Source organism: Falco punctatus (genome assembly GCF_963210335.1).
Source record: "Falco punctatus genome assembly, chromosome: 8".
NCBI lineage: Eukaryota > Metazoa > Chordata > Aves > Falconiformes > Falconidae > Falco > Falco punctatus.
The window spans coordinates 24,564,455-24,708,633 of NC_137588.1; the positions used below are offsets into that span (position 1 = coordinate 24,564,455).

Consider the following 144,179-nt stretch of genomic DNA (forward strand, 5'->3'; position numbering starts at 1 on the left):
GCACATTTTCCCCATCACCTCCCCAGCGAAGCGAATGTATCATTAGAAACCAAAAAAGAAATCTATATTAAGATACTGCTAATGTTCTAACAAAGTGACACAAACAAGCTACACCGCTAACAACTCACCTTCTTCCTACTCTAGGTATTTATAGCAATCTCTGAAATTTTACTGATATACGACAGTCTATTAATTCTGCTGTTCCCCCCCCCCAAAAAAAAAAAAAAAAAAAGTAGGATAAACAAGGGACAAAGTGAACTTTTTAAAATAGAATTTCCTCCCCGTGTCTTATTTAAGTTAGATATTTAGGACTGAGCTTATCAAGCCAACTGGTAGGCATCCTGCACATGGCATAGCACCTAGCACCAGTTCTCTGCATGCGCTGAATCATGGTGACTTATTTTACAGGAGCCAGTGGTATGTTCACATATTACAGAGCAGCAACAAACCTTTCATTATAACAATCTCTTAAATAGTAAACTGTTAATAACCAAAGTTAAAAACCAATTGACCAAATATTAAATTACCTCAGAATGAAATGTGCCGTTACTGTACTTGAACTAGCCCAGCACAAGTAAATATCTGAAAGAAACAGCAAAGTCTTCTATGACAGAAACCAATTTGATATGGAAATGGGTCAACAGTTGCTTAAGATGTAGCACAGTTTTGATTTGATCTGCTATATTTGGACTCTGTATGAGGCGCTTCCAGTAACATCGGTATTGCTTATACATGAGACTTTTGCATAATCACTGTATGAAGCATTATAATTCTTCAAACCGAGAATGATTTTCAAAACGACTATACATATCTATGTTAATAATGTGGATATAACAGTATTTGCTGAAGAAAAAGAACAACTGTTTTCTAAAACAATTAGGATTCATGATACATTGCTTGGCAGACTATTGTTCAAAAGCCCACACAGTCCTTATCCCAGAGAAGCCCAAACGCATCCATGGGCACCAAGTTATGCCTAAGACTGAGCTCAGAATACACATCGTTCAAACAAGGAAAAATGAGCATGCATTGATTTTACAAATTAAATCCCATATTTGTAGCGAACTGGTTTTTATATTGTTGCTTTCAGACATGATCGCAGTTCGATTTGCTCTTGTCTTAAGGAACAACGAGATTCCATTTTAAGATTTTTCTTTCAAGGATATTGTATAACCTTGTACTTCCAAGTACCTTAGCTGTTAGCTTTCCAGTCTGCATTGTTATTCCGATGCAGTCCCTATTAATCCTTGTATCATCACAGGGATTAAGCTAATTTCACTCCTGAAAACTATAAAAGATCATTTTATCGTGCTTACCACCACGTTAGGGAACCTGCCCCAGCCAGAAGTGAATTCTCCTCCTGTTTACTTGCTTGGCCTCCACTCATATGCTACCGATAGAATGGCATCAGTTCTTCTTTGCCCTTGTGTTCTGCTGTCTGACCTTGGGAAGAAAAACACACACACATAATATTTTCCTTTAAATATGTAATAACAATTAATATAAGCATTCACATCCTAAAAGCCATGTGCAGGCATTGAAGATCAGCTATTGACTCCTCCAGAGTGATCATACAAAGGAACATGACCTTGGTTGTGGAGGAGGTCCTGGTAGCCCTCACAGCATAGAGCCGTGATTAGCTGCTGGGCACAGGCAACCTTAAAAAACAAAAATTGCAGTGACCATTTTCACACAACCTCTGTATGTTGTCTGACCTTGAAAGAGAACTCATTCAGATTACAGTAATGTAGGTCATAACATTAGCATATTATCTCTGCAGAGACATCAATGAGTGAGTGTAGCCATGGTAAGCCAGAGGTCTGCTGGAATCTAGGGAAGTGGGAATGCTAGGTCTTCACACAGAGAACAAAATGAGGAAAAAATGCATCAGGCTATTTGTGATTAATACCAATTAAGACAGTCTATTTGGGATTAATAATAATTACTTTAAAACCAACATGAATTTTAAATGACAGGGGTTACTAACCTTTATAGAGTTCACATGAACATCTGTTGGACTCTACTGTCCATTCTGTGCCTTACATATGCCAATAAAGGTGATATTCTGAGAACAAATGTCTCTGTAATACATGTCTCTACAAGGGTACAGCCCATTCAGTTGAGGCATATTTTAACCTAATAATTCCTATAGCATATTGCAATTATTAGACTATCTGCTATTAGTGAAAACCAAACTACTCAATCCTGTCTGGCTCCGTACAGATGTCATACATAATGTTTAACAAGTAGTTCATGTCTCTTGACACCATTTTACCACTTGTAAAATAAGAATGCTTTGAGATTGTTGAATGGTAGACATTATAGAAGTAGGAAGCACTGACTATTATTTGTTGTATTATTATTATTATTATTTAATGTAGCATATGGATGCAAAATTCTGGCTTGTTTGACCAGGAAGACAGCCCTATATGTTTAAAATTAAATTAGCATAGAAAAAATTAAGCAAACAGACTATCTCAAATAGGAAATGAAATAAACAGTATGGAGCTCTTTAAATACATAACAAGTAATCAGCGAAAGGGCTGTGAACGGAACCTGAGTGGGATGCTTGTGACCAGTGAGGCTGATACTGCTGGAAGCCTGAATGAAAGTTAAAAGGCTCCATGACTAGGCCAGACTATACAGGCAATTAGAAGTGCTGAATGTTGCCAAGGCATCAGGCCAACAAGAATTACAACTCAACAAACTGAATGAAGGAGAGTGGAGGGAGGAAAAAAAAAGAAAAAAGAAAAAAAAAAAAAAGGAAAGGCTTTAATTAAATATTTGAGATCTCACAAGGGATGGGGAAAGTGCCAGGTAGCTGGAAGATGGTTAACTAAACAGAGGGGGTCTGTTCGCTCATTAATGCGTGGGGGAATTTACAAGTGTAACTTCTACTACCATTAATTGGAGCTACAGTAAATGAGTGATGCCAGAGTATACTGATGGGGAAAGGCTCTTGCTACCTAGACTGATCTTACCTGGTAAGGGTTTATTGGAGGGATATGGGATGATTTTTGGATCTGAATGAAAAAGGTCACCAAGGTGGAACTTCTCGAAATCGAAGTTTGTGCTACTTTAAATGCAGGGTGATCCCAGAATAAAGCAATATTTTCATAAGGACATTCCTTAGCAGCACTTTTTCAGAATTGTGCAAACATTTACTTCTCTCTGCCCCGCACCCCAGAAATCCCAAAATAACTCTGTGGGACACGCGTCAGATTCAAAGTGGATAAAGTAACTTCATTTCTGCAGTTCCTTGTCAGAAGGGTCACCAGTTGGGATGATTTGATCATGCCTGTGCCAAAATGAGATAGGGAAATGAAGCCAACAGGTCACTCACCCGCAAAGAAACAGCAGGAAAGAGGAGAACAGAAGTACTTGTGAAAGGACCTAACGTTGGCGAGGGTAGGAGAAGAACTGCAAGTGTACTGTGTCACTGGACCCAATTAGAAACTCTATAGATGCAATTATGTGAGATAGGCATATATACATTTTTATGCAGCTCCAAATTCCACAGTTTCCACAACATCTATCACATGTCAAATTTTAAATGCATGTTAGTTATAAAATACCATTTTGCTACCCAGTGTTTCTCCATTAAATTCAAAGTTTGCTTCAAAACAAAATTTTAAGCTTCATTGTTCCTATAGCACTACAACGAAGTCAGAAATTATTTACAGGCTAAAAAGAGTGGCATGTCTTTTTCGGCTGCAATCAGAAAAATTCTGGAATATGTAAAATATGCTGTCTTTTAAAAGCCTGTGGCTGCAAAGCAGAAATAATAGCTTTAGTAACTCTTTCAGGTACATGAAACGAAGTAAGGTCCAGGAAGCTTTTATCAAGGTCTCACATGGGTTATTTTATCAGTACTTCTAACTGAAAAGGAGACGCCATTAGAGTTTCAGAGCATGGCATTAAAAAAAGGGCAGAATTCAGCATCTGTTCTCCACATGACTATATATCATGAGATGGTTTAGAATAAGGAATCCATTTTTAAAAAAAAAATAAAAAACTAATGAAGAAAAAGGCTGTAAGCCTTCACAGTCTTGAGGCCATATAAAACCTTTTTAAAACTCAAACTGCCCTCAGATATTCAAGAACTTTGTCTCTCAAGTGGAATGTATCTATACAAGTACATTTTAAAAGACTCTATTCTCAGCTTTTACTAATGTTTTGCCAGAAAAGTGGCCAGGTAGCCACGTCAACAAGCCCAGCATTTTTGAAACTGATAGACCAGTTTGGACTTGGACCATTATTTCATTACAGGAATAATACAATATATCTTAAAGAGTAAAGGAGAGCAAAAGCAAAATAAATTAAAATTTTGGCTACACCTAGCAGTAAATGAGAGAGATATCCATTACAGTATTTATTGTTTCTGAAGACACAAATCATTTCATGTCATCATCACAGGATTACCTTATAAAAAGTAGCTGTCAAGAATGATTTGCTTTCTTCTCTTGCCTATCTTCATGAAAATATGGACATCTGTAAAGGACAGAACAAATCCGCATCTACACTTGCTATGAAAAAAAGTTTATTTCAAAAGTACATCCTCTACAGCCATAACAGACAACAAACAATTCAGCCACTATTTTTATATAGAACTTAAATGCTGACACAAAAGCCAAAGTCAGTATTACTAGCCAAATCTGTTAAATTTCTTAAGATTAAGATGGCAAAAAATGGAGAATTTTCACATTAAGGTGGTGGGCTATAGTGTAGCTTAATTTATAATTTCCAGGCATATAAGGCAAGCATAGACAGACCATATGTCTTTTCTTGGCCTTTAAATGCTCCTATTTTCCACTAGACTTGCCTTTTTCTCCATCTATTGGCAGCCATACCATTTGCTGTTCAGGTGATCAGCTGTAATGAGCCAACTCCTGTTTCCATATGAATAACCACTTTTTTCCCCAATTACTTAAGCTGCCAGCAAGTCACTGGTGTCATGTTCTTTGATGCAAATCTGACTGTCAATAGAGAACAGGACTACAGAAAGAGAGAATTTACGATGATACCCTTAGCTTAATATTTTTTGTAAATGTTATTCAGTTTAGCTTCCAGGGAACATGGGGAAGGCGGCAACGGTCCACACTAAGAAGTAAGAATATCTCTAATTGGCTTTGTGCTCCACATGCCCTTGTAATCAGCCTTCCCATATGGTAGTCTGAAATAAATTTATCAATCTCCATTTATGTATTTATGTCACTTTAAAAGGTCCATTTTTGTCAATATCAAAATCTATAAAAATGTCACATTTAATTTTAAAATTGTATTTAAAAACTTAGAACACTGAATACATAGTCTGATATTTACAATTTTTGGAAATAAGCACACATGGAAAAGTATTGGTGGGGGAGCTTCTGAGGCCAGTGAGCACCAGTTATTAACAATATGAGAACTAAATATATCATTTTAACTCACTTTTTTTGAAAGGTCATTTTTTATTAATCTTTCTTAAATGGGCTCAGATATTTTTCACTTAAAGGGAACAGCTTACATTTTGCAAGCCAAGAGGCCTTCTTCCTGGAATGCACCATGGTAAGCGTGCCCATGGGGGAAGGGGCAGGTTCCTTCCCAGTGTTGGCACTCCTGATGGCAAGTACCACATTTGACAGTAAATAGCTACAGAACAAAACTACTTTCCATTGGAAAATTGCTACATTAAAATTATAATACAAAACAATAAAAGCAATGCTACCCAGTATTCAGGACCTACCTTCAAACCGGTATCATTTCAGGAAGCCTCCCTAGGATCTCCATCAAGTTGATTTTCCAACTGTTGCCCATTTTCTCCAGGTGATTCCAATTAAACGCCATTTTAAGCCTCTGAGTAATTTCTTGAACATCTGCTTTTGCAACATAAATTCCAGCAGCCAATCTAAAGAGAAAGACATTTTCAACACATACTGAAAACGGCTTGTTGGCGATCTCAAACTCAGTGTTGGTTCTGCGTGTTCCCAGGTGTTTTCAACTGGGACTTTACCTATGAACTCATTAGTTCCTGTAGGAAGATCTCCCATAACAGCAGGTGCCCCAAACAACCACTGCTCTTTTGCTAAAAGGATTTCTGGGTTGCTTTTTTTATCACTAAAAACAAAATCATAAATTATTGTTTACATGAGGTTGACAGCACTTTTCACAGAGCTGAGACAAAACAAGAAGGCAGCAAAGGGAAGGCAGGTGAAAAGCAAAGTTATTTCTTTAGCAGTCTGCTAAGAATTATACATCATCTTTGACTGTGCTGACTTACAACAGGAAAGGTCCTGTCTAATCTTTGCAAGGGAAAAGGAAGAAAAAATAGCTGCTAAGCCTGAAATTCATTAGTGAAATGCACTTAATATCTAACTGAAACAGAACAGTGATGTTAAATGCAGCATGCCTAATGAACCTGCAAAAACACAAGTATCTTTTTAAGTCTGAAGCTGCTGTTTAATGACAACCTGGGTTTATTATTATTACTGGGCTAAAATCTGTTTTTAGATGCACATGTATAATCAGAGCAGCTCACAGGTTTCTCTGATGACTCAAGATCGGTACTAGATTTGACTCTGTACTAAGCAGGGTTTTCTCCCTGCATGTTGGAATAGCACTTAAATAAAAATAAATTAATGTTATAATTCATTAACTTTGATGCAGGAGTTAATTAGAATCTCTACAAATAATTTTATACAGGTTTTTTCACCAGTGCATTTTAAATGGTGCTTTAAGACCATTGCCCATTATAAAGTATATACACTCAAGCAAAACCGGCTGCCACAACCTCTAAAGGAGCATTGCTGATCAGGTACCAGGTTGAAGGCATTTAGGCTCTGAAAGGCACAGACAGATGCCTGACTGGATTTCCAAAAGTGAAGGTACCTGCCAGCTCTCTAGTTGCCTAAACGCTTTCAAATCTCTTAATAAATACTAACGGACTGATAGAAGGCATAGACTAGCTGGAGCCTACATTTGAAATCTGCTCTCAAACCTCATTTGCAGATTGGCCAGATGGTAATTAGTGTGGAGGTGTTCTCTAGGCAGACTTGCTTTCAGGGCAGAGTTTTTTAAATTTTATTGGGGCTGGGGGAGGAGAAAAGGAAGACTTTTTTTTTTTTTTTTTCCCAGTCAAGATTAGTAACAGCTAGGAAAGGGTGAATAAAAGCTAAGCTACAACAGAATATTCTCTAGTTTGTTATATTTAAGAAAGTGCTTGCAATTTAATCCAGAGAGACCAATAAACAGAAGACTAAAATAAAAAGGCAGAAGGCTGCAGTGTCAAAGTGCTGTTAAAGTACATGAGAAAAGCAATCCACTTGGGGTTCATTGTAACACTTCTAATAATGAGTTTCCCATATTTAGACACAAGAGATAGCAAATTCAAACCCCCTGGAAAGGATACAATACAGTTATACAACAACATAGCAAACTGTATTTGTTTTGTTATTACTACCTATGCACCCTATGGTTTCTTTAGGGAAGATGATATGATATCTTTATACCGTGGTGTGTAAAATAGTCTGAAATCTCTCTTTGACACCACTAACGTACCAAAATCCTTCCCAAATAATGAAAGACCTCCAACTTGACGCTAAGCTTGATTTTAAGCATCACTAAAAAAATAATGTTTTGTTACTGCATTTCTCTCTGAGAGGTTTTCAAAATCCTTCCAGTCAGTACATGAGATAGGATACATATTGTCGGGGATAAGTTGTTAAAGTGAATTTGAAATGTGCTTCTCAAAATATCGTTTACACATTTACCAGATGGTAAAATAAACATGTAAATTGTTATCGAGTATACACCAACTTTATACTACAATTTTACCCACTGTAGAAATGGTGTAAAAATGTTGAATATAGTGTTACTTGTTCATTTAATAGTTTATTAACATTTTAAATACATTTGGAGAATAGGTTTACTTTCAAAGAAAAAAATTACTTACAAAAGCATCACTTTAAGCCGTTGATCAGGCCAAATTAACCTACTTGCTTCTACAGTTATCATTTACCTTATCAATAATATGATTAGCGTAATTATAGTTGGTTTCTAAGTATTTGCCTATGCATGGCCATTACACATGTTTAACAGGATGGGTTTTAAAAGATAAATTTAAGCTGAGCAACGCATTAAAGTAAGTTTAAGAATGTAGCTGCCAACAACTTGGTAAAAGTAGCTGCTGTTGGAACAACAGGTCACTGCCACTGGAATTTATTCTTTCAAGAGCCACCATACACGTTCAGAAATATGAAGATATCAATACTTTATGTATGACAACATAGAAGGTATATGCTAACAGACCCCTGTATCCAAAGAAGAGCCTAATGCATGCACTATTTAGCAATACACAGGAATTAAAAACCTCCAGCTCAAAGAGTAACCTTTGTCCTTCCCTAAAATAACAGGTCCCATACATGTAATCACTTGTTAATGATCCTGGTAGAAGGCAACAGATGAAGGATTTTGAGGGAAGACTGTTGCTTGTACTACCTATGATTGGTCTCTCCTTTTGCAGTTCTGTTTCTACCAATCCAGCACATGTGCTATAGGATTTTCTTTCCCACCTTTCAGACTATGCCAGCTCGTTGTTTTTTTTTTTTAAAGAACTTCATTACTTTGCTGTCTTAGATTTAGGAACTTTCCTCATCTGTGAGGACATGTATTCACTCAGCATATTTTATTTTTAGTCTTACACGCCCAGCAGACTCTGAACTAGTTACTCCTTAGAAATGAGCATATCAACCAGTCTTCAAAATATCCAAGGACTTCTTTGGTCAATCCACAATAGGGTCTTTGATTCTCACCCGAGTTTTGTCTGAATTATTTTTTTCAGAGGCTTTTCACAGCATCTAAATTCAATCTTATGCCAGCCATTAAGCTCCTATTTACTATTACATTGCAGCCTTACTATCATATGCCCTTGGCAGTAAGGTGTTATCACATAGATACAAATAATACATGATTCTCAAAAGTAATAGCACAGAGTTAACTTAGGAGATAATTTTATTGTTTAGGGAATTCTGGAGGAGCTTGCATATCCAACAAATATCCTAGTATATTTGTACTAGTAGGTGCCACAACATAAAAAACTCCTGACCAAAATTATCTTTAAAGAATATTCCCCCTATACAGGGAGGTAGCACAAAAGTAATAGACAATAAGCTTTAAAAACATGTCTGGTTTCTCTGACTCAGACTATGGAAGCTTGTAATTTAAGATTCAGAAGTCCTGCTGAAAAACAAAGTGCCACAAGCTGCTTCACACCAGGTGCTGCTCAGGGCTCCAGCAGGATCTTCTAGGAAAAGATTTAAAACAAACAAATTTGCATGTGAGCACTTTTAAAACACCACTTGGAATCTGCGGTTTTACCACCCCACCTTTTGGATTACACTCTGCAGCTGAAGCATTTTGCAAAAAGGCAGACACATAAATATTTAATGATAGTGAAGAGATTGCAATAATAATAACGTAATATAATTATATACCCCTAAAATCTCTGGAAAGGGCTGGTTTAGAAATCATTAGGCAGAAACACAAGTTTAAACTCAAAGAAATAACCTAAGCAGAAAGGGGGAAGATTGACTGAGGTATGCAGACATGAGGTGTCCAATAGCACATCTACCATCAGTATACTTCAACATACGAAACAAGAAAAATGTGGGGAAGCTTAGAATTTTGACTACCAAAATCCCTAGAGCATTCAAGTCATGTATTGGCTTTGGTGTACAAACATGTACTACAGACTAAAACACCAAACACAAGAGGGAACTGATGAAAAAGGCATTGTCTTCAGAGCCTGAGCCATGGAGCACCAAACACCTGCCAACTAACTTCAAAGCAGAGCCTGAGCCAACACTTCTATAAAGGCAGGGTGAGTACTGGAAACTTGTAGCATATGCTGCTATTTACATAACTAATTGTAGCATGCACAGTCAAAAAACAGCCTCTAGCTTTAGCATATACGTGCAAAATAATTGATTTTATTATGTACAGAAAATTAGAAACTGTCAGAAACAAAGCCACTAGTAACAACCACAAGGAAGAATTTAGAAGATGCATCTCCTAGATTGCAGAGGCTAGTCTTCACACAGTTGTGTGGTTTACAGCTAGAATATAAATCTAGAAAAGACTGAATAACAGCTGATACCCTATCCAAGCTTTCAGTAAAACTGACATACGCACACCATAGTCTCATGGTGGAGATGCTCGAGAAAAATCTTCCCGGTCTCAGACAAGCTGTGGTTTGTCATTTCAGACACTGTTAATACAAGATGAAACTTTGCAAAAGATATGGCAAATATAGTAATAATCTAATCTTACACCAAAATAATGGGAGAAAAATGTGATGGTGTAGAATAAAAGCACTAGCTGAGTTGCTCCTAAATCTCCAGTGAAAAACAGGGGGACACCAAGACATGGGAAAATACAGAAGATGGACTAAAGATGCATTATACTGGCTACTTTTCTGTGAAAAACAAGACAAACACAAAAAAAAAAAAAAAAAAAAAAACCCACACAACAACCAAATGCATAAAACTCTGGGTTTCACATGCAAAACAGTGTGTTTCTGTAACCCAGAAAAAAATGCATATTGGTTCTAGAATGTTCTATTAATCAGAAATAACATTATTTGAGACAACATTTAATCCTACAGATTAAATCTATATCAGTTAAACATGACATTCTTGCAATTACAGATAGACTAGAATTTGTTACAAGTTTAGATATTTTTATCAAAGAATAAATTTTAAGCAGGTTATTTTAAGATATCCTCTGGCCATTAGTCTTCTAGAAAATGGTGTTAAAATTAAAAAAGCTATAAAGAATCAAGCTCAGATCAGCAAATGCCTCATAAATTATAATGCAACACCCCAAAAACTAGGAGTTCACCTGTTACATGTTACTTAAGAAAAAATTCAGAAACAGACGCCCTGGTTATGCAAATACAAATGCTAAAAATATTTACATTGTAGATTCTTATAAAATGTGTCATGTTAAATGTTTTATATGAGTTAAACCCTTTACAGTCACAGGAAACTGTATATAAATGTAAATTTAAAATTTTGGGTAGAAAGAGGAAGAGCCTTCCATGGATCTTGTCCTCATCACTAATCCTGAGCAAGGCCTTCTTTCTTTGAGCATCCTCCACAGGAGTTGAACACTTGTGTACGTGCTCAAGCTCTAAACAGAACAAGCCATGGAGAAGACAGTGCAGTGCCCCACCCTCCCCTGCCCTCCCTAAGGGCAAGGATGGAGGAGAGCAATGCAGAGGCTGGACCTCATGGTATGCTTTGGAGATCTACCAGGGGAAGAGACCAAAGGCTGCCTGGGGACCACCAGTGTCCTTGCATCAGCTCACAGCTCTGCTGCTTCACCACCCGGGAACACAGTGCTGCAGGCATTATCCTGAGCAACTCGCTGAGGGCAGGTTTCAGGTTATAGATAAGCCGATCTCATACCTGCCAGCCTGTGAAAGGGACCACCAGCTTCCTGCTGTCCTGCCATCGCACCCACCAGCCTGGCAGCCTCTCCCATGCAATAGCACCATCACCATGCAAGTGACCTCAGAGAGCTGAACTGCTTGACAGCAAGCCAACTCGTGAAAAGGGTTGGGTACACAGAACTAAGACTTCCTAGATCCTTATCCTGAGGCAGCTGTAGACATCAAAATAAAGGCAGAATTAAATATAATCACTGTTTAGCGCTGTACGTATTTAGTACAGGCATTACCCTTGTCCATCCATAGCTGGGAAATGTGACCACAGTGACAGAAACGTATTTTCATTACCAAGGGGGGGAAAAAAAACCACCCCAAACCCCCGCAACAGATAACACTGCTAATGCAAAATGGGCTTGGGCCCCGATCCTGCGAAGGCTTACATGCATGTGAATGCTCAACTTTACACCGTCACAGGACAATTACTTGTGTTGTTTCTCTAGTTATAACATATTTGGAAAATAAGCCTATACTGCTAACAGACTACCGTGGGGTTTGGCCTTTTAGGTTATATCTGTCTATATGGTGCACAGGGAAATATATTCCTGAAGCAATCTTTTATCCACATGTTGTTATGGATTTTATTTTTTTTTTAATTTTTAAAGGCCTCTTTTTCATTTCTGTCATTACACTTCACATTAGTTTACATCTACTTATACAAATTAACCAGCTTGTGATTAAAAAAACATTTTGTAAATAATTTTCATTTCTATCAGTGATCACAGATAACTTTTAAGTGAACAATACATGAAACACAACAACCGAAACATTGAAACATTTTAAAATACAATACTGAATGTTAACATCAGGGGGGGGTTATAGTATTTAACACAAAAGGGAAAAAAAGAGCTACACTAGATAAGACTGCATAGAATGTAAAAAAGAGTTGGACATTACAAAAGTCTCTGACACGTAAAAGAAGGACTGAGACTATCTGATTAATTTCCTTCCATTCATCTTCTGAATATCTCTTTTATATTGAAACAATACAGCTGGCTAAATATTGCCCCCAAAAAGGGACAAATTCTTGTATAACACTCACCAAGCAAACTGCTTCTAATTCAATTTTGAAGACAATTAAAGCATCAAAATCAAACTTGACAATAAGCAGAAATGAAGAATAAATTATTCTTATCATCTAAACAGAGAAAAATAAAAATCTAAGTACAGTAAGATATCAGTTAATGTCTTCATAATTATTTTAACATAGGAGAAACAAATATGTATACCAAATTAATACTTGGCCCTATTCATTCCATCAAACAGCACCTGCTTTGTATAGTATCTAAACCACAAGAGGAAACAATCCGATGATACAAATCAGTATTGAACCACTGAAGCCGATGAAATGACATAATTGTACATCAGTTGAGGATTTAATCCACACTATTCTGACCCAAACTCTGCAACTAATACCAGTCCTCAATGAATATCTAAAATAACTGCTCAACTGCTCGATAATGCACCCAAGAATAAAACTGTAGAAAGTGTGGAAATCATTTAGAACCACAAGCACTGGAGATTTTTCAGTGAGATTTTCATCATTTCTAAACACGGCTACTAAACCACTTGGAGACCTGTGAAAAATGCCCCTATTCCTCATCACTTATGCATGGTGGGTTTCATAGGAAACTCAGGAACTGTCAATAGAAAACAAAACTTTTAACCTCTTATTCAATACCTTGCATCTAATTCAAGTGAAATGCACCCTTCTCCTAATGCAAGAGTAAACTGAGCTACCAGAAGAGAGCTTACACCAAGCTTCAAGGAATACCTATGTACAAAACCATCGTGCTTTAGAAGTACAGGGCTAAGGCAGTGGCAACATGGGGAGGTGGGAGATGCTTTAAGGGTCTGCTGAACAAGGATATATGTAGCGTGGTGAGCAGTTATTTCTCTGTGTTATTGCACCACAGATCTAATTTAGTAAAACGTAGGCACTGATCACAGAGCAACCAGCAAGACGGGAGGTGTTGCTGCCCGGCCCTTGGGTGGGATTCCCAGACAATACAGGGTGAGCCCCGACTTCCCGCAGGGCCAGAGAGCAACCACCGTACCTCCTCAGTGTCTCCAGCAGGAGGTCTATGGAAGATGGAGATGTGACAGTCTAGTTGTAGTTGACTCCAGATAAATAACGCCTCCCCTTCAGCAAACACTTCCACAAAGGTAAATAAACTGTAAACAGGGTGTTGATCAATCACCAAAAGCATTTGTTAGCTTACATTTACCATTTAAGTTTAATTCTCAGTGGGTGGGTGGTCTCCATCTAAACTAGGACACCTTTCGGCAACTTGCAATTTCTCTCCACTCAAAGTATGAGTGTTGCTCTCTCACCCTCACTCACCCTTCAGTCCCAGACCAATACTGTCTGCTTCCTGGATAAATAAAAGCAGTCAATGCTTAATTAGATACAGTTCAAGGAAGAAGCCGACTTACAAAATTACTTTCATAGCACGACCCGTAGAAATTAAGATATGATTTTTAGAAAGTTTAGATTACATGTCAGTGCTGTCACTACAAAAAAAAAAGAAATAATAATAACCAAAAAAAAAAAAAAAAAGAAAGAAAGGGAAAAAAGGAAATTACCCAAACAGGCAAAAAAATATGTTACAAATAATTGAAGTGGAAGGTTGTATGATGCACTTTGGTAACTCATCAATGCAGTGTTTCTACTATATTAAAAACTGAAATTATTAAGTGTATTCTAAATCAGTCAGTCACTTCAAGGTACACAACTATCACAATTATTGAAAAAGGCCTTGATCCTGAAAACATTTATGTCTGTGAATTTTTAGACAAGTGAATAGTCTTTGTAGGGCTGACCTCTTACTTTACGTTGTTCACACATATGAACTTGCATGCACGATCAGAGACTAAGGCAGGAATACACATTTACAAGCTATCAACATTTTACCTAAAATGTCTCTTAAAACAGATTCAAAGCCATTACCAGCTGTTTTTTATTTAAAGCTTAAGAAATAAATGCTTGTTAATAACAACGCAATAGTATAGATAGTTTTACACAGAAGTAACATACCTGAGGTTTTCATCCGTTCTGCCTTCAGTTTTGAAAAACAAAAAATTAAAATTCACCTAAAAAGTCAACTTAAGACCAACAAGATCATTTGTACTTGTATCAGCCCCTTGGTGTTAGAAACGCTGCAACTATGAGAAACTGCAGTGATAGCATGAATAAAACATCACAGATTTTATTGTGTAATATATTTTATAAGGCCAAAAGTTACATCTGATCAGCCACGGCAGCCTTGGATCTTTATGAATTAATGATTATTTTACATCTGTAAGAAGGAAAATATTACATACGCTCAAAAATATCTGTGTTTTATATACATATATATTTCAACCACTTTTTTTTTTCAGATACACATATTTGAAGAAACGGGCAGCTTTCAATTGATCACGCTCTGAAATAAGCAGTGCTTTTGTTTGTGCATTCCCAGATTAATATGCATTCTGATAAATGCATGAAATGTTATCACTAAGCTGTGTGGCTCTGCAGACCTACCACAAATATAATACATCTATGTAGCTGGAAAGAACAGGGTACTGAACGCACAGTCTGCTGCCTTCCGTCTACTTATCACTCCGCTATTTCAATTTTTTTTCTTTGACTTTGCCCTTGTATCTTAGCAAGTTGCACATTCCCCACTGGAGACCACATTCATGACAAGTTTTAACACTTAAAATGAAAACTTATGTCCATTCTGCACAGAAACAGTACCTGGGAAACATACTTGCATGCAAAATCCTTTTTTCTGCTTTTCCCAGTACACATGCATTCTTTTTTTGTATTGCAGTAATTTTAAAATTGTTCTAGGAAATTTAAGCAAGATTTCCAAAACCAGTAACATTTTACAGGGATAAATCAGATTATTTCCAGTTGACAAAGCAATTTGTGAAGGACATACAAAGCACCTGAAAACAAGACTGCAAAGAAAACCATTTTAACTATAGCAACAGTACTCACTGCATAATGTTATAAGGAAAATTATGCAATTAGGTCTCTTATCAGTCTTATGAAAATTCAGATTTATGCCAGTTGGGGGGGGGGGGGGTGGAATCATTGTTCACCACATCTCCCTTGAGCACTACCTAGGGGAGGGGAGTGATGACCAGACAGCGAAAATTAAGAAGAACGTGTCCCACCTTACGCCTATTCTGCCAATCTGTCGTGGTTGTTCTTCTAGCTCCATAGGTTTACATGATTTTTTTTTCTTTTTTTTTTCCCCCCCTTTTTTTTTTTTTTGCTGACAAGTAATACAAGAAAGATTCTTGCCTTCTTAGGATCTTGCAATCTAGTTTAGACATAGCACGTCAAGTGGTGATGAAAGAAGGTTAGGGTGGGTTTGAAAAGATGAGGATTCCAACAGTAAACGATGCAGAGACATCAGTTTGGTAATGTACACATGTTTTGCATGATTCATTGGACCAAAATGGCCAAAGGAACTTAAAAAGCTGTCAAAGGCATCTTTACCTCTGACCTACCTAGTCATCCATCTGCTTCCTCGTGCTGTCAATCAAAACCCTCCCATCCTTATCACTGTTCTATTACACATTTTCCACAACCATTTCTCCTCCAGCTCTTAAAAAATATCTTAGCAAACATTTCAATCAGTCATTAAAAACCTTGTTAAAATATGCAATGTGTCATCAAATATGCATAGCGTACTCGTGCAAAATCTGCAGAGCGTAAATCACTGTATTACATTTGATACAGTATTAATGTGAAACATCGTAGAAAGTATTACCAATAAGAACTTTGAATTACTTTCTATGGGTCGGAGCTTGAATTTGTGTTATATCAAATAAAGCAAAGAAAGGGCAACAGTGTAGATTATTTTACACAATAATTAAGTTAAAAGCCCGTTCAGCATGCCTAGAATGATAACACAAATTATACTTCATGCAAAATTCATGCAATTAGTTGCTGGTCTAACAAATTCGTACACGGGGTTTTGCTTCGACTAAACTGAGCGCGCTGCAAATATACCATCAGCTACACACACCGGGTCAGAACCTGCGTGTTCCATCCCAGGCGCAGGCAAACACTGCAATGTGTCAGCAAACATATGTTTAGCAGACACACAGGTGCACCTCTAGTAATAATAATAATAATCTAAAAAATTATAACAGCAATGAAGTGACCTACCGACGGGAAATAGCCTTTTTTACTTCTGCAGCCCTGATCTCCTCCATTCTCCCGCAGAAATAGTTATGGAATTATCCTGTCGAAATAGTTACGGAAAACATCAACCACTCACGCACAGGGAAGGATGTTGGTCAGACCTGCCACGCGTTACGTGCTGGCTCCAGACCCGCTGGATAACCCCCGCTACGCTAACGCCCGCACACCCGCGTCCGGCGAGCGGCGCGCCCGGGGTGGCCGCCCCGGCACGAGCCCCCGCACCCCGCCGCGGCACCGGGGAGGCGGGCGGCAGCGGCTGTCCTCGGCGCTGCCCGCGGGGCTCCCGCCGCGCTCGGCCCCGGCCCCGTGCCCTCCCGGGGGGCAACGCCGTGGCAGGAGGGGCGGGCAGGGCGGCTTTCGCTGGCCGGGAGCGGGGAACGGGGGCCGGGAGCGCTCCGGGCTCTACAGACTGGCTGCCGCGGGCAGGGGAAGCCCCGGGGAGGGCGCCGGGACAGCCCCACACCGCGCCGCCGAGGGGCGGCAGGGGTCCGCGGGAGGCGGGGGGCTGCGGCGGGGCGCGGGCGGCGCCTCGGCCTCCGCCGCTGGGTGCGGGGCGGCCGGGGAAGGGCGCGCACCCCTCGCTTCTCCGAGGGGCCTCTCCCGCCCCTCCCGGGGGCGCTGCCCTGGCCGCCCCGCTGCGGGCGAGGGGTCCCGCCACACGAGGGCCGAGGGCGCCCCGCAGCCGCCGCCCTGGGGCCGCAACGTGAGCCCGACGGCTGCCTCGGGGCGGCCGCCGCTGCCGCCTCAGGCCGGGTCCCCCCGGCGCAGCGCGGCGCGGGCCTTGCAGCCAGCGGCGGCGTTGGGGGCGCTGGGGCCGGGCTCAGGTAGAGCCACGCACCTGGGGGAGGGGGTGTGCAGTCGGGCTGCTCGGGTGCCCCCCCCGTCACTGCCGCGACAGGACACAGTCCCCGGGGCGGCTCCGCACCCGCGCTTACCCCGCCGAGGAACCGAGGATAAAACTGGCCCCTGCCCCCCGCACCTGCGCAGCCGGCCCACGACGGTGCCGGGGGATGGCGCCTTCCCCACAGCCCACAGACGGGCGCTCTGGAGAGGGGGCAGCGTCTCCGGGAGGGCGGCAGGGGGACAGGTGTCGGCACGGAGCGGGGGCTCCGCTGTCGGTCCCGCCCCTGCGCGCCCGCGGTGGCCCGCGCAGCAAGGAAGGCCGCTCCCCCGAAAGGGCACCCGCCCCGGGGGGCCCGGCCGGGCACGGCGCTGAACACCGCGGGGGCTCCGGCAGCGCAGTCCCCGCCCCGGGGGGGCGAGGCGAGGCGAGGGGGGGCCTGCGGGCGGGCAGCGCTGCGCCCCGCGCCTCTGCGGCGCGGCAAAGGCGGCCCCCCGGCCCCCGCCAGCCACCTCTCCCGCCTGCAAAATGCTGTCAGGGGGCTTAAGCGTCAGAGACGGGGATAATTATAAACCTCTCAAACCCGACGGGGTTTCACCTCCCTCTTCCTCCGACCGCGAACCTCCGCGCTCAGCCGCGCGGCGTGCGCAGTGTCCGCGGCGCTCGCCCCCCCAAAAGACAAGCGCGGGGCGAGGGGGGCGGCTGCGGCAGTCCGGGGGGGCCGTGGGACCCCCCCTCCGAGCCAGCCGGCCGCCCCCCTCGGCCTCACCTGGTTCTGTGCCCGCGGAACGGCACAGCGCTTTCCCACACGACGTTAACTTTTTACCAGGTTTATTTTACTTGTTATACACAGACGATACAAACGGGCAAAACCCGAAACATTTCTCAATGGAGCATGTACTGGTATAAATTATTCAGTTCCACAGACGTAACAGAACAAATATAAAAATCACAACATTCGATTTACATAAGAGTCAAAAATATACACACGTTTATGACCCTGAATTTCTATTAGGAAATTTCCCCGTCGAGTGTAATCTAGACTGAATATTTAGCCTGATGCATATTTCAGCTTGTAATTGTTTGTTTGTTTTCCATATAAAAATGCGTTAATTGTATAGATTTGCTACTCAAAATTCGAAGACTTACTATTCTGCTTCGCCGGGGGGAGGAGACCTGGAGGGATATTAGTTCTCCTTCATTAATATAATAAGAGGTTTACAGGAAAAATCGCTCTTACTTTCGATGTGCATTTGATTCCCCAGGAAGTCAGATCTCGGTTAGCTACTTTATGAAAAAGTCAATTCCAAAACTAAATGCAGTAAAATATACAACTCACAATTCATCTTCACTGGACTACACTATGGTTACCAACAATTCAGTCGTCTATATCTTTTTTTTTTTTTTTTTAGATTATTCATTACAAAGATTTACAGCAATATAAAGAAAGAGGGGGAAACTGCAAAGAAATTTGAAAAGAGTTTGTCAGCATATTTGGCACCTGTGGGGACCAGTAATGGATTTGGCACTTGGGGGCGGGGGGGTGGGGGGGAATACCACAAAAATACTAATATTGCTGATGTCGAGCTATTCCTTTTAGAGAAAAATACAGAGGCAGTTAATTTTGCTTTTGGAAGGCGTCATGCTACTTTAATCGACTTTCCTACGAGACGTATTTCTGTTCTTTTGAAGGGAAAGCTGAGCTATTCCTTAGCTGTGTTAGCCCAGGGCACAGCGTAATTATTTCATGCGAGGAGCTGCAGAGAAAGTGAGAAACCCATTACTCGCTGCTACAGCTATGGACCACTCTACATTTCCAGAGGCATTTAGAAAGAGTGTTTACCTGGGGAGGGGCAAGGGGAAGAGGGAGCAAAGGTGGGAGGCGGGTAAAGAAATTTAAACAGGATCTAAGTTTTGTGACTTAACAATAAAAACAAAAAAAAAATCCAAACAAATAAAGAAACGGAACCAAAGAAAAGTAATCGGTTACAATAAATTAAATACTATGTACAGGCATTTCACAGGCTCTTTTTTTTCCCCCACTGTTACTGTTATCCCCTAGTATCCATCCGTGGTGAAAGGAAGGAAGCGCTGTACGGTGTGAGAGTCTAAGCATCCTACTTATCAGTGGGTCTCGGAGCGGCGGTGCCCGCCGCACCCCTGGGGCGCCGCCGGGCCGGGCGGGGAGCGGGGCGGGGGGGCGGTGGCAGCCGCGGCTCTGCCTCCCTGCCTGCCTGCCGGGCCCGGGGCCGGGGCCGGGGCCGGGCCGGGGGTGCGGATGGGGCAGCTAGGGGCGGGGGTCAGTGCGCTAGCGCGGAGGAGTTATTGTGCAAAAGGACGGCGGGGCCGGGCGGGCCGCGCCTAGCTGTGCGAGTAGAAGCCGTAGTAGCCGATGTCCTTGGCGCAGGTCTTTTCGCAGTCCCGCTGGGTGAGCACCTCGCTCTTGAGGGGCGAGGAGCTCTCGGACACTGGGGTGTCCGAGGGGGAGATTCGCCTCCTTTTGGCCTGCTCGTAAATCCCAGAATCGGTGGAGTCGATGGACTTAATGGACGACGGCGTCTCGATCCAGCTGGAGTCGGACAAATCTTTGGGCTTGGAGTCCTCGGCGCCCGGCAAGGGGGACCGCTCGGGGGCCAGGCTCTCCGCCTCCTCCCCCAGGTAGGGGTTGCCGGCGGCCATGCGCGCCGCCGCCGCGCTGTTGGGCCAGCAGGAGAGCACGGAGCCCGACTTGCTGCAGTACTGCGGGGGGCTGCGGGCTCCCCAGCCCGAGGGGTCGGCGTAGTAGCCCAGCGGCCGCCCTGCGCAGCCGGCCGCCTGCAGGGGCAGCGCCTTGACGCCGGCGGCCGCGTAGGAAAGCAGCGTGGCCGCGTTGCCGGCGAAGTCGGTGGCCGTGTCGTAGGCGGAGGCGGCGAAGTCGAGGCGGTTGTTGGCGGGGGCGACGAACCAGCGCTGCGGCGAGGGGGCCCCCGGGTCCTCGGCTTGCTGTGGGGAGAGCAGCCCGTTGGTGTGGGGCACGCTGCGGTCGGCGCCGGGCCCCGGGCCGGCTCCTGCCCCGGGGTGGAAGCGGGACTTGGCGTAGTTACTCACGAACTGGTCCTGGAGGAAGGAGCCGGCCATGGCGTAGCGGGCCCCGGGCACGATCTGCGAGCGGGGCGAGTCGTTGGGGGAAGGCGTCAGCCGGTCCATGTCGCAGCCCGTGTAGATCCTGCCCAAGAGAAGGGGAGAGAGCTGGGTGTCCGCCGCAGCCCGGCGCCCTCCTCGGCGCGGCACCCGGCCGGCCGCAGCCCCGGGAGGGGACGGGCCGGGCCAGCGGCCGCCCCAGGGCGCTGCTGCCTGCCCGGGGGCCCGCGCTCCGCTCCGGGCTCGGCCTCTGCCGAGAGCCTTAACGGGGGAGGAGGATGGGGGTCGGCACGGAGAGCGAATCTTTGGGGACCGGCTGGCCGTTCGCTGGCAGGGCCGAGCGAGGGCCTTCGCTCCGGGCCGAGCCCGGCCTCCCAACGGCACGGCATCCCGCGCCGTGACACAGCGACCGGTCCCGCCATATGCGCAACAGGCAACCCGGTCATCTGCCGCGCACGGCGTGAATGGCAGACTGCGGAATTATATCGGCTGTTTAACACTTATTATTGGGAGTCACAGACGAACCATCAACATCTTACCGAGTTTAAATTAAGCTAATCTTTAAACACCTACTGTAGGAAATGTAAAACCAGACACATCCAGTGTTCCCTGCGTGGCCTATATATAATTCTCCCATGCTGGGCTGCAATTTGCGATTATAAAAACTTTAATGGATGAATAACTACTATCTGTATTTAATTCAGGCTAAAACTGTGCTTTAATTAACCCTCCACGCCTCCTGGAATTTCTTATCCAAAATAAACTTGGCCCTTAAACAAATTCAACGTGCTAGACAACATTGAAGCTTCCCCCTCCCCCCGTCTCCTTTCAAGTGACGCCCTATAAAGTTGGGGGTTTCCTATTAAAAAGAGAAAAGCACTTGCGGCTGGGGGCGAAGGCCACGTGGCCTTCTCAAAGGCCATGCATCCTCCTGGCAGAGCTACCGAGAGAGCGGGCAGGGGCGGCTGCCGCCCTCCGGGGCACCACGGGCCGCCGGCCCCCTCCCGCCGCCGGCCCGGCTCCCCCGCCACGGCCGCCGCGACCTCCACCCGTCGAGGGGGACCGGGCGCAGCACAACCCGCTCCCCGAGGAGGGCCGGTGCTCGGGCCCCGGCCCCTTTCGCACGATTTCAGGCCTCGGCGTCGTTTCCACCCCTGGGCCAAGATGCCGCTGCTGGGGGTGGCCGGGCCGCTGTCGGAGCCAAGGGGGGGCTTGAACAGGGGCTGAAGCTACGCGCGAGCACAGCCGCTGCCGGCCGCAGTTCGCAGGGGAAGCAGCGGGTTTCCCCTCTGGAAACCGCAGTCCCGTCCCGCAGTCCGAAGCCCGCAGCGGGGCAGGAGGCGCTCTGAGGCCGCCCGTCCCCCCGGGCGTGGGGGCCGCCCTGTACCGCCACCACACGCTGGTCCGGCCCGGCCCGGGCTGGGCAGGGCAGGGGGCGCCGGGCGGGCCGTACCCCGGGCCGGGGGAAGCCGCAGCCGCCGACGCCTGCGGGCCGGTATGTCGCCGTTGGGCTCCCGAGGGCCGGTAGAGGCGGCGGGGGGTGTCGAGGGCTGTGCCACCCACGGAGCCGCACTCGGGGCGGCACCAGCCGCAGCTTCCGCTGCCGGCCGGGTCCAACGGCCGCACCGGGGCGCAGGGGGCCAAGGCGGGCGGGGCAGCGGCCGCGCGGGGACAGACCGCGATCAAAACTTCGGAGGCTTTAGCTCCACCCAGAAGGAAGAGCTGGAGGGGGGAAATCCAACCCCAGACAAGAAAGACAACGACGAAATTTTCCTGGGGACACGGGCTGCGCGGAGCCCGGGGTGACGCACACCCGGCGGGCTGCTGGGGGACCGAGCCCCGGCTGCTCGGGCGCTGCTCCGGGAGCCCTGGCGCGCAAGCAAGGGGGAAACTTGGAAAGGGGCGCAGGGGTACGGGCCAACAACAGAACGGCCGCAAGTGCCAAAGCGGGATGTGGGCTCAGGTGCGGGCAGCGCGGCCCCGGGTGCGGAGGTGGCCGCAGGCTGCGCAGAGCTGCGCGGAGCCAGCCGGAGGGCTCGGGAAAAGCCTGGCGTGCCACGGTTCGGTGTGAAATGCAGCCAGCCCGCACCCCAAGGCTTCCCTCTTTGACATGTGTGTGCAGCCGGCAGAAGGGTAACAAAAATGCTGTTTACTTACGTGTCATAATTGTCTCGGAAGCCTTTTGCGAAGGGGTTGTGGTCTATTTTCAGCTGTGTGATCTGGGGAAAGAGGACCAGAGCGCACGTTGTGAAAGCCTGGAAAACACACTCTGCTGCAGCCAACACGTTTCTAAAAGGATCAAGCTTTACTCTAGTCGATCAAATTGCCTTTAAAGCGTAAAAAATAAAGCTTTGGCATGCTCATAGACATCACGGTCTAATTTTAAGATTTACTTTATTGTAAGGAGAACGATAAGAATTAATATTTAACCCCAAGTTTTAAGGCGTGTTAGTAGTATTCCTGCTGCATGGGCATGAATACTGAAATCCAGAAATTAGGCAAATCGTACCGCAGAACGGTAGCTAAGAGTTTACATTTGCATCGAGCAAAATAATTAAAGCAGGAATGCAGAGTGAACATATGTCATTTGAAAGAGGGGGCACCAGTCTGTAGCAAAGCCAGACCACTCCGAAACGTAGCCAGGCATTAACGAGCTTTTAATTTGAGGAAGTTGCTCCGTCACCCCCGGCGCAATCAATGAGGTTGTTAATTGATCTTTGCAGACTTAAAGCTTAAGCTAACAGCTTAACGGCTAACCGAGCCGTTTCCGACTGGAAGACAAATGCCGCGGAGAAGCGCCCAGCTGCGGGCGGAGCGGCACCGCTGCCGGCGGGACCCCTGTCCGGCCCAGGGGGGCAGCGCCGCTGCGGGCGGGCGAGCGGCCGCCCGGGGGTCCCGGGGCACAGGCGCCGCGGGGAGGGCCAGGGGCACGACGGCTCAAAGCGGGGAGCCGGGGAGCCCCGTCCCCCGGCGCCGGAGAGCCGCGGGGGGCAGCGGGCCGGGCCGGCCTCGGCGGGATGCCCTGCAAGGAGCGCGGGCGGAATGAAGCGGGGAGCTCTTTACATCGGTGTTCTGGTAGGCGGTGACTGCTATGAACTGCGTCTCGGGGAAGGTGAAGGTCTGCACTCTGCCCGGCTGGTTGGTGTCCTCCGTCCCGTCTTCGTTCACCTCCACCACATGCAAGCGGGGCTGGTACTTGTGGAGGGACTGCAAAACCACCATCTGTCGGGCAGAGGAAAAGGAGGGAGGGGGCCGCGGGAAGAGGAGGAAATGAGAGCGAGAAGGACCGGTAGAGCGATGCCCGCGGGCTGCTGGGCTCGGCCGCCGGCTCCCCGGGACGGCTGCGAACGCCTCGGCCGCGGCGGGCGTCGTCGTCAGCCCGGGTAGCGCGCTCGGAGTCGGCGAGGCCCGCGGCAAAATAAACGGGAGGGCTTCCTCCACCCTCACCTCCCCTTTTATTTTCACCTAACGACACGATCTAAAAAAAAAACCCAAAACAACCAACAAAAAAACCCTAAAAACGCGCCCTTTCGAAAAACGGCAGGATTTTGCCCGAAGCAATAAAAAAAAAAGTCTGGCAGAGCGTCTGCGTCTCCCCCACTGACCTGCCCGTTGTTGTTTGATGCTCCTTTATTGTTTGTAAGTTTTAGTTTCCCAAAGGAGATTTCCTGGCGCATCCAGTGGGCTCCCGTGTTGGGGGAGTCGGGGTGCATGTACACCCGGTTGCCTAAGCAAAACAACAAAAAATACAACCACATCACAGTTCTCGCGTGTACCCCGGCTCTGCCACTGCGGCGGCACACGAGGTCGAAGGACCCCGTTAAGTCAGCGGTATGTCACTGGCGAAACTCCCCTCCTTTTAACCGAGAAACATTAAAACAGCGTTTTCCGAACGCCTTTTACTTTCTCCTTCCACCCTCCCTTCTTTTTTTTTTTTTTTTTTTTTTTTAAAAGCATCATTGGCCTGTTCTCGTTTAAGAAGTCGCCAGAGCCAGTCCACAAAGGCTGTAATTAATCATTCTCACCTACATATGTGTCGGGAAAAGTGTTAATTGGAGGAACTTGCCTTGTACATTGGTGTCCGCCTTGCCGCAAGGAACCCATTTGCCTCCCTGAAATCTCCAGTGGTTGGGATCCGCCAAAATTACATCCACAAAAATATTGTAGTGAGCCGTGGGGTCGAGACCAGAAATATTAAAACTTAGGAAAGGGAACATTCGCCTATAAAAAAGGAAAGAAAAAAAAAAGGAAAGAAGGAAAGCAAGCCACCGGCAGCGACAGGCACACGCGGGGGAACCAGCCCGTTGTGCTTCATCCTCGCGGCTCCCGGTAGCGAGAAATAAAAATCCAAAGGAACTCCCTCCCGGAACGCCGGGCTCTCCGCGGGGAAGGGACGAGGACCGCGGGCACGGGGACCCGCGGGGGGGCAGGGAGGGCTGCCCGGCGGCGACCGGCGCGGCGGGGACCGGCACGGCGGGGACCGGCACCGCCGCTCCCGGTGCCCGGCGCAGGGGCCCCGGCGGCGGGCGGGCGACTCCCCCCGGGGCGGCGGAGGCTCCGGGCGGCTCCTCCGGCGGCTCAGCCCCGACCCGCGGCGCGGGTCCGCGCGGTGGCTTACCTCCCCTGCTTCGTGATGATCATCTCCGTCTGGTGCCGGTGAAATTTCAGCCAGAGTGGCCTGTTGCACAGGTAGACCTGAGCCTTGCCGGGAACTAGCCCCGGCTGGGTGGAGGAGAACTGGTAGAAAGGTGCCCCTTGGTAGGAATGGCCATACTGCTGGGGGTAAGGGTAGCCCGCCGTGGGGTAGCCTTGCGGAGAAGAGTTGGACAGGAGGCTGTTATAAGCTCCGTTGGTGATCACAGGATGGTGAGCCATGTAGCGGCTGGGGCTGGCGATGGAGAAGGCTGGGTGAGCAGGTCCATGCTGGCTGGGGTAAGGGAACATGGTACTAGGAGCAGAGGCAGCAGACTGGGGCTGGCTGGACTGAGAGAGCAGATAGCGATCTGCAGCAGATCCATCGAAACTGTGACGAAGCTCAGAGACCCCGTCCAAGACGGGAGAGAGTTTATTTCTCTGGACGTCCCCTGGTGTGTCCTTGGAGTCAGGAAAATTGTCTGTATCTGACTGATTCGTCATCCCCCTGGTAATTTTTTTCAAAGGTGAACTTCTCTCCAGGTTGTCAGTGGTCGAGATAATGGGATGATCATGCAAGGCAAGCTCAGATCCGCCTGCATGTGGGTAACTGCTGCTCACATTGAGAAATTTCTTGGAGAGCATGATAGAGGGAGAAAGACAATGCTCCAGCTGCATAGCTCTAGCACCACAGTAATAACCCTTCAGTCCCTGGATCTGAAAGGGCTCCTTAGTATCAGAAGCTAGACATCCTGGGACCCTCACTAGACAGAAAGCACTTCATCCACCAAATGCTTCCCAAACGTTTGATTTACTTTTTTTTTTTTTTTTTTTTTTTTTTTTTCCTCCTTCCCTGGGAGAAGAGATTGGCCAATTGACACTATGCAGCAATCAGGAAAGACTCACTTTTGATCTTGCTGCTTGTAGAGAGGATGAAACGGCTTCTGCCATTGGTTAACCGCTGACAGTAATTTAATTAGATAGACATTAATTAGGATAATCACCTGGCTCCTGGTCGCGACGATCATGGCAAATTGAAGGAGATGATTTTATTGTGAGATAGAAGGAAGGCGAAGGGGGAAGGGAAGAGTGTGTTTGCTGTAAGAGCTCATTATTATGTGACCTTTCCAGCATCTTTTTTTTTTTTTTTGTTTTTTTTGTTTTTCCCCGACTACGGCTGGAAAATAAATCACAAACCCCGCGGTTCCCCAAATCCTGCGCGCGTGCCCCCCGCCTTTGTGTGTCAGGCTGGCGAGCGGGTGCGGGGGTCTCCGGGGCCGGGCGGCCGCTGCCCTCAGCTCACCCCCGCCAGCTGCCTCCCCTCGCCCCCCCCCCTCCCCGCCCGCGGCCCCTGCGAGCGGCCCCCCCGGCGCAACGCCCCCACCTTCCCGCCCGCGCCTGCTCCGCGGGGGCAACGCGTCCCCCGTCCCCGCTGGCAGCGCCCGCGCAGCATCTCCCTCAAGTTCTGAAATAACCATCAGCCCCGCAGCCGAGGCGCCCTAACGTACTGGCCGCGGTGCTCACGGGTTCTTCAGCAAATAAATATTTTATCCGGGACCCGAACGCCGGAGATCATCAGCCAAACGGCGCGGCAGGCAGCCCCCCGCCCGGCCCCGGCCTCCCGGCCGCCCGCTGCCTTCCCCCGCGGCCCCGGTCCCGCGGGCGGCGCCGCCAGGGGACCGCGCGTTTGTCGGGCGCTCGGCACCAGCCGCGCCCGGCCCGGCGGCAGCACTCGGCCCCGGGGCGGCGACGGGGGAGCCCCCACCGCGGAGCCGCAGCCGCAGCCCCAGCACCCTCTGCCCGCGGGCGGCTCCGCAAGAGCCGCGGCCCCGGCCGAGCCCCGGCGCAGAGCGGCGGCGGCCCGGGGCGCGCTGCCGGCGGGACCAGGCCCGCGCTCCGGGAGGGGAGGGGCCCGGGAGCGGGAAGGGACCGGCCGATGGACAGCGGGACCCACCGCGGCGCGAAGACGCGCCCGGGGACGCTCCTGCCGCCCCACCGCTGCCAAGCACCGGCCTCAACTCCCCTTCCCGGGCCGGCTGCTGAGTGCCTAAGAGCCCCGGGTTTCTGCCCGGGGAGAAGCCCTCCTGTCCCACCTTCCCAGCATTTCCCTGAGCAGTTCGGACTTCAGGTGTTTTACAGATCGTGTCTCTTTCCAGGCGACAGCAGCAGCCGGCTTCAAATCCCGCTGATGGCTAAGGCAGCCCGGACCAACACCTACCAAGCCCAAGGCTGGCATTGTATAACCCCCTGAAGCCAGGCTGAAACTTTGCAAACTCAAATCCAGAAACGCCTAGAACCAGGGTGACTTGTCAGAAGCGTATTTCAAGGCTCCTAACTCCCATGGCCATGTATTTTGCTGTTGCTTAACCGTGGGCTAGTGCGGTTAGTTGGTGTTTCATAGAAGCCAGCACACACAGGCTCCCTGCAAAGAAATTATTGTAGCAAAATAACCAATAAAGCAAAAAAGCAAGCACTTCATGGTTACACTCGCAGTCGGGTGGCACAGCGCACACAACTTTCCATACTACACCTTCTCCTTTCAGTGCTCAGGAAATAGTTTTGTTAGTATCGGTTCTAACTAATGTTTCCGACGCTCATTTCACGAGCGTGCTCGCCCTTACCTTTCTGTTCATTTCAAGCAGGGAAAGGGAATGGACTTATATAGGCAGGAGATGGGTTGAAATGCAGATAAACCCTGGGAAACGTTGCCCTGAATTACAGAGCTACACCCATATAGATGCAGAACTGCAATGAATTCAGTGGTACGCTGCCAATCACATGGAAGTGCTAATATATGCCAAAAATCTTCAGCGCACAACTCCTAAACTGGTATAATAGGGGGATATGCAATGGCAGGTGGTGTTACAGAATCGTTATAGAAAGGAGAGAGGTTTGCTAATACGATATGCCCGTCCTTCATGCTGACAGGTGACGAGGGGTCAAGCTGCTAATGAAGGTCTGCTCCATTGCGGCTGGAGGCTCAGAAGGTGGCTGCTCGAAAACCTCTTTCTTTCTCCAAGATGGTACAGGGGCTGCTGTTTTTCAGGTTACTGCATGCACACATTCTTCCAAATCCTCTGTGTAGCTCCTAAAGCACTGGACAAAAAAAGAGGAAAGATGGCCCGAATGGCAGCCTTTTGATTATTCATGAAACATCTTAGTAAATGGAAAATTGTGCCTCCAAGTCAAACCGAGGAGTGGAGAGAAAGCAGGGTACCACAGCACAAGCTCATACTAAAGGAGATCTGCATCTCCAGCAGATTCCCTTCAGCTGCCCTCTGCAAGATGCGCATTTGTCAAAATTGATTTAGAATATGCAGGACTCACTGGTTTGTCTCCCTGTTTATCCCGGCCTTTCAGGCATGTATACACTGCAGCATTGCAATAGCTTCTCTCCTGTTCTGCAATGCCATGTTACCCACGACCTGCCAAACTATGCCTCCCTCGTGGTGTTCCACGTGTGTGTGTGGGAGTAGATAGCGGCAGGGATGCAGAGCCCTGCTGGCAGACGAGCCCCAGGGCAGGTTCCCCTCTCCGCTCCTGCCCCATCTCACCTGGGGGTGCACACGGACACCAGCGAGGGAGGCCCGAATGCAGCCTTCCTCAACCACACACAGGTTTTCAGTGCCAATTGCCAGAAAGCACTTCCATTTAACTATGCGCAGGCAAATGTGGTTTGGTATGTCTCCATTTTCCCAGTATGATATTCTACTGCCTACTGTGGGGGCAGAGGGAAGGCCATAAGGAGGGCAGCTGCAAAAATCTGCATGCTTCCCTCTGAAGTAAGTGCTTGCTAAATATACTTTGAAAAAGAGTTATTCTAAAATAGTAAATTAAAAAGCCTAAATAAGAATTCCCAACAAAAGAAAAACCTTTGAATGGTAATGAATAAGTAAACAGAAAATTACTGGGCACAAAGTGGAAAATAAGACAATTTTATGGGCTATTTCTTCACTAAGCAAGTAAGAAATAAAATAAATCTAAAAAATAATCTTCAGCAAAAAAAGATGGTGTCTAGTTTAAAATATTTGCCAGCCACAATTGTTGCCATTTAAAAAAATAAAAAACAGTAAACAAAATATTGTGACACAGAATGAGAACATTTCTGCCCAGACAAAAGAATCAAATCAGCCTAAGTACCATCCAATACTTAAAAACCAATCAAACAAAAAATCGCAACCAGCCCCCTGCTCAAAACCCAGTCACTCCCCAAACCCAGTTATTTGGTTTTGCCTGCTTAAAACCAAGCAGCCAACCCCCCTTGCCCTCCTGTGAGTGTTTCCCTCTCTAGTCAGTGGAAACAGTTTTAAACGTCATATTCCAGTTGGGACTCTTTCCATGTATTTATATATATGGACATCTCGTGTACGTTCTCCTTCGCAGGAGGGAGGGTTCATATAACCTAGAACAGCCTCTGTCACTTTAACGCTTATTCTCAGAATAGTGCTATTTATGACACCACTTGTGTGAGTTGTGTGATTCAGTTATCAGCATAACTGAATTCATTTTCTTAAGGTCAATTGTCTTCTGTGGATATTAGGGTCTGAATAGTATTGAAAGAGAGCTGGCAGAGGAATTTTCAGCGTTTTGTTTTTTGTGCATCCTCAGAACTCAGCGCTACTACAATTTCTTCTTTTTTTATTTTTCATTTTTAATCTCAGTGAGAGTATCTGATAACCAATGGGAGCCATATTTCATTAGTTTTCGCTGCCCTAGCAATTAATATCTCAGTAGTTTTACAGTGGCTAGAAATAAACCTTTACCAGCACTCTTCCTGCACTGTTAATTCCCACCGTCCTTTCTCAAAAAAGACCTTCCAGAACTTAAGACATGTTTGTAAATGTATTTTTATTATGTTGCAACAATCAAAATATATATGTACTACTGATTTTTCCCCCAAATATTAAATGACAGTGTAATACATTTTTGCCCACCTTGTGTTCTTGAATGCTTTGGAATCTGTAAAGACCCTGACATAAAGAAACTGAAGCAACTGCACAATTAGAGACTGAAAGGTGTTATAGTGCTGCACTTACACTGCAAATGAAGTCAGATGTCTCTGTTTAATCAAATATAGCCTCAACAGTCTCTGTATTGTGAGTATTAGAAACAATAAACAAATATACACAGAAAGCATCACAAACAGTAAATTGGTTATTTAAATACAACTGTATCCAACATAGCAGCTAAACACTGGACAATGTTTGAGGTCATCAGCACATCCACATGCTCTTCTAAATGACGTTTAGGGTCCTGAAATACAAAGGATGCCATGAGAGAAACACCTGAAACACCTCTCTGAAGGATTTAATTTACTTCTGATCTATTTAAGATGACTACGAGTTAAGGAACACAGGCCAGTAATGCTCCTAAATTTTCCATTCTAGCAAGACCTAGCAAATGAGAGAATTTTCATGAATAAGATTTTATGCTTTTTATTTTTATTGTATTTATCACTCAGTTAAGTTAAGGATAGGTTTAGGAAGTAAATTTCTGTCCAGCATCTGAACAGTAACCATGACAGCTGTGAGTTTTAAGGACAACACACAATATGTGGAATTTACTATACATCTCACTAAGGCCAATATTTTAATCTTGGTTTTGGTACATTTCAATTTGTTTTCAGAGCTTTGTACAAATGTGTGTTCTAATCCTGTAAAGACTCAAGCATAATCTAAACGTCTTTGAATAGTTGTGTTGACTGCAAGAAAATTAGCATAGTTATACCCATTAAAAAAATGAAAAGAAAAAAAATGCACAATGCTGTGTTCGAATGTTCTGAAAAACTCAGTGTTCAGCCTGAGCAGTGTTCTGAAAATACACATCCCCACACACTATTACTCAATTAATATGAGCATTTGCATAGAACGGTAAGATTATTTCTGGTTGAAAACCATACTCATGCACTTCTTCAGTTTCAGAATTGAGATTAACTAGTTAAACTCCAAATACTGCAAAATTACCAGGCACATTTAAAAAACACCTCTAAACTTTACTGTAGTATTATTATAGCAGCCTTGTGTGTAAAGAAATAAAAATAAGGAAGACAACAATGTCTGGGAACTTTAACTTCTTAAAAAAAGAATTAGTCAAGATCTAATGAACCCATCTAAATTTACCTAAAATTGTAATAGAAAATCTGTGAGCTGTCCTTAAAGAACTCATTTTCAAAGATCATATAGTTCTCCAATATCCTCGTCTGTTCCTAGCAAATTATGCAAACTAATAATGTAACATCCCTGTTGTAAGCTAAGCAGCTGTTTGTTTACAAAGCTTTTAATGTAAGTTGCATGCAAAATCCACATGGAAATTAACTGAACCATTTTGTAATTTTAAAGGAAACTTAATATTTTTATCAGGAAAAATAGGTTTGTTTTTTTCTTTAAGAACTGTATCAAAGTAGATTTTTTTTATGTATACGTAATGATTTAAACAACTAGTAAAGCTCAAGTTCTGTTTGAGATGACATCAATAACCCTTAAAATACAACCCTACTTAGACATTTTATTTCATATATATATTTATGTATGTGTAGGTGTGCATAAAGTCCATTGTTCTGAATGCTACAGAAACACCCGAGTGACTGAACAATAGTGCAGATGTGTTGTGACATAGCTGCTAGAAACTGACACATAAAAGCAATCCAGAATCCTTTGAATTCTTCTACTGCTACTAGCCATACAGTAAATACTGGTTCCTTAAGGACACACTGGACATTTTTAAAGCTATTTCTTGTTCCCATTGCCCTTCTTGAATTTGAGCACAACCTCTTACAAACTTGCTTTGCTCTCTTCTCACTCACCAAAGCACATTTCCTCAACCTTTATGTTCAGATCAAACACAGAAATAGTTTTTTGTGGAATCTTCAATAAAGACATCATATCCTGAACATTGCAAAGGAGTGGATGTTTTCAGTTTCAGCGATGGTCCTAAACTGTTTTCCTTCAACAGCAATACAAAGCAATGCAGCTTACTTGCATACGTGTGTATTGGGGGGTAAGCATTGCCAGTGTGTTCATAAACTGAGGATAGGGGTGAGCTGGCTCTTTAGCCATTGTATAAAGAACACTCCTACCTTTTTTCAAGTATTAATGTTCTTTAAAACTCTCCACAGTTTTGGCCTCTCTGACACAGCCTTGGATATCTTTATGCCTCTTCTTGAAAGCAGTTAAAAACAACAACAACACCCAAACAAACAAACAAAAGAACCTGAAAAAGGGAAAACTACGAAATCTTATCACTGCTCTTCAGCATGTAATACAAACATATGTGTAACACGACTTGCAGATATTCTGCTGATTACCTATAGTCAAAAGCCTTGTTCCTTACACAACAATCTTCAACAAAAATAAATTCACTATTGAAGTGTTGAGAATCTCTTGCAGATAGAACTAAAATCACCTACGCACATGTAAAAAAATTAATATTTAGAATGAACGAAGCATATAATTCCACCTCACTCTAATTCATCACACCTCACCTGCTTGCCAACATTTTTTATTGCCAGCTGTTCAGGTGTCATCTTATCTTCTTCTTCAACAGCCTGTGAAAGAAACACAGAAAAGGTCAGTGTTTCAGATTTCATTTACTTTTTCCCCAAGCCACAAGATTCTCAAAATAAAATTCTCTTTATAAAAAAAAAAAAATCAAACAGCAACACATTTCAGAAAGTCAAAAGGAAAGGTACTTCAGCTTTTCAGCCGACGTGGTTTTAATTACTAAGTGTTCGTGCAGAAGATCAAGGCAAATACTCATGAATGGTTTTATTTTCTTATATTCACAAAACTGGTTTTAAGCAAAAATCTTAATTTAGTGGTATCAATAAAGATAGTTGAAGACAGCTGAACTAGTAAAGCAGAACCAAAAATAACATTACCTACACTGTTTCAACTGCTGGAGATTTCATCTCAAATTTTTATACTGTTTAAAGTCACTTATATTAATACATTTTAATAATCTTCTGTTGCCTTCAAACACAGTGTTTTATAAAGTAAATCCGCTAACTTAACTAGAGAATGCAATACTGAATTTTGTTTTTAAGGACTTTAAGAAGTTAAAAAAATAGCACTCATCAAGTAATGACTGACATACATACTACTCACAATGCCTGTTGAGATCTAGTATTTATAAAATATATTTCTAAGTTTAAGTGCCAGTATTAAAACTGTACAAATAACTTTGATTCTTCTTTCTTACAACACCGATAATAATTTATCTTAAAAGATCACTGAATTGGGCTCTAGAATGCATTCCAAATATTATCTAGCTACTGGAATAATACAGGTAAATAACGTTTTTTCTACTATACTGGTTAAGTAGTCCTTAACTGAAGGAATGAATAATACAATTAACTACGTATTTTGATCTACAGGAATCTTCTATTCTCTTCACTAAGTAAAAATACAAAATTGATGTGATTACTTGCATTTCAAAGCAAAACAACTAATTCAATGCTTTGCCAGACCAAGGTAAAAGTCATGTGGCAAAGCCTGAAGACTAACAGGGAACTTTACATAGAAATGATATATAGTTGAGTCTCCACAAGGCCATCAGAGCCACACTTGTGTCTAATTTAACCAAATTCCAAGAAACTCTTTGCTGAAAACAGATTATACAAATCAAATAACCACCCAGGTCCAAAAGAGTTCCTGCAACAATTGTTCTGTTCTTATAGTCTAGGCCTTTACAAGCCATCCTGAATAAAGCTTGTGATAATTAACTTCTTACTTCTGAAATTAAGTAATGGATTTCTTCACTTTATAAACACAGCTACATATCATTACGGAATATAAATACCTTGTTATAATTCTTAGCTAATTCTAACATCTCCTTCACTACTGTTTCATTGAGTTTGCAATGTTCACTGTAGTCCTGCAGTGTCAAACCTTCCATCCAACTCTTCTTATGCAAATTTAGCAACATCTGCAAAACAAAACCTCTTTAGAGCATTTATTGTACAATATATTCATAATACTATGAAGCTATCTTTGACAGAAAAACAATATAGAATAGCAAGAATGTAATAAAAAAATATTGATCTTAATGATGCTTAAATACAGAAAATACAATAATTGACTATTTTGCTAAAGCAGACCACAGACTTTGCATAACTTTTTAAAGATCAAACTTCTTGAACCCTAAATATGAAAATGAGGCATGTAAATCAGGGTCATGTTTACTTTGACAGGAATATTTAGATTTTTCTTCTGTAATTTTTTCTTTTTGGGTGGGTTAAGAATGCACAATTGCACTGTAAAGAGAGCTAACAGAAAGGTGAATATTTTAGTTGTCAAGTAAGGAATGGTTGAAACTTCTGGTCTCTGAAGAAGCTGAAAAATATTTTAATGCTTGGATTTAATGTATGAAGTAGTTACTTAGGCTTCACTGACTACCCTAAACTGTATGCAAGCAGCTGCCGCAGTTGCGATGAAGTGAACTTCAAAAGCAACCAAAGCATGACTTGTGTGGTTGTCCTTGTACAAAGCAAACAGCCCTAAAAACAACGTGATAGTGTGATGCAGAGTTTTGATGGTGATAAATGTGGGGAGTATTAGAAATATCTGAAGTGTTCTTACTTGACACTCTGATGCAATTTTTGAAAGAGTGAAGGAACAGCTATGAAGACAATTTCCTGATTTTCATGAATAGAGAAAGTATAATTTGTGGATTTTCTGCACACTTGAGGGCCCTTTCAGCAAACAGTTTGAGCTTGCCTTCAATTTGCAAACATTCACTACAGACATCTTTGAGAACCCAGAATTGCTATCACCTGAGGAAAAGTGCCCATTTCATCCCATGCCCAGCTTCCAAAGAAACCTGGCTTTGGAACACACGAACCGAGTTGAAAGTTTGTGTCATAATTTGTATTAACAAGATCTTAGTTACTGACAGAAGGAGTTGTAGGCAAACTGCATATGGACATTTTAGCTAGGCTATCTGGATTGTAAAATTACAGTTTGGTGTGATGGGCTCCTCATCTAATACATGAAGCACATACTGTTGTTAGTACAGATGGAGATAACAGATCACCACCACCACGAAGGGGCTTTGAGATACATATGAACCTGCCTTATGAAAGATGTGTGGAGATAGCTGCTGCCTCACAGATGAAAGTTTCCTTAAATTGGTCAAGATTATTCTCCTACTTGCAAAGGCAGTAACATACATATGTAAAACAGTTGAAGAAAATACGTACTTGGACCTTCTGAAAAGACTACATTGACCACACTGTTATATTTGAATGGGAACAATAACCTCTGGAGGCTTCACAGACATGTCCTGAGAGAGGTGGTTTATGCTGAATTAGTTACTTTTCTCAGTAACAGTGAAGCCTTGAAAGTCTGGTATCATCCTAAAAAGGGTTATGCATTTCACAAATTCTTTTCAATTCCCTGATTTGCATGTACATTCTTCCATTATTCAAAACTGTTCTTTTTAATTGCTTCTTCTAGCCCTCTAGAAGTCAAAATTACCATTTCATCATAAACTTCAACTCTGAGATCAATTTATAATCCTAACAAGGCCATGAACATACAGAGGTAAACTGACAGACTATGGCTTTTCAAGAATTAACTTCTGTAGGTGATAAATAAGTCTTTTTCTTCTGTTTGTTTTTCCTGGTTGAGACTGTCAAGCTAGAATTCACTTGTAACTGAGGAAGTCTGATACCAAAGAAACTGACAATATTTGTTGTCAGTAACGGAAACAGGATTTTTTCTGTAAATGCAGGACACTGATATTCAGTGAAGTCCTGGGGAGCTCCATTCATACCAACTGGAAGAACCTTCTGTCAAAGTGATATAGCTGATAAAAACTTGAAATTCCTTGGTTATACAATTCCGTTTTGGAAAATGTGGTCTTCTAGCCTCAGGAATTCCATCTTGAGAAAATCTAGTCTAGGTGTATGTCTTTCAGCTTTATCACTGAAAACTTGAAACTTTGCACAAACCTGCTAAGTGCAGAGAACAGCATGAGGACTTTGCATAAAACATGTGGACAAAAATGTTGTCAAACTATTCATCTCAATATTAGAATGTCGGTTTGGAAGGTTTCACCATCATGAGTACACATCTAAGTACTTTCTGGAAGAGAATCTGTCTACTCCAGGAGAGTTACAACAACTACCGACATTATCAGCAGTTAAAATGAGAATATTCTCACAAATCTTACATAGTTCGTATAGTGGTTTTTTCCCTCTGAACAAAAGCTAAAACAATTACCTTTTGTTCTAGTTCATTCTTCCTGTAGTTGATGGTAATGGAGTAGTAATGTCTGTTTAGCCCATGAATTAGTGCCTGTAAAATTCAGGAAAAATTTTGCATAAAAATTACCCACCACTGAAACGAAGAAATATTAGAAAAGAAGAGTTCATTTAAATACAGCCATCTTAAAACATTACTTAAACAAAAGAAAAACACAAAGAAACAAACACACAGAGACTGTAAGTAAGTATCAATTAAATACACCTGTTGCTGTTTCTCTTTCAGTGTTCATTAACTGACAGTTATACTTTCTATTTCTAAACCACAGATGTTCTCACACAGTCACAACTTTCATGGGAAAAAGTGGTAACTGCCTGCAAACATTTGACCGATACATATGCACAAACATATTTCTCTCAAATCTTTCCTCTCTCAATAGATTTGCTTACCACTTCTATTAAAATATAAGGCTTTTTAAGTTATAAAAAAAACCAGTGTTGGCTATTTATTTATTTACAACCACTGCTGCCATTCCCAAGTTCATTCTCTAAGGTACAATACAGACAGCAGCTGAAGCAGCGATTAAACATGTCAGATACTGGTTAGACTATGTGCATCAAAGCAACCTTGGATATTAAGCTAATTTTCTTTTTTAAGTTTAAATGGAAAAAAAAAAAAGTATTTCTCATTATAATTGCGCCCTTTGCAAATTTGTCCTTAAACTTCTATGTCACAATCTGATCGACTGAGATTAGGTTGACATCTATATGCATGCATCTTCTCTTTTGCTCATGTGCATCACATTATTTTTTGGTTTACATTTATGACTTAAAGGAGAGCTGGATTAATATTTGAGGGGTGTGTGGGGTTAAGAAAAATTCTATGATAAATTCTCATCACAACTAAAATTGTCTATTTTTCAAGTAAAAGTTTACATATGATGTATACATTTGGAAATGAGATATGATAAATCATAAATAAAATATGCAGAATTGCTTGTAAATATTTCCTGTTTTAATCATTCCACCTATTCATGTTTAAATATATTCTTTAAAGCTACACAGAATGAATGTGTATTTGTATCTTATACAACTTAATTCCAAAATTATCTGTATGAAAGCTGAAAATGTTCTCATATATACATTTCAAACAGATTTTTTCTGCAAATATACACAAAAATAAAAACCTACTTGAATGGTTACATTTACAAGAACCAGTCATTCAAGATAACCATTAATTGTGCCACATTGTAATTAAAATTGTAGAACACAGGTTTTACCATCAATAAAGTAATTTATGGTTGAAACTATTAGCAATAAGTAGCTTCCACTGCCATTTTCTTACCCCACTCAAAATGACTGCAGATCAGGTTGTGGGGTTTGTGTTTAAAGTTGCAGATATTTAGGGAGTTTTCTAAAGCTCCTAAAATTTGACAAATATCTTTGCCTTCCCCCACTATCCTCTCTCTTTCCTTTCCCCTTCCAAAGCCACTCTTTAAAAGAGCAGACAAATCTAAAAGGTAAACAACCATTTCACTTCAAACCTGAACAGTAATTGCAATTTAGCCACTGCAACAGGTTAAATTGAAACCCATAAAACAATTTAAAAGCAAAACTTGTTCTCTGTGCATTTTGTTCCCACAAGCTTTACAAATTGGATGCACAAAGAGCAAATAAAAAAAAGCTGTTGATAAGGGAACGCAAGAAAAATCACCAAAAAAGGAATGAAGTCAAGCCACATACTACTATTATTCCTGAGATTTTAAGGAATATCTTAAAGTCCTGCTTCTAGCCCAGCTGAAACCAATTATTAAGTTTGTTGCTGGCCTCAACTGGGTCAGAATTTTATTCACAAGCTTAGAATAAAAGCAAAACAATGCTGCAAGAGCCCTTTCAGTTTTAAGAACAGAGCATAATTTTAAACTATGATTTTTAGCTTAACAGCGACATTTGCAACAACTCACTGCCAGCTTGCAAAAAACTAACACAAACAAAAAATACCCACTCTAACATCAGAAACCCAAACCTCCCATGGCCAAAACATGCCATGCTGTAGACCGTGATCTTAAAATAATGAAGTTGAACAATACTACAGAGGTTTACAAGGGAGGTCATTACAAACAGTCCAGAAAAGCTCTGTTAGAAAAGCCCTGAAACATGCAAGTATTGGCTTGCCTATATATCCAATCAAGAGTATTAGCTGCTTATTTCATACTCCCTCATTACAGCCTCCAGTTTTTACTGATTCAAAAAATCAAAAGTAAACCACAACAACCTCCTGAAGCAGACCCTCTTTAACTGCCAGATTTCTTTGGCTAGCATTTTTATCACTAGTAAAGGGTTTCAATGCATTAGTAATAAAAAACAACTGATCTTTTGAAAGATAGGGGTAGGGTGATCCAGTGACTTGCAAAGGACAGCTCTCTTACAGCACAAGTTTAGCCCTTATTTCAGTTCTACTATGACTAGCATACAGTCTTTTTCTTGGATGTTTATCTAGAAAATACTACTTTTATTGTTCAAGAAATGGATCAAAAGAGCAGGAATCAGGCTTCACAGTTTCAAGTACACATGCCTTTTAGAATACATAGTAAGGGAAAAAAGTTTTCTGGAGAGAAAAAAGGAAAAAACATTGAGGCAGAAGAATGACACAGATAAAAGCACTAATTACTCCAGAGGATACTTGTTTCAGGACAGAAGCTGTTTCTCAAAATAAAGGTTTGCTTCATCAAAGACCAACATTTTTGCTTTACTAGCACAAGTCAGCTTCAGAGATCAAACCGAACCCTTTGTTTCACAAATGCTTGCACAGAAATATAAGACAACATACTCAAAAGAAACATTACAGTTGAAGCCAATGAAACATTTATCCATCGACTTTCCTACTCCACCATTTTATTCAGCAAATTACAGCATTATATAAAAATCAGAGATCAGTTATTTGAGACAGAATACAAGGTTAAATCTAGATTACATATTAAGCAAGAACTCACATAAGCATATAGTAGAAAGTCAAGATTATTAATAAAGATGGAACTTTTTCCATAATTTGCTTCAAAACAATTTATCTTTAGGAAAGGAGATATGTTAATAAGCAGCATTTTTTTAATTGCAGTACTGATAACAGTACCTATCTTGCATCACATACTATGCCATCAATTGTCACTTTAAGTTTGTATTTCCATAAATCTGTACTTTAACCTTTGCGGTATATATTATACATGCATCCACACTTAGGTAGCTAATTTAGGGCTCAGTTTTAAACCCTTCACATATCTAACTCATTGATGAATCACATCAATTATAAATGCATACAGAAGCATGCTACAGAGAGAACAATAATTTGTAGCTTACTGTGTTTAGGTACCTTTCCCAAAATTGCAATTGGGGATTGCAAAACCTTGCCATTTACAGGACTATCAACACTGGGTTTACCTGGATAGATGGCTTGTTTAAGTGACCCAGATTTGAAGTTGTTTGTCTTGGTTCGTGTCCCAAGACCATCATATTAGCATTGATCAATCTGAAGGCATCAATAACAACCTGTAAAAACAAGATGTCAAGTCAATTCTTTTTAGAAAATGCAACTAATACCACCAAGCAACAGCGGACAAGGCACAATCAAGTCTCATCTGGTTTTGGCCTTTATCCAGAAAATCATTTAATTATAATATTAATAAAAAAAAGCCTCCTGCTGGCTATGCTATCAGCACACTACACTACCTTGTATTGTAAGGTGACACCAATTATTACCTTTTCCACGGAGCTCTAAGTTTTATATACATGATATCATCATATAACATTTTTTATGTACGCTTACTCTCAGCTTCAAAGGTATGCATATGTTTGTCACCTAAATCTTATCCCATCAAAATGAATGACAGAGAGAGACTAAAACTGAAAGTGAGCACAAGCTAAGGGACCAAGACTAAAGCCCAGTCCTGTCACATCAATTATACTACCACAATACTTGAAATGACAACAAAATTATAGCCAGCAAGGAACTTGCCCCATGTATTCCCTTCTAGTCAGATGCTTTTTGCTTCTTGTGACTACGAAAGGGTCTATAAACTGTCTGATGGATTAAAAAGTCCTTGTCAGTGTCATGCTCAAGAGTAAAAAATAGAGTAGAAGAAAACCAAGGTCATTTATGATTTAAAGGTACACGGTAGGTAGTATTCAGTGCTATTTCATTGCAAATAAAGTAAAAGAGTCACTGATTTTTAGTCTTTCCTGTGCTAAATTTCTCTATGAAAATGTTTGGAAATAAGATTTCACAACCTCATACAAACCTGTGTCGTCCTGTCCCCGTCGTCCCCCCCCCCGCCATCCAACACCTATATGAGGTGAAGCAGAACCAAGAACATACCAACACCACACTCAAACTCACTCTTACTGGGTACTCACCATTACAGAGTCATAACTGCAAGACAAGATTTCTCGTTTAGGCCCCAGTCTTTTACTTGGACCAGTGGACATACAGCCCGTGCATCCACAGAAGCAGAGCCAGGCATACTTTGCAGGCAGCTTGTCTGCATATGTTTGAAGTTATTCTATTTTATTAAACTAAATGGTTTAAATGTCCTTTTAACGGCTTTTCTAGTCATTTTTATTCTCTTCCTCTCCACACTACGGATTGCACAACAACAAATGCATTTATATGGCTTATTTGGTATTTTGAGGAATCAGATCCGAACCAAATCTTTTATGTTGAACAACCAAGGAATCAACAACTGTCACAGAAAGGCTGAAGAGAAAGCAACATCCCAGTCTCCCACCTCGTTCTAGCATTTTCCTCTCCATTTACACAAATAATTAAATATATATGCAATTTCTAAGGAGTACAATATGAACATAGTGGTCATTCCTGTGGACATAAAATTAACTGGAAAGTACTTATAACAAAAAAAAAAATGAGCCAAGTGTAAACTGAAAAAGCCTAGTAACTTATCACCTGTTGTATTTACTATTGAGACCCAACTATTTCAGCCGTGTTGAGTGACTCTGTGCCACTACGGGCCATTACCTGGACTCTCGGTTGACTGGCCAGACCCATGTACATAAGTCATGTCTTAAAACTGCATGCAGAAAATGTTAAAAACCCCACTTCTTTATTAAAAATGCTAGGTTGTGACTCAAAGTGAGTTAGTTAACAGTGACAATTTTTTCTGAACAATAATAGGAACAAAACACAATTCAGACTTAATATGCAGAAACATGCCATCTGATACTAATGCTATAAAAAAAGGAACTGCATGTAAAAAACCTTAATTCTGAAAAAGATCAGGAATAGTTTGTATATATCCATACATTCTTTGTGGTAACATACAAAATTACTGTATTTTTTTCCTTTTTTATCACTATCAGATTTCTCCCCATCTCAAAACACTTGTGACAAGTTTTTTTATGTATCTCTCTGCATTCCATTTTAACCAGATGCTCTGATTTATGAACACCTGGAAATGCCTGACCATAACAAACAGGCAGTATAAATTAAAAAGTCAAGCAAAGCAAAAGAATTAGACAGCACAGGCTCTCCAGATACTAGCTAGGTAAGGAGAAAAAAAATCCCAAGCAAGTAAAAATTTATCCGGAGGAGCAAGAAACATGAACTTGGCAGTAACTATAATCACAAGGAGCTGCTTTATAACGAACAGCCATGCTTCTAGATTCAAGTTTAAGTCAGAACTTTGCTATACAATGTTGAGCTTATCCAAAACCAAATGGCAGTCCAGCATGTATTTGTTTTGGGACTTGAGTAATGTAAAATAAGAAGAAAACCCACAATAAAAAAACAATTAAACTTGGTTTTGATAATAAATTCAACATTTCAGTTGGTATTCTCAAGGTTATGTTTGGATAAATTTCACATTAAAATTTGAGAACTAGCTGCTAAAATATTTCTGAGTGATACTGAGTATTACTCTACCATCTTAATTCTGACCAGAAGTAATTTTCTTTACGTTTCAGGTACTACCTGTGCAGGAAAGGAATGTCTTCTCTATCTGTTCTCCTGAAGGAATGAAATGCAAGTAATTCCTAAATAGAACAAATACCAATCTAATAGAAAGTGGTATGAAATACTAAGTTCACAAATATTATGCTTTTAAAAGGAATAAAATTGCAATTTCTACAATCTCAGAGAGGTACAAAAAGTATGCGTGTGCATATTTCTCATCTCAGTTGCACTGTGACGACGAATGGTAACTAAATACTTTAACTACACTAAGATTAAAGGAATTTACTGCCATCACTATAGCAACCATCTTAAAGAAACTAACATACTCAACAACCTGGAGGCTAAATTTAGATCTAATACGCAATAAAAACATAAATACAACAATAAATCCTACATATTCATTTCTATGAAATATAATTGCTTTTTTCACACCGAGCACAAATCAGTCCCTCCTTTAGAGGATTATATCAAAATAAATAGACTCATTAATGTCCAGTGTACTAATGAGCAATGGGTGAAGTAGGTGTTAATTATGCCACAGTAAGATTCAATAAAAAGCCCTGGTGAGCACTTGGAGGTGTGTACAAGCTGAAGTCTCCTCTCTACGTTTGTGTATTTTGAAGTACAGCATGATGCAATCAGATGACAGCAACATGGTCACCCCGTATTCTATGACAGAAACTTTAGACACAGCATTTTGAACAAAGAACCTCTAAAGATTAATTAAAAGCAGCACAAAACCCCACACTCAGTTACTTAGATTTTTGTTGTAAGAATTCAGTATTTCTCATCCCAGAATTTTAAGCTTTCATTGTACTTAAATTACCTAATGCAGTATGCACTGGTTTAGCAAAAACTAAGTTTCCAAGCTTCCTGCTAAATTCTCTTTCTGTAAAGACATAAAAAAGTTAAAACAGAAGTCGATGCATTGGCCTATTTTCCAGAAATACAAAGGCAGAATATTTTTTTTGACTGCACTTCCATAGTGCAACTCTTTAACCACTCTGACCATTTAATTTTTCCCAGTATAAGTGTCTTCAGACTTCTCAGAGGTCATTTCAACAGCAGACAGCTTATAACAAAACCATTAGCAGTTTGGCTAGCTTAAGGAAACCTCTTACTTTCCTTTTTTGTTTATTATCACTGCATGAATCTGCAGCATATGAGAGTTTATAATTTCTCAGGCTTGTTAAATTCATGTTAAAGGTCTGTTTTCTTGTTGAATAAATTTTGTTCATATAATGCTGCCTATTTCATATACTGAGTCTTTAATAGCACCTTTGGTCTATGCGCAACTCACAGATCAAAACAGAGGACTAAAATAGGGGTTGATGATGCTATTTACATGTGTGATTCCTGCTGTCTTCTTGTTAGTAGCTTTAATATAATAGAAGACCTTGTCTGTTTTGTAATTAACACATCTTTACTGGAGAGATATTTGGAAGTGATTGCTGTGAATATACTGGTTAGTAAAATAAACACAATCACACACCACTTTCTGTTATCAGACAAATTTGTGAATTGTACACATTATACTCCAGATCAACAAACTGTGATATAACAGCCAAGTAGAAGACACATTTATATAACCCTTTATTTTTCTGAAAATATGTATTCAATCTGACCTTGCAAATATAATTAGCTTGTGGGATGTGTGGATTTCAGTACCATGGATGCTTTACTAATTGCAGCTCTTGGAAATAGATACTAAATATTTGGAAGCTGCCAATACAAAATAAAAACTGCATCTTTTTGTACATCTGTCTTAGCTTCAAAAAGCATAATAATCTTAAAAACAATAACTATACAGCATTTTTAAAGCATTTTCCTGGGGTCAACAACCCACAGTTGAGCCTGCATAATGTATCTCTAGAAACAAAATTTACAATTATCTTCAGTGTACTTAATACATTTGAGAAAAGCTATAATTAATATGATTCATAGTAATTCACAATCTGAGAGAAGCACTGGACTCCTCAATTGCTAACTACATAAAAATCGGGCCTTTCATAATCTGCATAGTTAGTAAAAATAATGGCTTGATGAAAATGTAGGATCCTTAGTAGCCAGACTTATTTTAGCTTCTTCTGAGAGTGTGAATGCCATTGTATCTATTACCACTTTTTCTAAAACAATCTTTGTAACTCGGTGGGTATTTTTTACAAAAACAACAACAAAAAAATTAAGAGAATGTCCAGGATACTTTACACACTTTATTCTTAAATCCTTCCAATATTAAATCTATAAGCAATACTGAAAGAAACAGTTCTGTTTTGCAAAACCCACTATATCTTAATGGTAAACTTCAGTTAGAAATAACTCAGCCTTTTTTGTTTAAATTAAAAACATTTATAACATCAATATTTTTTCCAGTGAAGAATCTATGGCATACGGTAACTATCTTTAAAAATGTATTGTGTCCTTGGAATTCAAATAGTGATGTATTGTTTATGCCATATGTTTATGAACAAACATACCAGTGCTTAAAGACAACTCTGTGAAGGATATAATGTGGTTATGCCAGGTGTGGAAAAAGAAGTAATGTCCCATCTAAAATCTCTTTTATCACCTGCAACTGACCTGTTATCAACTGCTTAGTTTGTTTCTAGATGCTTTAAAAATGAAATGGAACATGTGACCCGAGAAGTGCAGCTCAGGTTTATGACCATTTCGTTATTTATGCTGCCATGCACGGTTAGACAACTACAAGTGAAGAACATCTTCTGTCCCCTGCAAGCCCACAACATAAAAAATTCAAAGAAATTTTACTTTTTATGCCATTTCCAATGAAAAGCACTAAGAACTGAAACTGACTCATGCCAAATGCATATCACTGAATTGCCGTGATTGTGAGTTTGAAGTTTGCAACATGGAAATTATTTATAAAATGTCAATTTTAGCTCTAGAAAATATATTCCTAGGAGTATGTGCATTTTCCTTCTCTATCCTTAGAGAATTGCTTACTTGCGGTCAAATCCACAGTACAACTTGAATATCCATACTGGGAGGGGAGAGAACTACAGCATAATACATTTATTTTGACAAGTGAGGGCATGCATCCATAACTCCCAAATAGCAAACCCACAAGTTTTAAAGCTATATGCCTTAATGAAGATAAATGGACTATTCTACATCTACCATGGAAAAAAGGAAATTAAACATTTAATACTTTTCAACAAAAAGTCTTTTTGGAACTTTTGTTATTTAAGGGAAGGGCATGAACTGAAGTAACCTATGTAAATGGTTTAGTACATAAACATACATCACTTAAATCAGCACAAGTTCAAAAGACGTTGCATAACAAATTTGAGAAGCCAGCATTAACAGATTTGTCATCCCATTTAAAAAAAAAGTAAAATACACAAATTATGTTATTCTGAATATATGCAACTACTCTAAAAAATGCTGGGTTTTAAACAAAACAGTGATATACTGGCAATAATAGAACAGTTCAATAAACTGTAGTTTATGTCTAGGTTTAGAAAAACACATCCTGAACTAAAAACACAGAGTAACCTACACGGTAGTGCAGATGCAATAATCTCTTACAAATAGGATTCTTCAGGAAAAAGTACATCAATCTTTATTGAATCAAGAGTAATCAAGCCCACCACAAACACATCTACTTTCTTATTCTCCAAATCAGGCTTCTATCAAAACTCAGTTCTTGCCCAGATCAAATTAGGGTGTTTTTCGTCTTTGACATGCAGGTTACTGCACCAAACGCTCTGTTCAGTCAATGTTAAGAAATACCACAGTACTGTAAGAGCATCGGAATGTACCAGACATTATACAAAATGTACACAAATGTACCCTTGAATTTCAAACAGAATTACACATTGTGAAGTTATCTTCTGTATTTTAGAATTTTTCCCATTACAATAGAAAAGTGTTAGCACGGCCAGTTCTAACAATGAAAGTTGTTCCTGGTATAAAAGATCCTGACATAAAATTGTAGGTATCACATGTTTTAAACCATATTTTCTTGTAAAATATTATCTTCATAACAATTCACAATGAAAACACATGTCTCCAAAGCAGCAGTGACAATATAGCCAATTTACTGTTTTGTTTAGTTGTTTTTAATTAATACTTTCAAGCTGTACCCTAACGACAGTTGAATTCACTTGTATCTAGAGAAGATTTATTAAGGTAAAGGTTATTAAGACAAATACATGAAGCAGGGAGGGGGAGCTGGGTATATAAAGAACATCTTGTTAGATAGCTCCAATCTACTTAAAGTTCTCACAAACTTAATTCTTAATGGGGCTAATTTAGATTTCAAATTTCAGGCATTACAGTAGCGTCTCCACACATCTCATTTAAAAGGATTGCTTTTTTTCTGCCTTCTTAAAAAAACAGTCACCATCTCCTAAATCCTGTGGTTGATTCAAACAAACAAGCAAAAAGGACAGCTTCAAAGGAAAAATAATACCACTCTGATAAAAGAGTGGAGGTCTGAAAACATGCAATCTTTCAGAAAACTAGTGTAAGACTTATGTTCAGCTCAAGAAAATTTTTTAGGCTAGATGGTAATTCCAACATTCAGAAGGGTAACTGTTAAATCTCTGTCTGCTTTTGGCTTCACTCTTTTAAACTATCACGTAATTACCAAGTCATAAACCCATCCACATCCACATTTGTCTTGATAAGTTGGAAAGATTTGCAATACAAAAACTGTCTCAGAAAAGGAGTTCAGCTGTCTTTCTCCACGTAAGTCACTAGACTCAGTGTATGTATAGAAAATTTAATCTAAATTAGAATGCAGAAGCAGCAGATGAGATCAAAACTATTTGCAAATCACTATTCTCATGATCAGCACTCAACAAAATGCCATCTATTTCTCTGAAGAGTTAAAACCTGAAATCAGGTATTAACAAAACCATATTACTCATATAAATATCTAATTACACACAGGTTGTCACCAAGATTTAGAAGTACCAGCAGGCAAAAAAAAAAGAGGAAGAGGAGTGTTTTATGGAAGAGGTCACCAGAACAGGTCATCCAGCAAATGAAAAACAAAGCTCTGTTCAACTATATGATCCATTAATTTTGCAGTATCATATTGTCCTATGCCTACATACATTTTGTCCATTACGAAAAATGGACAAAATCTCATTAGCAAAATAAGAATTAAAAACATGCTGGAATACTACAAAATTACAAAGTATAGTATTTGAGCCACCACACTTTAATGACAGGTGTAGAATGCTTTATCATTCTAAATAGAAATGTGAACATTTAAAAATAACTATTTTTCTTTGTTAACAGCTCAAAAGGACTTTGAGACTTTCACCTTGCTCAGGATGACCTTGGCTTTGGACAGACACAACTCTGCTATATAACTTCAGCAGCAACTCAGCTCAGCTCTCTATTTGTACAAGGAGGATAATACCAGCATCTTTCTCTCTCTCTGTCTCCAGATAATAGCTATTTTAGGACAAATAGTATTTACCCCACCCCACCCACCCCCAAACATACAGTATAACTCAGGGGTCCTCAAACTACGGCCCACGGGCCGGATACGGCCCCCCAGGGTCCTCAGTCCATCCCCCGGTATTTACAGAACCCCCCTCCGGGGGTTGTGGGGGGGAACCGAGCAGCCGCAGATGACTGCCTGCCACTTCATCTGTGTGCCGGCCCCCTGTTTAAAAAGTTTGAGGACATCTGGTATAACTGCTTCTCTTTGGGACTTCTAAGAACATGATTAAGATTTTTTTCCCCACACTTTAAAAATGAGTAAAAGAACAAACGATAAAGTTCACCACATTTGTTACTTCTTTTAGAATAAAATTCTAAAGATTTCATAAATCGAACACAAGAAAGCAATTTACGACTTCCACTGAAAAGAAACTGCTTGAACAAAATGATTTTAGACTACAAGTCCTCATTCTGGCTACTCTTTGAAGTATCAAACCCTCCAATTCCAGAAAAGGTTACTTGGACCACAGAACAAAGTTCTTCAATGATGTATGTGGCAGGAGTAATTAAATGAAATGGGGAGCTGCTGACTGTACACAAGAGGAAAAAACTAACCGTCAACCAACCGGCAAGAATAATAAAGTACTGGAACAGGAATGCCCATGAGGTTGTTGCATCTCAAGACTCAAGTGGACAAAACCCTAAGCAAGCTGGTCTGAACCCAATGCTGACGCTGTGCTCTGCACACAGTTGAACTAGGCGATCTCCTAAGGCCATTTACAACTGGAATTTTTTTGACTTACCCGGCTACTCGAATGAACATGTTTTTTTCCTCCTTGTACTCTTTGAATCAGATTAAGATAAGGATACAATACCATAGCAAAAACCTCCTTCATGATGGTGGCGGGATATGGTTTAAGCACAAGATTAGGATGCGTATCGTATTTGTTTTTATCTGTCAGGAAGTGATTAACATGCGAAGTAGAATTTATAAAAAGTTATTGCAAAGACAAGTCTTTTTCTCAGCAAACAATGAAAAAAAAAGATTTTTGTCATAAACCAACAGATCTTCCTACAAATACTTCTGACAGTGCCATGCTAGGAAGAATTATGATATAACAACATGAAATTTTGCTGTGTGAATGAATAAGAGATTTTGCTACATATCCTACTAAACACCACAGGCACCAACAAACTTCTAAGATGTACAAAATGGACTTCTGACAATTTTGGATATTTTACTGATCCTTATTATATATATCCAATTATTAATCAAGGGAAACCAATGAACTGCCTCAGAAACACCATTTTAAATGGTGAATTTATTATAATAAAAATGTAAAGTTTAGAACAAGTCAAAAAGGAAAACAGCACTTTTTCCTTGATTTAATATATACGAGTGCAACACAGCAAGTTAAGGCTTGTGAAGTTAAAGATACTATGTTACAATGGGTTTAGTGCAGTTATATTTTCCTTAAGAGGTGGGGAACAGCTGCTAAGTTAAGGTCCAAAAAAAATTTTATTTTTAACATTTGGCAAAGGTATACAGCTCTCTGTGCAGCCATTTCAAAATATATGTTGGAAATAAATATGAAATGTCAATATTTAGCTTTATTCCAGATCTTTAATGAAATTACTGCTTCAGTGGACTAGTCTAAATATATATTACAACTCCCATTGCACAGACTGGAAAACTGGAGGGGGTAAAAGAAAGGTTTATTACTAAGTAATAAACTTACAAGATGAAGCAACAACTAGCCAGGTTGCTCCACTGGCCATATTTCAGCATGTTTACTTTGACTTCATTCACAGAAAAGCCAAAACAAAACCTTTTCTCTCTGGGTTCTGATAACATTAACCTTCAGTTAAAATTCACTGATCTGTTGGGCGTTTGTTTTACAGGCAGCCAGAACATTATGAGCCTAAAAATCGCTATATACGGTACAGAGTCATGAGAAAGCATACTGCATGTGCAAGAATATGTATGTAAAGTAATAAGATCAGTATTTAGAATTACTTGTCCTTCATGTGCCCTACTATATTTATAATATCCCAGTCCTAAAATGGTCGTTAAAGCAGTTGGCATTTAATCCACAGATCTATATGAGAGTTTTATTTTAAATAAGGATTTTATATGGCTTTTTATTTTTCCTCATTGACTTTAAGAAGACATTATTATTTTTTTAAACTGATGAGAATTATATGTGTTCTTATCTTTAAATCGCAATTATACTTCCCCATTCAATTAGGTGTTTGGAACATGTGTATCCAGATGAGGCCAGCTAACAAAGAAGTTAACAAGTTTTTGCTTACTACCAGTGACAGGGCAAAGTGCTTTTTAATGCTTTAGCTAGCCCAGGTGAACCTAAGCCTCCTCATCAGGATTCATTTCAACTTCCTGACACAAGAAAATAACCTCTGCCCCAGTTGTTCTTCACTAGCACAACCATGACTGCTTCACCGCCTATAAGCCACAGCAATTTGTATGGGCACAGACCCACCCTGAGGCAGGTTTAAAATTAGCTAATGTGTTATTTTGGACTTTGTTGTTAAATACATCTAATCTCAGTCTAAACACACCACATTAAAATCTTCTATGCCACATGTTCACTACAATTTTTTGCCAGACAGTTATGCTAGTAAAAAGGTATAATGCATAATGATCTTGGACGCACATTACTACATACACAAGCAGAAGCCCACCAGTACAGTGGCCATTACATCAGCAAAATTACCTCTACAAGTAGTTCTTTTGCTGGTGCTGAGAAAAAGCAAGCTCCCTGAAACAGGCTTATCTTGAGCTGTCTAACATAGGAAGAGGCACTGGACACCATACTAAGGCAGCCATGCACATGAAGCAGTCAAAGCTCACCTAAGAAATCCCCCTGAGCTCTAATACGTCTGTTCTCAGTTCATCTAAAATCAAAATACCTTTTAATACAAGTGATCTTGCCAACCAGGATCATAACAGTCACACACATTCCATAGCCCAATCTCATCCCCAAAGACAATAACTTAATTAGAAGTGGAATTCAGAATTCGGGGGATTCTTTCTATTTCTAAGCTTTTAAGAATGCACTTGCCAGAAACATGACAGATGTAAACTTTTTTTTAATGTGAAACTTGAGAATGTAATTTAATCTGACTGTAGCAGCTAGACATGTATGAAAAACAAACATTACAAGACTTCCAGTGATCTCAAGTACTGGCAGCAATGCCATAAGAAGAGCTGTAATTGACAAATGTTTAGATGGACAAAAATTTATTCACATTCAAAATAAATATGCCAAAGATTATTTTCTTGAAGAGAACAAAGACCCTCAAAGATGACATCTGTGTCAAACAACAGCCGCAAAAAAAATATTATTTTTATTTTTTTTAAAAAGGCACTTAGTGAGCAAGCATGGTATAACAGTAGTGTAATTTACTGGGAGGCTTTTCTCCTTAACAGATTTAATTGCTAGTGAAGTCTCTGTTAATTACTAGTATAGCCTACAAAATTGTATTTTGACAAAATAAAAAGAATCCTATTTCAACATTTCTATTGGAGTGGGAAAAAATGAAATAGCAAAAAGAGAAAGTTCTAGAAAAAATAAGCCAGGAGTAATGAAATATTCTACTGCATCATTTCCCCCCCCCAAAAAAAACTACCTAGATTTTCTTCTACTCTTTATGCAATTTAAAAGAGAGCAAAATTGATTCAGATGTCTAATAGCTGCCTAACAATCAGAACCTATTAATTTTTCAATTGCCTGGCACATAAACAAACTTGCTATAAAATCAGAATTTAAAAAAAAAAACAACAACTGAAAACACAACTGTGGCTTCAGAATATTCTATTATGAAATTAAGGGAACCCTTTGTGGAATTGCTTGGTTGCTTTATTATGATCTGTCTAACAGGATATAGGATACAACAGCTTTACAGAAGATGAACACTTACTTTTTAAATATTTATAAATTTACATTAATATCATCCATATATACCATGACGCATTTCAATAATTATTCTACAATACAATGGGAGTGCATGCTCAAACAAAACACCTCAGCAGTATTTTAAAGCAGTAAACCACCTAGCCAATTTCTGTACGTTCTGTAGTTTTTCTAATCCACTCTCCCTGTGGTTGAGCAAAATCGAATTGCCTCTCACATTTGCAGACAGCTCTGTGAAGGTGATAATAGAGCTGCTCCCTGCTGTCATGAGGCAGGAAATAGGAAAATGGCATATGGGGCTAGAAAGAAATAAAAAGAGAACTAAACAAGAACAAAAGAGATTTCAACAAAGGACAACTATAACCCAATATGCTTTGCAAGTTAATCTCCTTTCATAATCATTTAACATACTTAATCATTTATCTGCACCCTTCTCAAACTCAAACGCTTAATACCAAGTCTTCTGTAAAGTTTTATTGCCCAAAACATTTGGAATAGAAATGATACTAAAAGCCATCATATGCAACGCCTATAAATCAATGCCTTCTCAGTTAGTACCCACGTTAAGGGGCTGAACCTATTCCAATCTGTTAGTAATTGATCTTAGATTTTGTGGCTAAAATGTAATATCTGAAACAATGTATACTTGGATTATTAGTTGCCAACATGTTGAGTGACACCTGAATAGCAGAATATTAAGGGAGGATTATGATTGGTTAAGTGTACTGATAATATCAAAGACTTCCAGCCTGTTTAAGGACTACTGATGCAAGATGCAGAATAAACTAAAAATGATCTTTTTGTTTCCGATGAGAATTTTAAAATTTATTTTTTAATGCAGAATGGGCCTCCAGAAATGAAGAACTTACAGATATTTACAGTGCTTCTACAATAAATCTTACGAAGTACCTAAAAAAAAAAAAAAAAAAAAAAAAAGGAAGCCTACTATACCTTTCCTTTTACACTCTGAATGGGATCCACCACCACTGCAACAGCTCTTTCTGATAAGGCTTCAAAGCTCTGCTGAGTATTGATATCTACACCAGACAACCAACAGCCAAAGCCAGGGTGACTGTGATACCAACCAACTACCATCTCAGGTCTGAAACAAAGAGGACATTGAGATTTTATGTTAAAAATAAAAACACGTAACGCAAGAAGAAATAGTAATGTATCAGGGCATAAATTAGGATGAGCTGTGAAAAAAACACCATCAGAAATATTTAAATTGCTCACCATAGTATGGTGAAAACATGGACATGAATAAATGCGACAAAAGAGGGCTATCATTAAGGGATGCACATTAGCAGTGGTAGATCATGCTTTCAGTTTTTCACCCTGTTACCACACCTTCCCTGAACCAGTTTTTACCCTTTCAGCACTTGAGTAAATATCTACTCTTTAACTCCTTTGGCGTCGAGGGTTGAATTTTCATGGCAGAAAGTCCATTTCAGATATGGACAACGGGAACCAACAGTGGGAAAGGATTAAATATCAATTAAACCAGCAGCAGAACTAGGAACTCAGTCAAAAAGCAATTTGCACTATTCTGTTCAGCTGCTGAGCCTTTTGCTAACATTAATTTTGAAGTTTTTCCCACAGTAAAAGAATTTGAGCAAGCAGATGACAACTGTTGAGAGGTAGGAGTGAAATAATTTTTTTTTAAAATACTAGGATCTTTTACAAAATTATTTTCCCTTTCTTTTCATTAAAATTGCTCATAAATAAGCTACAAATTTGTAATTTTTTTATAATTAAAAGAAACCAAAGAATGAATCTTTTAAGCAGGTACTGTCTAGTAACTGCCTATACTAAATAGAGCAGCATTCCAATTTTTCTGTGCAATGATCAAAGCTGCAAGTTTAATGTGACAATCTCCTGACAAATGAAATGCGTGAGGTGGACTGAATTAAATGCTATGCTACTCACCTGATTTCTGGGCCAATTTTTTCTTTTTAAGCTTTATTAATAGCCCCTAGATCACTAGTTCTGCGGAAAGCCAGCTGCTTCTTCTAAACAACATACAGGGAGTACTTGTTACTGTCGGCCCTCTTTAGGGTGACTTACCTTCCCGTCTGTTTCAGCATATCCAACATTTTTGCTTGAAATACAGGATCAACTGCCTCCACACTGACACCCTGATGAGAACAGACAAAAACCGTAGTAGTTGTACATAAAGCAATATTATTTTTTAACTTCTTACTTCCCACAAACAAAAATTAAGCTCTGTTTAAAAGGGCAACCCAACTATTTTAGAACTACTTGACAGAACACCTTTAAATGTATAATACAATTTTTATAAATGTATTTCAATATGATTTTTAAAATGCCGAAAGAAGTTTCTGAATTGCTATTTAAGCTAGCTTTACTATGACTAAATACGATTAAATAGGCATAGGAATTCATCTTTTCCTCCTCTTTTTGTTCTGCAAACTCTGGTCTGTTGTTTCTCACAAGTTCAGCTCTACAAGTTTTATCCAAGATAAGTATCACATACTGGCTTTTTGCAGATTCTACTTCTACTATGCACATGCACAAAATAAACTCAGGACAAAAGAATTAAATTATTTCATTGATGTGCAGCTCTGAGCTAGAAAGGGATCTGCGCTGATTTTGAGAACAATATTCCATTCAAGCTGCACAAAAAAAGCATCATAAATTCCAATTATACCCATTGGCTCATCATCTCTTTGAAATATCTCTTCATAACATGAATATTCTTAGTCAAAATTAAAATACACACTTTTTTTTCACATCACAAAAATATCATTTAAGAGACATGCCACCGTTAAGATCTGTCAAAGAGAGCAAGTTTGAAGTATATCTATAGCACCATGACAATTAAGGGCATGATACACTCATCAAATTTTTTTACATTTTGAAACCTTGCCCTGGCTCACAGTAAATGAGTTCTTGAAAGTTATCAATTTATGTAAGTCTTGTAAGTGATGTTTTACCAATATATACTTACGTAAAAACATAACATCTCCATATATTGATATACACACTTACATACTAGTGTTTGCTAACAAAATAAAACAAAAAATCTTTTTAACTTTTTTTTTTCACTGAAACCCTTAAATCCATTAGAGATGTTTGAATTATACCTAGTAGGTTATACCTTAAGATTGCATAAATGAGGTAAAGCAGGAAAATCTTTTAAATAATGTTTACCATGAGGAAAAAAAAACAAACAAGCACACAAAATTATCAAGGTCTAGGTGCAAAGAACTCACCGTTCCCGACTGTGGCATTGCAAAAACATCGATCACTCTCACAGTGTAATCATCAACAAATTCCCCGAGCATCAGACCCATAACTTCCATTGGGACACCAGCACGACCATGCTTCAACATCTGGAATTAAGACCAAATGACACTGTATGTTTGAGGTTCAAGTTTGACTTGGAATAGTTCTTTCAGCCTTTGTCGATCTATAGATAATTTGCAACTTGCAGCACTTTGGAAACTGTAAGGAACTATAAAATGGTAAAAATGAAGCCAAAACCAGAAGAGTAATTAAAATAAGTTTCTTACTCTAAGCGTTCCAAATAGTAGCAATTTATTTTAAAAATTTGTCTGACCAGCACGAGTCATAAACTTTGGATAGGTGCCAGATGCTCTATTCTCCAGCACTATACACAGATGCAGTACACACAGAACACTTACTTTCAGCAGTGCAAGGGAAGAGATATAAACCTGTTCTGCTGTATCGACCGCAGGAGCATCTGTTGGTGGCCCCTATGAAAAGAATAAATAGTTATTTTCTCTACCATTGTTATTCTGCTGTTTCTAAACATTTTCTTTTGTTTTCCATATTACAAAACTTACAGAAAAATGCATATATAATTGTGACTTTGTGTTAGATGCAGTTCTTATAAACAAACCAAAAAAAAAAAGCAAACCAAAACGCTTCTTTACAGCACCTTCCTTCACTAAACTACTCTGTAATACAAGTCACCTAGCCATCACCCCCTGTCTACCCCACCCACCTCAAAACCATACCAATCTAAAGAGCAATCTTACCAGAATCAGTCAAATAAAAAACTGGCAGGTAGTGCACTGGGTACTAACCTGCTACAAGACATGCAGGCTAAGAGTCAGGTAAGTTCCCATTAGTCAGCCTTGCTGCAATGCTAACCTTCGTCAGCTGTAAAATACGGCCAGTTCTCCAATTAACTATGTGTTTCTTGCAGTGGTGTGAATGTAAATGCTGCTGGGCTAGCATGATTAACTGGCACCAACACAAACAGCAATTTCCCTTTGCTTCATCAGCTTTCAGCTAAAGAGGACTTGCAGATAAAGGCTATGGGAGTACTTTGCAGATACACTGGTACAGTGAGAGAAAAAACGGACCTCCGATCCCTAGGTGGAAAAGCTGTGAACAAAATACTTTGCTCTTTGCCTTATGAGTAGTTATTCAAAAATTAGCACAACTGTCCCAGGTGTGAATGATTGGTTGAAACAGGTTCTGTGTACAGTTGAAAATGAAAAACACAGGAGGCAGCAGTTTAAACATCCCTTTCTCGAGGAACAAGAGACATACTGCTCTTACATACAGAATTCTGTATCAGCATACCTTATTACAGCCAATTAACAGTACAATCATTACTTTATTACCAAATTGTATACAACAAATTTCCACTGAAAAGACAAAAGGTTACTGCACTAAGTGATGTATACTCAGAAGGGCAACAAAGCAACCCTGGAATATGATAAAAAAAGATACCCCACATTAAGTTGAGAGGGAAAAAATGGTCCCTTTACACAAACATCTTGTATATTCAGAACTTTGATTCTACAGTTGTAAGCAAAATCGGGCAAAGAAAGAAAAATCTTGAGTAAATTCTTAGTTTTTCTATTTAGAGTGGTAAAATTCAGTACAATGTGCATCCACATGACATCAAACAAAGACATACCAATTGACACAAGCCATCACCTCCTGAAGATAAAACCAGGAACTTAAGTAATCAGCACGTTGAATTTGAATAGTAACTGTCCTTTCTGCATACTTTTACATTTACACACACAAAAACATCATCTAGTCTTCAGAAAACTTTAAAGACAGTAAGAAAATCCAGCTGAGGTTTTTTTCCCCCAATGTCAATGAATTCCTTCTCTATTAGCTCCAGAATCAATCTTTGTATTTTAAATTCAATCTTTTTATTTTGAAACTCACATACATGCACAGATCTGTGTCAACCACAGCTGCTTCCTAACACCCTGAAAACTTTATTTCCAACTCTGATACTGCTGACCATCACCTCTTGGTATTTGTTGTCCCTCACTTTACTACTCATTGCTAATTCTTCTGTCACTTTGGCCTTTCCATCAGCAATCTTCCAGCAGGTTTAACTTTTCACCTTCCATAACATTCTTGCTGAATGTCCATTTTTCATCAATCCCACCTCTTCATCAAGTATTTCCCTGACTAACCACAGCCCAACAGTGAGATGGTCCAGTGTAGAAGTGTTACCCCTACACTTAAGATGAAAACTCTACGAGCAGTTCTTCAGAACATTTCACAAACCAGATGCACAGAGCACCTGAATCACTTACTCCAAATTTACTACAACTAAATTGTATGACAAAGTGTCAAATGTCCAATCATTTTCTGATACTGTTACTATGGTTTTTTAATCCATAAACATGTTAAGTTTACCTTCTTAACTGTATCTCTCCTGCTTTAAGTCTATTCTAAATAATCTTCTTTATACTTAGAAATCTTAATAGTTTGGAAAGCACAAATACTTGTATTTCCACTTAATCACTGCTAAGAATAAAGCACAGATGAGTTGGGTTTTAATTAAAAAAACTTCCTAGTTTGATAACAACCCATTTGTCCATACATAAAGCTCTCTTTCAATTTACGACCAGTTCTAGACCAGAGAGGGTCTAAAGTGAAGGTAGAAGTACACACACAGTAACCTGCTTCAGGAAGAACCATAGCATCCATGCTGTTACCACCATACATATTCTACATTTGCCCCACATTTTGTTTAACATTTCACTGTAAGCAAGCATCCCACTACACTGCTCAGTATTTTTTAAAATAAAGAATAGCATTAAAAAAACAATCTCCCCCAAATTAGCATAAGTAGTTCTGTGATTTCTGGCAGGCTAATGTTGGATGTTTCATTGAGACTAGCTTCTCAAAAATCAGGAGCTTGAACTGGAGTTTATTCCACAGATTATGGTATGGCTCCTGAATAGGCTCTCCTACATGGAATCTCCAACGTCCATTAAGATGGCAGACCGCAGTGACACCCTGCCTGCAGCCAACACTTTTATCACATCTCTGTCCCCCATGTAGACACCTATGTTCACAACTTTTAAGTTTATTCTTCATTAACCTTTCCCATTTTACAATCAGTCAGTAGATTCAACACTTACAGGGAGGGACAAACAGAATTACATTTTGTTTCTCTAACAATGCAACTAAATTACCTTTAGTTTAAGCAAAAGTAGGAACTAAAGCAGGGTGTTACCCTACCGTACTCATTGCTAATCTTTCCTTTTATTATTTCTATATTTCTTGGAGCTTTCAAATGCTTGTTTACCTTTATGACGGTCCAGAAGAGGGGATATTTAATATTATACTTTATCAATCTCTTAGGCATTCTATAAGATAAAGCAGTCTCTGTTTTCAAAACTTATATATAAGTTCTCCTGCCAGCTGCCAGCACCCATAGCCAACAAGTCATTTTCATTGTTTCATAGGAAATGTTGTTAATTCAGAAAGGAATGCTTCATTGGTGTAAACCAACTTGCTTAGCATCTTTTTTTTTTAAAGCCAAAGTATTCACCGTGAATAATTTTGCATACTAAATGCAAGTTTAAATATATATGTATGACTACACTAGAGCGTTAGAAGATACTAGCTGCAAACTTCATTGTTTAAGCACATGCCTGAGACAGTAAAAATATTAAAGATTATCTTTAACTTTTAACACAGTTTAATCAATTTACCTGAACTCTTAAATACTAGCAAATGGCAGTAAACAATGCAAATATAGTGTAGGTTTATTAATTCTCATTCTTCCTATAAAATACAGCACATACTAAGTATCTCCTCAGTCACAGACACTTCTTCCATGAAGACCTCACCATCTCCTATCAGTCTGCTCTGTTCTCCTTATAGGTTATAATTACTAGCTAAATTACGAGAAAAAGAAACAACTCATTGCACTGTACCAATTATGTGTATTAATTCTCATGCTAAATTCCTTCCTTTGTTTTGAACATAGATCAGAATGAACTGCTCAAGAGTTCTGAAATGATTCTGATGTACCAATTCAGGAGTTTTGAGGAGAAAAGGATCCATAAGTCAAAGCCTGTCCAGAATCTACATCCACAACTGATTTAGGTTCATGTTATTTTTCCTACCAGAGATAAAATACTATAAAACACTATTAAAATATACTATAAAATACTATAGGCATACACTCATCTTTCTACAGAAAACTATAAACTCAAAGTTTACCAAATCCTTAACCTAAAACTTTTGAAGATTTAACAGGTAAAACCAACAGAATAAATCTTGTGTCTTCCAAGTAGTTTACTTGGCAACTTTATACAACACCATTTGAAAAAAGACATTGGGAAAGTGGACCCAGTTTACCACCATCTCTGACCACCTCCTTTTTCATAAATGGCAGACAACTTAACAGAGCCTTGCAGCAGCAGCCACAGCTCCTGCGTGCTAGTTACACAGTATGTGGGAGCTATGGGTTACATGTTTGGGGATTTCTTTGGCCTGTTTCTGCTAGTCTTCCACAGAACTTTATGCATTTCTTTCATGAAGCAAAGAGGAAGAAAGACTTTATTAGCTAATCTCTACATGGAGGCAAAGTATTTTACACTGACCCTCCACAGCATGTGCTATTATCACTGTTCATAAACTTCAGTGCCTGCCAACTTTAACAAAGGAGCACCATCCTCATGAAGCAGAGTACCAAATTAAATTAACTGGTGTCAGAAACCCAAACAAGAAAGCATTTGTATCTGCAATGCAAAAGATATGCTGGTATTTTTGGTTACATTATGGTATTCAAAGAAGGTCAGACAGTTCTCCCACTGCACAGAGGTTTCTAAGACTGTCCATCTCACTGCCGATCAGTGAATACTGCCTCCGTTCTGCCTGCCCACGGCTTTATTGAATCATTTCTTAGGGAACTGGAGAAAAATGGGATTGGGAAACTGAACATTTTTTCCCAAACATTCCTGCCTAAGCGGGATCCAGTAATCATGAACATTCAAAAACTGTTCTAAAAAATACTGTTATTGTGCTACTTCCTGAAAACTGACATTTCATCTGAATCAACTATACATGCTGTCAGTCAGTGAAACGAGCTACCTCATGGCCAGCCATCTCGTAATAACCCAACCACTTTTTTTGTTTTGAATGGCTGAATCTCTATTTCATTAATCGAGAAAATTAAGTTACCATTATTAAAATACATTTTATTTTTGCTTGATTTTTTTCAGTAAGACTTGTAGTAGAAAAATCCCATTCAAGTTATGAACAGAAGAAAACATTGTGATATTAAATTATACATGACATTACTTCTGTTGCAGTTAGAGAGATGATCCAATATAAAAAGCAGCCCTTTACCTGGGCAGCCCTTGTTGACGAAGTGTTAAAGGCATTTGCCATTCTAACAGGATAAAAACTAACACCTTGAAGTGTTATCTACTCAGGCCTTTTAGCAAATTTGTTAACACTTTTAGGTATATTACTCCACCTTTCTCTTAGTGTGAACTGGTATCAATTATTTAGCCAATTTTATTATGTTATTAAAATACCTGCTGATTAAATGTGAACTAAAGTGTCATTTTAGAGCACTGCTCTTCATTTGTACTATTTTACATTTATTCAAATACGTATAGAAAGTGGACTCGACTAATTACACAAGCAACTGAGAAATATTCCAAATGGATACACTTTTATTGTTTAAATGGATCTTAAACACTGCTCTGGTGTCAGGCTTATAACACAAAACATGATTTTGAAATCATAGCTGTTTCAACAAAGAAACTCAGTTTTGCAGTGGCAACTGTAATAAAAAAAGGCAATGAACTAAAGTGTGGTAGAGCAAATCTGAGCTTTATTGCACCAAACAACGTATTTCTGTATAAAAGATAACTACTACAATCATTACCACTTCTTATTTTTGCAATTGAAATCATTTAAATGGGAACATAGGACACATAAGCAAACACTGACTGCAATAGTGTTTATTTCTTTCCCAGTAAGGTAAGAAAGAACCTTTTAATAGTTTAATTTTGTGAGTATTAAACAACTAGTGTGAAAAACAAGCTGCATGTAAACTATTTCTACTGCCTCTGCTTCAATGACTAGCTGAGGCAACCTGTTATAGGAGGTGTTAATTGGCAATAGGAGTACAAGTCAGAAGCATGTTCCCCATCGTCCTAACCCAGCAAGGCTAGGTCATTAAAGTGGAAATGAATTCTTTCATGCCGACTTAACCCTTTCAGTACATATTTTCAGCTGTTGTGTTTAAAGACAATTGAGAAAGATTAACTAAAAAGAACAAGACAGAAAACACTTGCATTATTTATTTTTAAAATGTATTCCCCTCCCTTTTTCTTCCCTTCTCTACCTCCTCCAAAGCAGCACTTTAGATAATCATGACATTTACTGTGGGGGCGGGGGCAGGGGAGAAAGGCAAATGGGGTATAAATGCAACGACAGTCATTGCAATATAATAATTTACAATACTATAGGACATTTAGAAAGATCAGGCACTTAAAGGGAGCTTAAAAATACTACTTTGTGGAGACAAATCCAACAGCATATAGCTTGGTGAGAGGGAAAAAAAAAATTACAGAATACAACCTGCAGAGAGGACACAAACTCAAGCAAGTGTGCAGAGGTGTTGGTGATTATAAAAAGACCTTACAAGTTCAGAGTACCACTGCTCTCCTCTACTTACCCTTTGTCAGTAAGTGGTATAACCTGATAATATATTGACATAAAGAATAGAAGATTTCTTAGATCGGCACAGTGCTTTTTACACATTGCCAAGGCTAAAAACAAAACAAAATTGTGATTGTGGAGCAATTTTTCCTGTGCTGAAACGATACACTCATGGAAAACACCAACTCTTATTTCATCAGTGGGAGTGGGAAAGGGAGTAAACCATATTCCCAGATCTCAATGGTTCTAGCAACATGGTAATGACAAGCACCAGAAGCCATGTATTGCATTTTCCACAGTACAGGAAGTTAATGTGATCAGTCATGACAGAAAATCATGCAGTTCATTAAAAAAATTGAAAAAAAATCACAGATTTCATAAAAAGGGAAAAATATTACTTTGCACTGTGAATCACACACTAATTAGTAGCAATTTGAAATTTTATTGCAGTTTTCAAGCCAGTGCACATACAATTTTACAGTTAGCTCCACATCAACAGGATTATATTTTGAAGCTAGCATTATGTCTAAACAGTTTATACGTTTAAGCCCATTTTTATACCAATTATAATCAAGCATACATAACAGACCACAAAATACCATAAGTCTCAACAAACAGCCGAGATTTCTGAAAGGATCACATTGTCTTGTTACACCATATGTCAGATAAAATAAAAATTGTAGTAATATGTTTAGTCTCAGACTCCAAAATGGAGTAAGGCTACTAGGGAAACATTATGGCATCAATTCCTACTTAAAATTAAAAGTATCTGCAAAAAAACCCTCAACAGGCTACATAAAAACCTGCCTCAGTACATTTTACAAAATCCTGTCTCCTAAAAAAAGTTTATCCAGGTTCACATTTACAACAGAACTCCACAAACAGTAATATAGATGGACATGAAATAAATAACATTTCCCATCTCCTCTCCTTTTCAAAAAACCAAAATTACAGAACACAGAATTTTGCATGGCTTTGAGTAGTTGGTTAAATGGGTTGGGAACACCAGTTGGCAAACACCTCTTCAGTGAAGAGTCAAAACTTCACTACTTACCATTTTTGTTTCTTTAGGTTTTTTGTTTCTGTGGGTTTCGGGTTTTTTTAAGTTAAGCAGAACTTCAAACAAAAATAATCTCTAGTTCACTGGGAGACTCTGCAGAGAACCTGGCCAGAATTTAGTTGAACAAAGAAAAAAAGAAAGAAAGGAAACCACCAAAGTTTAGCTTATGTTTCCACCCTATCCATCTGTTGGCAATCTCTTTTGCACTAACAGTTCATGGAAGAGGTATAGTAACCCACTAATGTGGGCATATGCACAATGCCTCATATACCTGTAGAATGTAACATTTTGTTCATCTTTTAAAATTTTGAAAATTTGGGGCAATTAGGTCTTTTACCAAAAAAAAAAGCACTCCTGTTTTCCAATACTACCATTGAAAACTATTCTTCAAGACTGAGACTTAAAACTTACTAAGAAAAAAAAGTATTTACCAAGATTTGGCATCAAATGATGCTAGTTGCATTTATTTTACGGTTAGATAAGCTTAATTTTACTACAATGTACTTCACAGAAAGACATTCTACTTGTCTAATTTGTATTAGAAATAAGTATTTATTACCCAATATCAACATGTATTCATGATATAAAATTATTTGCATCAAGATGATATATGTAATTTGCAATAGCCACGACTTTCTGCAGCGTTCCAAACAACTGCTGCATGAAACAGCCACTTAAGTTTAATCTTTCCTGGTTCTAGTGCTTCCTCTCTCTTTACCCCATACAATCCACAAATTCATTGAGACACAAAAAAGCAACAGAAAGTATGCTGCATCACTGCAGTTAATATTCCTTATTATCAAGCATAAGGACAATCTGGACTAGATGACTTTTAAAGGTCCCTTCCAACCCAAACAATTCTATGATTCTGTGACAGCGTTACAGTGAGCAAAAAGCCGTAAGATCAGGGACATAAAACAAATCCTCAGTAACATCAGACATGTTTTTGAAAAGAACTACTATTTTTCACAACCTCAAGCTACTGGAAAAAAAGAAATACAAAGGTCAGTTTCACCCCAGAATGAAGCCAGGAATAGATAACAGGTTATTCCCATCACCATTACAGAAGGTATTGGGATTTATAAGTGAGAGCCTCAAAGCAGATAATGAGTTGGCATTTGTAGATTTTGTCTGCCTCCAGAAGTCTTGCTCTAATGCAGATTTTTAATTACCTTATTCTAGACACAGTTCTGCCAAGAGAGCAAGGTAGCCTTCAGCAGGTGCTGTCTGAGGTCACCCTAAAGTACACCCTGTGCAGCAGAGCAGTTAAAAGGGAATTACTCAATATGTGAAAGAACGCACTGGGTTCTATCTACCTATAGGTCTCTGTTGTGACGAGCTGGTCCTCTGAACCCAAGCAGGTGAACTGGGAGACTCAGTGGCAGTATGTAGGAAGGTTTGTTGTCCTAACACTCTGAAGAAACGAACGAAAAAAAAACCCACAACAGCAGTGCCCGCCCCCCACAAGAACACAACTTCAAACTTTCAGGAAAATCTGAAGGGGACTATTCTACACAGCAGGAAGAACACAGAGGCCTTTGTTCAAATGTGCTGCATTGTAGCATTGCAACTTCATACTCAATAGCATGGGATTTCAGAAAGAAGAAACAATTTCCAAGAGAAATAAACCAATCGCTGTAAGGGGAGGCTGTCTCCTGCTTACAGAAAGGATCATTACGAGTGAAGAGGTATAATGCAGAAGGCACAAAGATGTCTGCTCTTGTTTAGTTTTTTTCCCCCCCTGTTCTTCCTCATTATGGCTACACTCATTTCCTTGTCCAAGCTCCTTTGTCTCTTCTGGGGAAAGTTGGCTGGACTACACTGGCAATTAAATTGAGAAGAGAGAAGCTAATTGCCTAATTATTAGAAATAAGGAAGTTTTAGATCCGAGGCCAAGAGGAGGCTGCTAAAAATGGTCTCCAGAGTTTATAGGAAAACAGTGTATCAAAGAAAACTGATAATGTCCTTATCAGGGGCAGGTTATTTTTAGTTTTATGTTTGTTTTCAATTAATACCTAAGATATGACTGTAGCACAGCCCACCTTACTTTAAAGCAGCTTTTAGAACACAGTGCATACTTTGTGTTATAAGTACAATCACATGACAATTTCTAGCATGTTTCTCCCTCCATCTCCCATTAGCACTTTTGGATATAAATCACATTACAATCACTCAACTGTGTTTCAAATGTAGGAAAACTATACCCAGCCTCTAGCAACCCCCAACAACTTTCAAATAAGCCTGTGCTACCCATGGAGCTATCACCATCTCCAGCGTAAGCAGGCCCAGGCCATACTGGTGCCCTATAATTGATATGAAGCCATCAGCTGAACAGTCCTGTATTAAAACACCAACCAATGCCGTAAAATACTTATCCCAGACAATGAAAGTAAACAAGCACAATTTACTATATCTAAGGTGGTTTTTGCTTCTTAAAACAAAATCACATATTTTGGCTATATAAAGAGACACAGACTTTCTACAGGAGATAACTCAGGCAATAGATAAAGTCTTTTGAACTTTTTATGGGAGCTGATGTTGGATGTTTTCAATGGATGAAAAATGTCACTGAGAAAATTTTTCTGCTCTTTAAATGGGTTGATAGCCTCTGGGGGAAAAGTAGAACTGGAATAACCCACCTAAATTGTACACCATCTTACCTACTGGGAGGTATATTGGAATTTTAGAAATACTAGCATTCTTAGTACTCGAGAACTTTGCTGGAAAATGTCTCAGAACAAAGAGCACAAAAATTATGCACAATTTTAAGAGCTAAAATTCAGATTTATTCTCCTGGCAGAGTATTCTCAAAAGGAGCATCTGAAGCTTCAAATACGCATGAGAAGCTAACAATAGTGTATCACCAGACTTCCAGCCACATAAAGCATATACACCAGGAGACACAGGAAGGAAAAAGTCACGCAGGTGCAACAGACACCAAGATACCAAAACACTCCACAGCCTGTTCCATTGTGTTAAACAACACATTTGCACCCTTCAAACTAAAACCCAGCCAGTTTCAAGAATCAATTAACCAAAACAATTTTCAATAAGATTTTACAGTATTGGGGTTTTTTTCTGGTTGTTTTTGGGGTTGGGTTTGGTTTTTGGGTTTTTTTTTTTGGGGGGTGGGGGTGGGGGTGGGTGGGTCATGGTGGTGGTAGTGGGTAAAGGTGTGTGTCTGGGTTTGTTTTGTTTTTGAGGGGTTTTGTTGAGGTTTGTTTTGGTTTTTTACATAGGGAATCCTAGGATGTAGATTAGCCAGCTAGAACATCTACTTCAAGGGACCCCTCAGCTTAATGAAGTAACTCAACAAAACTTGCATTTAATTGTTAGTTGGGAATGATCTATACTGAACCTGACCCTTCTTATTCTGAAGCCCCACAGAATACTGAGCCAGTAGTGCTCTTTCATAACCATCCTGGCTAGATCAACAGATGAAACAGAACTTTGGATCAGTGGCAGGTCTCTCAAGTTCCCACAGTGCCATAGATTTAGTAAATGGGATCAGCTTGTTCTAAAAACCCATGATAATATGAGGGAAAAAGGTTCCACAACATCAAGCAGTGCAATGCTTGAAACCTCATAATCAAAGTGACAGTTTTCAAGTGCCATTTACAATGCCCTAATCTGGAAACATCCCAGCCAACCCATCTGATCAACTATTTCACAGATGGAAGCACTTGATGGCTAATTGGCAAGTCCATTATTCAAATAAAATAGTTTTCTGCATTTGTATTTTCTATATTCCAAGTCAAGGTGTAAATACTCCTTTTAAGACACAGGTCACTTCTCTGTCTCTCCATCCCTTCCCATTTGGATTTTTTTCTCCTTCCCCTCTGCCATCAAATATGTTAATTCAGAAATACAGGATCAGTTTTATTTTCCATTTATTGCACTAGAACAGTTGTCTGCACCAACACAGCAATGTAAATGAACATTTAAAAAAATCCATCAAGCAATGAAAAATTATTTCAACACCATTTTAAAAGCATCATTATTTCACTGCTTCCTATCACATCTGGATTCAGAAAAATAAGACAGGATGTGTTAGCATGGACAAGAACTCATACAGCTTTGATTACTGTTCTGGAAGTGCTGGGGAGAGAGCTCTGCTAAAAATGCATTTAATTTGCTCACATTCTTAAATAGTATCCAGTAGGATTGCCTAATAGAGGCATATGTGGAACCGAGTTCACTAGCAAACAATAGTTCAGCATAAAAAATGAAGAGGAGTGTTGCTCCAAATTCCTGCCTGCCACAAAAGTAGAATGCTTTTATGTACCCCACAAAAGCCTGTTATGTTGTCTGCAGCAAATGTACAATGCAAAGTGAAGTACTAAATCGCTAGTGAAATTCTGCGGCAGGCAGTATTCCAGGGGGGTGAACAGGGAGAGATGGAGAAGAATGAACCAGGAAAGCTACTAACTAGAAAAATCCAACACAACAAGGGGCAGGAGGAGGAAGAGAGGAGACCACACAAGAGAAGAAAAACCAGAGCACTGACAAAATCCAAACTCCTATGAACTACAGAAGGGAAATTAAAATAATACGCATTTTATTTGAGACATCACAACACTTTCAAACTATAACCGTTCCCCTGCATCTTTTTTTTTAAAAAAAAAAATCTTCAGTCTCTCATTCTTCCTTATGTGTATACCATAAGAGCAGAAATTCAAATGCCTAGTATATCAGGCATGTAAGACAAATGATTTCCGCATGAAGCAGTGTTGCAAAGAAGGTCTTATTTACAGTATCAAGTTCAAAACTAAACACAGGTACCTTCCCATACGAACAATACAAACTCAATGACCAAGTTCATGGCCAGAAAATACTGTGCACGGCTTATGCGATGCCAAAAGCTATCATATCCTCTTCCTCCTCTCCTGTCCACCTGCTGCCCAGGAAGACAGTCCTTTTCCTCTCTTTTAGTTTTAGATAGACAAAGGCTCAAAATTTCTGAGCCACAGGTCACTGGAGGGAATTTTTATTGTTGAAATAGTAAAGATCAACTCCTTAAAGAGTTTATTAGCCATATGAAGACAGGCTTAACGTCAATGGAATTTAGCACTGACCACCTCTAGACAATTCAACATTGAAGGCCAATCAGCCACTCAGCAGCATGCTGATGGAGCAAGCAGTAAGAAAAGTGAAGAAACACAAATTCACTGAAAGCAGTTTTCAAGTGGAATACAAGACACCAAAAGACTTGAAATGAAAATTGTAAAAACATGAATCCAAAGAGGACTTGGGACAACACATTTGAGTTTGGAAATTAAGAACCTAAACAAGATAATAATCAGAAGAGGTGGTTTTACCAAGGGGAAAGAGCAGAGTAACTGCTGTTGAAGAAGCCAAGGCAAGCCAATGAGAAAGAATTTCATGGCAGAGATCCAACAGGAACTCATTTGCTGTTACTTGAACATAACAATTACAGAATGATCAGGGTTGGAAGGGACCTCTGGAGACCACCTAGTCCAACCCCCTGATAAAGCAAGTTCACCTGCAGCAGGCTGCAGATTTGTGTCCAGGCAGGTTTTGAGAGTCTCCAGAGCAGGAGACTCCACAGCCTCTCTGGGCAGCCTGTTCCAGTGCTCTGTCACCCTTGAGGTAAAGAAGTTCTTCCTTATATCCAGATGGAACGGTGTCCATTTCCTCTTGTCCTGTTGCTTGGCACCACTGGAAAGAGCCTGGCCCCATGCTCCTGACACTAGCCCTTAAGATGCTTGTTTACATTGATAAGATCCCCTCTCATCTTCTCTTCTCCAGACTGAACAGGCCCAGCTCCCTCAGCCTTTCCTCAGAAGGGAGATGCTCCAGTCCCCTAATCATCTTCGTAGCCCTCTGCTGATGTTAAATCAGACAGACTGTTAGCAGACCTTATGTGATGCAGTCCTCTTACTAAACAAACCCTTAGCTACAGGAAAAAAAATCCCCACATTCTGTTATAAAATTATTTTGAAAATGCTTCTCTTTTTCTACAAGACTATAGACAGATGATTCTTATGTTAGCAAGAATGACTCATTCAACAGATGTTTTTATTATGTTCAACCTTAAACATAAAACCTCCAAAGACAGAACAACTGTAACACAGCAATATGAAAAGTAAAAAGCTTTGTGCAGTTGGTTAAAACACTCTAGTTCAAACAAACGGCAATAACTTTGTTTACTTCCCAGTGGGACAGAGTATGTCCAAGAAACACCCAACTTCCTCCTTCTACCTCAAAGCCATCTGATTCACTCTGGATTATCCCTCACTCTCCATTATCAACCAATTGATATTCAGAACAAAGTGATCTTTCAAGGCCCATTGTAACACCTTATGTTAGGGAACATAAAATTACTCTTTTTGAAAAGCCTTCCTATTGATTCATTAAACCAAAAGGCTACAAAAGTAGTCAAGATATCCAATGCAAGCAGCAACTTGCATAAAGAGCAATTCAGTTTTCTGCCTTTTTTTTAATCCAACACATACTCGTCAATTCATTTAAGAGACAATTCCATATTTAAACAAACACAAAGCAGCTTTGCAGGCCAAAGCTGCCAGAGAAGTTCAGCAAGCTGCTTCTGAATGTTATGTTCTATTGTCTGCCACAATTTTCTAGCAAGCTTTAAGTTAAAGCTGAGAAATTCAGAAAGCAGAGAGAGTTAACTGTAAATTTGAAAAACAGCTTTGATATGCGTCAAGTTCAGAGAGGACTAAGAAGTGAAAGCTTGAGTGATTAGACTGCGCAGATGTTAAAAAATGAAGAGTCATGAAGCAGGCTGGCAGCTCAGGGAAGAAGAGAAATAACTGTTTAAGAAAGTGAAACTAAAAATAACTGAGGGCTGCTTGAAGATTCACTAAGAGAGCGTGAATAGAATTTTAGCTATAAAAAGGAAAAAAATCATGCACCAAAAGTTACAGCTTATTTGGCAAAACACCTAGAGGCTGTAAATCAGCCTGGAATATTTCACCAAATGCTTCAGTATTAAACCACTCCTTTCTCAGTAATACTGGACGCAAGCACACTACAACGAACTAAAGGAAGCTGTGTGTTTAGCAACTTCAGTCGTCCCAGAAGCAAACCTGCACACCTCATGAAGCCAGAGACAAACAGAACTTATTTCTCCAGAAGAACAAGAGTCTGGATTCTCAATTTAGAACAGAGCCCCAGAGGCAGATGAGGAAAGCAGAGAAAGGCCAGCTACTGCAGCCAGCCAAGACTGCAAAGGAAATTACACTGGAGCCATTTCCTTAAGGAAATAATCCTTCCTACAAGCCTCAGACCAAGAAGTTCCCAATTATTTTCCCCCCCCTTGTGTCCGCAGTAATCAGCACAATGTAGTAAGATCAGCTTGGTTTTATTTTTGAAGACTGCTGGCCACACCACTTGGCCAAGGAAAAAAGCACTAGGATTTGCTCTAGTGGTAGGAGAGGCCATACAATGTGTGTAGGTCTCCCACTGCAACAGGACAGCTACCAGGGAGGCCTTTTTGCTGTGAGCAGAGTTACAGAAGTGAGGACAACAGTGAACATGAGAAAGCAAAATACACAATTACAGGTGCTAGAACTACCTGCAAGTGACAAATTCAACTCACAACTTCCTCCTGAAATTTACATATACTTCAGGACCTTATAATGTCCATTGCAATGTGATCCAAGGACTGGAACATTTCATTTATGAAGGAGCAGGTGGGTACACTCACCCATTTAGAGCAATCTCCATGTTCTGAAAACTCGTATTATTCAAAATTGATTTTTGGATTTTATTCTGTGTTTCCGTTGCTTTTCAATCCAAACCTTAAAATGTTCAGACACCAAATGAAAAGTTTCTAAACATTCTGTAAACTCAGTGGCAACACAGGAGTTCATATTGACAACAAACAGTCAGGCTGCAACAATGATTTGCATAAACTTATATAGCATCTCTAGAATCAGAGATTATTACTATGAACTCTCTTTTTTGATGCTGTTTTTAACTATAATAAAAGGAATATTCTAGAACTGTTTAATAACAAAGAGAAGATACTGACAAGTTATATACATACTAACCTGTCCCAGCCCAGGCATACCTCCTCCAAGTCGCAGAAGTCTATCCATTATTTCTAGGAAAACAGAAACAAAGGAAAAATGTTCCATAGCTCTGAAGTGTTTACTCAATTGCTATCTATATAATTCACCTTCAGTCACTCAGTATGTCAAAAATATTGGTGGTAATTACAACACAACATCAGACTTCCTGTTAATTAACACCACATATTAATTCAAGAAGCTGTCTTCCATGCTAATTAACAGACTTTGTTTTATTGCTTTGGTTTTGGGTTATTCCCATTTCTGAAGATGAGCACTCTTGTCAAACTTTTCAAAACTTTCCTATCATTCAATTGATTGGGAGATTTTTGTTGCCCAAGAACAGCACCTACATCCAGGAAGCGACTAAAACTTATTAGGTATACAATGAAGTTTACTCCAATTTGTTTAAAAAGTATCAATAAAAACGTGAAAGTAAGGATTTTAGCATCCTCATTAGTAAGTTCTGCGCTAATTAACTTACTGCTTGTCAGTTATCATCAAAACTACATGTGAAAGACACTGAGCAGATTATGGATCTCTGAATTAGCATCAAAAGCTTTTTTTTTAATGAACTCATTATACTAAAAGAAATACTGTAAAGTAAACACTTAATGTGTATATACTTAGAACACTAGTGACAGTACAGGCATTTAATACATTTCCAGTGTTGCATGTGCCATTGCTTCAGTGCAAGATTCTTCCAATCAATGTAACCCTTTACTGAAAAAAAAAAGCCAAGCAAACAAAAAACAGCAAGCCAAAAACAAAACTACAAAAAACCCACAAAAAATTAAAACTTAAAAAACCAAAACCACAAAAGTTTTCTATCGTCTAGCTTTCAAAGGAGTGATCTCCAGGAATAATTGTTAAGGTGCCCAAATAAAAAAGATTACACTGATGTTTATCTGCAGTTTATTCACTTTCTCTTGTTGAAAAGCAATCTACTAATTAACTGTGGATAGCTAAGTAAGGTTCTGTCCCAGCTGTAACAGACTTATCTTGCTTGCTTGCTTTTTTCAGTGTCTTAGCTTTATTTTATCACTGAGTTTTGTTATATAAACAAAAACTACTGAATATTACCTTTTACAAAGCTGCTTTCAGCAAATCAAGCCATTTCCAAGGCTTACAGAAATTAGTAAATTTTCATGACTTATTTGTGAAATAGAAGATACAAAGTAAAACATTTGAAACCATGATCTTAACTGCACAAGCTTTAATACAACAACAAAGCCTGTTCAGGTGATATAAGAGCAATTGAGAACAGCAAGTAATGGTATTTCCAAAATACATTCATCCTCCAAATGGATGTTAGATTACACATAAGAGAATTATTTACATAATTTCAATAGACTGCATTAACAATACTAATTCAAGAACCTTCCTTTAAAAATTAATTATGAAAAGATATTTGAATTTATAATGAAAAATAAATGTTTTGTACATTAAAAATAAAAAAGCCTTTATGTTGACGGTGAACATCTCATTATTCCTTCTGAAATGTGCTAATATTTTTACTGCCTAGATACTAACAAGCTTTATTTCAGTTTAAGTTTAAAACAAAGAGTTTAAGCCTCCTGTTAACACACAAAGAGGCAGCACTTGAACCTACCACTAGACAAGATTATCTAACACCTTTTTTGATCATGCATGGAATTTCACTTATTTCAAGCAACAATATCTAAGACATGCATCAACAACACTTGCTCTATTTGCTTATTTCACTTCCCTAGCTTAATACACTAGCAAACTATTAGCTTCATTTGGTTCACTCCCTTGATTTTATAGAACATGCAAAACCAACAACTGCAGTTTCAACTAACAGTACTTTCTTAAAGCTACTTTGGCACTATATGAAATAAACAGGAGTTTATTAAAGGGTCAGTGGTTATGCTTTTCTTTTCAGACAGTCATTGAAACCAAGCCTCTTTATTACAGGCAAAAGCTGCACACAAAGTGTACATACTTTTCTATTCTGCACTACAATAAATTCCAAATTAAGTTGTAGGATTTCCATGGAAAGGTTAAGTTGCTGTTTAAAGCTATTATGTAAGCACATGGTAAATGGCTTCAACAAAACAGTCACGAGCACAAATTAATGCCAACTACATTTCATTTTACCCTCTGTGGTAGATACTCCTCCATTGAAACCCACAATGATTCATCTTTCATGACATTAATGAGGGCTGAAGAGTAGCTGAAAAGTAGACTTAAACTACTAAAATTATGATTTTAATCAATCATGGTTGTACATCTATTTTAAGAAACTCTTAGTCTCTACAACTGGTAACCATAAAACTGGTCTTTCCTACAACTGCATCAACTTCCATAAGCTTATGAAGTGTATTACCTATGTACATTTAAGAAATAACATTGAATAATGAATCTTACACCTATTTACATTTCACTTTAGCAAGTGAAAAGCAATAGTTATTCCTCGTTCATTAATATTTTATTCACATAATTTATTCCAGTTTCTAACCCAACAGAATAGTACATCACTTACAGAAGCATATTTTGCTGGTTTATATTTGGATTAGACTAATTAGTTACACAAACTATTTATCAGCATAACTTTCCAGGTTTTGAAACGACAAAATCTCATTGTCTTACAGAACTGGAGGGATGTAACATTTCCTACCTAACAACCGCAGACAAGTCACTGACCTGAACATGTTCAGATTCTCAAGACAGTAAGTAGAACAGAGAGGAATTTCTCCCAAAAACCAGTCTAGATGCGCTGTAAATTTTTTCACTAGCTCTGTGGCTTGACTCTGGTTAGAGTTTTGGCAATTAATGCTTTTCTTTCTTATTTGTAACTGAAGGCGTTTTAGTAGGTTATAGTATATTTAGATCTAAACATATTTGTTTACTCTCTATAAGCATCTGAAGAATTTCGTTTAGCTATGCAAATTAAAACAAATTTTAATTTTTGTTAATCCACTGTGCCCAAATATTATTTCAGCCATAAATCCCATTTATGAAATAATACTTTTGTAAACCTTAAAACATCTTGAGCAAAACTTTTAGACCTTAATTAAGATAACTTTAGCATTTACAAATAAAGCAAATACACATTTCTAACCTCGTGGTCAGCAAGAGGCGATCACAGAACAAACTCAGCAGCCGCTCTCACTTTTTCACTATAAAGATGATGCCAGTAGGTCTCTTTCCTATAGAAGGAAATAGAAAGGAGGCAAAAGGCAAAAAAAAAACACCAGTAAAATTTAGAAACAGTAGCACATGTAAAAAGAAGGGTTACATCAAGGACCTACAAGTGGACAAAGTACCACTGAAGAATAACCCAAAGCATGCCTGCGTTTGTTTTTTTCCTGCTTGTACCATATAATGCCTAGAAGTGGTACATGCCATGTCTTGCCTAGGTATCTGTAACACTGAAAAATTTTCCAAGTTCGTCAAAATTACATGGAAGAGTAAGGTACCTCAATAACCTGTTTAAGCAATTTAAAATTAATAACTTAAAATGCTGTTAGAAACTGAAACTATGGTCCTTTATTACTATTTTAGAAGATTCTGTCATAGCTAAAATGACCTAAGCACAAAGGTAAAGAGCAGTCTGCAGGTATAGATAGTTTTCCTGTTATTTCTGCAAGAGCAGTTGGCATGACTGGGAAAGTCACAGAGGCCTTTAGGTTTACCTGAATTCAGGCTGAGAAAGGCTGTGTCACATTCAGTTTAGGAGTTAAAAGTCATGTTCTCCTCCCAGAGAACACTGCCCACTAATTGCATCACTCAATCATTTGTAGGGAGTGCAGTGTTTTAAAACAGATCTGTGGCCATGATTTGATGTTTTTTTCGATGTCAATGTTAACATAAGGAGCTGTGGGGAAGCTGCTGCTGCTGCTTACCAACTTGATGCTGCTTTCTCAGTACTGCCAGGACAGCCATTTGTGCAGCCTTGCAGTAAACCGATAGGCTAACAAAACCGTTGGGTTTAACCCTGTTCACTTCTCAAAGGGTTCACACAGCATCTCAGAAACAGTTGTCTTGGCAAAACAGAAAAAGGTCTTGGGAGAGCTGATTGCTTCTAATGCTAACCTAGACTCCAGAAGGCATTTATTTTAAGTCACTCTTTAGGCTAAAGCTGCCCAAAGAAGGTCTTTGGGGTTTGGGGTTGGTTTTTTGGTTTTGTGTTGTTTAACAACTGAGGTAACTTAACGAGACTGTTCTAAACCATATCTCAAGAAGTACAAGAGGAAAGGAAGATGTGTTAAACTTCCTAGAAAGTTAAGAGGATAGAGAACAAGTCAGAGTTTCTCAGTGCTGACACGCTGCGGTGGATTTCCACTAACAAGTCAGAAAACAAGTTCCTGCATTTCTGCCAGCTTTGCACAAGGAAACAATCCAGGAGAGATCAGATGAGACAGGACCACAACAGCCAGCAGTTACGTTAGCACAGGCTGCAACAGAACTGCAACCAGCTCACAAGTGGGCTCCAGAGTTACAACCCAATTCGCTTTTAGTCAGCTGGCCACCCAGGGATCTTGCATTCTCTTCCTCACTCCTTACAAGGTCATTGAAGAAAAGAGATCTCTGTGAGCTTGGTCAGTTCCCTGGAGGAAGCACACAACATGGTAACCTATAGTTGAGAATTTTTCCCCTCTGCTGCAAAGTGCAAAAGTCTAGTTTTGATTACACACTTACCTGTTGTTTTCTCCCCTACATACAGAGACACACACAAAACCCAAAGAAAAGTAAACAAACGGTCCACAACAAATCTCTCCTCCTTTCCTTCCAAAGTCAGTGAAATGTATTTTGATAGTATTTCCTTCTGTCTGCAAGGAAGAGTTAACAGTCTCCATTTGAACTTAATCTTTAAGGAAGCAAACACACATATCAAATAGTTCCATACCAGAAAATTACAGAAGGCCATTTATAATCATCATAAACTTGCATTTTGGTGCACTGCATTTGCATGACATGCACTCATCATTGAGATCAATGCGGTCACTGATGGCTTAAGAAAAAAAGAAGTAAAGTAGCTTCTTTGCTTGTTTATGTCCATGATTAAAACACCTCAGCTAAAAAATCTCGGTCACAGGATGGTATTTTAAAAACGTGAACTTCCATTATTGTAATTTTCTTTTAACTGTCTTTGTCTCAAAAAAAAAAAATTGTGGTCAATAATAATGCAGTGGAAGTATACATACAGTATCTCAAACCTGATCTGAAACCCAAAATATCTTAACCTATGTCTAATACTTGTTCATAATACTACTGCTAGGTAACTGTAATAATTGGCAAGAGTTGCCCATTTGGAAAGCTCCAGTTCACCATGCAGTGTCAGGGGGGATTCTATCTTCCTATATGTTTTGTGTGAAAAGAGAACGAAAATAATTACCATCAGTTTTCAGTAATCTGTTCATTGAAGCTAAAGGTTAACCATACCATGAATGAATGCAGTTTCAGTGGTGCCAGTCCAGAGCTACATGACCATTTTGCTTCCATAATGTGCTCAGCTCTGTCAACCCCATGTTTCTGCACCACCTAGACCTGAGCTGGGCTAGAAGGTATGCAGGTTAGCTTCTTGGATGCCGATTTCCAGCCCAGCAAACCTAATCCTACTACATTCATTGCTAAGCTGGAGCTACTGAAGTAACCCAGACCCAAGCAAACTACTCTAAAGCTACTTAAGTGCATTCATACCAAACTTACAGATAAGAGAATATTCATTAATAAATCATACCACCACTGAAATCCACAAAATAGTAATGAGTTTCTCTAGAATCTGTGGAAGGGCGAGCAGGCACACAACTGTTGTGGAACTGTCCGCTGCAATCAGCTCCAGCAAGTACTCATCACACTGGTTTTCTATTTAACATATCCTAACTACCTGCCCTTTCCCATCACCCTAGATGTTTAGGAGATAGTAGTAGCTACTACTACAATAATGCCTGCCAGGATTGAATCACTTCCAATAAAGTTTACAAACTATTTTATTTTTGTATTATTTCATGTTAATTTTGAAGCACGCTCTTAACTTCTCATTTTCTTACCCACAGAAAATTAGTATACCTGATGTCGCATGTAATAACAGCTGACAGAACACAGTTTTCCCATTAAGTTATGGACAAACCTAGTTGCTCAAACTCACACTACAGAGGCAATTCATCTGCAAGCCCATTTCTGGATTTCTTCACAAACACAGGTCTCTTCCTTGCTTCCGTAACACAGGCTTATGGACAGTGCTCTCCTCAGCAGAGCCTTCTTCCTCAAGCACTCCCTATATTCCGAACATACCGTACACCTTGGACTGACAGAGGGTGGAAGCTTTACCATTAATACAAACCCGACAGGCCCTTCAGCTTGCCTAGTACCTTTACAGCTACACACAGCTTTCAGATAGGCTGGCGTAAGAGTTTTTTTTAGAAAGTCAGTCTCCATCCCGGTCGTTTTCCCGGTTTCCCGAGCGTAGCTGAAAGGCTCACAGCTGCGGGGCCGGGCTGGCCATACAGCAGCGCTGCCGGCTGCCGGCCCGGGACCGGCGGCACCACCTCCCCCGGGAGAGCGGCGCGCCAGCCGGCAGCACACCGGGCACGGCGCTGTCACCTGTGATTACCGCTTCTTTTCTACTGAGCCCTGCTTGGTCTTTCCCGTCACAGATTAAAGATCCCTTCTCCCTGGCGCACCCCCAGCCAGCTCTGCCCGCGCTCCCCCGCCACCACTCCAGCGGCCCGCAGCCGGGGCCGGCCGCAACGCCGCGCTCCGCAGGCTGCGGCGCTGCCACCGCCGGGTCCCCCCGGTGGGACACGGGCTGCGGCCGCCCCCGGGCACTGCGCACCCGCCCGCCCCGCCTGCCGCCACGGAGGGAAAACACGGCGGCCGTTCCGGACAGGCAGGGAGGCCGGAGTGCCGCGGGCCCGTGAAGCGTCGAGGCCCGAGCGTCCCGCTCCGGCAGCAGGGCCCACGCCCGCGCCGCTCCCCGGGCCCGGCCGCCTCGCTCCGCCCGGGCACGGCCCCGCCGCCGCTCCAAAGCGCCCAAACTTTCTTCGGAGGCAAGCAGCACAAACGCGGGCGGGCACCGCCAACCCCGCGGCGCTCAGCGCGCTCCCCGTTTAGGCCGGTGCCCCGCAGAGAGAAAACCGCCCCCCCGGGGCCATCAGACCCGGCCCGGCCCGGCCCGGCCCCGCCGCCCGCCTCCCCCCCTTCCGGCGCTCGGGTCCGCTCCCCGCGGGCCCCAACGCCAACGCCGCCGCACAGAGGCCGCACAGAGGCCGCCCCGTGCCGCAGCGAAGCCCCCAGGAGCCGCGCCGTGCCCCCGAGGGCCCCTATGAGAAGGCCACACGCCCCGCCCGGCCCTCACCTCCGCGCGGAGCCCTCCCCGGCCGCGCCGCCTCGGCCCGGGCCACCGTGAATCAGCCGGATTTCATTCAAACCGAGTCCGCCCCAGCCTCCGCGAGGACTTCCCGGTTCAAAGGGCACGCGGCAGGGGCTTCCGGTCCCGCGGCCCGGGGAGGGGGGGCCGGGAGCCATGGCAACGGCGCGCGCCGCTGGCAGGCCCGCGCTGGGCGCTTGAGCAGCTGCGGCCGTTAAACCGGCCCATGCCCCGCCGGGCCGCCTCAGGAGCCGGGGCTGAGCGGGGAAGCCTCTCCCGGGCGGCGGCGGGCGCGTAGGCCGCGGTTGGCCCCGGCGCTCCTCGGCGCTCCTACGCAGGCCAGCCCGAGGGACGGCGAGGATAGCGGGCGAGTTGCGGCCGGCTCGGGCCTGCGGCCGTGGAAGAGCCTGGCGGCAGCAGCGTCAAGAGACCTGAGGAGCCCCTGAGGCGGGAGGATGCTGCGGTCGCACCCGCGTTGTCCTTTGTGCTTGCTGGATTGGGCACTAGCAAATCCATAGCTGTTTACTGTTGCTTGGAGCCCTTGGGAGCAGAGACCCTCAGAGGGATGAGTTCTCTGGCACTGAGTAGAAGGTGGCATGTGCCGCGCTGAAGTGCTCAAACTGCTTTGCCCTAAAGTGCTGTGGGTTAAATTTGTCCGGAGCTTGGAATCAAACTGCAGCCAAACGGCACCTGTGCTCAAGTAACTAGACAATAGAATGGCAGAGGAACCTGCAATGTGTCATCAAATCAATAAAAGAATGTAATAGGACTAGTACCACATGTACTCCTCTCAAAAACAGTATTACAGAAAATGAGAGGATTTAGAGAAGGGTAATAAGAATGGTCATGTGCATAAAAACAGCATAAGCAAAAGAAGATGAATAGGAGATAATCAGATAAAAGCATGCATACTGATGAATGATGTAGAGAAGCAAACTGGAATTTCTATTATCCTTATGTTAACACAGGAGCAAAAATTAATTTGTAAATTGCAAGAAAATACAAGGCCAAGGAAAGACTTCTTCAGACAATATGTGAACTTGTGGAACTCAGTCCCTCAAGAACTTATTAAGGCTAAAACAATACAATGTCTTAGAAGTTCATTTATTATCTAGTTACTGAAATACTACAGATGTTTTAGAAAGCATTGGATAGCTTAAGAACCTAAACCCCCAATTTATTAGGACTGTATATAAAGTTTCCACCATGAATGTCCAAGAAGAGCATTATGGTTTGGTTTTGGAAGCTTCTTTAAGGATTGAGAATGTAGTGTTAAGAGATGGTCAGCATTTTCTGCTCCTGGACAACTACGTGGAAGCAGGTGAAAAGGTACTATGTTATAAATTACACTAGAATAACCTCACGTAGATCCAGTCACCTCTTTAATGACACTTTAGCAGACTTGGAAGTGTCAGGTTTTTGTACCACTGCACCCACAGCCAAATTATTCAGAAAAAAGAGTAGAGGAGGTGTATGGGGGTGTGGCGTGTGGGTGTGTGTGTGTGTGGGGAGTCTGTGTGTGTCTGTGTTTTTGTCTATGTATGTTTATCTCATACAAAAGAAAACATGCACCCTGCTTCAAACAGGCTGTTAATGATCTTTCTTGCTTTATCCTGGCAAAACTTAGCTCCTACAGTCTTGAGACTTTATTTTAAGATTTTTGCATACTTTAATGTTCTCAAAAGTCATTAAAATAATTATGTGGTCAAAGGTTCTTTCCTTTTTTGAGATTATATTAAGGAGGTATTTTCCTGATTTCTACCATGTTTTCAGTAGCAATCCTTTTACTCCTCCTTGTTCACTGGAATTCTGACACCTTAATGAGAAATACTTACTATATTTTGATTCTCACTCTGCAGTCACATATCTTTAAAGAACTCTGCACTTCTGAAAAAAGAAATAAACAAATATTTATGAAAAGTGAGCATTCCTCTGGGTTAAGGTGTGTAGTAAGGAAAAGCAACATAGTTATGCCTTTGTAATTTACCTATACCCACTGACTTAAATGAACTGTGTCATTTCAAACCATGTGAAGATTTGGCCCTTCTGCTTTGAAACACAAAGTGAAACAGACTTTCATTGTTATTCCTAATTACATTTCAAGTCATAGTATTGACTTTTAACATATATACATTTATTGAAATTTTATAAATAAATATAGTTACAGAAGAAGAAAAAAGGAGAAAATAGGAAAAATATTTACATTAGAAAGTATAGTGAATTAATTGGATCTATAGAGGCAGTATCATAGTTGGTACTTATGACAGATGGTATTTTATATTTTGATATAAAAAAGATATATTCTTAATCGTATATGTCAAAGAAAAGAGACCATATGTTGTTAAACACTTCCAAATTGTAATTTAGTCTGAAGGGCATTCTCTTCCATACTACTGAATCCCTCATTGTTTTGGTCTAACCAGTGCTAATCTGCAGACGATTTTTTTTTCCCCTGTAGTGCAGTACTGAATGAAAATGTTCAAAATTTGTTCACTTTTTTATTACTTGGATGGCTGTCATGAGTGATAAAAACTTCTTTTGATTGGACCCTTACATTGTTCCAGTTTTCCCTATAATATCTTATCCTTGCTTGTAGTAAAGTGATCAGCCGGGATCAGACTTGCTAAAACATCACACCATTTTTTCCTGGCTTATCTAGTATATGGTTTTCCACAAAGACTGTTTGTGATTGGGTTAAAGCAGCAATATTCTTGCAGCTCTGTAATTAATGGGTTTAATTTTACAGAGCTAAGTAACAAAATTGAAGCGTTGTATGTAGAACACAAGAAATACACTGAAAGACTGGCCGCAATGTTCTTGCAAATCGTGTATGTAGACAAACAGAATGCTGTTTGTGCTAGGACAGGAGGAAGTGTCCAGGACTTTTTTATAATATTAAAAAAAAAAGGCAACCAAATAAACAGAAGATACAGTTTTAGAAAGCCTGGGATTAGAACACATGATGCATTGTGGATTGGACAAAACATTACAGTTGCAGACAGTTATATTTTCTGTGTTTAAGCATGTAGAACAGAGCATAGGGAATGAATATACTTTGGGTAGTCCAAGAGCTAACATCATCCTTGTGAAGGGATACTAGAGTCAGAAGCAGCGCACTGTTGATTTTGTTTTTTCCCCTTAGAACTTTGTTTCATAGTCAAACACTGAAAAAGTAAATGAGGAATAGTAGTTTCTTAAACTTAAATGCAGCCTTTTACCCTGGGAATGGACTGGAGCTCTGTCTCGGCAAACCTGTGATATGGGAAAATGGTTTCTTCTGTCATACTTGGCAAGTACTCAAAACAGTTAGAAGTGCTTACAATTACCTCTGTGACATCCCCAACAGCTTGTAAAATGCCTGATCATCTCTTTGCTGCATACAGACTAGTAACAGGTCTTGTCACAGACAATGAATACAATTTTACAAGATTAGTTAAAATAGTATAAGAGTGAGATTACTTTTTTTAGTCTTCTCAACAATTCTACGATCAGCTGCAGAAAGCTGTTAGAGGTTTGAGAAAGGCTTCATTAATTATGAAGCATATGATTATTGAAAACCTGCAAACAAAACTATTTTCATCTCTTCCAGAACATAGACCTACCCATTAAAGTATGACAAGTATATACCCAGATTAATTTGGGTGAGAAGAATGATAACAATGTATTTGAATATAATCCATCCCAGTTTAAAAGGGAGAGCATATTAAGAGAGCAAATGCTCCCTATAATAAGCCATAACACCACCACTCCCTCCCCAGCTGGAGCCAAAAGATCTCATTTATATTGAAAGTTTTTGTATTCACCAGCCAATAGAAGTTTCACATACAGTCTGAAAGGAAACTGGACTTTCGTCTTTTTATGTCTATTTAAAGTGATGGCTGAGTTGTGAGAACTATCTACAAACCATCAGGAGAAGATAAGGCCAAGAAAAAATCAGTCTTGCTGGAAATGCTTGTGTTGGGGGTGTCTGTGGAAAATTTTTATGAGGAAACAGAGAAGTGGGTTTGTATCCCTGGCAATTGCAAAGGTGCTACTCTGTGAGAGACGGATTATTTAAATAACTGTGTAGAAGACAGTAAATTGAAGACTGTAAATTAAGAGAAAGGTGGTATGTAAAGTGGACATACTGTGGTTTTTTTCTGGATTACTGTGGGATGGAACAATGTTCCACCTATTTCTTTTTTTTTTTTTCTTTATTCAGTGGGAGTTTCCCCCCTTATTTGTGACACAATAAAAATAAATTTTACACTTAGTACTTAAGATATTTCTGGGTTTGGACTGAAACATTCCTTTACAAAAGTGCTGTGTAACTGGTATAATGCTTCTCACCAATGTCAGGTAGTGACAGCCAAGGAATAAAGAAAACTTCAATCATTTCTGGGGCTATGTCTGTTGTTAGGAAGTAGTACAGACTAGTAGGAACAAATCTGCAGGGTTAAACAGGTGTTGACACTGCATTTCTTTAGGCATTTTTTACTTTGGATAGCTCTGAAAGACTGAATTCTCATTTGCAACCAAAGTGTATTAAGCATATTCCTGGTCTGCAGTTTTTTATATGAAAAAATCCACTTCCAGCACTCCCAGACAGATTCATGATGCAAACCAAAGCACCAAAGTACACCAGAACAGGGAGTTTTGCTTTAAAGGCACACTCTGGATCCAAACTTAAACATTCATGTAGATGTGTGATATGTATCGTCTTTTTTTTTTGTGGCAAGAATGAACCCACAAGTATGGAAAGAAAACGTGGCAGAAAGCTGGAGAAGAGTGAAATAAAACTGAAGAAGGTGAAGTCCTCTACATTGCTACACATGGCATGCCCAAAGCACTGGGTATATACAATATGTTCTATGGAGAGCCTGAGGGACCTGTAAACTGCTAGATAAAACCCGTTCAGTGAATATTTTGATCCTCACAAGAATGTCACTTGGGAAAAGCACATTTTTTACAAGAAACCAGCTGCCAGATGAGACCATTGACCATTGTTAAGATCTTTAAAATAAAGCCAAGTAATGTGAATTGGAGCAGTTAACAGATGGATGAATTACTTGTGATATAAGTGATAACCAAGTCAAAGCAAGGTGAGAAAAGGACTTGACATTGCAAAGAACAGCGGATATTTGCAGGGCTAGTAAAGACTTCTTCCCAAATAAAAGTGTTAGCTAGTGGTGAAAGAACTGGAGTGTATCTAATTAAAAATGCATACCAAAGCATAAAGAGAGAATACAAGAGTAAACAAATGGCAGAGACCAGACTTGTTTTCAATAGATGTAAAATCAATCACAACATGGTGAAAAGGTCCTGCACAAGAGGTTCAGTGTCCTGTATACAATGAAAGCAGCCATTTTGCAGAAAATAGATTGCTTTCAACTCCATTTGTAAAGATATGCTAAAGAAAAGCTATCCACAACTATATGGCTGGAGGACATAATGCTGGTGACAACAGTGAAAGTAATTATAATGACTCATTAAAGGACTGGTAGGGATGATACTATTCTATAAAAAAAGATTTTATGCTCAGCCAGAACTCTTTCCTTTGAAATTGCCTCACAAACAGGGGGAAAAACCCCAAAAAACACATTTGTGGATTTTGGAAATTCTCTGATGACAAAACAGTAATGAAGAATTGCTACAAATCATTTTGAAATAGCTTCATTCCACAGTGTTCTCCATAAATGAATTAAATCTGTAGAGATTACATTACTGTAATAATCACAGTGATACAGCAGAAAATAAGGTATTTGCAGTCTTGGTGCCTCTACAGAACAAGGTTGTGTTTATCATTTATGATTTATGCTGTTACTTAGGAAGTGGAAGAACCTGTACTCTATTTAAATAGAAACTGGAGCTAAATACAAAATAATGTATCTAGCTTACACATGAAATTTCTGACTTCCATATGGTTTTTCTTTTCAGAGTTAGGTAAGCTATTGATCAGATCATGCTGCCTCTTCTCTTTTGGATGGTTTCAGTTCTTGCAGTCCACCAAGATACACCCCATGGTATTTTTCCCCTTCGTTACCCTGACTCTTTCTTCCCTCCTTAGTAGAATTCTTTGCTATGCTTATAAACATTAAAGCCTTACTATGTTTGGAAGTTTTCTGAGATAATATGAAATATAAACAGCTTGCTAGATAAACTTGGATATTTCTCCTTGGTTGGTTTAGAAAATAGCTATTTTATTATTAAACATATATATCATACTTCAGTCAGTTCAGCTTTTTGTAATACAAGGCACTGGTCGAAGGAAAAGGAAAACAAAATATGGCATAATTGTTTCTTGACTGTGCACAATTTGTACAGTTGTGATCGTGCTTTATTCTCTGTGTTGATCACAATAAAAATACTAGAAGCACATAGGAAAGGTTTGTTTCATTCTTGTAGTACCTGAATTGTTATAAATATGGTTTTTCAGGGTTTTGTTCTACTGAATAGGCAAGCTCCTTACAAACACAGATAGAAATGTTATTTGGTTAGGCAGAGTACTTGCAATTGGCAATAAACTATTCAGGTAAGGCAAGATCCTTATTTTAGTTATATTGGCTGTGTGCCATAAATAAATACAGTAGCAATTTATCTCATCTCACTAGCTATCTTGATTCAGTTGATTAAAGGCTATAAACTGACTTTAATTATGTGTTGTAACAGTTGGTATTTGGAGACCTAAATATTTGGGACCATGTGGTGACAGTTTGAATCTTCATTGTAGAAATGATCTGAAGAAACTCTTAATACTGCCCAGATTTCTATTTTCAGCCATTTTTTTTATTTCATATGCCTCTAGATTTTTTTCTGCATTTAGGGAGTCGTGATTCGTTTAGCTTGAACTACTAAATTTTTTTTTTATTTTTTTTTACTGTCTTATTCCAGGTCCAGAGCTCAGTCCAAGCACCCATTGAAGTTAAGCCTTTTCTCTGCAAAGGTAGGATGTGGAAAATGTGATCCATTTCAGATATATTTTGCTAAGGTAATCAAACAGTAGAGAAGGTAGATGCGAATGTTACAGTTGCACATAGTATTTTTTATAAAAAGATTTGCATATTTGTCTTTTGAGTTCCTGAGAACTGATGAAGCAACTCTCGGTATCAGGTATTTAAGGCATCATTGATCTGCTTTGTGAAGAGTTTATGTTAATTCTAAATGAGAGTAATTTTGATTAAATTTAAACTTTATTTTATGATTTTATTTCCAATTTAGTTACTCTGCTAAGTAAATAGGACTCCCTTGTCTATTCTTGTTGTCAGTGCTAGTCATTACAGCACTGTCTAAATTATTATATTTTGTTTCTCTGACAAAAATGAGTCCAAATCCAGATCAGCAGAATATCACACAGATAAGCAGAATGTTTGAGGCAAAAGTGAATAGAAAAGCTTGTAGTTAAATAAAAATATTGAAACCAGATGATGAAAAATGGATATTCAGTAAGTTTTTTAAATTATTGTATTGCTGGTATCTAAGTTGTTGGGTTGTTGTGAATCTATAATTGTGGTTTGGAGCCTTTTTAAGATAATGGATATGAACTAATATAGTAGAGAAGCATCTTAACTTGTTTTGAGACCACAGATTTTTCTATCTCCCCGATTAAATCAATGTAACTGGTTTAATAGCCCAGAGAACTTAATGAACAGATGTAAATGGTCAGTTATTAAAGTCCAGGAAAAAGCTTCAGTAACTGCTACCAAGCTTCGTTAATATTCAAACTTTCTTGATACTAGCCCAAACTTTAAAGTTCGCTTTGGCTCTTGTATGTCAGTATATGGCAGTAGCTTTCAATCTCTTTTGACTGGCAAAGTTATAAAACATTTAAGTGGACTCCTGTAGATATGTTGTACATGTTGATTATACTGACATAGAGACACTTTTTGTTGTTAATTGCCTTTCACCAATTGCTTTAGTGGCAGAGCCTGAGAACTGAGGATTAGTCCACAGACACTTTTTTTTCCATAGTCCACAGATCACAAAGTTAACATCAGTGCTTTAAAAATGCTTCGGAGTCTTTGAGTAGCTTTCATAGATAGATCATGAAATTACAGTGTTTAAAATACCTGAAATATAGTGTGATAATTCATATGGCATGTATGCAACAGGGAATTTTGGGTAGAATAAATGCAATTGTTAGTCTCAAGAATCTTGTTATGAAAGTAATTATACTCCCTAGAAACTACCTTATGGCATCAAAGCCTTATAGTAGTATTTTTGTGCATTTTAGGAGCTTGGAGGTTTTGACTAGTGTTCATATACTTAAGAATCCCACTGCGTTGTCCTTTCTGTGGTACCCTTCTCAGTATTTGTCCGACAAGCTGACAAAATTGTTTGCTCATTTCAGCTTAGCTTTATGCTCACTATTGGGAAGAAGCTTACCTTCTCCACAAAACTTGGACATAGAAATTAATTGACAGATGTACAAGTTACCTGAAAAAAAGGTTTACGCAAGAGCAATAATCTCATCTAGCTAGCAACTACTTTTTGTATTCAACATCCTTCACTTGCTGTTTTCAGCAACCATGGATAGCCTCTAAAATCCTTTATTGCATCTTTCTTTATGCACACAGATGCTTACAACTTCTATTGAGTGACTGTAAATAACATAATTTTTAATTAGAAATGCAGTGATTTAAAACTGCCTGCTCATCTTAGCTCCATCTTTCAGGTAACTGGAGCTGCTAATTACTTCCAAAAGACCAGGTCAAATGGTCACTATCTGAATTCATTAACCACTCAGCAAAATATGTCTCCCTCTATAAAAACCAGGAAAACTTTACAAATATTTTTAAGCATCAAATTCTGTGCTCTGCTTTACCCATTGACTTTGTTCTTGGCAATAGATCTAGGATTTTATAATAGTAGTAATACATGAATAGTTAACATTCTTTAAATGAGTGGTAGGTAAACTAGCTCTGCTCTTTTGTAATGGAGGACAGCAAAATGTAGTCTTGATGGTATATGAAAGCAGTTACCTTAAGGATCTCCATCTCACTGAAAAACTTTCAAAACCAGTTCATTCAGATTTTCTCCATAAAATCTTTTATATTTTTGTCTCTCAAGTAAGAGAAAAATAATCCCCAGTAGTGATTATCACATGTAGACTACCAAATGATCTGTTCAAATAATCATTAAAGTAATCATGAAAATAAATGTTTTTTAGTTTTAATTTTTGAGAAAAAATTTTGAAGCTATTATAACTTTTAATTTTGTTGACAGTATGCATGTTGTCCAATCTAGATCTGTACTTTTGTGTGACTGATATTGTTAGAAACACAAATACTTCAGTAACAGACTTTTGTAAATGCAAACTACCCTTACTGTCTTGAAGCATAAGAATAGGCTGCTCACTGTGTGGATAGTAATCATGCTTCTAATTATTTGAAAATACCTTTGATATTGCAGTTAGTTTTCAAGCAATCATTAGACTTAAAGTTGGTGAGCTATTTACAGTATTAACACAGCATAGGCCTTTTAATTTTACAGTACTTTTTAATGCTCTTTTTCATTTCCTGAACATTTGTTACATTTCCTTCACTGCTTACCAGTGATATTCTAGTTAGCTTTGATATTTAACTTGTAATGTAAAATTGACTTTAGATATACTTGACTGATGTGGATTATATATGTGTCATGAATGAAGTAGTGTAAGGTTTTTCTTACTCATGTGTTATAGTTATGTGCTGTTACAATGTAGGTAAGTTTTGTTCTTTGTTACTTCTAGCATTATGTTTTACCATGCAAATAGAAAAAAACCCTTAAATAATACAAGGTCTTTTGTATGACAGAGAAAGCAGCTATCCTTTATATATTTTGAATGAATTGGTATTTTTAAGGACGAAGAATCAACTCCATCTAAATCTGGGTATACAGATCTATTGCCTCTTGAGGTCTTTGTCATTTTGCCAGTTGAATAAGCAGGGTGCTTTTTTCGTACAAGAAGCTAAGAGTGCTAAATATGCTGTTTCATAAAGCTTAGTAAAGAATGATGGTTTTATTTTATTTTAGGTTGACTGATGCCAGTAGGAGGGGAAGGCATGTATCATTATGTAGTATTGCACACAAATTTATTTCATGTTTGCATGAAGTATATGTTTATATTTCTTTAGAAAAAATGGTTAAGATAGATCCTCAAACAGAAGGAAATACTGTGAATAATGCTGTCTGTCCCTTATAAGAGTTACAAACATGTTCTACATGACTCAAGCTGTCCTGGCATAAACCATTTTACATTGCCCAAGGAGTAAGATCAGTATTTGCTCTCATTGGTCTATATTTGGTCAATACTGGTATTTAAAGCTCAGAAATTCCAGAGTGGTATTATCAGCTCAGTTGGCAGTCCACTTATTTTAGACCAGAACTGCCACCACCTTTAAGAACAGCACGTAGTAAAGTTTGTGACTACAAATGGTCATCAGAATTCCATTGTATTTTGGGTAATAGCTGAATGCTAGATTTTCCTTTAGGTATTTCTTCATCTCTTTCATGATATTGCAGTTAATGGGAATGCTATTACTAATATCAACTAACAGCAACAAGACCTTTTTGGATATGTTTTCCTTTTAGTACATTAAATCATTGCAGGTAGTGGCTATTGAACAGGTATGCTTCAGTATAGATTAAACCATTCCTCTGTAGTGCAGTATGTATCAAAATTGAAGTGATTAATTTTATCTTTGATTTGGATGAAAAAAAGTTAGGTCACAAGATCATTAGTATTTATTACCATTGATATTAAATATCTATGCTAGCTGCATGCATTTGTTCTGCAAATGGTGGAAAATAAGGCCATGCATATTCCTACAACAAAGCTGTTCATTGTATAATTTAGTTTTCAGCTGAGTCTGAACTTACTGCAGGTGAAAATAAGATGATCCAGATCTGTCAGCACTGATATACATGTAGGTGGTTCCATTATTATAATTTGTGAAATGCTCACAAGCTGTCTTTGTGAGGGTGCTTATATAGAGTAATGTATTAAAAAGAAGCAAGATGTTCTACCTTATGATGGCATTGCAGTTGTGCAGTTTGTGTAAAGTGATCAAATGTTTCTAAAATACACATGGAAAGTTTTTGCAGAGAAAAATGAGTGTTGTTATTATATGATTGTGTGTGTAAGGTAATACTATATACTTTAAGAAAGATTTTCCTGCTTTTTGTGTGACAGATAGATTTCAGTCAAATGGAACTGAGAAGTATTTATAAACCAGATGCTCTTTTCATGAGCTGTGAGTTACTATAAGAATAACACAGCTGGTTTTACATGGAACAATGGTATTAGTTGCAGAACTGTCCCTCTTTCTTGAATAGAGTTGTTGCATTAATACCAATAGCATTTCTGGACTTTTTTCACCGCTTTGAGAAGACCACTCTGTTTTTTTCAATCTTTTCTGAAGTTGTACTTTCAGCTGTTGTTTAAATTTGCAGCGGTAAGTGTGTATAGTATGTAATAGGTGTTAGAACCAGTCTGCAACTCTGATTAAAATAAATGATTTGTGATTAAAAAAAACCCAACTTAGTTCAAATACCTAATTTTTATAAGCTTAGTAACAAAAAGTTTTAAAGTATAGTATGATAATATGGCTGGATATAATCCAGTACTTTATAAGCTGAATTTGAACCCTCTCCCCTACCCCCTGCTGTGTTCAGAACAGTAGTAAAACAATGTTTATATTAAGAGATTTTATTGAGACTGGCTGATATACGTAGAAAAAACGGGGTAGTTTTGTAGTCATGTTTCTTTCATAGGGTCATTCTTCTTCATTTATTTCCAGTGAAGCAAAATGAAAAAAAATTCTGAAATGACACCACTTTAAGCTTGCAATCTTGTAAGTGTATGGATGTGCCATTTTGGAGCTCTGCTTGGGATGTTTGGTCCACATATGAATCCATGTTTGAGCTTGAGTAAGGAAAATGGCCAGCTTTGTGATCCAGTAAATTGGTTATGAAAAGAGAATGAGCTGTAGTCACCGAAAAGGATCTAATCCCGTGAATGCTTAACCTTATTTCCTACTTTTGTCACATGATTACAGACATCTTTGGATGAATAGAGCATTCCTAAACTGTAAGAAATTGCTTGATGGGCACCTAAATAAGCATGGTATTCCTCATTATGTGAAATTAAGGACAAAGTATGTTTTATCTATCCCTGAAAACAAAATTCCTGCACTGACACATAGTCAACTATGTAAAAAATATTGAAAATTAGCTTTGAATTGTGTAGCCCTTTTTATCTACCTGAAATGTGAAAATTGGAGCCATCAAATTTTCATAGAAATAGCAGCTCTGCTTTTCTCCTCTTAAGTTCTGGCCAGTGTGCCATTTTTGAAATATTCAAACAAAGAAACCACAAACCGCTAGTCACACCACAATACCAGCTTGTGTTTACATTTTCAGCTCTCCAGATCATGATCCTATTGAGAGCACATAGAGCGAGTGCGTGTACACGCGCCCATCCACCATCAGGAGAAACGAAACTGTAAACACAAGCTGGTATTTTGGTGGGGGCACACTAATATGGCGATTGGTGGGGTCGGAAGGTGGAGGGTGAATTATGGATCCAGAATTTCCTTGTATTTTTCTCTTTAAGTCAGACTGCTTGCACAGTAGCTGCTTTTCAAACTGAAGTGGTTAGTTGTTTTAAAAGAGTAGGGCCTAGTTTCATTAATTTAAAACTACATGTTCAGACTTGAACGAAGATGGATGAAAGCACTAATGCTTGAGGTACTTAAACTAGATAATGAATTACAAGCTGTATTAGAGGGAGTTCTTTTTGCATGAGTGGAGGGTAGGCAAGAATGATCTCACAATTTTTGCCATTTATGGAGTTGTTTGCTGAACTATCTAGCAAATCATCTTGCTTAATATTAAACTAAACGTGAAATAAATTGTTAAAAACAATATGGTGAGGCAAAGTGACTAAATTTGGAGAATCTGAGATATATATTTGAATGTAAACTCTTAAGGTATAGGGCACTTGATGGGTAGACTGAAGAGATGAAATGTATTTAATTAGATACCTGTAAGATCTTCTTTATGTTATCTATTACTTCATTGCTTAATTTAAATATGCCCACAAGTCCCTAATTATTTTTTTATTAATTAAATAGTATTATTTAACTAAAGCTGGAGTGCCTATCCGGTTTTTATCTGAAGAAGATGGGTTTGCTGCTTACAGATCGGCTGTTGCCATTAGTCTTTATAGAAACCTCATATTTGTAGCTATCTGAAGTTGGTACGTCTTCCTTACTGGCCATTTGTAGCCATTTTATCCTGCCTTCTCCAAGAAGAATAAAAAGGAGTATTGCTGGAAGAAGAGTTATATTGCTATTTTGAAAGAACAGGACATGGAAATGCATGATAAGCCGTGGCTTCAAGGAGCAGAATAGAGGCATGAACAAAAGGGAGACTGTTGTCTTTAGAAGGAAAACAGTCTCCCTCTAAAACCTAACTAGTCTGATAGCTTCTCCTAGGGTGAGAGCAGCACATCCTAATTTTCAGTCCTGCTATTATATTAGCATTTGTGTTAACAAAAGAATTTCTGAGCTCACTTCTTTAAACACTGCATGTTGTCCTTAGTTCCATAATAGACATTTTAAAGCACTGCAAAATAAATCAGATTATAGATACTAAAAGAGCTGCTTTATAAATTATTTAAAAATTAAATAACCTTAAAAACTATTACATGCAGACATAATCTTTTTTTCTCAAAAACTGTAAATGCATTTTATTAGTTGCAAGTTTGATTACATACACAATGCCCATATTAATCTGATATTTAAAAAAAAAAAATTAAATGTTAGAGTGAGCACAGGACTTCAAAAAACCGACAACCATAGGCTTCATTATGAACTGTCTACACTTTATGGAAATCACATAACATCTTGGTTCTGATTACGTGTCTGGTTAAATAGAGTGAAGAAGGCTGTTTACCTGCACTTGAAGGACTTGTGAAATTTGATATGTATATATTTTGAGCATTTGGAATTACTAAATGGAAGAGACTAAATATAAAAATTGCTTATCCTTATAATTATTGTGAGCCTCTTGGAACAATAATACTCAGAAGACTGTAATTCAGCCACAAGATCAAAAAGATACCACAAAGCTTTAAAAAAATCAAAATCAGACTGCTTAATGTAATTAAGTAAGTCTGAAACCAAGATATTTTTATCTGCACCTTTAGATAGTTCATAGAATTTCAGAGAGAGATTAGAGAAAGCTCCAAAAAGGGATACATTTTCCTTCTTACTGCTGTCACATTTGTGCTATTAAATCACTGATATTTTTTACAGGTAAGCTTTAAGTTATTTGTGGGAAAAATCATGTTTTGATTTGATTTAATGGAAGCTGAGATTCTCAATGTAATCCATCACACAATATCGGGAAATTTTCTGTAAAATCGTGAGAGTTAGAAAACTGAAAGCTTAGTGAAGTAAAGCTGTAGTAAAATGAATTGGTAGCTGGAGGTCCCATCTCACAGTCATCTTAATAAATGGTTGAGAATCTTTTGTTTTAGGAAGCTTCTTGTCTGACGTTTTTTTGAAATTCAGATCCCCTTTCTTTCACGCTCATAGGCAACAAGATATGCCCCATTTTAGGGGTGACATCCATCCATCTAGATTTGCTCTTTTTTTCTGTGGCCCTTTAATCTCACTCTGATATCTCTATTCATGGCCAAGGAACCCATCCAACAGCAAGGAAGAATTAACTTTTCAAAGACTTACCTAGACTTAAGATAAAACATTTCTTCTCTGGTAGGGCAGGGAAATAGAGATCCACCAGACAACCCATCAATACTGCAAAGAGATGTAAGAGGTCTGCTCAGTGTTTTCCCAGACCTTAAGAGAAAACTAGTTAGCAAGAAGTGATGAATGTGAATCTTGCTTATGTTTCTCCCATACGCATGTTTTCTACTAGCAGCTATTTTACTACATTTTACTCTAAAATATTGTGTTTCTATTAAATCTTGTCCATCCTATCCATAATATTCTGATCTATGGCTTCATCAATTTCTTTTACAGATTTCTTACAGGGTTATTATGGTGTTGTATGAATAAACATTAGACTCACCCGTAAAAACAGTATAGCTGCAGTAGTAACTATGGTTGTGTAAATATTAGTAATATAAAGCTACAGCCCTGTTTTTTAGTATAAATTCCTTCTTTAATACAGAACAGAAAAAAATAAAATTGGGAAGATTGTATTTCTAAATGCCATAGCTGAAGGAATTGGCAGAGATCAGTCACTCTTTAATTCCTGTTTAAAATGCACCAAAGATAAAAGAACTAATACTGAACTAAGAAGAAGAAAATTCCTAGAGCTGGTGTGAAATTGAATGATTGGTATGAATAAGAACCATGTAGCCAGATCTCACCTGTACATACTTTTGCCTTCTGCCAATGCACTTTATCTATTAATAGAAATAATTATTATCATAATTTTTAATTGTCAAACTGTGGATTGTCTTTCATATTTATTATGTATATATTGCATATGCAGTAGAAGATAACTGTTCTGAGGTTATATTTTGTTACATAATTTCAGATTTTATGTTTAAATTTAGAAATAGTATGGAAAATATTCACAAAGTATATAAATAGTGTATAGCAAATAGTTTCATAATGTAGAAACTGATTTTAACAGCTTAGCACCCAATAGAGGATTACTTTCAGAATTATTTCTTCTGACAGAGCTATTCTTTTAAAAGACTTTTACTGACATTTCAAAATAATGTGATGTATATTTGCATAAAATAAATGCTAAAACACTTAAAAATGCAGCACATTACATTTACAATTAAATGTTTGTACAATATTTTTTAAAGGGTCCTATTAAACCTTGCATAGGTAAAACTCAGTTCAGCATCAAGTATAATCAACTGGTAGACTCACATGTGGTATGCCAAGTGGCTGAAATACATTAGATGGTGTAAGTTACTATTACTATTACTATCACTGTAATTGATGTGTTTGTCAGGTTTTTTTCTTGGGGGAGGAGTATGGAATGACTTGCCTTATGTTTGTTTTGGGGAAGTTCCTTCAGAATTAGATCTTATTTACAGTAAATCCAAGGCTGTGGTTCCACTGAAGCTGAAGCCAATCTAAATGTTGATTGCTGCAAACCCTACTTTTGGCCATATGTTACCACTGCTTTCCCTTGAGCTCTCTTTGCAGTGCTCTTCTCCAGCATTTTCACTGGCACCTTCATTCATCTGACTTTAAACTGAATCTCTTGTAGCTCAGTGGCCTGCTACTAACCCAGAGAAGTACATTTTATAAGATTGGTTTTCTGTCTTTTTGGCTTCCGTATGGGGTTGGATCAATACTCATGCCAGGAAGGCATGCAACCAGGTTTGGGAACAAAAAAGAAGCAGCATAATGTCTTTTGATAGAGGCTCGGTTTTAGACCAGCCTGGTTGTATTGTCAGGCTGTACCCTGAATACTGTTCTGCTGCGAAAAAGCTCACCTCTGTGGGAAGGCAGTGGGGGGACAAGGTCATCCAAACACTACTGCTAATGCAAGGGAGTAGGCAGAAACACTTGGCAGAAAGCATACTAGCAGCTCTGATGTAGAGCAGTTCAAAGTGTCATGAACTGCAGCTTTAACTAATGAAATTGTTTAGCTGGCTATGTGTTGCTTAGGAATTGTCAGAATATGTTATCTTTTAATTTAAAGCAACGTTATATTTATATTTAAACAGAAATAGTGTAGTAATGGGTTACATGTGTTGTTTTAGGATGGCACATTGGAACAGTTTGAAATGAGTTATGTAAAATTATTCAGTTATTAAATTATTGTACAATAATTATTGTATAATTATTATAATTAATTTTTGTAACTATTTAAGAATGGGACTCTGAACCTGATTTCTTTCAGAACCATGGAAGTTCTGTTTCTCAGTGCAGGATTAGACATACTCTCGAATTCCCTAAAACTCACAAGTGATGACATCTTACTACAAAACTGGTCACTCAGCTGTGTGTTATAGCAGTAGACCCCAATAGTTTTTAAACATTCAGATCTGTGTGCTGTCAAGGCTTTCTTCTTATGTAAGAATGTCCTGTTATTGCATTAATTAAGAATGTCCTGTTATTGCATTAATTGTTCCAAGACTACCAGTAGTTCTAAAGTGATACACAGAAGCTTTTTAAAATAAAGTAAATAAAGACTTATAGAAACTCAGTAGCTAAAATTGTGTCATATTAGATGTGCGGTATTGCATCATTTTAATTATCTTGAAGTGTTGTATCTAAATAGTATTAATGAGGTTAATATCCATAAGAAGACAGATTTAGAATCTCATTGCTAAAACTGGTCAAATAATTCATAATGAATTATTCACCTTGGTTTTTTCATGAACTCTTGGTGAACAGATTGTGATTTTCTCAGAAGGATTAATTATTCAAAGTTATTCACCAAAAAACTTAATAATTCTTGGGCTCAGTTTCTTGGTGAGCAATATATTGTGAACATCTGACCAGACCCATACTGCAGATTATACAAAAGTGGGGGGGGGTTCCTATAGTGAACTTTCCCGATCAGTTCAGGTATCCCTGAGATGAAGTGTTTATAAGGTTTTTTTTCTCATACCGGCTAGGGAACTGTCCCTTTAAATCTGACAGACACATACAGTAACAGTCCTAAAACTAATACAGTATTGTCTCTGCCTTTCAATTATTAAATATCGTGTGCTGTATTACACCTTTACCTAGTTTTCCATTCCTTACTTTTCCAGAGTTGTTTCATTGTTGGTTATGTATGAATGATCTGGATTTATATATTGAATTATACATTAAAGATTTTCATAGAACTATTGCTGAAGATGTTCTGTATAAGTGACTAATATTTTAAATTGCTTATCAAAATCAAGTGAATTAATTTTAATATGTTTTAATAGTATCTAGTTTGTGTACTATTCAGAACAAGACTTTTTTTTCCTGTAGTTTATATCCATAGGCACATTGCTTTCTCCAGCTCTCAAATATGGAAGCTACCAATTTCCGCTCTGATCTCTTCACTTTCTGCAAAAAATGTCTCCAGTGGAACAGCTACAGTTGCTGCAATAGCCATGAGTTAACCAGGGCTATTAAGGTTTTGCAAATACTGTCTAGAAATGTTGGTTCAGTCCCAGCTTATACTACTTTGCTGTATAGTTCTTCCTTTCTTTCTCAAGAAAAACCCAATTCTGAAGCTCACTCTCTCACACAGAGGAGCAACTGTGTCTTCCAAAGAGGCAATATTCTTAGAGAATCCTCTTGTGGCTCTTTTTTCTGGAATTCTCCCTTCTTTTAATGTTTAACATTCATAAGCAATTTGGTCTACGATGTTCAAATCACATCCTTCAAATGCAACCATATAGCATCACCTTATAACGTTGGAAGGCTTCATATCACTAAAATGCTTAAAGGAGAACAAAAGGAAGAAAAAAAAGCCTTTTGTGTTGTTCTCATTAATCAAATGGAAATAACCAACATAGGTAGCCTACTGGCACTGTGAGTCTTCTATTACCATCACATTTAACCAGCTTGTTTTCTTCTTCAGCCTTTGCTGTTCACGGCTTCTCTTTAGTCATGTCAGGAGAATGTACTCGTAAAAGTGCATCCAGTTATCTTCTGCCCCAGTGTACTGCTGTAAAAGTGGAAGGATTGCTTTTTGCAACATAAAAATCAGTACTGAATTGGTGGACAAAGTTCTGAAATTCACTGTGAATGATTTGGCATTCTTATCTGTTGTCTCAGGACCATGGAGAAGAGTCCAATAATGAAATATTAGAATAGCCAAAGTGTAAAGCTGTTCAATTAACATTAAAACTCTGTTGACTGTATTCCCCTATATCCTTTACTGATCTCTACTCCCATGCCCTCAGTATCCCAAGTAATCCTTAGATCACCTCTATATCTTAAAACCTCCAAGACATCCTCTGTTCCATTAATGAGATATCCCCAGAATATTTCTGGCTTTTCCCATAATCTCTAGGTTTGGCTTCTGGCCAGCTAGGTAAGAGACATCACATGGTGAGACTGGTTCAGGAGCTCATGTAGGTTTTTTGATCAACCAACTGCTACCTAATAGAGCAAATAATGGCTGGCTTCTTTGTGCATTTTTCCTAGTATTAACAGACTCATTCTTATTTATAACAATTTTAACAAGAAAAAAACCCAGTATCTTAGTATATATTTCTCAGTCAAAACTGGTTGAACTTTGCCAATAGATTTAACAATTGTTAGGAGATAGGCCATAAACCCCCCTTTTCCCTTATTTTCTCTGGAGACCAGAATCTACAAAAATATCACCACATTATGTCCTAATGTGAGATAAATGAACACATAAAAATGTCTGAGTAGCTTAGTACTCAGAAAAAAAAAATATACTGTTTGCACAATTGTATATATAGCTATACCTGATGTAAAGGTTCCTAGATAACAATTATGTGAAAACCACACCTAAAGTTGAAAGAGATCACGTTCCACCACTGCAGATGTCACAGAACTCTCCAAGCAGTGTGTGCAGTTATACAGCACCACATGTTTTCCACTCTGCAGTTTTAATTAAGTGAACTGAAGATGAAGGCCCAAACCCTGTTCTCCTTGATAATGAAAATGATCCCATTATTTTTGTTCTGCATTTCCTGGATACAGTTGATTTACATGAAACTGTAAACATCAGTATTATTTTTATTAATTTATGCCTTACATTGCTTGAGATTATATGTTAAATACTAAGCCTCTTTTTTTAAACTTAGCTGATTAAGGAGATTTATGTCATCGTTAGAACAGAAGAAGCAAAGGAGTTGTGTGAATGCAAAATATTTTATTTTTATATATATATATTCACAAGAAGGCTTGAAGGCCATTCTTTGCCCAAATTAAAACTTGAAAAGCAAATTCTCTAATGGGAGAAACTATCAGATCCTATGATATTTCATATTAACATTGGGATACTGATGTGGGTAAATAACGTGAAACTTTAAAACATGCTTAATCTACAGCACTTTGAAAGAACAATTATGTTATTTGTGTCTATGAGTTACTGGGAACAATAAAAGAGTGCATCAACCAAAGGTCTTGAAGAGGTGTTTGCAATCTGGAAAAAGGCATCATAAATAGTAATCCAGACAAGCTCAGAGATGGGAAACTCATCTGAATGTAAATCCTGCTTGTTGAATATCCTACCAACAGATTTTCCTCTGTGTGTCCAGTGGAATTAATATTTCAGTCAAGCTAGACTTCCTTTTGCTGTAGTCGACTTTGGGTGAGGATTTACACCATTCTGCCTTTGGGACCCTAGTATGTCAAGAAAAATTGTCCCTCTCAAAGATCTGACTTTTTAAGGATCTGTGAAGATAAACGTATATATAGTTCCAGCTGAAAACCAGAACGTACGGATCTGTTTATATTCTCACTTTTCTCCAACTTGCGTGCGGTATTGATTTGATGATGAAACAGAACGGTGAAGAATTACGTTCTAAATCTAAATGTATTTTCTTTGAATTAATTAATTACCGGGTGCTCTTTAGAAAGCCGCCAATGGACTTGGGTAGGGAATGCCTGTTTTGAAGATAGAGAGGAGGGGGCAGTCGGATTTAGGGCTGTTGTGTTAGTGAGCAAGTAGTAGCGCGGGACCCCGCTGGCTGGTGCAGTAGCGGAGGCCGTTGCGAGAGGCAGGGCCGGTTCGAGCTGCTCCGCACCGGGCTGCTGCTCCGCACCGGGTTGCTGCGCGCTGCCGCGGCCGGCAGGGACACCCCGCCGCTCCGCATCGCCTTCCCAAGCAGCCTCCGTTTGTAACCGAAATGCAGCTCAAGTACAGGAACACAAAGGTGTTTCAACTAAAAATGTAATTACTGAGTAATGAAATGGAAAAGGATCGGCGAGGGGGTGTGAGTGACAGCGGGAAAAGGCGGCAGAAGCGGCGGCGGTCTGCGGCGGGCGCACGGCGGGCTCGGCACGGGCAGTGCCACGCAGCCTTTTCCCCAGGCACCTGCCCCTGCAGAGGGGCGAACTCCCTGGCCGGCTTCGTGGAGAACCCGCTTCTTCTTCCTAATCCGAAACACGATGAGATCTTATCTGTGGAAATAAGACTACTAAGAATTCACAGGCTATCGAAAACATTAGCTAATCACCCCACGCCTGTCCTGGAAGAAACAGACAGACATTGGGGAAAGCGCTGGGGACGGGCTGGTGTGAAACGCAGCAGCCTTGCAAAGCCTTTCCAGCTCCAGGCTGCTAGTACAAGAAAAGGATCATGTGAGGATCCTTTGAAAGGCTATGTTCTGACTAAAGCAAGCAACTGCATTAATTGGGAGTCTTGTATTCATACATGCTGGGCTAAATAAAGCAAGCTGGTTTGCTGCAGCAGGCTGAGGAAAATACATAAAACTAATCCTTTCAATTACTTTGTCGTTGATTAGAGTATCCGTAACAAATGGCACAATCCTGAGTTCCACGTAGCACGGAACATCTTTTCAGGGAAAGGATAAGCATCCTAAACTAAACAAAAATGTCCAAACTTTTTTTTTTTTTTTTTTTGTCATTTTGGGGGGCGCGAAGGTGGAGGAAGCGTGAATTGCCATGATCCCCTGCTTTCGAGAGCTGAAGCTACAAGGTATCCCCTTTTTTTAAGTCCCCTGAAGTTAACTTTCATGATGGAGACAAACTCGGCAGGACAACAAAGCTTTGATCTTTGTGTGAAGGAAGAAAGTAATAGAGTGAAAGTCTCTCCAGAGGGTAATTATTCTTTGGCCGCTCAGGCAAGAAGTTCCCTGTCACTGTTAAGGTTAATATTAAGGTAGCTCCGCTATACTTTCCCATATTAAAAAAAAAAAAAAATCCTCCCCAGAATGTTATACTATTAATTGCCAATTTGCATATGTGTGCAGCTGCTGTTTTGGCTCCGATCTTCCATCCGATAAGCTTGCTGGAGGTATCACAGAGCACTTGGCAGCTTTCCTATTTGAAAAGAAAGCCTTCCTAACTACAGAACAGCTGATAGTCTATCAGTGATAGACCCTGATGGCGTGAATTACAATTACACTACTTTTCACACTAAATCTGGGTGATAGCTACTTGGAAAGAAGTTTCATCATTTTTTACCACAAACTGGAAAAAGAATTACATGGTCATGCTGTGCTTTTAAAGGCAGTTTGGTTCACTTTTGTCTATTTAACACCTAATTCCGAGGAGTCCATAGGCATCTGGAGATCTGAACGTCGCGTAATGAATTCACTGTTTAGATGGGAGATTTTTTAAATCTACCTCAAATTACATTTATTAACAAGGCGAGCAGGAAGTGTTAGAGTTGTTAGACGCTTCATTTATTAAATAATTTGTGGATATTTTCAGTTGTCATATCCAGAGTCATGGGGGTTTACTTATTTTTTAATTAGCAATTCCAAAACAATGCTACTGCAATTTAACAATTCATCACGTAATCTGGGGCTGTTCAGTTCAGCCACTAATGCTAGATAATTCAGATTGTTATTTTGATCTGTTTATAACTCATTTTGTTGTGATAAGAAATTAAATGGCCTTGAAATAAAATGGCACGATTTCCTATGGACCTTGTTGCGACCTAGAAGCTAACTATATCGTCTTTGTCTACCTATTTCTTGCATTATACCTGGTATACCAAAGCAATAGTAATTCAGAAATTTCACTTATTTGTTCTCTCACTTCGTGATTGGTCCCTATTTCGCCTTAGTGTGTTTTCATATACCACCGCGGAGGAGGAGGTGGGGAGAAATGCAAGTGTCAAAGTAAATTTAATTGTAAGAATAAGTCACCCACATTGCTGCCGAGGTCACGATGCCTAAACTTTTTCCTTTTTATGCCAGCAAGTTAATTTAGCGAGGTGCTGCCCTGATAGTTAAATGTAGCTGTTTAAATATCTTATAAAGGCATGGTGGAAAGCCTGACTCCTGACGTAGCTAACCTAACAGAAAATAGACTTTGTTTTCCTTTTTTAGTTGCTTGCTTTATTAGATTTCTCACTCTCGCAGATTATCCAAAAACTACCCATTGATTGATCGCCCGTAGAGCTGCATTTGGTGTAAAGAAAAACTTCACAGCTTTATTGGCTCCCAGGAGACAAAACAAACATAACGAGATATTCGTATTAATACAAACAATGCAGCAAATGAGAAAATCATCACATTTAAATAAGACGGTAAAGTCAGTCCAGTGTACATCCCAGCTTCTGATATACTAGACATGGCAGCTCAACTAATCACCGGCGCTCTCAGGCACGGGTCCCTATGGGAGCTGCGTTATTGCTCACAGCATCTGATAATCGCGAACACAGTTAACCTAAGAAAACACCATCAAATAAAACTTCAAGAACCCAGTTTAACGGTATTTTACTGCAGCTTTGCGACTCTAAACATAAAGGTTGAGATTAGCCTGTTTCTTAAAAAAGATTTTTGAGTGGTTTTTTTTGTGCATGCTTGGACCTGGAGGCTGTTGCTCATTTTTTAGGGCACCACACATCTAATCATAACAAGGCGTTTATTTTGGGAAGAGAATGCGAGAAGATTCGAACTTTCTGGCATTTCTTCTGAAGACAAAGAAGGGGACGTGTCCCTTTAGCCTTGGTTAAAAAAAAAAAAAAAAGTTCCAATTAACAATTTGGGGTTTTTTTAGGAAAGAAACTTCCCCTCCCAACACAAACACCCCCACACACCGCGAGCTTTCTCTTTAAAAGAAAGCTAATGCCCTCTTAGCTTCGTCTCGAAAACATCATAAAGGAAAGGGACTGTTTTCGAGGACTGCAAGCCAGTAAGTCCACTCTCTGTGTTATTTCCTACAAAGTCTTTATCCAGCGACACAACCAGCCTGTTACATAGTAATATTTTCTTCACCGGCATTGTCTTATAATAGCCATTTTCTTCACCCTTTAATGGAAAAGTCACTTAGGCCCAGTGGGAAATATGGACCTTCTGAAATGCCGTGGGAGTCTTATCATCCTTACCATCTTGTTACCCTCACGCAAAGGGCTAGGTAATTGCTGTTCTGCTGTTCTGGTAATCTCTTCTCTTTGATAGATTGAGGAAAATCAAAGTGAAGCTGGATTTGTTGGTCATACGATTCCCTCGAAGCCCACGAGAGATTTGACAGTTCTGAGAATCGCATCACGTTCCAGGTCTTGCATCCATTTTCCACCGGATGGTGAGGTCGAAGAGGTCTGAAGGGACTGCGTTTGCTCTGTGGTTGGAGCGTCTTCGGGCCAGACGGGCATTTCTTGGCGCTCCTGACATTCTCCATGAAATAAAAAGCAAGGCTAACTTATAAATGCTTACTGCAGTTACCCCCGTTACGCTTTAATGGGCTTGTGAGCTAGGATGCATGACTACAGGCTCTCTGCTAATAGCATCTGCGTTGGTCTTTTTTCACACTTGACCATGGATCCCCGCACACGCCCGCCACGGCAGCGCTTTGTGTAAAACTTCGGGCGCACAGTATGGGGTCCTCTATGCGGGTATCACTTGCATTGCCTCTTTCGTGAGTAGGTGGGTAAGACTTAGATGAAGGAGCAACACTCACGTTTTAAATAACGATAATACTAACAATAATAATAATAAAAAAAAACCAACATACGAAAACAAAACTAACTTTAAAAGAATTTGTAAAGCATACAGCATTTTGTTCTCTTAGAATAGGCATTCACGGATTACTACACGTGTCTTGCAATCATGGCATATAACGCCAAGTTATCATTACAGAAAGTAAATTTTAAAATGACGACTCTTAAAACCTTGCTAAGGTGTGGGAAGCTATTTCATGACCAACTGCTACAATACTTTAGATTACTTTCCAGCTACCTGTTCTTCTCAGATTTAGCTTGCCTGAAACGCGCGCGTGCGTGTGTATACACAAAATTATATCAAATCAAAACTTCGGAAAAATGCAGGGAGTAGGGTGTTGAAGGAGATTTCAGAAATTATACAAAAGAAAAAAAGGAAGGTTTAACGGTAGAAGGAAACTGGCTGTTCCCGTTTCCTGGGCAGAGGGAAGGCTAAACCTGGCGGCTTTATGCTGGAAGACTTTTATTATTCTTTGAATACTTAGGGACACTAAACTCCCTGAATAAAGAAATCAGATGAATCCGTTCTAATTAGGGATATTCCTGTTGATACTGTCTTGTATCGCTTGAGGCAACTGGGAATCTGTAAGTAACAAGCTTATTTGATCTGTATCAACTGCAGTTAAATGGACACATGGATGAGAACTCTATTAAAAAATCAGTGTATGCGATTTTGGCTGCTGAGTCTCCGTGGGCTTTCACATCTCGGATGGCATGGAGCCCGAGGTTTCTCTCCCGTGCTCCTATTGAGCTTGGACGTGGCTTTTTTACGCCCCCACCCTTATGTCCAGAGTTATGTACATGTTTCTACGCATTAAAAATGTAGTCTACCCTGCTCGGATTGACAACACTATCAGAGCCTCTCCAGACGTATCCATCACCAGGTCTATGTGCGCTTGGAACGGTATCACTCAAGCCTGCTAGTTCCGTTGGTCTGGCTCTGTACTGGAAGAGAACTTGCCTAAGACTACAAGGATATTTTTCTCCTGCTCACTTCACATTCTGTACCTCCTCCTCCAACTACTGTAATCCCTTTAACCCAACAGAAACCTCCAGCACTCGACTGTTGATAAATTGATGGGTCGGATGGCCTTTCACCTGGTTGTCACCGCTGGAAAAAGTGCTAATGGACTTTTGTAGATAGGATTCTCGCCCGACTGGAGGCTCAGTTTCTGCTGTGCAGGCACGGTCTTGTCACACAAAGGCTCGACTCCACACCCCGTCTGTACGTGTACTCTTTTGCATGCACACTGACCCCAGGAATAGTTTATGTGGGTTTTCAGGGCACCTGTTGTAAGCAGATGTTTTGACAGTCTCACAGTCCGCGATCTCAACGACTTGTTTCATTCCGTTATCCCGTATACGTGAGTAACCCGTGTACAGGAGCCTTGTGATGGCGAGGAGGGCAGTTAATCAATTAAAAAAAAAAAAAAAAGATAGGGAAAAAAAAGAACACTATTTGTCACTCCTTTGCTGGCGGTCGATTATAAGGAGGAAACTTTCAATGGCAGCAGATCAGTAATGTCAGGAGGTGTGGCAGTGCAGCTGTATGGGCTGCCTTGGTTCATCCATCATTATCTAGCAAATGAGCCGACTAGCTTGTGGGCAGGTACAGAAGCCCTGGCAGGCAAGCAAGAGAAGAGATTATTTTTGCATATCTTCTATGAATCTCCAGGGAATTCAGTGGCGTTCCTGATCTCAAATGCTTGTAATTAAGAGGATGGCATCTTTGGACTAGAGAATTCCGGAGAAAATCATTTTCACAGCACCTAGAGGGCTTGATGTCGCGCTTGATGACAGATGGAAAACCTTTATGAAGGCTCCATAACCTTTTGCCCTGAGAGACTATACTTTTTGACACTGCAGGATTGGGAGGATATAGATGTTTTTACTCGGGTGATAGTGTGGTAATTTTTTAAAACAACGAGTCATTTATTAAAGTATTTTAATGAACTATGCAAACAGTGAAAACCTGACAAAGCTTGTGTCACTGCTGAAAGTGAAAACATAACTATTAACCGTAGAGTGTTTTGCTTATGGGGACTCTTATATTGCACAGGAATAAGATCTAGGAAAAGACTAGCAGATAAGATTTCATGTTTCATCTTTTCAGTTCATGACCTCAGGAATGTCATGCCACTTCCATTAATCCTTTTCTCGACTTAAAGATGCCTGTGAATATGAATAAGGTTGTATTTAAAAAACTATGGAAAGAAAGAGAAAGAGAAAACAAGACTCATTCACATTCCGAGTCTGCTTTCTGTCTCACACGTATTACATTTCACAAAACAGATAGAAACAATAGAGCTTACTAAGAAAAACTTGTTTTGAATGGCAAATTAAGCATAATGAAAATACACACGTTTTTACAAGTAGTTATTTTTTCACCAATTGAATATTTTAAACCTTTTTAAAGTATGCACTTGTCTCTGCAAAATGTTTTTCTTTTAGCTCATTTTCACCATACCACCCTGCTATATATATCTATTTTAAATTTGTAATTCGGTCAGCTTAGAGTCCTTGAAAAGCACAGCACCTGGTCTGCGCCCAGGCACTAACCGATAGGGGTGCCCTGCCCAAGCTATCTGTGGGCAATATCAGTGTTGGTTTCCAGGCTGAGCAGGCTGATGCACGGATCAGTCCACATTATAGCTTAGGCAGGAAAAAAAAGATAATTGTCTTCGAGAAAATATCTCAGCATTCGTCTTTGGCGCAAATACCTTTTCAGTGCAGCATAAATAATCAAAATAGATATAATAATTTGTTACCAGTTTGGAAAATCATGTGAAATCAAGAAATAATTCAGGAATCTTTTAATGAAAAGTAAACTTGACCTAATGAAAAGTCAGTTCCTCTTCTCATCCCTATGTACAGTTCAAAAAATCATTACAGATAATAGCAAAGAAAGGCAAGTTTTTATCTTCACCCCCATATTTCTAAATTCAGAAGCACAGAAAAAAAACACTTTAAAAAGGGCACAGAGGTTATATTGATTTTTGCTTTATATTGTAAATCCATTAAATCAGCATTGCCGATTTGCACAAACTTGTGTATCTAGTGCTATAAAAACTCTTAAAATGTAAAGCACACTCGAATGTTGAGCGTTAAGGTGGACTGCATTTTTCTAGTTCTTAGGTATTGCAGTGATCTGGGAATTTATTTTTACAGCCTGAGATGTCAGTATGCCACAGAAGCATGAAAATCTCACCATCTGTATGCTCATGGACAATCTCATCAAGTACACTCAACGACAGACTTAGTATAACAAAATTTAAATGCTATTACTACCGCCCAGCCATACACGCAAATCTGTTTTAAATAGCATTCAACCTGAGTTATCATGCTGCTTACCTCAGGCCTAAAGCACTTTAATCCCTTTCAGTGTTTGCTTACCCACATGAATCCTGTCGTAAAACAGGCACATGCTATTTGAAATAACACTCGTGAAATTACATGGGAGGTTACATAGAGATGCGTATCATTTAGTTTTGCCGGGCGCTGATCTATAACCCAGTGAAGGTTCAGGAGTCGAGCAACGGCTTCACCTGGCAGCTTACCTAATGCGCTGGGCAGCATCCTTCTGGATATGTGTTACTTGTCAGTGCCAGGAAACAAGGATATGTTTTAGTTGGAACTCTGTTATAGCAGACACTACATAGTTTAGATTAACTCCTTTCAGTGGTACAGCATCAATGTGTTATTCCCTTAACATAAAACATACAGATTATGTAAATCTGTAATAAATACTATTTTGAAGTGTATAGTAATCAGAAATCTTTCAGGGCAGGATGGAATGGAAGCTGAGAAATATTGGAGAGTAAACATTCCAATGCTCATTCCTCTGCTTCTCCCTGGCAGAGCGGAGCACTGGCTGTAGCTGGGCTGCTAATGCTCCAGCGCTAGGGTTTGCCCTGCGAGTCCTGCAGAGCGCAGGGGACTTGCTGGGAAAGCCAGGGCCAAAGCAATTCCGCCAAAGCATTTCTCCTTTCTCTGCAGACCCTGTCGCACTGTTTATAAACGGGAACGGTTGTTGCTGGTCCGCGGGAAGGCCAGTCCTTTTTGTCCCTCTTCACAGGGTGCAAACTGGGTAGGCGGTCATTCAGGCTTGCAAGACTAAGCAATCCGAGAGGCAAAAGGCGGCGGCGGAACAGGGGCCGTACAACTTGCTTACAACACGTTTAGCGTTCGGGACTCCAGTGGACTGTGGAGAGCTAAGAGGGCAACGGAGCCCCTGGAGTCCATCAGTAATTGGCACAGCTCTGTGTCTCCCGCACCTTTGCGGGCCTGCTCTGGGGCTTCTGCGGGAGGGCGTCTCTTGCTGGGCACCACGGCTGCGCTGCCGGCGGGCGCCTGGCCCCGTGCGGGGAAGAGGGAGCCTGGGTATCGGTGTAAGGCACCCACAGGGCTCGTACGAGTTGCTCCTCGCATCTGCCCGTTGTGGGGACACATACTGACGGGCTCCTGGCAGCCTGGGCACCGAGGGCGAGGTCTGCAATCTACCACCGATATCCATCAGCCTGCCAGATCCCGCCGGGTGCCGCCTGCCCCGCCCGCGGTCCCGCCGGGACTCCCCCGGGTCACCACCTATGCCGGGTGCGGTACGGGTGCTGCGCAGGGGCCCGGTGATGCTGGGTTGCCGTGCGGACAGGGAGAAGGAGGGATCGCGGCAGGCAGGTGGAGGGAGGGAAGGAGGGAGGGAAGGAGGGAAGGAGGGAAGGAAGGAAGGAAGGAAGGAAGGAAGGAAGGAGGCCGGGCTGATTAGCATGCAGCAGCGCTCGCAAGCCCGGCTCCATTGTTTTAACACCTCCCCTCTCCTCCGCGCCAATCTGTCACCGTTCAGCAGGCGAACGCTGCTGCCTCGAATGCTGCTCTTCTCAAATGAGACGGATAATTAGCTGCCCCGCACGAATGGCGCACTCTTCTCACCCCTGATTGCTATCACCTTCTTGCTCCTGGCAGTTTTGACACCTCGTAATCAGCCTGCTGCTTTTTCTCTTTTCTTTCCCTATTTCTGATTTTTTTCTCCCCCTTCCTTCAGTTTTTTTTTTTTTTTTTTTTTTTTTTTTTAAAATGCAATCCCAGTTGCCATTGGATTGAGACTCCTCTGTTGAGTTAACCTTGTATGATTGCGGGGGAAAGGGGAATGTACGGTAGGGAGGAAAAGAAATCGCCGCCTCTGAGTCTCATCTGCTGAGTGAACCATGGGTGGGGGGTAGGAGCATCTCGGCTTGATCCTCCGGTGCTTTTGTTCGTAAGGGGGACAGCCCTCCTTGAGCATCCTCTGAATTAACATTATCTCGAATGAGTAAGGATCGTGTGTGGAGCGACTCCTCCGCTCACTTAATGGAGAAAAGTCTGCATTTCTATTGAGTTACCTGTTTAGTTAAATTCAGCAATATGAGGAGGGGGGTTTAAAAGTACGTTCATACGGCCGGGAAGCTCTCTCTTCCGCTTGGGCAGGCAGGGAAGGAAGGTAACTTCTCCTGAGCCTCCTCAGGGTGAATTCACCGTGTTTGATGGGAGTCGGAAGAGAGCTCTGATTGGAGTGCGAGGTGGCAGGGGGAACTTCTTCCCTGCTTATTTCCAGAGAAATAAGAGATCTCAGTTAATGCTCTGGTGATTTCTGTGAGGTCTTAAAAAACAGAGGACTCGCGGAATCTGTCATAGGAGCATTTTCCTCTCCTCTAACAAGCACTGACAGTCTAATTACTGGAGCTACCAGCAGCTGTCGAGTTAGCCGGGGAGGCAGAGGAGCTACATGTGTTCTACCCGGCCGCCGGCACCGAGCCCTCGCAGCAGGCTGCGGGCTGCCCCCCCCCCCCCCGATCAGGCAGGACAGCGGTTTGCTTCCTCGCTTTGGGGGCAGGACTAGCGCTGCCGCCGGCACGGGGCTCCGGGCGCCGCGCACCGTCCCCCCGCGCACGGCCAGGCAGCCCCTACGGGCGCGCCGGGCTCCGGGGGCGGCCCGCGGGCCCCGGCGGCGGCGGAGGCCGGTAGTGCACCTTGGCGCGGGTCTGCTGCGCCTTCTTCCAAGTTCCACCTCCTTCCTCCAGATTTATTATTATTTTTAATGAAATCCCCCTTCCCCTTTGGATTCATCCTCCTCTGCTGAGTGGAGCTCGTGTGGAAGGGGGAGCGGAGGAACACCGAGCCTCCTCTGGTGAGTGCGATAAAGCAGATGTCCCTGCTGGCAGCAGCAGCCTCCTCCAGGAAAGCTGTATGAGCGGGGCCCACTCAGGGACCGCACTCACCTCCCACTTCAGGTCGCTCGCAACTGCTTAGCATGAGATTTATTTACTTATTTTTAAACCAGACCGGTGCCCCTCGAAGTGGTCTCACCGGTGAGCTCATCTGCACGCCCTCAGGCAGCAACAGCGCGCAGAATTAAAGAGCTTCCCAAGACGCCGCGCTAGGATGGAGCTCTCATAGTGGGAGATGGATGGGTTCTGCTGGTCGACAAGGCTTTGGATAAGCGCGCCCCCCCGCCTTCCCTGACCCCCCGCCGCCCCCCCGCCCCCCGGCTGCAGGGGCGGCCGCAGCTCCGCGGGGCCACCAGGCTGGCTCCAGCTACAAAGAGCCGTGCCCCAGTGCGGGGTCGGGCTGGCACAGGGTCCCTGCTCTGCCCGCAGAATTGCTCCTGGGGAAAACACGTCCCTGTACGGGGAGGGGAGGGACAGATGACTTCATTTTCTTTAAAGGTGATTCGCAGTTTGTTAGCTCTTAATAACGTGAGCTCCTGAGCTCGAATTTCACGGTTGAGAGGACAAATCGGTTTTGTGTCGGGCTGGCTGGAGATGTGCGAATCCCCTTCTCTCCTCCCAATCCTGGAACTTCTGCCTCTCCCAGGAACCACCCCCAGCCGTGCTCTCTGGGGAGGTACTTCACACGCCTGTACTGCGAGTCCAGGGATGCACGCATCCTCCTCAGAGCTGGGTACCGGCGGGGGTTTAGAGCTGTTAATAGTAACAAACTCTTTCTCCAGGTCATAAAGCAGACATGCAGTGTACACTGCTGTTTATTACAGCACACTCTGTTGACAGGCAGTCAAAAACATGAGATATTTAAAATAGAGAAAATAATGGCAGAAAAATCAATTTCTAAAAAAATACAGGTGTTAATTCTTCCAGAGATTGCTCAATTGCAAACAAATCTTTAAAAAGAGAAACTTGTGCTTTGCTGCTATGAAAATATTAATGCTAATTATCAAATTCAAATGTAAAAAGCGCCAAGTCACCCTTTCTCATTAATTTGCCTAGTAAGAACCCCCACTTTTTAATTTGATTCCAGTGAATCCAGAAAATTATCAGAATGCAATGTTTCAACTAAACACAAATTTAAATTGCACTGAGAAAGCCACTGGGTATATCCAGGTTAAAAATGAAGCCACTGAGATTTGGGTGATAGGTTTTTCCCCTTTCCTTTCTCGGCTGTAACAGACTTGAGCAATCCTTCATAGCAGACCAGAAGGAAAGGTAAATAATCTTTGGTATTCTTAATTTTAGGGAAAGTTTAACCTTTTCTCACTATATCCTTCATACTAATATAACCTTTTCCATGAAAGTATTTTTAACGATTATTAATGCTAGAAAGGTATAAGAACAAAGTCATGACTTTTTTATAACACATAACAGATATCCAAAACATGGCCATCGTTACATTTTGGCAAAAGGGTCACTTAGGTGCTGTGTTTCCTTACTCTCTCTAGTAAACAGTTCATCTGGGAAAGTCAACCATTTATGTCACTCATGAACAAGCCTGTCCTAATTTTGGCACACCTGGCAATTCAGTTACTGTGATGATTTTACAAGAATCTGAATTAAGAGGTTCACTATTGTAAGTTAAATTTGGAAATTTTGTAACAGAAATGAAAAATGAGAGCCTCCTTCTCTTCCTGTTTACTTCAAGGAGAACATAATCATACCGCTAGGTACTGAGAAAAAACATCCTAGCATTACACCAATTTCCCCAGCCAGATTAAGGTGTTAATCCTGCAAGTCTACACTCATAAATATAATCATGACTTTGGGCCTATTCAGGCAATGATTAATTGCAAAGAAAAAAAAAAAAGGTGTTTAACATCACTCTCAAAGGTAATATTGAAGCATAACAAGCAATAATGTGAATTACAGTACTGAGTGACTTACAGTTTCATTTTACCTTGTCAAAGACAATTAAAAATGTGCTTATCTGACAATTTCAGTCATGAATTCTTGTTACAAGAAATCTTAATTGTTAAATTCTTAGCATATATATTGAATAAAAAAATCAAATTGTGCAAAACCAATGAACTATTGAATTCTCATACATTAAGACTGTACTTTAAAGTGGGAATTCAGATGCCGAAGAAAATCTTCCTTAGATGTTATAGATGGTGGGAAAACTTCTCGACAGAATTCACATATTCCACACTGATTCAGTTCAGAGTCTGTATAAGCTTGTGCCAGCAAATCATTGTCTTGTGGCTGCCAAATGAGCTAAAAGAAACAGAAAATTATTATTGCTGTGGTTTATATTTATACAAAAGAATACCTGCCTCTTAAAACTAGATGTCCTTTACACCTGCCTGGCCAGAGACACTAACTAGAGAGTTCTCACTTAAGAAAAGCAGGATAGGACTTCAATTTTTTTAATTTCTATAAACATACTATCCTTGCTAACACTTTAAATGCCTTGGTATTTGTTAACGATAAATATTGCTATGAGCAGAAGTCTGTAGCATCAGTCAGATATGTTTTAAAGCTTTCCTTTAACTTTGCATTTCAGTATTTTACTGTAGAAGTCATAGTACATAATAATCATTTAAAAGAAATGAGAAAATGCATTTGTACCTTAGAATAAAATGTTTCTTGTACAGAGTTAATATGAATAATATTTTATTTATATTCGTATTGACACATAACTAGTTTTCAGTTTACTTACAAAATGACTAAAGCAATGTCATATGATTTAAGATACTTATTTGCTCTGACTGCCTTCTAGTGTAAATGTGTCTCAAAAAATCTGTTTTGGGATTCCTTCTGCTATGACAGCATTAATCGTAATGGACCATCTGAATATCTATCCATGTATTCAGGCAACTCTGTAAACTATGCTAAATTTGGTTCAGCAGCTATATTGCTCTTGGTCCCTGAACTAGTTAGTTTAAAGCCAGCAAGTCTGTTTACCTGACATTGGAGTTCAAGGGACATCAGCCTGATACATACTTCAAGTCAGAGCATACGCTAATTATTTAACGTCATACCAACAAGGAATGAAAACCTCTTTATCAGTTTTCAAAGTAAAGTTAAAAATTAAATTTTATTACTTTAGTATTAGCAACACAAGATAAATACATGGTTATGTTACATGGCCAGGACAATTAGGTTTTGAGTAAATTGAAAACTAAATGCATACTGCTGTGACTGCGAAGTAGACAGAATGGCAGCAAGCTGGTATAAGCTCTATGTGGGGATGGAACCTAGAAGAGAAGAGCGTCCCACAGTTTTTTTGGCTCAGTTTTCTCCTCTCTTGCTTCACTCACACATGGAAAAGCAAGCAAGAATACTTTAGAAAGTAGTTTCTTAGGAAGTTTTAAATTTCTTGCTATTGATACTTACCCAAGAGTTTTAATTTTCAGCTCTTATTCAAATTTTATTATGCCAAATAGTTAGAATCTATTGTTTATTCCTCCCACGGTAACTCACTGTACAACTAACCTGCTTTTCGTAGTGGTTAAACCTTTTTAAACCAGCTACACTTCCTGGAGTCAATTTACTGCCCATTCCCTATTTAAACAGTGTTTAGCTTATCAGATAGCAATAGCAGATTTACTGTCTTTCATTATGGTCAGCAATCCATATAATTAAATTGACTAATTAGTAATTAAGTGCAATCACACCACTTTTTTCAGCTCAAAGAGTCTACTTATTGTATGTTGCTGGTGTAAATTGCATATTAAATCTATCTAGACACTGACACACTTAAAACATCCCTACAGAAATGTGTTTAGAATTACTTGTTTCTAATACCCTATGATGTAAAGCACCATTTGCAAAAACATAAAATAGTATTGTAAAAACCCCACAAAGGACATGGTAAGATTTCTAATATTGGAAGCACAAGGGGAGGCTCTCATACAGCAACCCACTGAGGCAGGCACTTAACTTCCATTTCTTTCTCTGAGTGTTAAGTACGTTCTTAACATGTCAGAATAGGGTATATTTAAGCACATGTTCCATTTCCAAAACATTAATATTCAGATTAAGATCAATAGACTATAATTTGCTTTTAAAATCATGAACATTCTTAGAAATATTTTTGGTGGAAACAACCCCCTCAAACTGTGAATACTGATAAACACATGCATCTATATGCAAGCCTTCATTAAATGTAGTCTGTAAAATCCTAAGTCCGCTAATATCCATGTTTATTTTAATCTGCTGCTCTTTTCAGTCACATGTTTTTTAAAAAAGTTACATCCTAAGAAAACAGTACTGAGTTTTCACATTTAGTATCCACATAGAAGGAAAGAGCTAAATTTATTACAGCAACTGAGAGCAGTTCCAAGAACTTACTGTTGCCAAATCTATTGCATTTATGGGGTTTTCCATTTTATAAGTTAACATATGTAGTAAATACTTGAAAGTTTTATCTACACTAGGAAAAAAAAATCAGGTATATAATTCCTCCCTATCAGAGCTTTACCAGTGGCAGGGATGATGTGAGCCATAAGCAGCGTAACTACTCCTTAGAAAGGTGGTAAAAATACTAAGAACAAGTTTAAACATAAATTTTGCTGAAGTTAATGCAGTCAAAAGGCCATGTATGCAAGTAACTTTAAAAAAAAATTAGTATTTTAACCTACATATACATTATCTGTGAATCAAATCTTTAGCACAATTAAGTCAGAAAAAACTATAAACCTGTGTCCAATTCATTGGGAAAAATACTTAAAAACCTCTTTTGAAGGCAGCTGAATAAAGGTGATGAATGTTTATGTATATTGATATACACAGATGTATATTTAATGGATTCTAAAGTAATATTGGCTTCTTTCAAACAAGCTTTTGGATAAGATAGAACATTTTAATCAACGTCCTGTGTGTTCTACAGTGATATTGTAGATATGACTCACAAATACTGAAACAGTTCACCATGAGCTTTCTTTTCTCCAAGTGTTAGCATTAGTGCATTCTTCTCCAAAAAGTAGATCATTTATATTTTAAATGATGGCTCCAAATTAATTTCCTTATTTTGCAGAAATACCAATGACCAAACCAATTGCTATTCAACCACAATTCTTCTCTACTTTTTAAGCTGCATACTCCCCTATCAATTTATAATCACATACCAGCTGTTTCACTTGCTGTAATATACAATGCAGGGTGCCATCTATTGAAAAATGAATACACAGCCTAACTATTAAAAGAACAAGCTGGAGAGGGAATACAGAAAAAGAGGATAGTAACAACCAATGGAGTGAATGCTTCACAGCTCCACAGGAATTCTACCAGTGATAAAATAAATGGTTTAATTTGTTTAGCTCAGTCACAACTTCAACTGAGGATCCAATGAAAAATAAAGCACAATAAAAACTGTGATTAGTAACTTGGTATAGAATTGAGATCTCCTACATTACAAATAGATACTTAAAATATATTTTAAAAAATCATGCTTATAGTTTAAAATACAGTGATGAAGAACAACAAACTTCTCATGCTTTAAACTTTTCATCAAAATTGGTTTGCAATAGAAAATTAAACTAGACTGGGTGCATTTTAGGAGAAGAAACATCAAAGCTATCATGTCTACAGCCATTTCCCAAATGCTAGTTTTGCATGTCATACATACAGTGGCCAAATTGAGAGGTAAAGCTCTTTGGCTGCATGCACCTTGCCATTAGCAAAGATCACAAAGGTACATCAATGTAAACAGTAAAAATACACCAAATCCACCCTCACAGATTTCCTAAATATCACTATTCGCTTTTCCTTGAAAAGCTGTCCTCTCGTAAGGTGTGAGAAAAGCCACAGAAATGTGAAAAAAATCAGTCTATAAAGGTTCATTGCTTTTGCCAGCAATTTCGGTTAGGACAGGCTGTTACACAAAAGAAACAAAGTATTCAGAGACCTGATTATCAGAACCTGCTGGAATGTTTTTCTGCATCTGGGCCTTGCTTTCAGAAACTCCCATGGACTTCAAGTAGCCGTAAGTGAAGTCCAAGGCCAAAGTACCTACAGAAACCTAAACCACAGTATTCTAGTGAACTTCCCTTAATCTGAAAAAATAAATATGCTTTCCTTCTTGACTGCATAAACTATGAACAAAAAATTTTAAGTTTTCTTAGAGGGGAGGAATAGGGTGCTATTTATACCTCAGATTGAGATAAAAAGTAGGTAATTCTTCCTCAGGAAAGTATTTATCTGTTCAGCTTTTTAATTAGTCCATTTGTCATATTCCCCGCTGTACATTAAAAACAATTGAAACAATTATGTGACACATTCAACTGAGATCAAGGGTAGAAAGCAAGCAATCTAGGGGGCAACTTACGATTAACGACAGCTTTGAAATAGACACAGAAGCAATTAATATTTAAACATAATGAATATTGTGCAAGCATATCGAGTGCTTACATCTGCTTAAATTCCTGCCCTTTCACTGGAAAAGTGCCTTGTGCACATACTTCAGTATCAGGAAGAACTCCTCACAGGAGAGACTGTCTTAAAAAAAGACTGATGAGATACTCATGGAATATATTAAACCTATCTCAAAGATTTTTGCAAAGTGATTGTCTGAATCATTATCATTTTTTGAAATGTACAGTATTTATAGAAAGATACCTGATGAGGACCTCTGATGGTTGTCCCAGCGGCTTCTAAAGAAGAAAAGATTACTTCAGGTACACCCTGGTTTGTGTGCTTAGGTACGAAAGTGAAACCAGTGTCTGTTGTTTTTAAACACATTTTGTCATGGGTATTTTCTATGGGCATGTTTGCATGATCTGGGGCATTTGTTCTGTCAACAGTAGTTAAGCTTTGTAAAGCTGAGGTCATGAGATCAACTCCACGAGCTTCAAATGAGTTAGGTTCCAATTTACTGAGGTTAACAGCATGGTCTCTGTACTCCAGGTTAAAATGATGATCTTGAAGCATGTTTTCAGCTATACCAGTACAAGGAACTGTTGGTTTTTCCTGAGTGCTCTGCAAGAAAGCAGAGTCATTGTCTGTAGGTGGAAACTTGACATTAAATTTAGAAAGTGATTCTACAGAGTTGTTGTCCTCATCTTGGCCCACTCCTCTTGGTGTGATAGATGTGATGCATGATGCACCTCTATTTATATCCTTTATAACCCGAGGCTTAAAAAGCTCTTCTGCTTGTTCATCAGTTTTATCAGTACACTGTATCGGCATGGAAAACTGTATTTCTGTGAAGAAAGAATGAAGAAAACATTAAACAGTCCACTGAAGTATAGTTACTGAAGGTGTGGTATTGGGGTATTTTTCCTGAGAGGCTTTTGATCTTCCTTATTGGCTTTTTAACCTTTATTTTTTCTCTTTGAAAGCAGTTTGAGGCATAGCTCTCTTTCACAAACACTAGCTTTGACACCAAACCTGCCAGAATAGAAATGAAAGGAAATAATTCCGTTCTAATAATCCTATTTCTCTTTGGCTTATAGCTATAAACATTTTCATTTTATTGAAAATTATGTTGTCCCAAACTCTTAACACATACATGCATATATTTACTGAAGTGTTCTGGCAGAAACAGAAGCTGGAACCAAAACCATTTCACACGGTGCCAAGAACATGCTAGGTACCATGAACACAATTTTAGAAGGTATTCAGGTACCAAACTCCCACTGGTTTCCAAATTACGTAAATATTTAAACTGAATAACATTTGAGAAGTGGGACCATATTTTCCTTTTGTTTTGTCCCTTTCATTTTCAGCACTGTATTACGAAAAATTGTAATAATATACATGGTTACTCCTAATCAGGTGAGAGAATAACTTCAGTACAGATTTACTGTACAGCAGCCTTCTGACATCACTCAGATATTGTAGTAAAGAAGTAACAGAAATCAAGCAGATTAAATCTGTTATAATGTATAGCTTTTAACACAGTTGAGTTAGGCACTTATTTAAGGAAAAAAAATCCATTCTGAAATAAGTTGCCAAGCACGCATCCTCCAAAATTCCCACCTAAACCTCTAACTAATCAAGTTTAGTAGTGTACAATCAGAATATAACAACAGAGTTCAGACATAGCAATTCAAAGCCACAAGCGACATATTAGCACTTCATGTAACAAACCTTCACTAATGGTATAACCTAAATTAGAAGTGAGTGCTGACATCAGTATCCTTTGCTTCAACTATATAAATCTGGCAGGTGTTTTTTGAAATCACTTGAGTCTGATCCTAATGTTAAGAAAAACTAATAGGGAATACCCACAGTAGCTTACATTATATTAAATGTAAGTAGAACTGGACATTCAGGATCTCTTCCAGTTGCAATAAAAATCAAACCTTTCTTTTGTTTTCAGGAAGTGTTGGATTAAGCTTTTGTCCCATATAACAAAACAGTATTCAAAAGTCTGCACAAGGAAGTCTAGAAAATAAGTTCTCTGACTCTCCTCAGTCCGGCAGTTTTCCTCTAACAGATATGGGTCTAGAGACATTCATAACAGACATCTTTTGAACTGACAGCTAAATTAAAAGCAAGCAAGTGCTGTCATTCACACAGTGTGATGGGATATCACATGTAGTAAGTGCTTGCCTCTCACTCCAAGGGACAAAACAATTACAAGAGCCATTGATGTGATGACTGTCTTTTATAGCATGTGATTTGGAGCATTCGTCATAGAATGCCAAAACTGGCGGTGCGTTTTCTTGGTGAAATACTGAGCACCATGTGAACAGACTTGAAAAAGGCAGATGGTAAACAGTGGAAGTACTTCTATGTATGTGTAATTTACAGTATTTTCAAATATAAAGCAAAGCTTTCAAACAGTTGAATCACAATAAGAGCTTAAGTATGATATTACCAGTTTCAGGTTCTGGCTTTATCTTAAATTTACTCAGTTGGTCTGTTTGTTCTTTGGCTAGCATACATATCCGATGACACTCTTCTTTCATGTCATGGAAAATAGTCTCCAGATTCTCCCTGGAAGATCAAAATTGTTAACGGAAGAGTCAACCAATTCAGCTTGTTGTGACCTTTAATCTAGTCACACCCACAAACAGGAGAAAAACAATAGTGTAAGCTACTTTTTTTGGATACCTTGTTCCTCAACATATGTATACATATTTTTGTCCTCCTCAGTAAAAGCAAGCAGAAAAGAGAAAATAAATGTTGTCAAAAAGCTATTTAGTCATACCATACACATACATACACACATACATTTGTGCTTAGGGCCTGACCCTGCAAGGACATCCCCCCCTGCCCACGTCCCCCCCACCCCCTGCAATAAAAATAAAAATCCAGCCTTTACATTTCTTTCAGTTCCCTCAGGTGTTTTGTTGAACAGCTTATCTTTCACAAGGGTACTGTTTCTGTCTCATTCTAGGGAAAATAAGATGCTGCTGCTGTGAACATTAACTGTTCTCCATTGTTTTCTGTGTGCTTCAGATTTTGCAGGAGAAGGAACAAATAAGCATTCCTTCTCTGTCTACACGTCATTTTGGAGAGGGGATCATGAACTCATTTCTTCCCTGTTTATACAATATCACTAGACTTTACCTTTTATTTTGAGGGATTTTAAAAATTATGTATTTTCCAGAGTATCATATGGACATCTGGTATTTAGTTATGTACACTGACAATGGTAAAAACAGTTCTTCATACTGGTGTGAGTTTTGTTTGCCCAAAGGCACTACATTATTTAGTTACTGATGCACTCATAAAACTCCATTGTGAAATTCTGACAAACTTGCTGAGTAATTTATATTTCTATGCACAATATCACGGATTTTATAAAATGAACTTCAAGGATGAAAAAGTGAAGTTGGATTTGTGTTCTCTTTTGCATCGTTGTGTCAAAGGAACTCAAAAGAGATTTTTTTTACTCCAGTGAATTGTTTGCCCTTTCATTGCTTATTCAAATAGCAATCAGCAACATCGTGAGCTGTGTTCCCTACTTCTGCTGTGTTCTTTTTGAAGACACAAATGTCTATTTGTATCTCGTTTGAAAAAAAATATCTACAGGGAGTTAAAGTTGCTATTGTTAACACCTACATTCTGACCATTTTTAGGTGTTTTGATAAATAAGAAATCAAAAAAGATTCAACACAAGTTTCTAATTGGAGCTTTAAAATATACATCTGATTAAATGAATGAATCAATCTCAATTTGCTAGATATTTGTGGTACTATCATCTTACTACTGTAAGATTACCAGTAATCTTACCAGTCACATACCTCTTTCCAAGAAAAGAGTAAAGTAAGGGAGCTATTTGAGAGCAGGAAGACAGAAGACAGGTCAAGGTTTTTAATTTTTTAGGTATAAATCAGTAAAGACAAAAAAGTGTTTATCCCATCACAGTCGTATTTCCTCTCTTTCTTATCATAAAGCAGTAATGAGTCAGACTAAACATCCACTTAGTTCACCTAGCTTATGTCTGAGAGTGGCCAAAAGCAGATGCCTAGGCAAGAATATAAGAAGACAGCAAGAATTTATGATACTTCTCCCTAATACTCTCCTAGCCCCACCTAGAGAACCTTCTACTTGACCTCAGCAAAATGGTTAAAAGTGATATTACTGCCTATTCTGTGAAAAATGCAAACCTAAGACTTCGCTCAATATTCTTCCCAAAACACTGGCAGAAGAGGGAATACTTGCTTAGGAAATGTACTGCTTTTGGTCCCTTGGTCAGAGCAAGGGCTGGCTGGCTTCTGCTTACAGATAAACCTGTTTCAAACTGTCTCATTTAGGATGGATCAGGCCAAGAATTATTTCTTCATGCTGACTACCAGACCTCCTCCTGGCAGCGCAGCAGGCTCCTCTGCTGTGCTGCCATCAGTTAATCCATTATGGTTGTACATTCCTGTTTTGAAGAGAGTTAATGCAACGGAGTTAATGCTTATCCAAAACTCAGCATTAACATCCACTGCTGTTTCCCAGTTTAACCTCCTGCTGAAATAAGTGGCTATTTTTCTTCCAGCCTATCCTTACATACTTGCAAAGCCTCAGCTATTATGATTCCATATAGCTGCTGGCTGTATTATCTTCCCACACCAGCTCTTTGACCTCTGCTGCTCCCCCCTTCCCCATCCGTCTTTTAAAATACTGCGGAGAAAAGAGGGAAATAGCTGGTCTTACTTAACAGCAGAAAAGACAATTAAAAGCAAATAAAAAATGCTGCAAAGATATTTACCTTTCAGGCATAGCTGAAATACCAGAGATACCTGCAGATAATTCAGGCTTATCTGGAACAACTTTCTTACTTTTCACCTTGAAGTAAAATATGAAAATATTGATCACAGGTTAGCATATTCATTTTGCTTTTCACTCCCAATATGAATAAGAATGTCATGGATTCCTTCACCTAGACCTTCTGGAAGCTCTTATAACATTCACAAAATTACAAAAGCAATTTTTTTACTGTTTGTATGAAATTCCTATTTTTAGTTTAACTTAGCAACTTAGTGCAGCATTCCTTTGCTAATACTCCCTTGAAAGAAAACTGGTTCTAAGAATATTGCTTGATGGTAATTCTGTATATAAAAATGTATAAGGTAAGATTATGTATTGTGTATATGCTTGTTAGTGAGGTATGCAGCTATTTTAGCTCTTAAAAATCAATTTATTCACTGAAATTTTCAATGAACACATCACAAGCTAGTATTCAAGAGCGCTAGCGGGTTTTTAAGTAACTTACTAACTTTGACTACCACCTTGTGGTTCCCTCTAGTATTACAGAGTTGTAAATCTGCCAGGCATTAAGGAAAGTTTTTATAATAACCAGACATTAAGCTGCAGTTCCACTAGATTTACATTACCAGATGGCCTAGGTAGTTCATATGTGCTCCAAATCAGACACAGGACTTGATCATATGTCTGCCAAATCAGCTGATTTCAATGATCATATATATCATTATAATCAAAGACCCACAGCCGACTGGTTTTGCCTTTCCTTGCACTGAAGCGCAACTGCAGCTCCTGTAGGAAGCTTTGAGCTGCCTTACACATAGCAACATGTGTTACAAAGGCTTGCCACAGCAGAACTCTAACAGCAACAAGCTATGTGTTGCTGCGCTCCTACCCTTACCTACGTTCACTCTAAATTAGCCAGCTAAAATATATTTCCATGGTTAGAGACGCATCAGTAACTGCACTCTAACTATCCTGCAATGGCAGAGTAGCACTCTGGATGCTATTCTGTAACAAACGTGGGCTGGCATAAAAGTGAAAAAATCAACTCAATCTTGGTGAAAACTTCCAACTGAAAATTATAAAACAGAAATGCTAATCTGGAGTTTTCACAAATACTAACATTTTAATGACAAACTGTAAATTAATTTGCACAAAAACCAACAAATATGTATTTAATAGTTTCGTGTTCCGCATGTGCTTGATATACTTTAACAATTTCTTAGTAATTATACAAAGCTGAAATTTAAAATCAGTTTCTTAATTAGTATAAACATGTTTGAAAGAAGTAATAATTTACAAATATTTGGTTTTTTCATTTTATCTCTACTTGGTTTCTTATCTTACCTCGCTTTTATACGTTGGCATCTGCATACCCTTTTGTGCTTCATTTAATTCTTTCAATTTGCTTTTCAGAGTTCTTATTTTATCATCTTGGTTTGAAATAATAGATAAAAGCTTCCTTTCCTTTTGATTATTTTTGTCCTCGAGTTGCTTTAACTTCATGCTCTCACTTTCTAACTGTTCCTAAAAAATAATTTTAGAAACATCAGTACAATTAATAGAATTTAGGCTTGTGGAATATCACTATTCAGCAGGCTGGAATAAGCTAAATTAAGCTTTTGCAACATAAGTAAGGGTCAGTCTTATTTATTACATTATTAAATGGGTAAAGACCTTCTACCACTACACATAGATGTAACTCATCACAGAGGACTACTCAACTGTATGTTCTGCATTTCTGAAAGTCATATTAGTGCTTATAAAAAATTGTCTTCATTTACTGCATCATTTACATTAACATTTTATGTACAATATGTTGTATATACAATATATAAAATATTTCATTAATTTCAATCAATCTTAAACAATTTTGAAGATGATACTCTGAAGCTACCTTAATTGAGCAGACCCAAGAAGAGAATCACAGAATTACAGAATAATAGAACATCTAAAGTTGGAAGCAACCATAAGGATCATTGAGTCCAACTTTCAGTGAAGAACTTTTTCTTAACGTCCAGCCTGCATCTCCCCTGATGCAGCTTCATTCTATCTTCTCATGTCCTGCCACTGGTAACCTGAGAGAGGACATCAGCACGTCCCTCTCCACTGCCCCCCTTGAGGAAGCTGTAGACTGCAAGGAGGTCGCTCAGCCTTCTCCAAGCTGAACAAACCAAGTGCCCTCAGCTGCTTCTCGTAAGTTTGCCCTGGAGGCCTTTCACCATCTTGGTTGCCTTCCTCTGGACACACTCTAATAGTCTGATGTCCTTATATTGAGGTGCCCAAAACTGCACACAGTACTTGAGGTGGGGCTGTACCAGTGCAGCGTTGAGTGGGACAATCACCTCCCCTGACTGGCTATGCTATGCTTGATGCACTCAAGGGCACGGCCCTTTTGGCTGCCAGCACACTGTTCGCTCATATTCAACTTGCCATCAACCCAAACACCCAGAACTCTTTCTCTGGGGCTGCTCTCCAGCCTCTTGTCCTCCAGTTTCTGTGTATAACCAGGATTACATTGCAAACATTGCAATGCTGTGAAGACTTGTGAAATAAAAAGCAATGGCTTGCCCCACTTTAACTATCCATTTGGTAATTCATGGCATTTTTCTGTATGCGGGCTTTTTGGTGGAATGAAGAAGAATATAAGGAACAATTTTTTAAATATGCATATAGTTCTTGGATAATTTTCAAGAAACAACTTATGATTAAAACCAGTGGTTATAAAAACCTTACAGCTGTCAGTTTATGAAATCTATAGAAACATTGATCTTGAACTGTATCAACTGGCAAAAAAAGTGGCCTGAAGCCCTATGCCTCTCTACAAGAGAAATAAGTTCAAAGGGTTAACTCTGCAGGAAGTAATGTAACCGAAATGCAGCAGACAAGTCTATAGACAGGTAAAGCAAGGTGAGGAGGAAGAAACAACAAATGAGTGCTTTTTCAAGAACATTTGTTTTATTTACAAATGGGACCTAAATAGGGTGAGGTTTTGCCTTTGGAGATTAGGTAGGTAGGGAGTACTCTATTAGACAATGATAGCCACATAGGGATGAGTCCAGGGCTGGTATACAGAGACACTGGGTGGTTAGGCGTAGATGTGTGTATCTGCAGCTGACACAACAGTTTAGCCTCAGAAAGTTACACTAGCTAGATAAAAAAATCACAGAAAAATGGGTTTGAAGGCATTGTTCTTTTTCTTTAGCTTCAATTGTGACTTTGAATAGTAAACCTTTGGTAAAAGCTTCAATGCAACTCTGGTCTTGGGTGGCATCTCAGGGATCCAGATTAAGCCTCTTCTGCTCAGTGGTTTCAAAATATTGTCTAAAAATAAGATGTTTATATCCCTGCTAAACTCCTTAATCCTAACCCTTCTTCCATGCTTTGCACTTCTGGCAGGTGGTGTGGGGAACGTATGCATAGTCCTACCACAGACCATGAAACACTTTCTATACTCTTCCAGTGCAGAATCTGTATACATCATGGTAGGTAAGAATCCAGGGAAGCAGATGAAAAAAACCCAACCAAACAGCAAAAGAGAAAAAAAGGAGAAAGATTTTTTGATACATTTCTGGAAAAAAAACAACCAAACAAGATGACTGAAGATTTTAGGCTAAAGAACCCATACATCATCTTCTATAACTGATGCTGCAGCAGCTAGATATAATTTTCTCAAATGGCACAACATGAACACTAGGAAGAATTACAGTACTGTGAGGCACAGAAGGTTCAAAGCAAGTTAAGGAAGTATCTGATGGATGAGAAAAGACAACCATACCTAGTGACGTAGGGAAAAAAACAATTTATGTTAAGACGAGATGGAGACATGCATAGAAGTATTCTTAACAGATCTGAAAATACTTTGAAGAAAGTTATAGCAGGACCAGATGCTGAACATAATTTGAACTATACGCTGAACTATATACCTTTTCCATATTCTTTAAAGACTACAAAGTCACAGTAGCTTAGTATGGGAAACCGCTTTTTGCCATTCCAGGAATAGGAAGGCAGTGATATTCTATGGTGTGGGTTCACAGAACTGAAAAATCAAAGCTACCACTGAGCCATTACTTGGTCAGAGGATTCCCAAACATTAGAATCACAGAATACTTTGGGTTAGAAGGGAACTTTAAAGGTCATCTAGTCCAACCCCCCCCTGCAATAAGCAGGGACATCTTCAACTAGATCAGGTTGCTCAGAGCCCCGTCCAACCTGACCTTGTATGTTTGCAGGGATGGGGCATCTACCACCTCTCTGGGCAACCTGTTCCAGTGTTTCACCACCCTCACTGTAAAAAATATATTCTTTGTATCTAGTCTGACCATCCCATGGTCAAATTCCATTTCCTATTTAAAAAGCCAATGGGATGCAGCTTCCTCTGTATTTTCCTTTGAAAATTATTTCCTGAAAATCCAAACACCTAGGAAAAAGCTTATGTCAAAGACAACACTTGCCCTTGAAGAACTTAATCTTAAGGACATTAAGATAACTCCTTCACTAAGCTTGTGATATAGCATTGGTCTACACACACATACTTTATCTGTTTGGGACTATTACAGCTCCAAATAACATGTGGGTTTTCAAAACCTTCTAGATAACTGGGAGCACTGCAGTAATAAGTAGTTCTCTCCCATTTCTCCTACACTCTCCTGAGGAACTGGGGACAAGATTTAAGCAAGCAGTAAGAAAAGCCACACGGGAACCAATGTGAAAAAAGCCATACAACATGTTGCAACAAAGATGTATCAGTACACTGATGCAAATCATCATTCTTATGCACTGTCAGGGTACGACATCAGGAAAACCACTGCAGAAATGATTACACATTTGGGATCTTTCAATAATACAGCCCTTCACAGATCGACGATCTTACAGTTTCTAATACTGACTGAGTTTGGGTGTTTGCAACAATGTGGTAACATTTATAAACTAGCTGAAGTTTATAATACTAATGCCATGACAAATAAGTATGTCACACAGGTCATACCTGCTCATTTAAGTACTTGGCCACACAGTGGATCTTTTACACATGCTGGTATTAGGAGCCACCAAAGAGGTTACATCTGTATTATGAATGGATCAACATCTTTTCTTTTGGCAAGACTTTATAGGATCAGAGGACAATTCAAGCTGGAAGGAACCTCAAGGGTTCTCTAGCTCCTAATCAAAGCAGGGTCAGTTATGATGTCTGATCAGGTTACTCAGTTTCATCTTGAATTCCCAAAGGATGGAGACTGCACAGCCTCTCTGGGCAACCTTTTCCAATGCCTAGTTGTCCTCACAGTGAGAAGTTTTCTGTTATGCCCAGTTTGAACCTTTCATGTTTCAACTGCCCATTGTCTCTCATCCTCTTGCTATGCAGCACCATTAAAGAACTTGGCTCCACTTGCCTGATAACCTCAGTGTAGATACTGGAAAGCTATTAGCTTCCCCTGAAGGCTGGACAAGTCCAGTTTCTGCAGCTTCTTCGCATGGAGTATGTACTCAGGCCCCCGACTACCTTAGTGGGGCCTCTGCTGAACTCACTCTAGTTTATCAATGGCTTTCCTGTACTGGAGGTCCCCAAACTAGTGTTCTAGATGCAGTCCAATGAATGCTGAATAGAAGGAGATACTTGCTTGCCTGGGTGTGTGAGCTGTGTTCTGTTAATACAGCCCAGGAAGTTGTTGTCCTTCTTTTCTGCCAGGATACACTGCTGGCTTATGTTCAGCTTGCTGCCTAACAAGACCCCCGCTCATTTCCAGCAGAGCTGCTCCACAGCCAGCCAGTGCCCAGACTGTACTGCTGCAAAGGCAGGTCCTTTTATTTTTTCCTGAAGTGTGCTATAATGGCCTGTTTCACTGGCTTTCTGGAATAAACAAACTATCAGATGGTTTCAAGGAATAATACTGTTCAAGTGATGATCTACTACTATAAGTGGTCTCAGGGAATATTAACTGTAACTTTTAACAGTTTAACCACAAACTCTTCTGTATTATTGGGTAAAGATAGCTTAAACTGATGAAGCAACAAGAAAAAAGGCTACTGGTACCAGAATTTCTTGTATCAGGTAGCATGGCCTAACTAATCCTACTGCATACATCACACCAGCATCAAAGAACAGCTAAACGCATAAAATCGTCAGCTAGCATAAAATTGTGAAGTACTGCTTTCTTTGCATCAAAGATAGGAAACAAAGTGACATTAGAGAAGCTGGTATTGACTGGAACACACAACTCTACAAGACTGCTGCAGTAGCTTAGTTACCTAAGTCATTTTAGCACCATAATTTTGAGCACAAAGATGACTACTATACATCTGCTATTCCTCTGCTTCAAAAAAAGACCTAAACATTTATTGCAGAATGAAGTTTTGTATACAATATGGATCATTCATTCCTGACACTCAGTTTCCTCCTCTTTTTCATGGCACCAGAAATTCCAATCAACGAATGCCACACAGTGTTTAATAATGAGGTTCTTGATTCAGGGAAACATGAACATGAGCATGTTTTCTTGTCATAGATACCGACTTTGGCTTCATGTTTTATGGCATTTACAAGGATTCTCATGTTTGACATACTAAAAACAACATGCAGAAGCAGCTTTACTTGACATTGTCTAATTTCATTACTAAGGTTTTCTGTTTGCTGGTCAGCTTTGGCTCTGAAACAGTAACTGGAGCCACATTCTTCCTAGTTAATAAAGTTTAGCCAGGCTGTACTCAAAAACAGGCAGCAGTTTAGGTCCTCATGCAGGGGACTGAAAAAAGCTCATAACCTTGTACATAGTTTGGTACTGACCACCAAGCCAATCTGGTCCACTCACCTCTTTCAGTGAAGAAGAATGTGAACAGAAAAACCCCACAAAACCCCAAAACATTTTATGACACACAGGCAACTGAGTTTGACAACAGCAAGTCAAACACACAAGTATGGCCACCTACTAGAAAACACAGAAAAGCTAACCCCTCCCTCATTATAAATCTCTGAAATTTAAGCTCTAACCATGCACCTATTACAATCAGTCTAGGGTGTCTATTAACTTTACTGGAGGACAGAATATAGTCTACTGAGAAATCCCATTTGACTTACCTACTGAAACTGTCTTTTGCTACCAATAAATCTAGGCACCTCCAGCCATGGGAGAGACTCTTGAGTTTTAAGGAAGGACAGGAAGAAACAGCAACATTTTAACTTAAAGACTGTAATCCTAATTTATTATCTGGAATACATTCTTCAAGCCTGAAATTTTTGGTGGAGAAGTAGAATAAAGCAGTTAAACCAGTACAGGACAATGGCTGTAGACATAATTGGTTTAGAGCAGAATGTGGATGGAATATGATTAGAAAAACACAGGCTTTCAAATAGAATATCAAGCTCCCAAATAGCTGAAAAAGCCAGTACTTTATTATTGAATCAGATACAAGACAACTATTCTGGGTCAGTGACAGGATGGATGATGGGTTTTCAGTCTAACACATGCCAAAATATGATGTCTGGGGAAGAGTACAAGAAAACAGGAGGCATTCATGATACATCCTTTGATAGAGTCCCAGACCTTCTTAGTAATAGTTTCTACGTATTTATTAACTCTCAACAGATTTCTCTTCCATGAAGTTGTCCAATTTTCCCTTGAAGCAGGAAGTTCCACTGGTTGAGTACCTATCCTTCGAAGAATCAGCTCCTTTTGCCTTATTTTTTTTAATGCCGCACATCAATTTACTTTTTTTAAACTTTTTTTCAGGAGGACAGAGAAGTAGGAACTCATAGGTTAACTTGTGTGTTGTCCTGGTGATTTCACAGAATGGCTTGGATTGGAAAGGACCTTAAAGAACATCTAGTTCCAACCCCCCTGCCACGGACAGGGGCACCTTCCACTGGACCAGGCTGCTCAAAGCTCCATCCAACTTGGCCTTGAACACTTCCAGGGATGGGTGGGATATCCACAACTTCTCCGGGGAACCTGTTCCAGTGTCTCGCCACCCTTACAGTAATGAATTTCTTCCTCATATCTAATCTAAATCTATCCCCTTTCAGATTAAAAGCAGCCCCCCTTGTCCTATCACTACATGCCCTTGTAAAAAGTAAAATTTGCTAGTAAAATTTGCAACTGTTCATTTTCCCCAACTTGTTCTATACATTCATTCCATGCAGTTTACCTTTTTATCCATCATACATCAAAGTTCTGCATTTAAAAAGTACAAAAATTGGCAGCTGCCATAAAAGCATATAAAGCATTTACCACAATACTATTAATTTTCCATCATCTTCAACAGGAAGATGGGGTTATAGGGTTCTTCTCCCTGGAGTTTAGTGAATAAAATGGGAACCTGTGTACAGAAACTGCTGGGTATCTCCACTCATAGCCAGCCACTGAATGGCATGGCCAAAACACAGCCAGAACCAACAGAACTCTGTGTACCTCTGCTGTGCTGTCTGGACACCTTTGTATCACACTTGACAGGTTAGCAGAAGCTCACCAGGCACAATGCCAAACATTAGGGTCCTCCTTTTATCAGAAGCATGGTGCAAAGATACTCACATGCCTCTGCAGATGCCAGCCTTGGCCCAGTCAAACCTGTTTTCTTCAAGCTCTGCTCTCTCAGCACTTAAGAGCAAGAGGGCTACTATGCTCCCAGTAACAGGAACGTAGAGTAGGCTGGACCAGCCTGACTTTGCATGGGTTTAGACCTCTACTGATCCCCTCTGAGAAGGCCTTATCTGTATAGCACTGTGCCTGGGTTTAAATGTAGACAGACTGTATGGCTGATTCTGTATGAAGTTATATCAGAATTATTTCTGTTCATGGCAGAGATGACGCCAAGTGCAGATGAACTACCTATTGCTGAGAGGTAACTGCAATAACTGACCACACAAAGAAGCAGCAGCTAAAGTCAAGTAACTACATTCCATTAAGAAAATAGCCTCTGAAACGATGATTCCAGCTTCTCATGTGTTGCCTGTAAACTTCTGGATAGATCACATCATTTATCAGTGTTTCCTCATGAGAAGAGCAGGTAGCACAGCTTCCTTTCTCCTACTCATCATATGACCAAGTTACTTAAAAATATTGTTCTTGAGCAAGCATTGAGAAATAAGAGTATGAAACATTAGACTTGGTCAGATCTTCATATACAACTGAAAGACATAATTTTTATCCAACTCAACTCAGATAAATGCAAAAATATGCAAAGATGTTCCACAAAAGAATTAAGCCATCAGCTGTGTTGTATTCCAAATAAATGCAAAGATTAGGAAAGAAATGACATCTTGTGATTACAGATTCTAGTGTAGAAAAATTGTATAAAAGACTCAAAACAAAAAAGGATAAAGGATATAAATCTTTGGTAACAGTAAGCTTAAAATGTTTGCAAAGGCTTAGTCTCAAAAGAGATTCCTTCAAGATAACGAAGCAAGCTTCAGTAATCCAATGAAATTATTTTTAAATTAACATTACTGACAAAAAATGCATTTCTGTGAATTCAGCATAATTAATTTGTTTATAGCTCATTTAGGAAACAAATCTTGAAATCAATTATTTTTAAATCCAATGCCTGATTTCATATAAGGGTCTTTTTATGACTCTTACAGGGCCCCTGCTATGGAGATTCATATACAAAAGTAAGAGATTTTATGTTACAAGACAGTTCTCAAAAAACACGGTAGGATGACTGAACAATGCAACTCTGTGCATCTCTGCCACTGTTTTTTCTCAACATGCAAAATCCATTCAAGGTATTACCCATCTGTTCTGCACTATTGCTTTACTCTTATATTGCTGTTACTCTCAACAGGCTGTAGTGAAAATCTCAGTGTTACTTCAGTGAAAAGGGGTAGAAGAGACATATTAAAACTGGCTATTTAAAAAACCAAATCATCAGCACCTCCAGAGCAATGGATAGCTCACTTTCCACTGTCGCTTTCTGAGTGCAACTTTTCCATTTCTTTTAAAAATACACGGAGTAGTTGCAGTGTGAAAAGCTCTTGTGAGAGAAAGAGAAAGCTCCTTCTTGACCACTAGTTTTGGCAGGTTAAGAAACAGAAAAGCAAGCAAGTTCCTACTTTATGATCAAAGCTATTCTAGGGAGCCTGATGCCCAAACAGTGATTGCACTTGGAAGGATCAAAGACAGATGCCTAGTTCACCTAAGCAGACTGCAGCGGCACAGCGCTTACGCACTTCAGATGAGGATCTTGTATTAGAAGTGCAATTCAAAGGCACCAGTAAAAATCTCACTTATCTCTTTAGGTTCTCATAATATAATCACAACACAAATGTGATCTTACGTTAAACATACTGCAGACAATCATACCTTTAAGATTTTTTCCTTTTGCTTTGCTATGTTCAGTTTTTCAGAGAGCTGGCTGAAAGATAAATTGGAGGTTTCAATGTCTTCGCGCATCAGAATGTATGGATGTGCATTGCCTCGAAAAACAAAAAAAATAAGCTGATCGTCACTGCATTTTTCCTCAGCTAACTTCCAAGTACAAGCAAAATTAAAAGAAGCTAGGCTTATATTGACTTTTTCATTTTACTTGAGCAAGCCTTCATATTAAACAAGCAAAAGAAGCCCAATTTTGAGCTTAGAGACAATGCAAGACTAAACCAGCGATAAAGAATGTACATGTACTCTTAAAAATAAAAGCCAACCACTTCGCTAGTATTTATGAAAACCAGGAGTGTTAGGCTAGTGTGAATAAATATTTAATGAGCATGGCAGATTAACACATGGTTACTTTGACTCTTTTCTCTTATTTGTGCAATACAGTCAAACAGTGGAAAATTATCCATCAATGACTATTTCATTTGAAAAAGAATTACCTGCTTATAAAGCATTGTTATCCAGTAAGATCAGCATCACAAGACTCATCTAACATAAAAGACATATAACCATAGCACTCACATCTAGAACAACCTGAGCTAAATTTATTAACAGATAATTGTAAAATTAAGATGTAACAATTTTGGTTTTAATTCTAGTGAATGACTTGAACCCATATTGTCATAACTTTTATTGGCTTCAGTGTAAGCAGGCTCTACCTCTAAAGAAAATCTCACCATTTCTTAAACAGGATAAAGAGAGACCTCAGATGTGTTGCATTTTATAAATAAATTTTGAAACGGCACATTTGTGTTAAATCTCATGTTCACAGAAAAGTATGATACTGCTTTGAGAGATGTATATTGTAAAAACTGAAGCAACGAAGTCAGAAGTACTCATCAATGCAACACAGCATGAGAAGAAATAATGTGCAAACTGCAGTACATACCTCTATTAGCATTCAGAGCGGCTAACTGCGATTTCAGTTTTGCAATAATGCTGTTTTGAAGCTCTATCTTTTCCTGCTGTTCATGTATTTGCTGCATGTAGTTTTCCGTCTGCAAATATAATTTAATTAGCATTAATCTTATTCTGTTTTGACTAGGGGTCTCCTATTTGGCATGTAAAAAGCAGCTCTGATTTTTAAAGATAATTGTAGTTGTGGACCTCTGCATGAAATTCCAACTACAGTTGCCTTTGGCAAGTCCTTATTTTTGAGACTGCACTGATTAGAAAAGGTATTATAGGAAACAGATCCTGATTTTCTGTACCTGTTTTAACTGTGACAGTTGTAAAGGATAAGATAACTTTTAAGTTAGGATTCTTCATTCATAACCATAGAATACATCAGGTTTAAAATTAGAATTTTAGTATTTTTTAGAATGCTGGTCAGTTACTTTATCTATGGAAAGATAAATTTTTCTTCCCTCATATTTTCTAACAAATAAATTATAAAAAATAGGTTTTCAAAGAGATTTTTAATTGGAAAACCATGACATCGCTTATTCCATACAACAGGTATTTTGCAAGTAACTTTGATTGCCTATGAACAGAGTTTTATCTGCTCTTTTAATTGTTGTAGGCTTGTTCTGCCTAACCTAGAAAACAGCAGGGCAAGGCAAGCAAGCGGCCCCATTCTTCACCTAGCTGTACTCAATCTCATGCTACAAACAGGCCACACAGAGCCTAGTAAGACTGCTCACATTTAACCAAAGTGCATAAATATTGTTAGACAGCCAGTTAATTGAACAAATGGTCAGGTGGCAGGAAGATACTAATATTAAAAACCTATTATTTCATCAGCACACGCCTAATGTTGCAGTTACAGCAGTGCTAAAAACAAGCAAGAAAACTTGTGAAGTCCCAGCAAGGAAACTTACAGGAATGCACTGAATTTCTCTGAAATAAAGAATATGTCTATTACTGAATAGGTCATGAGCTGGGACAAGACTAGGCATTGCTTTTATGTTTATTCATAGTTTATCCATACTGCTATCTAATTCTCAAATCTCAGTCACATTTAAATTCCACACACCCCTACTGTCCAATGTGTTTGTCTGTAAAGCAGGCAGGGAAAAAAAATCTACAAGCAAAATTTATTTTAAAAGGCCAGGTAGTAGTTGTACTATGAGAGTTTATTAAAAAAAAAAAAGTGATCAAAGAGCAGTACACTCCAGCAGCTATAAGAGACCTCATGAAGCAGAAAAATCACTGAGAACCAAATTGAAAATGTACAACAGCAATGTCTTGTCAACACTTCTGTACAGAGCACAGACATGACAGCTAAAACAGACAGAAGAGAAGATGCTTTTGACAGCCAGTGTGCACAAATTATTCCTTGAGTCAGATGGCAGCAACAAGTTACCAACTAGAAGATCTGCATGACAACCAACCATCCATCTGTATCAAACACCATCTGGCCGAGATGACTCTGGCTTCTGTGTGCTTGACATGGCTCCCAGCTCTAGAGACTGGCAAAACAAGTGGCCTGTCGGTAACTTAAGTAGTAAACTGTTAACAACAGAATGGTGGACAATCCAACAGTGTGTGAAGGCCACACAATGAACAGAAGAAGCTACCAGAGTAAAGCATTGTACAAAGATAATTAAAAACCCAGGAGTTTGGTGCAAAAAACCTGAATAACACCACAAACAAAAACCACCCAACTAATTATAGTATCAACTCTTCTTGAAAAAATACTTTTGTTCTCTTTTGAAGTCATGAAATCCAACTACTGGAAGTTTGATTAGGACAAAGAACTGAACTGGTAGTAATCCTTTATAAAAGGCTTTTGATTTTAATTTCTGAACCAGAGGCAATGTAGAGAAATCTTGCAAGCATTTAATTCAGTTAACACTAATGATTTCAAACACTTCTCTGGTTTTTCTTCCACAGACTTTAGAAGGGCTATCTGACCTTGTACTTGATGTCTTGTTTCTTGGGCAGAGGTTTCTTTCATGTACTGTTAGATGACTCAGGAGTATTAACTTGACGGGCTTTCCTTCAAATAATTAATTGCTCATCCTAAGAGAAAAAATTTAAGCGAATCCCAAACATTCTAAAATGTGTTACCTTTTGTTAAGTCAGCTGCAATTTCAGCACAAAATGTGCTGACATGCTACTGGCGCTTGCTAAGTACAGGAAATGCTACACGTGCACCAGCACTGCTGCAACAGACTATGAATGGAGACAGACTGCACAGTGGATGATTGCACCCATGACTGACTTGATACCTCTTCCATAGCACCTTAGCTAGTTTATTTTGCCACACAAGGGGATGGCAAGATTGTGCCCACATATCAGAATATTCTCTAGTAGACCTTTCACTGCTTCCGATTCTACTGCTGCGCCCATAACTTGACACCGAGTATGGTTCATCTGCCTCTGAACAAACTCCTAGCCTACCAGTTCTATGGAAGTATCAGAAAGTACTGTAGAATCAAAAACATTCAAGCCTTCCTATACCAGAGGTCCGTTCCATTGCTGTGCAGAATATGCACAATAAAATTAGTATGACAAAGCCCAAAACTGATAGCTTTGCAATATGCTGGCATACATGATGGGAAGTTCTAGAAGAGTTTTGTCTGATGTATTCTACAACAGACTAAGTAAAAATTCAAAGGTGCTCCTTACTGCTCAGAATGCCTCCAGAATCTTTCTGTTACTTCATAATTAAAGAATTGTACAGATGATTATTTTTTAAAAATCAATACTTATTCTAATAATTTCAAGGTAACTTTGCTGTAAGATTTTCAACATAGAAACTCTGTTGTCCTTGCACAGTGCTTAAGATATTAGAGTCTTTAACCTTTACATCAAGTAAACTAGTAATTCATATGGCATATCTTCCTATTAACACAAAAATTACTTAATTGAAGCCACTTACATTAATAATTTAAGAAGTAATTTTTCAATAAAGCAAATTAAATTTCAAGAAGTACTTGAAAAAGTACTTAAATGTAGGTGAATTTTATATACATCTTTGCTGTTTACATTAAAAGACTTCTTTAATCCTCCAAAACAGACAACACTTTTCTCACCTTTAAAACTACAAAGAAATTGAAGGTTGAAAACCTGAAAGCCACCTACTACATTCCTAATGAGTTACTCTGTAATGTACTGGCCTGGTTTCATAATGGCCATTTCCAACTTTAACAGATGCACTAAAGTGCGCACAGCTAAAGTGAAACTGAAATCTACACTGTACCACAACCCTCCACCTAAAGGATGGCTTTAAAGATACAGTTCAGAACCCAACACATACTTTTTGCTGTAGTTCTTTCACAGCATGGTCCCTATCCATGCACGCTTGTCGATAGGCTTCATAAGCTTTGTTAAGCTGCTCTCCAATGTTTTTGTCCATAATTCCCAATGTTGTTTCATCACTGAAAAGATGGTCAAGTTAACAGACCTGAAAAGTAATCAGAAGGAAAAGGAGAGAATGCTAAGAAACAGAAGTACGTAACAAAAACATATATAACATGACTTGTATTGATATCAAATACAAGTAAAAGGTACAGTTATGTTTGAGCATTAACTCACACAATAGTTTGAACTATAGTTCTGCTCACCTCAATATTTAATTTTATGTCCAGGGACAGGTTTAAACAAAAGCCAAATAAAAGCAGGTTAAGTCCAAATCAAATTCTGGATATGCAGAATGTGTAAAAGTTCGTGTAATTACAGAGCTTGAGGACTGAGACTTAAAATTGGTGCAGATCACCAGTTACCTGATTTTATGACATTTCCAACAGTTTAATCGTTACTGAATTGTGAAATAACAGGTAACATTAGCAAACAAACCAAAAGAAAACAGAGCTTTCAGCATTAAGCAATAAAGAGATAAAAGATCAGTAATATAAGGTCACATAAACCTATCCTATTCTATGCCATATTTGAAAATGGCAACATAAGCAACACTACAAGGTAAATCAAAACATTTTTATCTAAAAAATCAGTAATATCAGCTAGGAAGAATTAGCAAGACTCAGACCTTTTCACACAATACTATCAAATTTTTACAATCTGTGAACACTTTCAGTGACAATTCCTGAAACTACAGCTCATGAACTTTGACACGCAAGACTACAACACTGTTAAATGTCACAGACTTCAATTTCAACACAGAGCGAACTTTGCAAACACAGGTCCTTTGCTTCTATAGTAATATATTACATGAATTTTAAGACTAAAATTTATTGTAATGTGAGCACAGTAGAGGACAGGTCAGTGAAGTCTCAAAAACCCCCGAACCCCAACGTACTAGCATTAAGGAAAAAAAAAAAAGTATCAGTAATTCACATCTCTCCTGATGGTTACTTCACAGTACACAGTACGGACAGCCACTATCATCTCTCACTATCTTTTGGGATTACGCATAAACCACAGATACTATTAAGGATAGTGGTGCAGTCAGAAGAGGACAAGCCAAGCAAGAAGGCTAGGAGGATAACTTTTCTTGAACTCTGGTCAAAATTCTAAGGATTGCACCTTGAAGCTTTTATTCATGTTTTCTTGCTCTTAAATATCTTCCATATCATAGAGCTTGAATACAGAAACATGGTTTGACTTTCGTAGAAGGTGCAACAGACTACCTATGGATGTTGCACCTCTTTTGTCCTGCAAATTTTGTTTTAATGATATGTGCATTGACTTTCGTAGAAGGTGCAACAGACTACAGTATGGATGTTGCACCTCTTTTGTCCTGCAAATTTTGTTTTAATGATATGTGCATATTGCAAAAGCAATTGTATCTCAACTTCGGGATGGCTGTACTTTAACGGTGGCAAAGTGAATTCTTCAACAGCTTGGAATCATTTAGAGATCCTTTGATGTAACAAGTATTACTGAAATCCAAGTTTAGAAGTTTTGTGTAAAACACCTACACTGTTTCATTGGAAAGGTGTTTCTATTTTGTTTTGTTTGTTTTCCTAAACACCAGTTCAGTGGTTTATAATCTCAGGTCCATGCATACGGTCTCAAAGCACTGTTAGTAACACAGGCTACTTAATTCACCCCCTTCCTCCCCCAAAGAGTAACCTTCCACTAAGTGGAATATTCATTCTAATACCTGGGCCACATCTTTAAACAAATGGGTAGGCTTTTCTTTCAGTTTCAAATGAAGGACCGTTTTATGTAGTTCAAGGAATAAAATCAGCTGACTGCAGGAGCTCCTATTAAACTGCACAAGAGTATTGCTATGGCTGAAAGTAATTGAAAGTGTGCTCTCACATTCTTTATAAACCTGCAGAGTTTGCACCTACTTTGATTTTGTACTTTTAATTCTCCAGAGACACTTGCAACAATATACCTAGTAAATGGCAATGTCCTGTAAATATAAAAGGTTAACTTCAAAAAATGAGTGCAGTGGGATTTAAAAGCGGATGCTCAGCTTCTAATAGAGGGAATGGGGTTCAGCTCCATATGACTCACATTTCATAGCAAATGAAGGCATTAATTTCATTCACTCAAATTCAAATCTCATTTTGAAAAACAGTATTTAAAATTTGTACCCAGCTTCCAGCCTTTTACTTACTGATTGATTGAGACTGGGAGTATTAACAAAGAGTTCTGCTTTTATCTGGACTGCCAGTACCAAAAATAATTGATCCAACAAGCAGAACTGTAGCACTGTACCTGATTTTCTACTTGGTAGGGAAAAATAAGTTGAATGGTAACTAATTTGCTGGTAGGTCCCTAAAGTCCAGATTCCATGTAACAAGAAATGGGCAATAAAAGTCATTACTAGTGACACTTTAAGATGGAACTGCAACTAGAAGAGTTGGTTGTATATTCCCCCATATCCTAGACACTAATTTCTTCTTCTACCTCACCCTTCCCCTTCTTCCAGTGCAACCAGCCTTACTGTAAACTGTATGAGTAAACAAATCCAGCTTAAAACTAAATGCTAAAGGTATTTTTGCTGCATTACTTTTAATGCAGATCAGCTTCACAGACCACTTCAAATGGCATAACACAGGGAAGCCAGCACTGGAGCAGAAACCATCAGCAAAAGGCGGAGAGAACTCCTGTGTTCCATGGCAGCGTTGGCCTTGGAATTGTAACATGGAGTCGGGTTATGTAACGGTGACGCAAGTCGGCACTGCCACGGAAAAGGATGCTCCTGCCTCCCCCCATCTCTGGCCATATATTTTTTCCACGTACTTGTACTGGTATTAGCATTTGTATGCTACACAGTTGAGTATGCCAAAGTAGCTCCCTACTTCCTCAAAAAAGCAACAAACCCCCTAAAAAAACCAACCCCCAAATTAAAACTGGAGCTAGCTCCCTGCGAGGCTGCTGGAGCCCTACTACCAACACAAGGAGGCAGTGGGAACATGAGACTAGCCGTGGGCAGGACTGCAGCAGTCTAGATTTAGATTGGATTAAACTACTCTGTAGTCACACCCCGAACTGCCTGCTGCTGGAATAAATAACTCTTCTTATGTTATCTCATATCCAGAACTCCTTGTAGTTAGAAAAACTGGCTTCTTTTCCTGCTTCTCCTCCATAGGCATCAATATTTATCAGGGAATTTGACAACTGTTCCTTGTCATTTACTCTCCTCCTTATATCCAGTTAGGAGGAAAAAAGCCAATCCCTTAACAACTCCAAAATAAAAACCCCAACCCCCGAAACAAATATGCCCACTATTTTAATCAGGCTTAGCTATGCTGCATCCCATACAGCAGCTGGAACATATTCAGCCCAAGTATGACAACCCTGATCTTTAGCAAACTGACACTCTAGATATTCTTCAGATCCTAAAGACTTTCAAAATTATTAACAACAATATGTAGTCAGAACATATGCAGCAATAAAACCTGCTGCGTTTATGCTAACAGGGACAGAAATAGAGAAAGAGATTAGCTCCACAGTTTGTCTGATGGGGGTGTGTGGGGTGTGTGTCCTGCAAATGTGAGTACCTGTGAGCGCTGTGTTGCCAGAGCTCAGGCAATGAGAACTAGAATTTCATCTTTGAGTAAACACTTGGAACAGTGGAAAACAACTGGGTATAGCAAATGTTAAGACAAACTTTTTAGTAAATAAACTCAATGAAACCTGCAGATGCTCTTAAAATACTTGCTTCAAATGAGAAACATTTTGCTGATGGGGGGGGGGAAGCAGCAGTAATACCCATTTCTGAGTCAAGTGCCAAAAAAGCCCCAACATAAAGATGAGCAACATACTGCTTCATACATCCTGAAATCCCAGCTCCACAGATCACTACAGAGGCACGTTTTCAGCTTTCATAGTGCCTCAGAAACACCTTAAATTTTGAAAAAAACAAGGTTTTAGCTAATCATGTGTATACACACATTCATTCATACTACACATGCCTACCTCTCACAGGTTCACATAACACAGATGCCATCCAGAAGCAAGCACTTCTCTACATTCTACTTTCAAAACAGTTTCTTCAGTGGAAATATTTTGTAAATTACATTGCCATCATCTCGGGAACTGGAAACCTGTTGAGGTAATCTTTTCTGAGACTGAGCGCTCACTGCACTTGTGTGGGTTTGTGTTTTGTTCTTTTTTGTCTAACGGACAAAATTCCTGCTTTGCCCGGCTGCGGGAAGAGCCGGAAACCCAGCAGGAGCCCGACGGCAGAGCAGGGCCGCTCGGGGCGCAGCTAGCCCCCACGCTCCGGCACCGGGAGGGGATTACCGGGATTACCGGCCAGCGGGGTTCCACGCCCCCCCCCCCCCGCCCCCACGGGTCCCCTCCTCCCGCTCCGCCGCTGGCCGCCGGCGATCGCCACCCGCGAGCGAGCTCCCCCCGCGGCCCGCCCGCAGCGGCGGGGGTGCGTCACCGCCCGGCCCTTCCGCGGGCACCGGGCGCGCCCCCTGCCCCGCTCCCGCAGCAGGGCCAGCGGCGCCGGGAGGGGGGCCGGCGTCCCCGGAGCGGATGGCGGAAGCGCGGCAGGGCCGAGGGCAGGGGCGGGCGGGGAGCCCACCGCCAGGCGCCAGGGCCGGCACCCAGCCCCCGGGCCCGGCGCCCGCCGCGCAGGGGAGGGGAGCGGGGTTCAAAGCGGCTCAGACTTACGAGCGCCTCACGCAGCCCGCGGCCGCTCCCGGCACAGGGCGCTCGCTGCTGCCTGAGCGCCGCAACCCAGGAACCAGAACCGACTTCCTGCGGCGCCTCTCCCCGCCCCGTGACGGGGCGCCGTGCCGCCGGCCGGGCCGGGCCGGGGCGGGGCGGGGGCAGCGCCGGGCCGGCTGCCGGGCACGGTGGCTGCCCCGCCGCACGGAGCTGGCCGCCCCGGCGCCGGGCGGGTCTTTTCGGCGCTCTCCGTCCGCCTGGCGATGCCTGGTCTGCCTGGCCGCGGGCGGGCACCCCTCAAGCGGGGTCCCTGCGGCTGGTGGCTTCCGCGGGTCCCTTCCTGTCAGTGTTTCCGTGATTCGGCGTGATTTGTAAATACCAGGACTTGTATGTGTAACGTAATTATACTTTTCACGGCCAGACATTCTGTCTAAAGGGTCTCTTACTTCTGTAGGTTACCAAGGTGGCAATTTCCCCCCCCACGCTTAATTCGTGCAGGCAATGAATTTTATGGGTAAGAAAATAATGGAAACGCAGTTTTAGTTTAGCTGCTGCTACAAGCCCTTGTCTCTTTAGGTGACACGTACAAGTACGGCTGTTTTCCTGAGGGTGTGTAGGAGGGTGGGAGAAAACAAGGTGTTCCTGACATCCATGCACGGCACAGCCACAGAGCTAGCAGCAGAGTAGCGTTACAGGTGTTGAACCAGCCTCGGCCGTCTCCGTGAACACAGCCAGGCTGCGGTGGTCCTTCTGCTAGAGCAGAACCTTTCCCTTTGCACGCTCACAGATCCGAACCTGCATTTCTGCTACAGCTGCCTTACCTACCCTGGGTGTGTGCGCTCGGCAGCCCAGCACTGAGATCCAACTTAGCCACAGGAAGAGTAGCCAGGTGTTGTTCTTTGTACTCTTTTGAATTTACCTTTCCTGCTAAGTCTGGAATCTGTTGTGGCCTGTACTAAGACTAAAGAAACTTACAGGTGGGTAGTGTAACGAGCCAATTAACATCCTGCCTGGTTAGCCACTTTAAAGAACTTCAGGTGAGGTTCTAATGAACTACTAAGGTTCAGAGAGGGTTTGCTCTGTTAACACTCTTCCAAGAAAGGGGAGTTCAATTTCCTCTTTCAGAGACAGAGTACTTGAGAAATCTAAGTTAAGGTTTCACTCAACCAGGCCTTTACCCCCCCCCCCCCCCAAACAAGCAAACAAAAAACCCCCAGAAGGCAAAAAGAGGCTATTTTTTTTATTTTCTACTTTTTTAATTTTTATTCAGTATTGCCAGTAGTTCTGCATTTAAAATGGTAATGGTTATCTCGGTAATAAAAATAAAACCTGCAATTCTTAAATTCAGATTAATGTATGTAAAAATAAATTAACTGATGCTATATTTGAGAAAGGATACTATGCAGAAAAGTACAAATAGGTGTTATTGTATTAACTAAGATTATGGCTACCTGGATTTGAATACAGCTGTAACATATAGACCGTTGTCGTGGTTTAGCCCCAGCCAACAAGTGGGTACCGCACAGCCACTCACTCGCCCCCTGCCCCCAACTCCACAGTGGGATGAGGAGGAGAATCAGAAAAAGGTAAACCCTGTGCACTGTCATAAGAACAACTGAATAATTAAGACAAAGTGAAATACACTACTACTGCTACTACTACTAGTTTTAATGAAAAGGGAGGTAACAATACGAGAAAGAGAAGTAACACTTAAAAACCCCAACTAACAAACAAAAAGCCAAGTGGTGCACAATTGCTTACCACCCACTGACTGATGCCCAGCCAGTTCCCCAGCAGCGATCTACCATGCCCCTGCTGCCAGCTCCCACAGTTTATATACTGAGCATGAAGTCAGACGATACGAAATAGCACTTTGGCCAGTTTGGCTCAGCCGTCCTGGCTGTGTCGCCTCCCAAATTCTCGTGCCCCTTCAGCCTTCTTACTGGCAGGCATGAGAAGCTGAAAAGTCCTTGACTTAGTATAAACACTACTTAGCAACAACTAGAACATCACTGTATCAACATTATTCTCATGCTAAATCCAAAACACAGCACTGTACTAGCTACTAGGAAGAAAATTAACTCCATCCCAGCCAAAACCAGGACAACCACCTCTGAAACACTATCATTACATGTTAGTTGTTATGTGAAACAGAAGTTTGTTTATTAAATTCTAGAAATATACGTAATGTAAATGTGCTGTGAAGGTCTCAAACCCACAAAGCAAAACTGACAACCACCTACAAACTTAACTTTTCAGATCACATGTGTTTTTCTCTTAGTACTTTAACCAGTAATATTCTTTCACAATAAAGCACAAGACCAGCTGGTCTTCCCTCTAGTGTTTTTTCTTTACTACATTTCTTCCCCCAAAACAATAAGATGTATGTTACAAGTTTTACAGCAATGTATCTTGACATTCTTAGAGACTTCTAACCCTTCGAATAAATTGTTAAATAGAAGAAAATAAAAATACCTGTAAAAATAACATAAAACCTGTATTGCGTAGCTAGCTTGATCTCTAACTTTGGTCTTTTAGAGTTGTTTCTGCTTTACAGTCAAATGTTTTTTGCCCTTTCTTCCTCATCTTGCTTTCTTTTTCTGTTTTGCTGCTTCCTCCTCTTCAGTCTCTGTATTTCCTTCCCTACAGCTATTCCAGTAACGACTTTCTGTATTTCCATCCCACATCAATATTTCATATTTTCATGTAATTGTTAGGGCAGAATTGCTTTCCTGTATGTAGTCTTCACAAGATAACTGGGAAGAACAAATGTGTATCAGTATAGTTAAAAATGAATTAAGATTTTAGGAATCTACTAATCTTAAAAACAGTTGCAAACCACTTATATAGAATTTGGAAGCGGTGGCGAAGAGGTTCTTGTCTGTATTATTTTATTTCACTTTGTCTTCAAACTCAGAGAGAGTCTTACTTTGACTAATTATACTTAGAAACATTTTTTTTGGGGTGAGGGGGGGAATTAGCAAGGTGATACTTTTTCAGAGTCAAAACTCAAAGGTTTGCTATGAGTGGATCAAGCAGTCTATTTAAATACCTCACATCATCTGTATGCAGTTTACTGTTTGGCATTACTTCCAAAACGGTATTTTAACAGGAATTTTACTTAGTCTTTGCTGATGTATCGACAGTGCACTCCTTGGTTAAACTGCGCTGAAGTCTTGAGGGGAACTGATTGCTCTTAACGTAGGCTCGTGGTGCAGCAGTTGCCCAAAGGCTATATTTCAGTAAAGGTTTCAATTTGATTCCTTTGTACAATTTTAAGCTTATAAATACAAATTGGCTTCTACCAGCTGTCAGAAAGAAGTTACAATGTTCCTTGCAACTTCTTCATGTAGCCGTTCGTTCAGACACTAGGTGGCTCACGTCAGATGGTTAAGCCTTTCCAGAACTTTAAACTGTGGTCGCAGGGGAATGCGTGGCGGGGTGCCGGGTGCTGAAAAAACCTGTGCTACTCCGTGGTGTTTCTCTGTTCTTTCAATTGTTTGTTGTTATTTTTTTTTTTTTTTAATAAAAAGCGTATTTTGCTTTTCACATGCCTTTCCTGGCCAGAAGAGGAGAATTGTGCATTAATTTAGACTGAATGTTGTCATTCCATAGTAAGAAGGAAGGTGAGGTTGAATCTTTTTATTTTTTTTCCAACAGCAAGAGTAGTTAGTTGATGAACCTGTGGAAACCTTAGTATATGCAAAACCAACAGGGTATGTATTTTGCCTAGAGGCTTTAACCGACAAAACCTGGGTTCCAGAAGCTAACTAGGGAATATGTAATCCAAGTGCAGAGATACAGACTTGGTGCACTATAAGCAACATAAAAGTAGTGTTAGTACAATTATAAACTTTGTAACTAATCTTGTACTTTTTCTCTATATATGAATGTCGAAGTTGATAAGTGTAATTTACTCATTGTCTTTACAAAGTGCAGAAACCAAAGGTTTGGGTTTTCTTTTCTCATCTCTTTAGTAACAGTATAGGCAATTTTTATGTTGCCTGGGAGGAGTGTCGACAGGATTATGAAATGTGGTTCTGTACTTTAGTACTGCTTATGACTAATATTAGGTGGGAACTTCCACTGAGAAATACCCAACCAAAGAACTTCCTTGATTGCAGCTGCAAGCACTCGTTCTCTGAAGCAAAGACTTCAGCAGAAACAGCCTGCAAACTGGCTTTGGATTCAGTGCAGCATTCTTTATTTCCGTAGGTGATGTCAGTGATTTCTGGAGGCTCACTACCCTGGGAAAAGGTTACCTGGCATGAAAAGGGAGCAGTGCATGAACAGGCAACACTGCATGCTTGGTAACAGTTAATATACATAGCAACTGTTGTGCCAAATGTAATACATACTTTTTAACCTGTTGTGAAGAAAAAGCCAGCGATGATAATGACACCAATAGAAACTAGCGACAGCTTTGTAAAACTAATGCTATTCATCTATATAGAGTAACCAGTGTTACAGATAGAGAGAACGCAACAAGAAGGAGGGTGAAATACTTCTGAGAGAACAGCCAATCCACTGATTCTTAGTTAAGCTCCAAAGGAACTTAATTGTGCAGACCCTTGAGCTCTGTTTAAGTTCCCCCTTCCCCTCCAAACCATTGTACAGTGAAACTGACTCTGTAGAACAACGTAGGGAAAACACTTACCTTGGAAATTTCATTTTCTCTAGTATCAGTGCCTTTTTGCCACAAGGACAAGTATTCAGGAGGTTTTGCACATAAGCATTAATTC

General features: G+C 39.8%; 3 protein-coding genes and 1 long non-coding RNA gene across 7 annotated transcripts; all 4 read right to left on the reverse strand.

The window, feature by feature from the left end:
• Positions 1-19,890: 19,890 nt before the first annotated feature.
• Positions 19,891-27,192, reverse strand: TBR1 (T-box brain transcription factor 1; the record flags this gene model as incomplete). The annotated part of the gene is made up of 6 exons (XM_080399131.1): positions 25,268-27,192; positions 24,716-24,870; positions 24,255-24,376; positions 23,713-23,871; positions 22,807-22,868; positions 19,891-20,734 (listed from the first exon to the last, which is right to left on the reverse strand). The coding sequence occupies exons 1-6, from the start codon at positions 25,957-25,959 to the stop codon at positions 19,891-19,893; spliced, it is 2,034 nt and encodes a 677-aa protein (XP_080255257.1). The 5' UTR covers positions 25,960-27,192.
• Positions 27,193-30,110: 2,918 nt separating this feature from the next.
• PSMD14 (proteasome 26S subunit, non-ATPase 14) lies at positions 30,111-78,310 on the reverse strand. Of its 2 annotated transcripts, XM_080399126.1 has the most exons (12): positions 78,174-78,310; positions 73,935-74,022; positions 70,832-70,884; positions 55,465-55,536; positions 55,033-55,152; positions 53,864-53,934; positions 52,748-52,898; positions 39,917-40,024; positions 36,501-36,575; positions 34,078-34,203; positions 32,762-32,824; positions 30,111-30,534 (listed from the first exon to the last, which is right to left on the reverse strand). In XM_080399126.1, the coding sequence occupies exons 3-12, from the start codon at positions 70,877-70,879 to the stop codon at positions 30,436-30,438; spliced, it is 933 nt and encodes a 310-aa protein (XP_080255252.1). In that variant the 5' UTR covers positions 70,880-70,884; positions 73,935-74,022; positions 78,174-78,310; the 3' UTR covers positions 30,111-30,435. The 2 variants fall into 2 exon arrangements, with proteins under 2 accessions (XP_080255252.1, XP_080255253.1); XM_080399127.1 differs by lacking the exons at positions 70,832-70,884; positions 73,935-74,022 and having other exon boundaries at positions 78,174-78,274.
• On the reverse strand, positions 31,802-32,755 carry LOC308068459. The gene is made up of 2 exons (XR_013929970.1): positions 32,585-32,755; positions 31,802-32,490 (listed from the first exon to the last, which is right to left on the reverse strand). It is a non-coding gene; the product is annotated as an uncharacterized lncRNA (long non-coding RNA).
• A 31,419-nt stretch (positions 78,311-109,729) lies between the features above and the next one.
• TANK (TRAF family member associated NFKB activator) lies at positions 109,730-139,595 on the reverse strand. Of its 3 annotated transcripts, XM_080399123.1 has the most exons (10): positions 139,441-139,595; positions 138,736-138,863; positions 134,657-134,803; positions 131,342-131,450; positions 130,384-130,496; positions 121,439-121,618; positions 120,096-120,172; positions 117,768-117,886; positions 115,562-116,145; positions 109,730-111,217 (listed from the first exon to the last, which is right to left on the reverse strand). In XM_080399123.1, the coding sequence occupies exons 3-10, from the start codon at positions 134,753-134,755 to the stop codon at positions 111,050-111,052; spliced, it is 1,449 nt and encodes a 482-aa protein (XP_080255249.1). In that variant the 5' UTR covers positions 134,756-134,803; positions 138,736-138,863; positions 139,441-139,595; the 3' UTR covers positions 109,730-111,049. The 3 variants fall into 3 exon arrangements, with proteins under 3 accessions (XP_080255249.1, XP_080255250.1, XP_080255251.1); XM_080399124.1 differs by lacking the exon at positions 138,736-138,863 and having other exon boundaries at positions 139,441-139,587; XM_080399125.1 differs by lacking the exons at positions 134,657-134,803; positions 138,736-138,863; positions 139,441-139,595 and adding an exon at positions 132,786-132,804.
• Positions 139,596-144,179: the final 4,584 nt, after the last annotated feature.

Excerpts from the sequence above, each read along its gene's own strand:
- TANK (XM_080399123.1), bottom strand. The coding sequence starts at position 134,755 with ATGGACAAAAACATTGGAGAGCAGCTTAACAAAGCTTATGAAGCCTAT. Across the intron at positions 117,887-120,095 it reads ATTTCAGCTATGCCTGAAAG|GGAGAATCTGGAGACTATTT; the intron begins GTAAATATCTTT and ends TTGATCTTCCAG. Across the intron at positions 111,218-115,561 it reads CCATCAGAGGTCCTCATCAG|CTCATTTGGCAGCCACAAGA; the intron begins GTATCTTTCTAT and ends TGTTTCTTTTAG.
- PSMD14 (XM_080399126.1), bottom strand. The coding sequence starts at position 70,879 with ATGGATAGACTTCTGCGACTTGGAGGAGGTATGCCTGGGCTGGGACAG. Across the intron at positions 40,025-52,747 it reads TTCAGAGTGTAAAAGGAAAG|GTTGTTATTGATGCCTTCAG; the intron begins GTATAGTAGGCT and ends TTGTTTTTACAG. Across the intron at positions 30,535-32,761 it reads TAAAAAATGTTGGCAAGCAG|GACCCTAAACGTCATTTAGA; the intron begins GTGAGGTGTGAT and ends TTTGTATTTCAG.